At 43.5% G+C, this 144179-nt stretch overlaps 3 protein-coding genes across 4 annotated transcripts in view; 1 reads left to right on the forward strand and 2 right to left on the reverse strand.

The window, feature by feature from the left end:
• Positions 1–19616: 19616 nt before the first annotated feature.
• Positions 19617–20204, reverse strand: LOC138371580 (uncharacterized). The gene has a single exon (XM_069336465.1). It carries the CDS (start codon positions 20202–20204, stop codon positions 19617–19619), a length of 588 nt encoding a protein of 195 aa, XP_069192566.1.
• A 28047-nt stretch (positions 20205–48251) lies between these two features.
• Positions 48252–111122, forward strand: LOC123756085 (uncharacterized). Of its 2 annotated transcripts, none has more exons than XM_045739069.2 (4): positions 48252–48339; positions 57063–57387; positions 102283–102489; positions 110205–111122. In XM_045739069.2, exons 2-4 carry the CDS (start codon positions 57121–57123, stop codon positions 110457–110459), a joined length of 729 nt encoding a protein of 242 aa, XP_045595025.1. In that variant the 5' UTR covers positions 48252–48339; positions 57063–57120; the 3' UTR covers positions 110460–111122. The 2 variants fall into 2 exon arrangements, with proteins under 2 accessions (XP_045595025.1, XP_069192635.1); XM_069336534.1 differs by lacking the exon at positions 48252–48339 and adding an exon at positions 48345–48468.
• Positions 111123–127911: 16789 nt separating this feature from the next.
• LOC123756086 (uncharacterized) overlaps positions 127912–144179 on the reverse strand; it is a 41666-nt gene continuing 25398 nt past the window's right edge. The window contains exon 6 of the mRNA XM_045739072.2: positions 127912–128299. Coding sequence (XP_045595028.1) covers positions 128195–128299 — 105 coding nt within the window. The 3' untranslated portion in view covers positions 127912–128194. The remainder of the gene's footprint in view (positions 128300–144179) is intronic.

Below are 144179 nucleotides of genomic sequence, written 5' to 3' on the forward strand. Positions count from 1 at the left end.
GTTATGGATCTCTTGAAGCTCCTCCGCTTCTGGACAGGAACCGAGGACGCAGCAAGCATTTCCCCTCTGGATCGCCACACTGAGACGCTGAAATAAAAAACTGGAAGCCCTTGGGTCTCTGGTGACGTCAATGAGCTTGGACCCCAATTCCTTGAGAAATCCCAAGGCACTCTTGCCCCAGGGGCCATGCGTCTCAGACGCTATGGGAACAAAGAGGTATTGACCTTCCAGTCGCCTGTACTTGAGTGATTTTGCTGTTTCCCTGTGGTTGGCCGCCCCACCTGCTTGATCAGCTCCGAAGTGTACATAGGTGTCAGCCAGGGTGGATACACATGTGTAGTCCCACACCAACTGTCTACCCTCCTTCCATGAGTATATGGTGATGCCATCAGGGCGAAGTGCTGGGAAATCCGGGTTTTGGACCCCTAGGATGCGAGGTTCTCTCTCCGCTGGGCACCCAGCTGAGACGAGGCTTCTCTTGATGATGTCATTGACCTCGTTGTGTCTTGCATGCCAGCCCTTTGTGCTTCCGCAATGCAACCCATGCAGTCCGTATTGGTCTGCTTCCACCCTGTTGCAAATACACTTGTATTCAGTGTGAATTGGGGCACCAAGGCGGAGGGCCACTGCTACACGAAGGGATTCTGGATCTAGGCGCGTGCCCATTGCAGACATGGGTACTGCCAGGAGGAAGTCTCCTGCATGGGGGGCAAGCACTGCTCTGAGGCGGGCTTTCTCCTTGTCTGATGTTGCGACGCTTAGCATGGCATCAGCTACTTTTTCCACTAGAGGGTGGTCCCAGCCGGACTGTTTGTGTTGTTTTGTTGGCTCTATAATGGTTGCTGTAACAGTCGTGATCTATCTTATCCGCTCTCGACTATTTATCCGTGTGTGTGTGTGTGTGTGTGTGTGTGTGTCTCATATAATATATATATATATATATATATATATATATATATATATATATATATATATATATATATATATATATATATATATATATATATATTATATGAGACACACACACACACACACACGGATAAATAGTCGAGAGCGGATAAGATAGATCACGACTGTTGATAGTAGGTGACTTCAACTTGAAATCCATAGACTGGGAAGCATATGAAGCTAAAACAGAAGATTTTTGGACCTGTAAATTTGTAGACCTCATCCTGGAAACATTCTTGTATCAACATGTTAAACAAGCTACGAGGATGAGGGAAGGGGACGTTCCCTGCATGCTAGATTTGATATTTACCAGGAAGGAGGAAGAGATATTTGACATTCAGTACCTTCCTCCCTTGGGTAAAAGTGACCATGTCTTTTTGGGAATAAAGTATGCAATGCGTTATAAGCTGGAAGAAAATAAGGAGGTTGAAGCAGTTGAAAAACCAGATTTCAGGAGAGGACATTATGGTGACCTTAGAAATTTTTTTTAGTGAGTATAATTGGACAGACTTGATGCTAGGCAAGGAAGTGAATGAGATGTATGTCAAGTTTTGTGAAATATATGATAAAGGCACAAAAAAATTTATACCAAAACAGAGATGCAGAACTAGGAAACAGGATTGGTTCAATAGAAATTGCGAGAGGGCTAGAGACCAAAAAGAGACAAAAATGGAATCAATACAGGAAGAGGCCGAACCCCCAAACATGCCAGCGATACAAAGATGCGAGAAACAACTACACGGCAGTGAGGAGAGAGGCAGAAAGAAATTTTGAAAAAGGGATTGCAGACAAATGTAAAACAGAACCAGGTCTATTCTATAAATTCATAAACAACAAATTGCAGGTAAAGGATAATATTCAGAGGTTGAAAATGGGAAATAGATTCACGGAAGATGAAAAGGAAATGTGTGAAACACTGAACGAAAAGTTCCAAAGTGTGTTTGTACAAAATGAAATCTTTAGGGAACCAGATACAATAAGAATTCCAGAGAACAACATAGAGCACATAGAGGTGTCTAGAGACGAAGTGGAAAAAATGCTCAAGGAGCTCGGTAAGAACAAAGCAGCTGGCCCAGATGGCGTTTCACCATGGGTTCTGAGAGAATGTGCATCTGAGCTCAGCATTCCACTTCACCTGATCTTTCAGGCATCCCTGTGTACTGGAATCGTAGCAGACGTGTGGAAACAGGCTAACATAGTTCCAATCTACAAAAGTGGCAGCAGGGAAGACCCCCCTCAATTATAGACCTGTATCATTGATAAGTGTAATAGTGAAAGTATTGGAAAAACTAATCAAAACTAAATGGGTAGAACACCTAGAGAGAAATGATATAATATCAGACAGACAGTATGGTTTTCGATCTGGAAGATCCTGTGTATCGAATTTACTCAGTTTCTATGATCGAGCCACAGAGATATTACAGGAAAGAGATGGTTGGGTTGACTGCATCTATCTGGACCTAAAAAAGGCTTTCGACAGAGTTCCACATAAGAGGTTGTTCTGGAAACTGGAAAATATTGGAGGGGTGACAGGTAAGCTTCTATCATGGATGAAAAATTTTCTGACTGATAGAAAAATGAGGGCAGTAATCAGAGGCAATGTATCGGAATGGAGAAATGTCACAAGTGGAGTACCACAGGGTTTAGTTCTTGCACCAGTGATGTTTATTGTCTACATAAATGATCTACCAGTTGGTATACAGAATTATATGAACATGTTTGCTGATGATGCTAAGATAATAGGAAGGATAAGAAATTTAGATGATTGTCATGCCCTTCAAGAAGACCTGGACAAAATAAGTAGATGGAGCACCACTTGGCAAATGGAATTTAATGTTAATAAATGTCATGTTATGGAATGTGGAATAGGAGAACATAGACCCCACACAACCTATATATTATGTGAGAAATCTTTAAAGAATTCTGATAAAGAAAGATCTAGAGGTGGTTCTAGATAGAAAACTATCACCTGAGGACCACATAAAGAATATTGTGCAAGGAGCCTATGCTATGCTTTCTAACTTCAGAATTGCATTTAAATACATGGATGGCGATATACTAAAGAAATTGTTCATGACTTTTGTTAGGCCAAAGCTAGAATATGCAGCTGTTGTGTGGTGCCCATATCTTAAGAAGCACATCAACAAACTGGAAAAGGTGCAAAGACATGCTACTAAGTGGCTCCCAGAACTGAAGGGTAAGAGCTACGAGGAGAGGTTAGAAGCATTAAATATGCCAAAACTAGAAGACAGAAGAAAAAGAGGTGATATGATCACTACATACAAAATAGTAACAGGAATTGATAAAATCGACAGGGAAGATTTCCTGAGACCTGGCACTTCAAGAACAAGAGGTCATAGATTTAAACTAGCTAAACACAGATGCCGAAGAAATATAAGAAAATTCACCTTCGCAAATAGAGTGGTAGACGGTTGGAACAAGTTAAGTGAGAAGGTGGTGGAGGCCAAGACCGTCAGTAGTTTCAAAGCGTTATATGACAAAGAGTGCTGGGAAGACGGGACACCACGAGCGTAGCTCTCATTCTGTAACTACACTTAGGTAATTACACACACACACACACACACACACACACACACACACACACACACACACACACACACACACACACACACACACACACACACACACACACACACACACTCACTCACACACTCACACACTCACACACTCACACACTCACACACTCACACACTCACACACACACACTCACATACTCACACTCTCTCTCTCTCTCTCTCTCTCTCTCTCTCTCTCTCTCTCTCTCTCTCTCTCTCTCTCTCTCTCTCTCTCTCTCTCTCTCTCTCTCTCTCTCCTCGCTCCCTTTCTTTTTATTCTCCTTTTAGGTACATTTTTGAACACGTTCAGTGATGACTTTTTTCAAATTTTCCCATGATGCTTCCATGGGACACCTATTAGCTCCCTCCAAGAGGTTTTTCCAATTACTTTCTTCTTTGATAATCACTGTGAGGGTAATCTTGAAAAGCATCATCTTGGACCTGCACTTGAGTTTCTATAATTGTATTCCATCTTGGAACATTTTGAGCCTTTTGAAAAGCAGTGAGTTTTTGCCCTACCTAAATTTAATTGATCATGCCCCTCTTGGTAATGTTAGCACAGGATCTACAATGATATTTCCTCAAGTGACCTCTAACACATTGTGTAAGAGAGAGGTCGTGTACCAGGTCAAGAAATTTTTATCTTTCTGCTTATGTTAGATTACTCAGTCTATTGTTTCGTGGTTGAAGTCCCTCATTATGAGGTTTGGGTTTCTGATGCAGTACATCATGCAGATGTGCAACTTCCTCTGCTGTTGCTGTGTCAGCCCTATAGCATATTCCATTGTCAGTTAGCTACCATTCTGAGCTAACATGATGTACTATACACATACTGAGGATCCATTGGTGTTCAATTCCTCATTGTTGGTTGCATTCACGTCCTCTCTCTACATGCAGCATTTCACCACTTCTTCTTCTGTCGTTTCTGAATGGTTGATGGTATCCAGGACGATGAAATTCCACTTCAATTATGCCCTATCTTCCTCGTGTTTCACACATGAAACAGCATCCGAATAAATTCTAACAAGCCAAAAGGTGTTGTAATTGCAGTTTTGGGGATGTCCATTGGTTCCACCAGGATTTGGCAAAATGCTTACACCAAATCTATTTTTGAGAATGTTGTTGCACCATACAGTTTGTTAGAAAAATCCTGAATATGTGGGCTTGGGTAACAGTCTGGCAGTACTTATTCAGGGCTCTTTAGTCCTTACCTGCAATGATTTAGTCCCAAACCTGCAATGATAATAGCAGTAATCTTCGTTGGAGTTGGGCATAAAGGACAAGCTATGGGACCTGTTAGAGGTTCTGAATAGCACGGAGGTATTGGTTGTTCATTTGTGTTGAGTGGTTAGGGACAGGGATGTTACCCGACCAGAGTTGTCTAACGCACCATGGATTTGGATTGCTATTCTCGCCAAGAACTCTGGTGTCACGTTGTCGCTCTGGGCAAGGAGGAGCATGCGACAGTGTGAGCAAAAGTGTCTTAAAAAACAACCCAGGGTAGGTAATTTTCAGGTGCTCCACTTGCCGTCCATAGCATGAACTGCATTTTCTGGAGCAACTGGGATGGTGTCCGATCTCCGAGGCTGCAAAATCTGTTGTTGATGAGGAGCAAATCACACTCCCAGTTTCAACATACCTTACCTGCAGCAAATCCAGGTGCGGTTGGCAGTGTCATGACCACAGCTCGTACCTCTTGAAGGATGTCAGGAGGTGTTTAAACTAGTCCGAACGTTGTACCAACGTCGTAATTTCGGTGTGTGTTTGGCGGGATAATGCCGCCAAGGTGTACTCGCCTGGTTGAGCTTTGGCTCCTTGGTCCCACCTCTCGACTGTCAATCAACTGGTGCACAGATTCCTGAGTCTATTGGGATATATCATACCTACATTTGAAATTGCGTATGAAGTCTGCTTTTCTGACCAGGGGGAGAAAGATACTGGCAGTATGGGGCGTTAAAGTTTATTGTAGATTAAATTCTGCAGAATATGTAAATATATAAAGTTCAAATATAAAATAAGTAATTATATAAAGTTTATATTAAACACGGTTTATATTATAGACTTATAACAAAGTTGATATTATATTAAACTTAATATTGAACATGTAAATATATAAAGTTTCAAATATAAATTAAGTAAATATATAACGTTTATATTAAAATATATAAAGTAAATATATAAAGTAAATATATAAAGTAAATATATAAAGTAAGAATTAACAGTAACAATTCCAAGTCCGAGGACTAGATTTAACTTAAAAGGTACACCCGTAGTAAGTATGAGACCTTAGCCTATAGTGACATGGAAACTAATTCTGCAGAAACCTAAAGGTTAACTGGTACTAGAATTAAGGCCGAGTGCAAATGTGTAGTAATTATATAACACTAGGATATAACAGGCAGGACACAAAGAATAACTAATAAGTGAGAGACCACATAACACGTAATGTACCCGGCCAAGAGGCCGTAAAAGACCTAATGGATAAGGAGAAGGGGGTGTGACTACAAGTAGGGCTTACTAGCACCTAGACTGGGCAAAGTATTAGCTGCGGACAGCGGGACACTTGGGGACCGGCGCTGCACCCCCCTTCCCACATGCAGTGGGGAGACAATCGGGACAACTGTGCAAAGCATGACGGGGGTACAAAAGCAGCCGCTTGCAAAGGGGGGGAGGGTGGGGTTTTGCGAGGGCAGCGGCGAGGGCAGGCGGAGTGAGGCAGAGCCCCGATGATTGATTGATGAAGATTAAGCCACCCAAAAGGTGGCACGGGCATGAATAGCCCGTAAGTGGTGGCCCTTTTAAGCCATTACCAGTATCAAGAGCTGATACTGGAGATCTGTGGAGGTGCGAATGCACCCTGCATGACTGGAGATGTCTCCCTTGTGAATGTGTTAAGATGAAGATGAAGCCACCCAAAAGGTGGCACGGGCATAAATAGCCCGTAAGTGGTGGCCATTTTAAGCCATTACCAGTATCAGGAGCTGATACTGGAGATCTGTGGAGGTGCGAATGCACCCTGCATGACGGTCTCCCTTGTGAATGTGTTAAGATGAAGATGAAGCCACCCAAAAGGTGGCACAGGCATGAATAGCTCGTAAGTGGTGGCCCTTTTGAGCCATCACCAGTATCAATAGATGATACTGGAGATCTGTGGAGGTGCGACTGCACCCTGCGTGACGGGAGATGTCTCCCGGACCAAATGGTGACCAGATGGTGTCCGAATGCCGGCAGAGCCCCATTGTGCGCCCGTATTTATACGGCCCCAAACTGCCCGCGCAACGCCGCGGGACGCGCTGCGCAATTGTTTCTTTCTCCCCCGCCAGAAACATCCCCGCTTGCGAAGCAGTGACCATTTCCACATCATTGCCTAATGCATTCCATTTGTTAACTACCCTGACACTGAAAAAGTTCTCTGATGTCTGTAGTTTATTTAGGTACTCATTTAGGTTTCCACCTGTGGCCCCTTCTTCATGTTCCATCCATGCTAAGTAGCTTGTCTTTAAATTAAATTGCCATCCACACTTCCCTGGAAATAAATATTCCCTTCACCTGGACTGTGGGTTTCGAACAGTGGACCCATACTGAAATGAGGTGGTAGAGGTACTGGGATTAAAAATAGAGAAAATAAACTTAGTGATTATTCTTATATAGAAACCGCCAGATGCAATGGCCGAGGAATTTACAGAACAGATAAACAAAATAGAAAATAGCCTTGATAATTTGGAGAACCTGATATTATCTTCCTAGGTGAATTCAACTTGCCTAGTCTCAGATGGAGAATAGCAAACAATAATATTATACCAGGTATTCTATCGGGATCTAACCAACCACAGATTAGAGAACTACTTAAGATTCTGTGACAAATTTTCACTTGACCAGCAGATATCGGAGCCAACTAGAAATGAAAATATTCTAGATCTGGTCTTTAGGAACAATGAAGACATTATCAGAGACATTACGATATCAGATACCACATGCTCAGATCACAAGCTCATTGAAGTGCAAACGACCACCAATACTCAGAATAGACCTAAAACGTTGATGAAGCGAGAGCGGTTATTCAGTGAATTGAATTTTAATAATAAAAGGATAGACTGGGAGAAAATAAATAGGGAACTTACAAACATTCCATGGGAAACTGTTTTAAGTAATACAAGTCATAAGAAGAACATAAGAACATAAGAACAAAGGTAACTGCAGAAGGCCTATTGGCCCATACGAGGCAGCTCCTATTCTATAACCACCCAATCCCACTCATATACTTGTCCAACCCGTGCTTGAAACAATCGAGGGACCCCACCTCCACAATGTTACGCGGCAATTGGTTCCACAAATCAACAACCCTGTTACTGAACCAGTATTTACCCAAGTCTTTCCTAAATCTAAACTTATCCAATTTATATCCATTGTTTCGTGTTCTGTCCTGTGTTGATACTTTTAATACCCTATTAATATCCCCCCGGTTATGTCCATTCATCCACTTGTAAACCTCTATCATGTCACCCCTAACTCTTCGCCTTTCCAGTGAATGCAACTTAAGCTTTGTTAATCTTTCTTCATATGAAAGATTTCTAATTTGGGGAATTAACTTAGTCATCCTACGCTGGACACGTTCAAGTGAATTTATATCCATTCTATAATATGGCGACCAAAACTGAACTGCATAATCTAAATGGGGCCTAACTAGAGCAAGATATAGCTTGAGAACCACACCAGGTGTCTTGTTACTAACGCTGCGATTAATAAATCCAAGTGTCCGATTTGCCTTATTACGAACATTTATGCATTGATATGCATAAATGCATTGATATGCATTGAAGTCCAACAGAAGGAGTAGAAAAACTTGACTTTGGAAGCGTATCAAGTCTGTCTGAAACATGTTCCTTTGAGGAAAGCCAGAAAAAAATCTAACATAGAAAGAGAACGCAGATGACACTATAAAAGAAGGAAAAAATAACGGAAATGCTTATGCAGACCCGAATTTCCCGTCAAGGAATAATTTAAATAGGGAGATTGAAGAAATCGAGCGGAAATTGAAACACTCGTATCAAACTGAAGAAAGGCAGAAGAGCAATTCAGGAAATAAAGAAAAATCCAAAATACTTCCTCAGATATGCAAAATCAAAAGCAAAAACCACAGCCAGTATTGGACCTATTTGTACAAGTGAAGGTTCATACACGGAGGATGACAGAAATTAATAAAATACTAAAAAAGCAGTATGAGGACATGTTTAGCACTCCAATAAACAACATGAAAGTGGAAGAGCCAGACAATTTCTTTATGCGGGATATCCAAACCCCTGTAAATATAACTGATTTCAACACAAGCGTACTAGACTTTGAAAGTGAAATTGGGGTTGGGGGTTCCGCGCCGCTGGCCCTCGCGGGATTGGGGGTACTCCGCCGGAACCCCCAAAGTGATAAATTAAGCCTGCAGATAGCTAACAAAAATTACCATGAAATGTAATTAGTGTAAATTCAAATAATGCAACTTTCCAATTGCTAACTATAGATGTAACTATTAATTGTAATTGATTTAATACTTTATCATTATAATGATTATTCAATATAATTATTCTTTAATACTTTATTGTTATGTATTACAGTCACTAATTATTTATCATTCACCCTAATTAGCTATTTGATTCATTAAAATTATTGCTTATCATACTATTTATTATTATTATATTATTTATTATTATATAATAATAATAATTTATTATTTATTAATTTATTATTATTAATTTATTATTTACTACTAGCAGTTTCCGGCCACACGTTGCTGTGGCTCAGCAACGTGTGTGCATTGCTGAGCCACAGCAACCTTCCCTGTCCCCCAGTCCTCCCCACCATTCCCCCATTACCCGTCTCCTCGGCCTCCCCACCATTCCCTACTCCACCATCCCCTCGTCCTCCCCACCATTCCATCTTCCTTCCCACCATGCCCCACTCTCTTGTCCCTTTGTCCTTCCCACCATTCTCCATTCCCCCATCCCCTCGTCCCCACCATCCCAAACTCCCTCGTCCCCTCATCCTTCCCCACCATTACCTCCTCCCTTGTCCCCTCGTCCTCTCCGCCATCTCTCACTTCCGACCCCTCGTCATCGCCACCGTTCCCCACTCCCTCGTCCAATGTCTTCCCAAATGGTCTGAAGTTCCCATCAGAAAATTGGGAACTTCAAGTGATCTGATGTTCCCATCATTGAAATATAAGAAAAACAGTTAAAAAAATGAAATGAAAATATTAAAAAATAAAAAAATAAACTATACTCACAAAATGAATGGTATCGTAAACAACACAGCTCAATTCCAACGGAATTCATACAAAATAATTAAATCAAAATGAAAATAAATAAAAAAATGAAAATTAAATTTATCAATGCAATCAGAAAAATTGAAATGGAATTGTATCATATTTAGTATAGCATGTGTGTTGCTCTTACATGTCCGAAACGCTTTGCGTAATAGTGGCTTTAGGCATTGTATGTACTAGCTCTATCTATAAAGCCAACAAACTTTGTAAAATCTCTTTATGTATGTACCTTACCTAAATAAAATTATTATTATTATTATGTAACAGATGGTGTTTTTTTAAAGAAAAGCATAGTTTTACCTGTCACAGGTGTGGCATCTATACTTATACTTACAAAATGGTAAACAACACAGCTAAATTCCATCACAATGTCAAACAAAAAAATTCAGTGAAAAATAAAATAAATCGAAATCTATGAAAATAAAATTTATCAATGCAATCAGAAACATTGAAATGGAATTCGTGACATATTTAGTATTGTGTGCATTTTGCCATTATGATGGCAGATGGCAGATGGCTTTGAAAAACAGATGGCACTGTTTTTCAAAGTCTCATGTTTTTACCTGTCACAGGGGTGGCATCTATATACTGTAGTAGGTATATAAAAAGACGCGCCTATTCAAATACAACGTTGTGTCAAAATTTCAAAGCAATCGGTGAAGAACTTTCGGAGATTGCAGTGTGTGTTGCTTACGTCCAACAGATGGTGCTCTTTTTCAAAAAAATAAATGTTTTTTCCTGTCACAGGTGAGGCATGTATATAGTAGTATATTTATATAAAATGATGCGCCTATTCTAATGCAACGTTGTGTCAAATTTCAAAGCAATCGGTAAAGAGGTGTGTAACGTGTCAAAATTTCAAAGCAATCGGTGAAGAACTTTAGGAGCATAGCGGTTATGCACAAACGAACATTTCTATTTTTATTTATATAGATTATAAAATAAACAAGTCCCCACTCTGAGTGCGTTTTCTTCCAACCGCAGAAAATTGAAGACATGTCCATACACTCGGCCCCGGGTCCAGATTCATGGAATTCAATATATACAATACAATACAATACAATACAATTTTATTTAGGTAAGGTACATACATACAATAAATTTTTACAAGGATTGGTTGACTTATAGGTAGAGCTAGTACATACAATGCCTAAAGCCACTATTACGCAAAGCGTTTCGGGCATGATAAACTTAAATGACAAACTTAATACTAATTGAGCATAATGAGTGAAATGAAAACAAAGATGAAAAAGCAGCACAAATACAATTATGTCGACAAACAGCGCTCTTTAAAGAAAAACAGACATTGGTTGACAATAGAAGGGTAAGGTAGGTTACAGGGAATTTATTAGGTATAGCTTCGTTTTTAACTTAAACTGGTTGAGAGAGGTACAGTCTTTAACATGGTTGGGAAGGTCATTCCACATTCTGGGCCCCTTGATTTGTAGAGCATTTCTAGTTTGATTAAGTCGTACTCTAGGAATATCAAAACTGTATTTATTTCTGGTGTGGTGCTCATGGATTCTGTTACAACCTTCTATGAAGCTTTTGAGATCAGGATTGGCATTATAGTTTAGCGTTTTATATATGTATAATACACATGAGAGAATGTGCAGTGACTTAATGTCTAACATATTCAGAGATTTGAGTAGGGGTACCGAGTGATGTCTGGGGCCAGAATTGGATATTGTCCTAATAGCAGCTTTGTGTTGAGTAATTAGAGGACGTAAGTGATTTTGGGTAGTAGAGCCCCAAGCACAAATACCATAGATGAGATATGGATAGATACCTGCCCGAAACGCTGCGCGTGCTAGTGGCTTTACAAGACTGTAATTACCATATTTGTATCCTCACATTCCTTATGTACATTCTTGTATATGCATAAATAAATAAATAAATAAATAAATAAATAAATAAATAAATAAATAAATAAATAAATAAATAAGGGAGTAATAGAGAGTCACCAGGGCAGGGCGTGGTACATAATATCTGATCTTAGAAAGAATGCCAACAGTTTTTGAAACTTATTTTGATATATTTAGAATGTGTCCCTGGAAATTCAGCTTGTGGTCAATGAGAATGCCATGGAATTTGCCATCTAATTTGTTACAAATTTGGGTATTGATAAAGGTATATATATATATATATATAGGTATTGGTATATATAAAGAAATGCAAAGTGTCGGTAGCACAGTCACTCAGTATAGTGTGGAGGAAGAGCTTGGACACGGGAGAGATACCAGATGCGCTGAAAGCAGCAGACATAGCCCCTCTACACAAGGGAGGTAGCAATGCATTGGCAAAGAATTATAGACCAGTTGCACTAACGTCGCACATAATAAAAGTATTTGAGAGAGTGATTAGGAGTCAGGGGCCAGATTCACGAAAGCACTTACGCAAGCACTTACGAACGTGTACATCTTTCCTCAATGTTTGACGGCTGTGGTTACATTTATTAAACAGTTTACAATCATGAAAACTTGCCAATCAACTGTTGTTATTGTTACAAACAGCCTCCTGGTACTTCGGAGCTCATTACCTGTTTAATAATTGTAAACAAAGCCGCCAAAGATTGAGAAAAGATGTGCAGGTTCGTAAGTGCTTGCGTAAGTGCTTTCGTGAATCTGGCCCCAGGTCACCAATTTTTTGGAGACCAATGACCTTCACAACCCAGGCCAACATGGATTTCGAGCGGGAAGATTGTGGCTCTCACAGCTGGTAGGGGCCTGGTAGCCTGGTGGATAACGCGCAGGACTCGTAATTCTGTGGCGCAGGTTCGATTCCCGCACCAGGCAGAAACAAATGGGCAAAGTTTCTTTCACCCTGAATGCCCCTGTTACCTAGCAGTAAATAGGTACCTGGGAGTTAGTCAGCTGTCACGGGCTGCTTCCTGGGGTGTGTGTGTGGTGTGAAAAAAAAGTAGTTAGTAAAACAGTTGATTGACAGTTGAGAGGCGGGCCAAAAGAGCAAAGCTCAACCCCCGCAAAGACAACTAGGTGAATACAGCTACTTGATCACTACGACAAAGTCACTGAGGCATTAGAAGAAAAACAGAATGCTGATGTGATATACACGGACTTCGCAAAGGCTTGCGATAAATGTGGCCATGGCGTGATAGCACATAAAATGAAGTCAATAGGAATGACAGATAAAGTAGGACGCTGGATACTCAGTTTTCTGTCAAACAGGACTCAAGTAACAGTCAACCATATGAAATCTAGTCCAAGCGCAGTTAAAAGCTCTGTACCTCAGGGTACAGTCCTTGCACCGCTGCTTTTCCTATATCTCATATCAGATATAGACAAAAATACAAGTCACAGTTTCGTATCATCCTTTGCAGATGACACAAAAATCAGCATGAAAATTACCTCGGCTGAAGACATTGAAAAACTTCAAGCTGATATTAATAAAGTTTTCGACTGGGCATCAGGAAATAACATGATGTTTAACAGTGATAAATTCCAGGTACTCGGGTACGGCAAAAATGAGGACCTTAAACATAATACAGTGTACAAAACACAATCAAATCTGCCCATAGAAGGAAAACAGCATGTCAAGGATTTGGGAATAATGATGTCTGACGACCTAACGTTTAGGGAGCATAACCAAGCAAACATTGCGTCAGCCAGAAAAATGATCGGATGGATTACGAGATCTTTCAAATCCAGGGATCCCATCACAATGGTTGTACTCTTCAAGTCACTTTAATGATCTAAATTGCAGATATTTTGCAGCACATGATGTAAACAATGTATTAACTCATAGTCACAATATCTCTGTAATCAATTTGAACGTTAGATCCCTAGGCAAACACTTCGATGATGTTAGTGCCTTGATTGAAGCTATTGACAACAATTTCTCTTTTATTATACTTACTGAAACATGGTTGAAAGATGATACTACTCAACTCTTTAACATGCCTAACTACTCAGCAATCCACAACTGTCGTCAACTTCAGAGAGGTGGTGGCACTGCTCTTTACTACCACCAAGAACTAACATGCTTAAAAGAAATTAGAACTAGAGACTGCTATGCGGAGTATATCTTCGCCAGCTTCAGAGTCAAGGGTGCCGAGTCTATCCTGTCTGTGGGTGCAGTTTATAGAATTCCTAACACTGATGTGTCCGAATTCAACTCAAACCTTAGAAATCTAATACTTGATAACAGACTGAACAAAAACCACCTAATTATCGCAGGGGACTTTAATATTGACCTCTGTGAGCCAGAACACCCTACTGCTGTTAGCTTCCTCAACTGTATGAATTCCTGCTTCCTCATACCCTTAATCACTAGACCAACTAGAATCACTGATAGCACTGCCACGACTCTAGATCACATCTGGACAAATATAACCTCTCCGCTTACTTCAGGTATAATCACCGATAGCACTACAGACCATTACCCCACATTTCTCTTAAGTAACATTAGCAAACCACCTCTTGAGTCAAGAGAGATACGTTTTAGACTACACAATGAAACTGCTATAGACAATTTTATAACTGCTACTGATAATGTCAACTGGGAGTCCGAGTTAGGTAACATAGAGGACATCAACCTAGCAGTTCAATCTTTTCTTCAAAAAACTCTTAGCCTTTATAATACCCACTGTCCTATGCTTACAAAACAAGTCACAACCAAAAGGCTTAACAATCCCTGGCTTACAAAGGGAATACTTAAATCTATTAATAAAAAACATGACCTTGAGAAAAAGTATAGGTTAGGGATTGTCTCCAAAGAATTCTCAAAGAATTACTCATTATTGCTATCTAAGATAATTAGACGAGCCAAAACTAAATACTACGAAGATAAATTTACCCAAATAAAGAGCAACATTAAACAAACATGGAGAACAATTTCACAAATATTGGGATCAAAGAAGTCTTTAAATAACAAACCGACTCTCCTGTCTAATAACGATGGTCAGCTTTCAGCCTCTGATTCTGCTATTGAGTTCAATAGGTTCTTCTCTTCCATTGGTTCATCCCTTGCTAATGATATTCCATCTTCCAGTACTGACATTAAGGACTATCTTACAGGGAACTATCCCCAGTCTCTGTACCTAAAGCCTATTAATTCCATTGACGTCAATGAGATAATCCTTTCCCTTAAAACCAAGTCTGGTGCCCTTGAGGAGATACCAACTTTAATCTACAAAAAAGCCTCCAGATCTTTAGCCCCTGCTATTGCTTTGCTCTTCAACAAGTCACTTGAACTCCAAACCTTTCCAGATATTCTAAAAAAAGCGAGAGTAACGCCTGTCCACAAATGTGGTGATCTCACAGATGTTAACAACGACAGACCTATATCAATCCTACCAAACTTGTCAAAAAATTTTGAAAAACTAATCTATAAGCAGCTTTACTCATATCTAGCCAAACTCAATATACTTAGCCCTTGCCAATATGGCTTCAGGCCCAAAAAAAGCACTAACGATGCACTTATTAGTATGCTTAACTCGATTCATTCAGCTCTTGATAAAAATGAGTTCCCTGTTGGGTTATTTGTGGACCTGCGTAAAGCTTTCGATACTGTCAACCACCAAAACCTTCTTCTTAAATTACATCATTATGGTGTCAGAGGACACTCCCTACAATACCTCAAATCCTACCTTACTGACAGGCTCCAATGTGTTTCTGTGAATAATTCAATTTCTCCCACCCTACCCATCAACATTGGTGTTCCCCAGGGCAGCATACTTGGCCCTCTCCTCTTTCTCATCTACATTAATGACCTTCCAAATGCCTCCCAACACCTCAAACCAATCCTATTTGCTGACGACACAACCTTCATTTACTCCAGTCCTGATCCCCTTGCTCTAAATGCCACAGTAAATACTGAGCTAAATAAAGTCCATCTGTGGCTAACTGCCAACAAACTCACCCTTAACATTGACAAAACTTTCTATATTCTGTTTGGCAATAAATCCTCTAATCAAATAAATCTCAAAATAAACAATACCCAAATTTGTAACAAATTAGATGGCAAATTCCTTGGCATTCTCATTGACCACAAGCTGAATTTCCAGGGACACATTCAAAACATATCAAAAAAAGTTTCAAAAACTGTGGGCATTCTTTCTAAGATCAGATATTATGTACCACGCCCTGCCCTGGTGACTCTCTATTACTCCCTTATCTATCCATATCTCAACTATGGTATTTGTGCTTGGGGCTCTACTACCCAAAATCACTTACGTCCTCTAATTACTCAACACAAAGCTGCTATTAGGACAATATCCAATTCTGGCCCCAGACATCACTCGGTACCCCTACTCAAATCCCTGAATATGTTAGACATTAAGTCATACATGACGTATTGATGATAGAGGATAGTCAGGAAAATGAACTTTCTAGTAGTGTTAGCGTTCAACCTTCTGTAGTGACAAATGTTGAAACAAAGGTTAAAGTAAAACGGTATAGAGAAATAAGAAAGAAATTAGATATGAAAAAGATCACCTTTGATGCTAGTAGCTGTTGTGCAAATGAGGAGAAAGCAGAAATGTTACAGTGTTGGGAGAGTCTGTCTGAGAAAATCTCGTATCTCATGGAATGTGACAGACAGGGCAAAGGTAGTTTTATTAAATCATGGATGAAAGTAGAGTGAGAATATTATCTTGGAGCGTTAATGGGTTAAAATCTAGTGCGGTGGATGTACACTATTATACTCTTAGATAGTACTATATTAACCTGATATGTTACATGGGATTCTTGTATTTGTACTCACTGAATTTGTGCGCCCCTTGAGGGACTTGAAGTATGGGAAGGGGTAGAAATAGCCTAAGCTAATCTTTGAGTTTTTTTTTTTTTTTTTTTTTTTTTTTTTTTTTTTTTTTTTTTTAACTTGTCTCAATAAACCTACTTGAACTTGGAAGACCATTATGTATTAAAGTGTCAAATTATGGATAACCATAGAAATAAGGAAATAAGTAGTGTACCACTTCAAATTGTTTGGATGTGTGATAATGATATGATAGACAGAATACTTAGGAACTACAAGAATTTTGCCCCAATGATTGTAACACTTACTATATTAATATGCAATGTTAAATGTTGTATTGTGATTTGTGTATCTGTACTCACTGAATTTGTGCGCCCCTTGAGGGACTTGAAGTAGAGGGGGGTAGAAATAGCCTAAGCTACTCTATCCCTTTGAGATGTATTTTTTTTTTGTCTCAATAAACATACTTGAACTTGAACTTAAGTCACTGCACATTCTCTCATGTGTACTATACATATACAAAACGCTAAATTGTAATGCCAATCCTGATCTCAAAAGCTTCATAGAAGGTTGTAACAGAACCCATGAGCACCACACCAGAAATAAATACAGTTTTGATATTCCTAGAGTACGACTTAATCAAACCAGAAATGCTCTACAAATCAAGGGGCCCAGAATGTGGAATGACCTTCCCAACCATGTTAAAGACAGTACCTCTCTCAACCAGTTTAAGTTAAAAACGAAGCTATACCTAATAAATTCCCTGTTACCTACCTTACCTCTCTATTGTCAACCCATGTATGTTTTTTGTTTTTTTTTTGTTTTTCAAATCAACGCTGTTTTAATGTAATTTTCTGTAATAATTTGTAATTGTATTTGTGCTGTTTTTTCAACAATGTTCCCCCCTCTTTTACCTCTATTTTTATTTGTACTCAACGCATTTTTTTCTTTTTACCCATTAGTTTTAAGCTTTAGTCAGTAGTGTTTTTTCCTGCCCGAAACGCTTTGCGTAATAGTGGCTTTAGGCATTGTATGTACTAGCTTTTATCTATAAAGCCAACAAACTTTGTAAAATCTCTTTATGTATGTACCTTTGCCTAAATAAAAATTATTATTATTATTATTATTACTTGTGTTGTCTCGTCTTGAGTACTACTCAGTACTCACTTCCCCCTTCAGAGCAGGAGAGATTGGAATACAGAGAACATATACGACACGCATAGATGCGATAAAGCACCTAAATTATTGAGATCGTCTTAAAGCCCTCCAAATGTACTCACTAGGAAGAAGACAAGAGAGATATCAAATAACAGTCTCCGTGGTGCAGTGGTAAGACACTCGCCTGGCGTTCCGCGAGCGCTGTCATGGGTTCGTATCCTGGCCGGGGAGGATTTACTGGGCGCAATTCCTTAACTGTAACCTCTGTTTAACGCAACAGTAAAATGTGTACTTGGATGAAAAAACGATTCTTCGCGGCAGGGGATCGTATTCCAGGGACCTGCCCGAAACGCTACGCGTACTAGTGGTTGTACAAGAATGTAACAACTCTTGTATATATCTCAAAAAAAAAATATATACACGTGGAAGATACTGGAGGGCCAAGTACCAAATCTACACAATAAAATAACAATGTACTGGAGTGAACGATATGAAAGAAAATGCAGAATAGAACCAGTGAAAAGCAAGGGTGCCATAGGCACAATCAGAGAACACTGTATAAACATCAGAGGTCCACGGTTGTTCAACACCCTCCCAGCGAGCATAAGAAATATTACAGGAACAACTGTGGACATCTTCAAGAGGACACTAGATTGTTTCCTCCAAGGAGTGCCGGACCAATCGGGCTGTGGTGGGTATGCGGACCGCTCCAAGCAACAGCCTAGTGGACCAAACTCTCACAAGTCAAGCCTGGTCTCGGGCCGGGTTTGGGGAGTAAAAGAACTCCCAAAACCCCATCAACCATTCTTTCTAAGATCAGATATTACGTACCCCGCCCTGCCCTGGTGACGCTCTATTACTCTCTCATCTATCCATATCTCAACTATGGTATTTGTGCTTGGGGTTCTACTACCCGGTCACAGCCGAGCAAACAGCACGCTGGACTTATGATCCTGTGGTCCTGGGTTCGATCCCAGGGGCCGGCGAGAAACAATGGGCAGAGTTTCTTTCACCCTGTGCCCCTGTTGCCTAGCAGTAAAATAGGTACCTGGGTGTTAGTCAGCTGTCACGGGCTGCTTCCTGGGGGTGGAGGCCTGGTCGAGGACCGGGCCGCGGGGACACTAGAAAGCCCCGAAATCATCTCAAGATAACCCAAAATCATTTACGTCCTCTAATTACCCAACACAAAGCTGCTATTAGAACAATATCTAACTCTGGCCCCAGACAGCATTCGGTACACTTACTCAAATCTCTGAATATGTTAGATATTAAGTAACTGCACATCCTCTCTTGTGTACTCTATATATTTATAGCTCTGAATTGTAATGTCAATCCTGACCTTCAACGCTTCATAGAAGGTTGTAACAGAACTCGTGGGCACCACACCAGAAACAAATACCTATTTGATATTCCAAGAGTACGACTTAATCAAACTAGGAATGCTCTACAAATCAAGGGACCCAGAATGTGGAATGACCTTCCCAATTATGTCAAAGATTGTACCTCAACCAGTTTAAGATGAAAACTAAGTGGTAGTAGTAGGCATCCTTCAGTCTCGGGAGACTATGGAGTTGCGCCCTGGTTGTCAATCCTGGTGCAGCGTCTGGTGTGACTTATGAGGCCAATCCAAGAGTGGCAGTCCGTCCCACACTGAGCACAAACTAAGTCCGAATGTGGTCTGTCTTCCTGGCTATCGGCTTTCCTTCTCTGTCTCTTTGCCTCCGATTTCTTGGCAAGTGACTCCTCGAACTTGGAGAGACCTTTTTAAACAGACTGCCCCCAGGCTGAACGGTCTGCGGCCAGTGTTTCCCACATAGCAAGATTGACGTCCATGATTTTCAGGTCCCTCTTGCATACGTCTTTGTACTGTAGCTGGGGCTTGCCTGTTGGATGCTTTCCCTGCATCAGCTCTCCATACAGGAGATCCTTGGGGATCCTGCCGTTGGCCATTCGCACAACGTTCCCGAGCCAGAAACATTCGTCTCTGTTTCAGCATTGTGTACATTGTGCATTGTGTACATTGTGCTGGTGATTCTTGCTCTCCTCAGGACGTTATTGTTTTTCACCTTGTCTTGCCAGGTGATGTCCAAGATGTGTCGAAGGCAGCGCATGTGGTAGGCATTCAGCTGTCTTTCCTGACGGGCGCGGAGTGTCCAAGACTCACTGCCATAAAAGAGAGTGCTCAGGACACACGCTCTGTAAACCTGAATCTTTGTATACTCAGTCAGTCTGTTGTTGGCCCACACTCTCTTTGTCAGTCTGGACATGGTAGTAGATGCCTTACCGATGCGTTTGTTTAGCTCTGTATCAAGAGAGAGGGAGTCAGAGATTGTGGAGCATGTCCTGTGGTACACGAAGTCGTGAATGACTTCCAGTTTGGAACCGGAGATGCCGATGTCAGGTGGGGAGTCCACTCCTTGTCCCATGACTTGTGTTTTCTTCAGGCTGATGGTGAGTCCGAAGCCCTGACAGACCTCGCTGAAGCGGGTCATGAGCCGTTGGAGGTCTTCGGCTGAGTGGGCAGTGACTGCTGCGTCGTCGGCAAAAAGGAAGTCGCGCAGACACCTCAGCCGAACCTTCATCTTGGCTCTCAGCCTGGCGAGGTTAAAGAGCTTTCCATCCAACCTGGTCTGGAGGTAAATGCCTTCCGTGGCAGATCCGAAGGCGTGCTGCAGCATAACTGCGAAGAAAATCCCGAATAGGGTTGGAGCCAGTATGCAACCCTGCTTTACTCCACTTCGGATGTCAAAGGCGTCTGATGTTAGGCCATCAAAGAACATGGTGCCCTTCATGTTCTCATGGAAAGATCTGATGATGCTGAGGAGCCTGGGTGGGGACAGGACCTTGGGGAGGATCTTGAACAGGCCATCCCTGCTGTCAAGGTCGAAGGGCTTCGTCAGATTTATGAAGGCTACAAAGAGTGGCTGCTTCTGTTCCCTGCATTTCCCTCCTGGTCTGAGGGAAAAGACCATGTCGATGGTGGACCTGTTAGCTCTGAATCCGCATTGTGATTCTGGATAGACTCTCTCAGCAAGTACTTGGAGCCTCTTAATGTGACTTGAGCAAACAGCTTTCCGATAATACTGAGGAGGGAGACTCCACGGTAATTGTTGCAGTCGCCCCTGTCACCTTTATTCTTATACAGCGTGACGATGTTGGCATCCCTCATGTCCTGTGGCACTTCTCCTTCTTCCCAGCAGAGGCAGAGAATTTCATGCAGCTCCATGAGCAGGTTACCTCTGCAGCACTTTAAGGTCTCAGCAGGAATGCCGTCTTTGCAATGAGCTTTGCCAGAAGCAAGGGAGTCTAGGGCCTCGCTGAGTTCCTCGAGGGTCGGTTCGCTATCGAGCTCCATTAACACAGGCAGGCACTCAATGGCGCTCAGGGCGTCTTCGGTGACCACATTGTCCCCGACGTATAGCTCAGAGTAGTGTTCGACCCAGCGCTTCAGCTGCAGTGTCTGGTCCTGAATCACCTCGCCAGTGGCAGATTTCAGAGGAGCGGTCTTCCTCTGGATTGGGCCGAGGGCCTGCTTGATGCCGTCATACATTCCCTCTTACATTGCCTGTATCCGCTGCAGTCTGTATCTGGGAGCAGAGCTGGAGCCAATAGTTGTTGGCACATCGCCTGGCGCTCTGCTGCTCTTTGCAGCGGACGGCCCGAAGGATCTGTAAGTTGCACTGACTTGGGCAGGCTCTGTAGGCTGCCAAGGCGTTTCTCTTCTCTTCGATGACAAGTGTCATCTCTTCCGAGTGAGCCTCGAACCAGTCTGCCGACCTGCTGGTCTTCTTGCCATAGGTGGAAATGGCAGCGTTGAACACAGCGTCTCTGAAGTGCTCCCATCTTTTACAAGCAGTGACCCCGGCTGGGCCAGGGAGAGCTTCCTCAAGCACACGTGCATAATCTTCCACCTTGTCCTGGTTGCGGGTCTTGGTGGTGTCGATGCGAGGTCTGCCCGCCTTTTTCGAGTGATGAATCTTCTTTGGTTGCATCTTGACCCTGCTACATACCAGGGAGTGGTCGGTGTCACAGACAGCACTCTGGTAGCTACGCGTAATCTTGACGCTGGGTAGACCTGGCACGCCTGGTAAAAATCAGGTCAAGCTGGTGCCAGTGCTTGGATCTGGGGTGTCTCCAAGATACTTGGTGTTGAGGCTTTGTGCTGAAGAACGTGTTGGTGACACAGAGACCATGAAGGCAGCAGAGTTCTAGCAGACGCTGCCTGTTCTCATTCATCCTCCCTATGCCGAATTGACCCAGACAAGTGGGCCAAATGTTGTGATCGGCACCCACTCTGGCGTTAAAGTCGCCGAGGATAAACAGTGGCTCCTTTACAGGGATTCTCGCTATGACTCTGTTGAGGTCATCGTAGAATTTTTCCTTTGCCTCTGCTGGAGAAGTCAGGGTTGGTGCATATGCACTAATTACATTGACTAGTTCTGTTTGGGAGTGCAGTTGCAGGGACAGAATTCGTTCGGTTTCCCCCATCGGATGGCATAATGTGTCCCAACAGTGCATTCCTGACGGCAAATCCCACACCATGTTATCTGGTCTCATCAGGTGGTTTTCCTTGCCAGAAGAAAGAGAAGGTCCTCTCTCTCACAGATCCTGATCCTGGGAGCCTGGTCTCTTGGAGAGCAACAATATCCATCTGCAGTTTGCTCAGCTCCCTATCGATGATTGCTGTTTTTCGGGTGTCATTGATTTCTTGCTGGTCGTCAGAGAAACCTGGTGTCAGTGTTCTGACGTTCCATGTGCCCAGCTTTAGGGCAGTTGATATTTTCTTTTTAGGTTTGGTATTGCTTGGTGCAAAGTTGTAGGGCCGCTTGTCGGTTTTCACCCTAAACCCCACGCACCCAGTGAGGTTAACGGACCATGGCGAGGCAACACCTTATTGGCTGGGGTTTGCCCAGCTTGAAGCGGGCGGTAGCTGCCCAGGGGGGCGTGGTGACCCCTCCTATTGTCGGAAGCAACCCCTGGCGTCACACTCTTCGCCAATCGAGCAGAAGACTTTAAACCGGTAGACTGCCGCTTCCCGTGTTGGTTCGACGTTGTGAGGCAAAGCTGGAGTGTCCTCTCCAGGGCGCAAAGCCTGGGTAGGTAGATATGGAGGAGAAGCTGTTACCCATGCAGCAGGTCCCCCCCTCTTCACGTTGATGAAATTATCCAATGGAAAGGCAAATGCCAATACGCATGGTTCCAGCACCGTCGCAGGAGCTGCCAGAACGAGGTTGAAGTCAACAACGAACTGCCTTAGGGGCTCCAACTCCGGATTTTTCCTCGAAGGTGACTCCTGAAGCCTTTCCCAAAAAAGTGGTATGGCCGCAATTAAGGCAGCAGAGGTTTAAAATCAGGGTTTTCCTTCCCCTAGATGGGCTGCCTTCCCAGGCTATCGAGTCACATCTACCCAGAGCAGCTGGTTTTAAGGTGCCAGAGGCACGCCCTCGCCCCTTCTGTCGGTAAAAGCAGTTCCGCCGGACTTCAAGACTAAGCCACCCGTGCAGGCCAGGAGTTGGATTTGGTTGTCAGAGGCTATTTGAGACGCATTCCATATAGGAGCATTTTATAGGTCATGGGAGCTCGTCCCCCATTACCACCCCCTGGCTATGACAACCCCTTGGAATCAAGGGTTCGAAGGTTCATAGAACCCTTGGTATTATTGAAAACTAAGTACTACCTAATTAACTCCATGTAACCTACCTTACTTCTCAATATAAAAATAATAAACAATATACAAATCAGTAGTAAAGTTGATGGTAAATTCCTTGGTGTTCTCATCGATGACAAGCTGAATTTCCAAGGACACATTCTAAATATAGCAAAAAAAGTTTCTAAAACTGTTGGCATTCTTTCTAAGATCAGATATTATGTACCCCGCCCTGCCCTGGTGACGCTCTATTACTCTCTCATCTATCCTTATCTCAACTATGGCATTTGTGCTTGGGGTTCTACTACTAAGCAAAATCATTTACGTCCTCTAATTACTCAACATTACTCAACTTGAACGTTAGATCCCTAGGTAAACACTTCGATGATGTTAGTGCCTTGATTGAAACTATTGAAACAAATTCTCTTTTATTATACCTACTGAAACGTGGTTGAAAGAGGATACTACTCAACTCTTTAACATGCCTAACTACTCGGCAATTCACAACTGTCGTCAAATGCAGAGAGGTGATGGTACTGCTCTTTACTACCACCAAGAACTAACATGCTTAAAAATAATTAGAACTAGAGACTGCTGTGGGGAGTATATCTTCGCCAGTTTCAGAGTCAAGGGTGCCGAGTCTGTCCTGTCTGTGGGTGCAGTCTATAGAATTCCTAACACTGATGTGTCTGAATTCAATTCAAACCTTAGAAATCTAATACTAGAAAACAGACTGAACAAGAACCATCTAATTATCGCAGGGGACTTTAATATTGACCTCTGCGAGCCTGAACACCCTACTGCTGTTAGCTTCCTCAACTGTATGAATTCCTGCTTCCTCATACCCTTAATCACTAGACCAACTAGAATCACTGATAGTACTGCTACGACTCTAGATCACATCTGGACCAACATAACCTCTCCGCTTACTTCAGGTATAATCACCGATAGCACTACAGACCATTACCCCACATTTCTCATAACTAACATTATCAAACCACCTCTTGAGTCAAGGGAGTTAAGCTTAAGGCTGCACAATGAAACTGCTATAAACAATTTTATAACTGCTGCTGATAATGTCAACTGGGAGTCCGAGTTAGGTAACATAGGGGACATCAACCTAGCAGTGCAATCTTTTCTACAAACAACTCTTAGCCTTTATAACACCCACTGTCCTATGCTTACAAAACAAGTCACAAACAAAAGGCTTAAAAATCCTTGGCTTACAAAGGGAATATTTAAATCCATTAACAAAAAACACGACCTTGAGAAGAAGTATAGGCTAGGAACAGTCTCCAAAGAATTCTCAAAGAATTACTCGTTATTGCTATCTAAAATAATTAGACGAGCCAAAACTAATTACTATGAAGATAAATTTACCCAAATAAAGAACAACATTAAAAAAAACTTGAAACACGTTTTCACAAATATTGGGATCAAAGAAGATTTTAAATAACAAACCAACACTCCTGTCTAATAACGATGGTCAGCTTTCAGCCTCTGATTCTGCTATTGAGTTCAATAGGTTCTTCTCTTCCATTGGGTCATCCCTTGCAAATGATATTCCATCTTCCAGTACTGATGTTAAGGACTATCTTACAGGTAACTATCCACAATCTCTGTACCTAAAGCCTACTAATTCCACTGATGTCAATGAGATAATCCTTTCCCTTAAAACCAAGTCTAGTGCCCTCGAGGAGATACCAACTTTAATTTACAAAAAAGCCTCCAGATCTTTAGCCCCTGCTATTGCATTGCTCTTCAACAAGTCACTTGAACTCCAAACCTTTCCAGAAATTCTAAAAAAGCAAGAGTAACCCCTGTCCACAAATGTGGTGATCACACAGATGTTAACAACTGCACACCTATATCAATCCTGCCTAACTTGTCAAAAATATTCGAAAAACTAATCTACAAGCAGCTTTACTCTTTTCTAGCCAAACACAATATACTTAGCTCTTGTCAATATGGCTTCAGACCCAAAAAAGCACTAACGATGCACTTATTAGTATGATTAACTTGATTCACGCAGCTCTTGATAAAAATGAGTTTCCTGTTGGGTTATTTGTGGACCTGCGTAAGGCTTTTGACACTGTCAACCACCAAAACCTTCTTCTTAAATGACATCATTATGGAGTCAGAGGACACTCCCTGCAATACCTCAAATCTTATCTTACTGACAGGCTCCAGTATGTTTCTGTGAATAATACAATTTCTCCCACCCTACCCATCAACACTGGTGTTCCTCAGGGCAGCATACTTGGCCCTCTCCTCTTTCTCATCTACATTAATGACCTTCCAAATGCCTCCCAACACCTCAAACCAATTATATTTGCTGACGACACAACCTTCATTTACTCCAGTCCTGATCCCCTTGCTCTAAATGCCTCAGTAAATACTGAGCTAGAGAAAGTCCATCTTTGGCTAACTGCCAACAAACTCACCCTTAACATTGACAAAACGTTTTATATTCTGTTTGGCAATGAATCCTCTAATCAAATAAATCTCAAAATAAACAATACCCAAATTTGTAACAAATTAGATGGCAAATTCCTTGGCGTTCTCATCGACCACAAGCTGATTTTCCAGGGACACATTCTAAATATATCAAAAAAAGTTTCAAAAACTGTTGGCATTCTTTCTAAGATCAGATATTATGTACCCCGCCCTGCCCTGGTGACTCTCTATTACTCCCTCATCTATCCATATCTCAACTATGGTATTTGTGCTTGGGGTTCTACTACCCAAAATCATTTACGTCCTCTAATTACTCAACACAAAGCTGCTATTAGGACAATATCCAACTCTAGCCCCAGACATCACTCGGTACCCCTACTCAAATCTCTGAATATGTTAGATATTAAGTCATTGCACAATCTCTCATGTGTATTATACATATATAAAACGCTGAACTGTAATGCCAATCCTGACCTCAAAAGATTCATTGAAGGTTGTAACAGATCCCATGAGCACCACACCAGAAATAAATACAGTTTTGATATTCCTAGAGTACGATTTAATCAAACTAGAAATGCTCTTCAAATCAAGGGACCCAGAATGTGGAATGATCTTCCCAATCATGTTAAAGACTGTACCTCTCTCAACCAGTTTAAGATAAAAACGAAGCACTACCTAATAAATTCCCTGTAACCTACCTTACATTGTCACTATTACTATTGTCAACCCATGTATGTATTTTTTTTTTCAAAACAACGCTGTTTGAATGTAATTTTCTGTAATAATTTGTAATTGTATTTGTGCTGCTTTTTCAGCCATGTTCCCCCCTCTTTTACCTCTATTTTTATTTGTTCTCAACACATTTTATTCTTTTTACTCATTAGTATTAAGCTTTAGTCATTAATGTTTTTCCTGCCCGAAACGCTTTGCGTAATAGTGGCTTTAGGCATTGTATGTACTAGCTCTATCTATTAATCCAACAAACTTTGTAAAATCTCTTTATGTATGTACCTTACCTAAATAAACATTTATTTATTATTTATTTATAACACAAAGCTGCTATTAGGACAATATCTAACTCTGGCCCCAGACAGCATTCGGTACCCTTACTCAAATCTCTGAATATTTTAGATATTAAGTCACTGCACATCCTCTCTTGTGTACTCTATATATTTAAACTCTGAATTGTAATGTCAATCCTGACCTTCAACGCTTCATAGAAGGTTGTAACAGATCCCATGAGCACCACACCAGAAACAAATACCTATTCCAAGAGTACGACTTAGTCAAACTAGAAATGCTTTACAAATCAAGGGACCCAGAATGTGGAATGACCTTCCCAATTATGTTAAAGACTGTACCTCTCCCAACCAGTTTAAGATAAAAACTAAGTACTACCTAATTAACTCCCTGTAACCTACCTTACCCCTAAATGTCAACCCATGTCTACGATTTTAAACAATGCTGTTTGTTGGCCAAATTGTATTTTTGCTTTTTTTTCTGCAATGTTTCCCCCCTTTTTTCATTTTTGTCTGATTTTTCTCAACACAATTTATACTTTAATCTAAGTTAGTATTAAGTTTTAGTCTTAGTGTTTTTCCTGCCCGAAACGCTTTGCGTAATAGTGGCTTTAGGCATTGTATGTACTAGCTCTATCTATAAATCCATCAACTTTTGTATCTCACCTTGTATGTATGTACCTTACCTGAATAAATATTTGTACTTGTATTTGTATTTTGTTTGTTGAACGTTAGATCCCTAGGTAAACACTTCGATGATGTTAGTGCCTTGATTGAAACTATTGACAACAAATTCTCTTTTATTATACTTACTGAAACGTGGTTGAAAGAGGATACTACTCAACTCTTTAACATGCCTAACTACTCAGTAATTCACAACTGTCGTCAAATTCAGAGAGTTTTTTTTATTTTTTTATTTTTACATGCAAATATGCAAGTATAAGGCAATAAATACAATAAAAAGAACAGAATAAACAAAATAAGCAAAACAAAAAACCACCGGCCAGAAGGACCGACAGCACAGTACAAAAACAGCAAACATCAACAGAACACAAGAGAAAATAGTGTAAATAGGCTAGCAATACATAAAACACAATAACACATAAAACAAAACAAACAAACAAACATCATAACACACAGGGGAAAGCATAAGGAGAACAAATAACAAAAAAAACATAAAAATACAAAATTATAAAATCATAAAATATACAAGCCAAAAAACAAAAACATAAGCCATACATGGCACAATAGCAACACAAACAATAAACAATAACATGCACATCTAACCACTTGCAGTGCAAGAAATAAAAGGAGAGGCACAAGCACAGAACACACTAGGGCAAACATCAGAGCCAGAGGGGCACATATTACATAATCAAAGGAACAGAGAAGCAGTAAATGGTATAGCTACACACAAAGTTTGTTAAAACATGTAAGGAACACAATAAACAGGGACATTGAGAAAGCTAAAAATAACACCGGCCTGAAGGGCGCACAAGAAATAAAACGCATAGCAGAACATACCACAGGTCCCATGCATACACTAGACACACAGCAATCACACAAACTACTCAGATTGCTCATACTTCTCCGGCCACTCCGCCGCCGGGAAACGAATACAATACGCCTCCCAAAGCAACATGATGTTGTCCGGAACAGGGTGAGCATGGGCCGTACGAGGATCAGGCATCAAGTCCGGCACACCCACAACAAAACACCGAGCCTGCGGAACCCAGACGGTCGAGGGGCACCACGGAACAGGCTGCACGCGGTCAACAAAGTAAAACGACAAATGGTTATTCTTCCTATCATACGCTACGCCGGAGGCCAAGACGATCAGTAGGGGCTTTCCCCCACGGGGCCGGGCAATGGGCAGTGCACTCGCAGCCTCCTTGGCAGTTCCACAGGGCTCCGCGGCAACCACCGGACGTGTCACCTGCAGGGGTTCCCCACGCCGAACATCCTTCCTCAGCAACAACACAAGGTCGCGGCCCGCACCAGCACCCTCACCACCTACGTCTGTAGGAGCAACCACCCCCCCACTGCGGAGAACCTTCTGCAGAAGAAAGAACATGAGGTGAATCATATGCACAATCGTCGTCATCAGCAGGCACATGGACGTCAGCAACCACCATCGACTTGGATCCGGGTGCTTCGCGATCTACCACATCATTGCCTGAAGACCCACCGGCGTCGAAATCCCCCACATCAGCCCAAGCAGTAGAAGATCGCAGGGACCGTTTGGGCTCTGGCCGCACATCCTCAGAGCCAGAGGCAGACGCAGAACCACGGGCTTCACAAGCCGTGCGAACCGATGCTCGTCGCATGACGGCAGCAGCCTCAACCGCAGGGGGAACCGGGCCGCACACAACAGGACGCTCTGCAGCCCCCCCCCAGCACTCAGCTCAGCCGAACCACCCGGCGAAGGCGCAGGGCCAGATGCAGCAGCAGGAGACGAGGAAGACGAAGACGTCGACGACACGCAGAGACCATCTGGAAGACCCCCGGGAGCAGCTGTGACAGCGACAGGGGCAGGAAGATCAGCCGACGGCACCGGAACACCCGGAGGAGGAGCCGCACCATCAGGAGGACTGCTGGGCGACGCAGGGGGAGCCGCAGCAGCCAACGGGACGTCAACATCCTCGCTCATGGAATCCACCCCAACAGGGAGCGGCGGGAAATCATCTTCCTGGAACAGGTTCACAGGAGCGACAGCAGCCTCCGAGCACCCGGCAGCCTGATGCCCCAACAGGCCACACCGAAAGCAGGTACGGGGTTGCCGGGCATAGTAAACCCGGACGTAGTACCCCAGAAGCCGGACCGAAGAAGGGATGTCAGACCTCAGGCACATCCCAAGGGTACGAATGTTCGCCTGCATACCCTTATACCTCCCTGAGGATAGCGTGTGCACCCGCACACTGATGACTGCTCCAAACTGCTGGAAGTAAACGCCGGAGTAGTTCGGGAAACTCCAAGGGCGCCCCGTGCACACTCACGTAGGTCAGGGCACCACTACGGTCTGAAACAGTCACAGAGCCGGCACCATCCGGCAGCGACAAGGAACGCCCCTCGTAACGGCGGAGGAAAGCACGATACACCTCCTCCCCCGCCAACTTGATAATAACCCGGTGAGCAGTTACCAGCTCAACTCCGTAGACGTCGTCGACCGGGACACGGAGCATGTCACACATGACAAGCTCAACTAAAGGATAGCCAACATGGCCCGTAAACTCCAGTCCCACGGACTTTACTCTCAACACAGGAGGGAGAGGGACCCCCATCGCAAGCGTGCGACGTCACCACCAGCCAAGCAGCAACTGCCAAATTCAGAGAGGTGGTGGTACTGCTCTTTACTACCACCAAGAACTAACATGCTTAAAAGTAATTAGAACTAGAGATTGAAGTGGGGAGTATATCTTCGCCAGTTTCAGAGTCAAGGGTGCCGAGTCTGTCCTGTCTGTGGGTGCAGTCTATAGAATTCCTAACACTGATGTGTCCGAATTCAACTCAAACCTTAGAAATCTAATACTAGATAACAGACTGAACAAAAACCATCTAATTATCGCAGGGGACTTTAATATTGACCTCTGCGAGCCTGAACACCCTACTGCTGTTAGCTTCCTCAACTGTATGAATTCCTGCTTCCTCATACCCTTAATCACTAGACCTACTAGAATCACTGATAGTGCTGCCACGACTCTAGGTCACATCTGGACCAACATAACCTCTCCGCTTACTTCAGGTATAATCACCGATAGCACTACAGACCATTACCATCACATTTTTCTTAACTAACATTAACAAACCACCTCTAGAGTCAAGGGAGTTAAGCTTTAGGCTGCACAATGAAACTGCTATAGACAATTTTATAACTGCTGCTGATAATGTCAACTGGGAGTCCGAGTTAGGTAACATAGGGGACATCAACCTAGCGGTGCAATCTTTTCTTCCAAAAAACTCTCAGCCTTTATAACACCCACTGTCCTATGCTTACAAAACAAGTCACAACCAAAAGGCTTAACAATCCTTGACTTACAAAGGGAATACTTAAATCCATTAATAAAAAACATGACCTTGAGAAGAAGTATAGGTTAGGAACCGTCTCCAAAGAATTTTCAAAGAATTACTCGTTATTGTTATCTAAAATAATTAGACGAGCCAAAACTAAATACTACGAAGATAAATTTACCCAAATAAAGAGCAACATTAAAAAACTTGGAGCACAATTTCACAAATATTGGGATCAAAGAAGATTTTAAATAACAAACCACTACTCCTGTCCAATAACGATGGTCAGCTTTCAACCTCTGATTCTGCTATTGAGTTCAATAAGTTCTTCTCTTCCATTGGGTCATCCCTTGCAAATGATATTCCATTTTCCAGTACTGATGTTCAGGACTATCTTACAGGTAACTATCCACAGTCTCTGTACCTAAAGCCTACTAATTCCACTGACGTCAATGATATAATCCTTTCCCTTAAAACCAAGTCTAGTGCCCTTGAGGAGATACCAACTTTAATTTACAAAAAAGCCTCCAGATCTTTAGCCCCTGCTATTGCATTGCTCTTCAACAAGTCACTTGAACTCCAAACCTTTCCAGATATTCTAAAAAAAAGCGAGAGTAACCTCTGTCCACAAATGTGGTGATCCCACAGATGTTAACAACTACAGACCTATATCTTTCCTGCCTAACTTGACAAAAATATTTGAAAAACTAAATTTACCCAAATTAAATCCATTAATAAAAAACATGACCTTGAGAAGAAGTATAGGTTAGGAACCGTCTCCAAAGAATTTTCAAAGAATTACTCGTTATTGTTATCTAAAATAATTAGACGAGCCAAAACCCCTACAAGCAGCTTTACTCTTATCTAGCCAAACATAATATACTTAGCTCTTGTCAATATGGCTTCAGACCCAAAAAAAGCACTAACGATGCACTTATTAGTATGATTAACTTGATTCATGCAGCTCTTGATAAAAATGAGTTCCTGTTGGGTTATTTATTTAATTATTTATTTATTTATTTATTTATATTCAAGAAGGTACATTGGGTTTGTGAGAATACATAGCATAGTACAGTATTTACACTCTTGTAAAGCCACTAGTACGCGCAGCGTTTCGGGCAGGTCCTTAATCTAACAGATAATTTTAAGTAGGTAAATTCTATCAAAATTAATAAAATGATAACAAATACATTGCAAGAAAAAAAATGAGATGAGAGAGATTAGTAAGTATATTAAAGCACAATGGTATATTAAAGCTCTGACTGATTACATTGACAGCTTGATTGGCAATTTAAACAAGATTAATAGACACCATACAGCAGATTGACAGCACATATAAGAAGACAGCAATGATCCCAATGATAAAGATGTTCAGATTGGGTACATAAAGATTGGGAGATTGGGTAGCAATAGATACAGTGCAGTTTTAAAGCAAAAGGTAAAAAACTATGAAGATGAAATTAGGTACTTTTTAGTATTGTTTTTGAATGATGCAAAAGTTGGACAGCTTTTCAATTCAATAGGGAGTGAGTTCCATAGACTGGGTCCCTTTAGTTGCATAGAGTGTTTACACAAATTAAGTTTGACTCTGGGGATATCAAAGAGATATTTATTTCTGGTGTGGTGATAATGGGTCCTATTACATCTGTCCAGGGAGAGTTTCAGAGCAGGATTTGCATTTAAGAACAGGGTTTTGTAAATGTAGTTGACACAAGAGAATTTGTGGAGTGAGATTATGTTTAGCATGTTTAGGGAGTTAAACAAGGGGGCTGAGTGTTGTCTGAAAGCAGAATTTGTTATTATTCTGATAGCATATTTTTGCTGGGTAATGACTTGAGGTGGTTTGCAGTGGTTGAACCCCATGCACAGATACCATAATTAAGATAGGGATAGATTAGTGCATAATATAGAGAGATGAGAGCAGAGTTAGGTACATAATATCTGATTTTGGAGAGTATACCAACTGTTTTAGAGACTTTCTTAGTTATGTGTTGTATGTGGGTACTGAAGTTGAGTCTTTTGTCTAGGAATAGGCCATTATTGGTGGACCTGCGTAAGGCTTTTGACACTGTCAACCACCAAAACCTTCTTCTTAAATTACATCATTAAGGAGTCAGAGGACACTCCCTGCAATACCTCAAATCTTACCTTACTGACAGGCTCCAGTATGTTTCTGTGAATAATTCCATTTCTCTCACCCTACCCATCAACATTGGTGTTCCTCAGGGCAGCATACTTGGCCCTTTCCTCTTTCTCATCTACATTAATGACCTTCCAAATGCCTCCCAACACCTCAAACCAATTCTATTTGCTGACGACACAATCTTCATTTACTCCAGTCCTGACCCCCTTGCTCTAAATGCCACAGTAAATACTGAGCTAAATAAAGTCCATCTTTGGCTAACTGCCAACAAACTCACCCTTAACATTGACAAAACTTTCTATATTCTGTTTGGCAATAAATCCTCTAATCAAATAAATCTCAAAATAAACAATACCCAAATTTGTAACAAATTAGATGGCAAATTCCTTGGCGTTCTCATTGACCACAAGCTGAATTTCCAAGGACACATTCTAAATATATCTAAAAAAATTCAAAAACTGTTGGCATTCTTTCTAAGATCAGATATTATGTACCCCGCCCTGCCCTGGTGACTCTCTATTACTCCCTCAATCTATCCATATCTCAACTATGGTATTTGTGCTTGGGGTTCTACTACCCAAAATCATTTACGTCCTCTAATTACTCAACACAAAGCTGCTATTAGGACAATATCCAACTCTGGCCCCAGACATCACTCGCTACCCCTACTCAAATCTCTGAATATGTTAGATATTAAGTAACTGCACATTCTCTCATTTGTATTATACATATATAAAACGCTGAACTGTAATGCCAATCCTGACCTCAAAAGCTTCATTGAAGGTTGTAACAGAACCCATAAGCACCACACCAGAAATAAATAGAGTTTTGATATTCCAAGAGTACGACTTAATCAAACTAGAAATGCTCTACAAATCAAGGGACCCAGAATGTGGAATGACCTTCCCAATCATGTTAAAGACTGTACCTCTCTCAACCAGTTTAAGATAAAAACGAAGCACTACCTAATAAATTCCCTGTAACCTACCTTACCCCCCTATTGTCAACCCATGTCTGTTTTTTTTAAACAACGCTGCTTGTCGACCTAATTGTATTTGTGCTGCTTTTTCAGCCATGTTCCCCCCTTTCTTATTTTTATTTGTTCTCAACACATCTTATACTTTCTACTCAATTAGTAGTGAAAGAAAGCTTGGAGGGCTAGAAAAATTGCAGAACGAAGCTTTGAGGATAATCCTTGGGTACCCTCGTACCACAAAGATACTTAATATGAGAAAGGAACTTAATATTCTGAGCGTTGTTGATCGTGTTGTTGAAATTAGCTGTCAAATTGGTATAAAAATGCTTAGGCTAACTCATCCTAATCCTTGCACAGAAGTTTTTTTTTAGTTTAGTTCATTTATTATGCACCCCATACCCATCTTGTGGGCGGTAGTGGAAAGGGTTACAGAGGCACATAATGGGCTCAGGGACTGAACCCCACAATTCATTTAGCTAAGCAAGTTACAATCTTGATGAGCTAGTTACAAAATTCAAAGCCCTCCAGAATTTCTTTATTGAAGATCAGCATTGTTCCAAATGGATAACAAAAACTGGAACTCAACTCAGAATGTATCAGGTTCATGATTTGTACCAAGAGAAACAACAACGGCACTTTCCTGCACCGTGGGAGGTTACACCCTTTCCAGTTTTAATCCTTCCCTTTCCACCCAAGAAGCAAATTAGAGATCAGCCCAAGCTTCGTCTTGAGGCAAAGCTCAACGCCTTAAGCCATATTGATGCTCTGTCCACAGAGCATTCTCTCTCTCAAATCATATACACTGATGGTTCCCTACACCGCACCACGGGTGCAGCTGGAAGTGCAGTTGTTCTGACAATGGGCGATGGCTTGTACTTTGAGTGGGGAGTCCGTATAAATAACTGGGCCTCTACCCCTCAGACTGAACTATTTGCCTTGCTCCTTGCACTGAAATGTGTACAAGACTCCAAACTTTATACAATAATTGTAAGTGACTCCTTATCATCCTTAAATGCTCTCAACTCTTTAAGACATAACTGTAACATGCTCGTGTCCGAAGCTAGACACAAATACAACAAAATTATTAAGGATGGCAACAGAGTCCATTTCATGTGGTCTCCATTTCATGTTGGCCACCGAATGCATGATAGAGCTGATAAGTTAGCCAAAGAATTTGCCTTTAAAGGAGCCGTTGAGTGTAACCTTGGATTGTCAATGAGCAATCTGAGAGCAGCAGTACACCGAGAACTTCAACAAGATCTTGTAGATCTTGCAAAAAAAGCACTAACGATGCACTTATTAGTATGATTAACTTGATTCACGCAGCTCTTGATACAAAGGAGTTCCCTGTTTGGTTATTTGTGGACCTGCGTAAGGCTTTTGACACTGTCAACCACCAAAACCTTCTTATAAAATAAATAAATAAAATAAAATAAAATAAAATGTATATTTAGGTAAGTTACATACATACAATAAATTTTTACAAAGATTGGTTGACTTATAGGTAGAGCTAGTACATACAATGCCTAAAGCCACTATTACGCGTTTCGGGCATGATAAACTTAAATGACAAGCTTTATACTAATTGAGCATAATGAGTAGAATGAAAACAAGAAATGAAAACATAGATGAAAAAGCAGCACAAATACAATTAAGTCGACAAACAGCGCTCATTAAAGAAAAACAGACATTGGTTGACAATGGAAGGGTAAGGTAGGTTACAGGGAATTTATTAGGTATAGCTTCGTTTTTAACTTAAACTGGTTGAGAGAGGTGCAGTCTTTAACATGGTTGGGAAGGTCATTCCACATTCTGGGCCCCTTGATTTGTAGAGCATTTCTAGTTTGATTAAGTCGTACTCTAGGAATATCAAAACTGTATTTATTTCTGGTGTGGTGCTCATGGATTCTGTTACAACCTTCTATGAAGCTTTTGAGATCAGGATTGGCATTATAGTTTAGCGTTTTATATATGTATAATACACATGAGAGAATGTGCAGTGACTTAATGTCTAACATATTCAGAGATTTGAGTAGGGGTACCGAGTGATGTCTGGGGCCAGAGTTGGATATTGTCCTAATAGCAGCTTTGTGTTGAGTAATTAGAGGACGTAAGTGATTTTGGGTAGTAGAGCCCCAAGCACAAATACCATAGTTGAGATATGGATAGATAAGGGAGTAATAGAGAGTCACCAGGGCAGGGCGTGGTACATAATATCTGATCTTAGAAAGAATGCCCACAGTTTTTGAAACTTTTTTTGATATATTTAGAATGTGTCCCTGGAAATTCAGTTTGTGGTCAATGAGAATGCCAAGGAATTTGCCATCTAATTTGTTACAAATTTGGGTATTGTTTATTTTGAGATTTATTTGACTAGAGGATTTATTGCCAAACAGAATATAGAAAGTTTTGTCAATGTTAAGGGTGAGTTTGTTGGCAGTTAGCCAAAGATGGACTTTATTTAGCTCAGTATTTACTGTGGCATTTAGAGCAAGGGGGTCAGGACTAGAGTAAATGAAGGTTGTGTCGTCAGCAAATAGAATTGGTTTGAGGTGTTGGGAGGCATTTGGAAGGTCATTAATGTAGATGAGAAAGAGGAGAGGGCCAAGTATGCTGCCCTGAGGCAGCATGTTGATGGGTAGGGTGGGAGAAATTGTATTATTCACAGAAACATATTGGAGCCTGTCAGTAAGGTAGGATTTGAGGTATTGTAGGGAGTGTCCTCTGACTCCATAATGATGTAATTTAAGAAGAAGGTTTTGGTGGTTGACAGTATCAAATGCTTTACGCAGGTCCACAAATAACCCAACAGGGAACTCCTTTTTATCAAGAGCTGTATGAATCGAGTTAAGCATACTAATAAGTGCATCGTTAGTGCTTTTTTTTGGGTCTGAAGCCATATTGGCAAGGGCTAAGTATATTGAGTTTGGCTAGATATGAGTAAAGCTGCTTATAGATTAGTTTTTCAAAAATTTTTGACAAGTTTGGCAGGATTGATATAGGTCTGTCGTTGTTAACATCTGTGAGATCACCACATTTGTGGACAGGCGTTACTCTCGCTTTTTTTAGAATATCTGGAAAGGTTTGGAGTTCAAGTGACTTGTTGAAGAGCAAAGCAATAGCAGGGGCTAAAGTTCTGGAGGCTTTTTTGTAAATTAAAGTTGGTATCTCCTCAAGGGCACCAGACTTGGTTTTAAGGGAAAGGATTATCTCATTGACGTCAGTGGAGTTAATAGGCTTTAGGTACAGAGACTGTGGATAGTTACCTGTAAGATAGTCCTTAATGTCAGTACTGGAAGATGGAATATCATTAGCAAGGGATGAACCAATGGAAGAGAAGAACCTATTGAATTCTTCAATATTAATTATTACTAATTACTAATTACTATTATTATTACTAATATTAATTCTTCTTAAATTACATCATTATGGAGTCAGAGGACACGCCCTGCAATACCTCAAATCTTATCTTACTGACAGGCTCCAGTATGTTTCTGTGAATAATACAATTTCTCCCACCCTACCCATCAACATTGGTGTTCCTCAGGGAAGCATACTTGGCCCTCTCCTCTTTCTCATCTACATTAATGACCTTCCAAATGCCTCCCAACACCTCAAACCAATTCTATTTGCTGACGACACAACCTTCATTTACTCCAGTCCTGACCCCCTTGCTCTAAATGCCACAGTAAATACTGAGCTAGAGAAAGTTTATCTTTGGCTAACTGCCAACAAACTCACCCTTAACATTGACAAAATGTTTTATATTCTGTTTGGCAAAAAATCCTCTAATCAAATAAATCTCAAAATAAACAATACCTAAATTTGTAACAAATTAGATGGCAAATTCCTTGGCGTTCACATCGACCACAAGCTGAATTTCCAGGGACACATTCTAAATATATCAAAAAAAGTTTCAAAAACTGTTGGCATTCTTTCTAAGATCAGATATTATGTACCCCGCCCTGCCCTGGTGACTCTCTATTACTCCCTCGTCTATCCATATCTCAACTATGGTATTTGTGCTTGGGGTTCTACTACCCAAAATCATTTACGTCCTCTAATTACTCAACACAAAGCTGCTATTAGGACAATATCCAACTCTAGCCCCAGACATCACTCGGTACCCCTACTCAAATCTCTGAATATGTTAGATATTAAGTCATTGCACATTCTCTCAGGTGTATTATACATATATAAAACGCTGAACTGTAATGCCAATCCTGACCTCAAAAGATTCATTGAAGGTTGTAACAGAACCCATGAGCACCACACCAGAAATAAATACAGTTTTGATATTCCTAGAGTACGACTTAATCAAACTAGAAATGCTCTTCAAATCAAGGGGCCCAGAATGTGGAATGATCTTCCCCACCATGTTAGAGACAGTACTTCTCTCAACCAGTTTAAGATAAAAACGAAGCACTACCTAATAAATTCCCTGTAACCTACCTTACATTGTCACTATTACTATTGTCAACCCATGTATCTTTTTTTTTGTTTTGTTTTTTCAAAACAACGCTGTTTGAATGTAATTTTCTGTAATAATTTGTAATTGTATTTGTGCTGCTTTTTCAGCCATGTTCCCCCTCTTTTACCTCTATTTTTATTTGTTCTCAACACATTTTATTCTTTTTACCCATTAGTATTAAGCTTTAGTCATTAATGTTTTTCCTGCCCGAAACGCTTTGCGTAATAGTGGCTCTAGGCATTGTATGTACTAGCTCTATCTATTAATCCAACAAACTTTGTAAAATCTCTTTATGTATGTACCTTACCTAAATAAACATTTATTTATTTATTTATTTATTTATTTATATCTGAGGCAAAGTGAAATTGACACCAGTAATTCCATCTATCATCATACTATCATGCAAGAGGAGCCACACATCTATGGATCATCCAATAAAATCAGCAGACTTCTAGATCTGACTACTGCTCGGCTTAGACTCGGTTACAAGTATCTCTGGGAATTCTCATTATCTGCCGATGTAGACCTGACCAAATGTAAACTGTGTCAACAAAATTATTCGCACACCTTCCGTCACTATGTGATGGAGTGCGAAAAGATACGTGAATTTAGAGACAATTCTATAACCAATGTTCCAGCGATGTGTAAATATTTTATTCAAAGTGATCTGCTACCAGAAATTTTAGCCAAATATCCCCAGTTTGCTAACTGTAGGTAGTAACTAAGTGATTGTAACCTATCCACCGCTGCCCACTGGATGGGGGGCGGTGTGCAGGACAAACATATCAATTGTGACACTAGCTCTCCACATATGTCAGTTGCTTAATTTAGAACCTGTACTTGAGGTCGATCTGGAACCCATTGTTGATGTGACGACTTATATTGAATTTTGTAACTAGTTCATCAAGATTGTAACTTGCTTAGCTAAATGAATTGTGGGGTTCAGTCCCTGAGCCCATTATGTGCCTCTGTAACCCTTTCCACAACCGCCCACAAGATGGGTATGGGGTGCATAACAAATGAACTAAAGTAACTAACTACTCAATTAGTATTAAGCTTTAGTCATTAATGTTTTTCATGCCCGAAACGCTTTGCGTAATAGTGGCTTTAGGCATTGTATGTACTAGCTCTATCTATAAATCGATCAATCTTTGTAAAATCTCTTGTATGTATGTACCTTACCTAAATAAACATTTATTTATTTTATTTATTTATTTAATTATCGCAGGGGACTTTAATATTGACCTCTGCGAGCCTGAACACCCTACTGCTGCCAGCTTCCTCAACTGTATGAATTCATGCTTCCTCATACCCTTAATCACTAGACCTACTAGAATCACTGATAGTCTGATAGTACTGCCACGACTCTAGATCACATTTGGACCAACATAACCTCTCCGCTTACTACTCGTATAATCATCGATAGCACTACAGCCCATTACCCCACATTTCTCCTAACCAACATTAACAAACCACCTCCAGAGACAAGGAAGTTAAGCTTTAGGCTGCACAATGAAACTGCTATAGACAATTTTATAGCTGCTGCTGCTAATATCAACTGGGAGTCCGAGTTAGGTAACATAGGGGACATCAACCTAGCAGTGTAATCTTTTCTTCATAAAACTCTCAGCCTTTATAACACCCACTGTCCTATGCTAACGAAACAAGTCACAACTAAAAGGCTAAACAATCCTTGGCTTACAAAGGGAATACTTAAATCCATTAATAAAAAACATGACCTTGAGAAGAAGTATAGGTTAGGAACCGTCTCCAAAGAATTTTCAAAGAATTACTCGTTATTGCTATATAAAATAATTAGACGAGCCAAAACTAAATACTACGAAGATAAATTTACCCAAATAAAGGGCAACATTAAAAAAACATGGAGCACAATTTCACAAATATTGGGATCAAAGAAGATTTTAAATAACAAACCACTACTCCTGTCCAATAACGATGGTCAGCTTTCAGCCTCTGATACTGCTATTGAGTTCAATAGGTTCTTCTCTTCCATTGGGTCATCCTTTGCAAATGATATTCCATCTTCCAGTACTGATGTTCAGGACTATCTTACAGGTAACTATTCACAGTCTCTGTACCTAACGCCTGCTAATTCCACTGATGTTAATGAGATAATCCTTTCCCTTAAAACCAAGTCTAGTGCCCTTGAGGAGATACCAACTTTAATTTACAAAAAAAAAACTCCAGATCTTTAGCCCCTGCTATTGCATTGCTCTTCAACAAGTCACTTGAACTCCAAACCTTTCCAGATATTCTAAAAAAGCGAGAGTAACCCCTGTCTAGAAATGTGGTGATCTCACAGATGTTACCAACTACAGACCTATATCAATCCTGCCTAACTTGTCAAAAATATTTGAAAAACTAATCTACAAGCATCTTTACTAGCCAAGCACCTTATCTAGCCAAACACAATACACTTAGCTCTTGTCAATATGGCTTCAGACCCAAAAAAAGCACTAACGATGCACTTATTAGTATGATTAACTTGATTCATGCAGCTCTTAATAAAAATGAGTTCCCTGTTGGGTTATTTGTGGACCTACGTAAGGCTTTTGACACTGTCAACCACCAAAAACACTCTATGCAAATAAAGGGACCCAGTTTATGGAACTCACTCCCTACTGAATTGAAAAGCTGTCCAACTTTTACATCATTCAAAATCAATACTAAAAAGTACCTAATTTCATCTTCATAGTTTTTCACTTTTTGCCTTAAAATTGCACTGTATCAATTGCTACCCAATCTCCCAACCTTTATGTTCCCAATTTGTACATCTTTACCATTGTGATCATTGCTGTTTTCTTATATGTGCTGCCAATCTGTTGTATGGTGTTTATAAATCTTGTTTATCTGTATCTTTTGCTACCCAGTCTCCCAATCTTTATGTACCCAATCTGAACATCTTTACCATTGTGATCATTGCTGTCTTATATGTGCTGTCAATCTGCTGTATGTTGTCTATTAACCTTGTTTAAATTACTAATCAAGCTGTCAATGTAATCAATCAGAGCTTTAATATAACAATATGCTTTAATATACCTACTTATCTCTCTCATCTCATTTTTCTCTTCTAATGTATCTTTATCATTTATCAATTCTGATTGAAATTACCTACTTAAAATTATCTGCTAGATTAAGGACCTGCCCGAAACGCTGTGCGTACTAGTGGCTTTGCAAGAATGTATATACTGTACTATCCAATGTATTCTCACAAACCCAATGTACCTTCTTGTATATATATAAATAAATAAACCTTCTTCTTAAATTACATCATTATGGAGTCAGAGGTCACTCCCTGCAATACCTCAAATCTTACCTTACTGACAGGCTCCAGTATGTTTCTGTGAATAATTCCATTTCTCCCACCCTACCCATCAACAATGGTGTTCCTCAGGCAGCATACTTGGCCCTCTCCTCTTTCTCATCTACATTAATAACCTTCCAAATGCCTCCCTACACCTTAAACCAATTCTATTTGCTGACGACACAACCTTCATTTACTCCAGTCCTGACCCCTGTGCTCTAAATGTCACAGTGAATACTGAGCTAAATAAAGTCCATCTTTGGCTAACCGCGAACAAACTCACCCTTAACATTGACAAAACTTTCTATATTCTGTTTGGCAATAAATCCTCTAATCAAATAAATCTCAGGATAAACAATACCCATATTTGTAACAAAATAGATGGCAAATTCCTTGGCGTTCTCATTGACCACAAGCTGAATTTCCAGGGGACACATTCTAAATATATCTAAAAAAAGTTTCAAAAACTGTTGGCATTCTTTCTAAGATCCGATATTATATACCTCGCCCTGCCCTGGTGATGCTCTATTACTGCATCATCTATCCATATCTCAACTATGGTATTTGTGCCTGGGGTTCTACTACCCAAAATCATTTACGTCCTCTAATTACTCAACACAAAGCTGCTATTAGGACAATATCCAACTCTGGTCCCAGACATCACTCGCTACCCCTACTCAAATCTCTGAATATGTTAGATATTAAGTAACTGCACATTCTCTCATGTGTATTATACATATATAAAACGCTGAACTGTAATGCCAATCCTGACCTCAAAAGCTTCATAGAAGGTTGTAGCAGAACCCATGAGCACCACACCAGAAATAAATACAGTTTTGATATTCCTAGAGTACGACTTAATCAAACTAGAAATGCTCTACAAATCAAGGGACCCAGAATGTGGAATGACCTTCCCAACCATGTTAAAGACTGTACGTCTCTCAACCAGTTCAAGATAAAAACGAAGCACTACCTAATAAATTCCCTGTAACCTACCTTACCCCTCTATTGTCAACCAATGTCTTTTTTTTTTTTTATTTTTTTTTAATGGCGCTGTTTGTCGACAGAATTGTATTTGTGCTGCTTTTTCAGCCATGTTCCCCCCTTTTTTATCTCTTTTTTTATCTCTTTTAACTGCTGTTAGCTTCCTCAACTGTATGAATTCCTGCTTCCTCATACCCTTAATCACTAGACCTACTAGAATCACTGATAGCACTGCCACGACGCTCGATCACATCTGGACAAACATAACCTCTCCGCTTACTTCAGGTATAATCACTGATAGCACTACAGATCATTACCCCACATTTCTCTTAACTAACATTAGCAAACCACCTCTTGAGTCAAGAGTGATACGTTTTAGACTACACAATGAAACTGCTATAGACAATTTTATAACTGCTGCTGATAATGTCAACTGGGAGTCCGAGTTAGGTAACATAGTGGACATCAACCTAGCAGTGCAATCTTTTCTTCAAAAAACTCTTAGCCTTTATAATACCCACTGTCCTATGCTTACAAAACAAGTCACAACCAAAAGGCTTAACAATCCCTGGCTTACAAAGGGAATACTTAAATCTATTAATAAAAAACATGACCTTGAGAAGAAGTATAGGTTAGGAATTGTCTCCAAAGAATTCTCAAAGAATTACTCATTATTGCTGTCTAAGATAATTAGACGAGCCAAAACTAAATACTACGAAGATAAATTTACCCAAATAAAGAGCAACATTAAACAAACTTGGAGAACAATTTCTCAAATATTGGGATCAAAGAAGTCTTTAAATAACAAACCGACTCTCCTGTCTAATAACGATGGTCAGCTTTCAGCCTCTGATTCTGCTATTGAGTTCAATAGGTTCTTCTCTTCCATTGGTTCATCCCTTGCAAATGATATTCCATCTTCCAGTACAGACATTAATGACTATCTTTCAGGTAACTATCCACAGTCTCTGTACCTAAAGCCTATTAATTCCACTGACGTCAATGAGATAATCCTTTCCCTTAAAACCAAGTCTGGTGCCCTTGAGGAGATACCAACTTTAATTTACACAAAAGCCTCCAGATCTTTAGCCCCTGCTATTGCTTTGCTCTTCAACAAGTCACTTGAACTCCAAACCTTCCCAGATATTCTAAAAAAAAAGCGAGAGTAACGCCTGTCCACAAATGTGGTAATCTCACAGATGTTAACAACTACAGACCTATATCTATCCTGCCTAACTTGTCAAAAATTTTTGAAAAACTAATCTATAAGCAGCTTTACTCATATCTAGCCAAACTCAATATACTTAGCCCTTGCCAATATGGCTTCAGACCCAAAAAAAGCACTAACGATGCACTTATTAGTATGCTTAACTCGATTCATACAGCTCTTGATAAAAATGAGTTCCCTGTTGCGTTGTTTGTGGACCTGCGTAAAGCTTTTGACACTGTCAACCACCAAAACCTTCTTCTTAAATTACATCATTATGGAGTCAGAGGACACTCCCTACAATACCTCAAATCCTACCTTACTGACAGGCTCCAATATGTTTCTGTGAATAATACAATTTCTCCCACCCTACCCATCAACATTGGTGTTCCCCAGGGCAGCATACTTGGCCCTCTCCTCTTTCTCATCTACATTAATGACCTTCCATATGCCTCCCAACACCTCAAACCAATTCTATTTGCTGACGACACAACCTTCATTTACTCCAGTCCTGATCCCCTTGCTCTAAATGCCACAGTAAATACTGAGCTAAATAAAGTCCATCTGTGGCTAACTGCCAACAAATTCACCCTTAACATTGACAAAACCTTCTATATTCTGTTTGGCAATAAATCCTCTAATCAAATAAATCTCAAAATAAACAATACCCAAATTTGTAACAAATTAGATGGCAAATTCCTTGGCATTCTCATTGACCACAAGCTTAATTTCCAGGGACACATTCTAAACATATCAAAAAAAGTTTCAAAAACTGTGGGCATTCTTTCTAAGATCAGATATTATGTACCCCGCCCTGCCCTGGTGACTCTCTATTACTCCCTTATCTATCCATATCTCAACTATGGTATTTGTGCTTGGGGCTCTACTACCCAAAATCACTTACGTCCTCTAATTACTCAACACAAAGCTGCTATTAGGACAATATCCAATTCTGGCCCCAGACATCACTCGGTACCCCTACTTAAATCTCTGAATATGTTAGACATTAAGTCACTGCACATTCTCTCATGTGTATTATACATATATAAAACGCTAAACTATAATGCCAATCCTGATCTCAAAAGCTTCATAGAAGGTTGTATCAGAACCCATGAGCATCACACCAGAAATAAATACAGTTTTGATATTCCTAGAGTACGACTTAATCAAACTAGAAATGCTCTACAAATCAAGGGGGACAGAATGTGGAATGACCTTCCCAACCATGTTAAAGACTGTACCTCTCTCAACCAGTTTAAGTTAAAAGCGAAGCTATACCTAATAAATTCCCTGTAACCTACCTTACAGATTCAGAGATTCAGATTCAGATGTTTATTCAGGTAAGGTATATACATACAAGTGATGTTACATTAATGGATTGATATATAGATAGAGCTAGTACATACAATGCCTAAAGCCACTATTACGCAATGCGTTTCGGGCAAGAAAAAACATTAATATCTAGAACTTAATACTAATTGAGCATAAAGAATAAAAGATGTTGAGAACAAATACAAATAAAGATAAAAAAAAGGGGGAACATGACTGAAAAAGCAGCACAAATACAATAGGTTGACAAACAGTGTTGATTAAAAAAAAGAAAAAAAAAAAAGAAAATAACAGACATGGGTTGACAATAGAGGAGTGAGGTAGATTACAGGGAATTTATTAGGTAGTGTTTAGTTTTTATCTTAAACTGGTTGAGAGAGGTACAGTCTTTAACATGGTTGGGAAGGTCATTCCACATTCTGGGCCCCTTGATTTGCAGAGCATTTCTAGTTTGATTAAGACGTACTCTAGGAATATCAAAACTGTATTTATTTCTGGTGTGGTGCTCATGGGTTCTGTTACAACCTTCTATGAAGCTTTTACCCTTCTATTGTCAACCAATGTCTGTTTTTTTCTTTAAAGAGCGCTGTTTGTCGACATAATTGTATTTGTGCTGCTTTTTCATCTATGTTTTCATTCTACTCATTATGCTCAATTAGTATTAAGCTTGTCATTTAAGTTTATCATGCCCGAAACGCTTTGCGTAATAGTGGCTTTAGGCATTGTATGTACTAGCTCTACCTATAAGTCAAACAATCCTTGTAAATATTTATTGTATGTATGTACCTTACCTAAATAAAATTGTATTGTATTGTATTTGTTCTCAACTCATTTTATTCTTTATGCTCAATTAGTATTAAGCTTTAGTCATTGTATGTACTAGCCCTATCTATAAATCCATCACTCTTTGTAAAATCTCTTGTATGTATGTACCTTACCTAAATAAACATTTGATTTGATTTGAATTATTCACATAAATATACTGGAGCCTGTCAGTAAGGTAAGACTTAAGGTATTGCAGGGAGTGACCTCTGACTCCATAATGATGTAATTTAAGAAGAAGGTTTTGGTGGTTGACAGTGTCAAAAGCCTTACGCAGGTCCACAAATAACCCAACAGGGAACTCATTTTTATCAAGAGCTGCATGTATCAAGTTAATCATACTAATAAGTGCATCGTTAGTGCTTTTTTGGGGTCTGAAGCCATATTGACAAGAGCTAAGTATATTGACTAAGTATATATTTGGCTAGATAAGAGTAAAGCTGCTTTTAGATTAGTTTCTCAAATATTTTTGACAAGTTTGGCAGAATTGATATTAGTCTGAAGTTGTGAGATCACCACATTTGTGGACAGGGGTTACTCTCGCTTTTTTTTTTTTAGAATATCTGAGAAGGTTTAGAGTTCAAGTGACTTGTTGAAGAGCAATGCAATGACAGGAGCTAAAGATCCGGAGTTTTTTTTGTAAATTAAAGTTAGTATCTCCTCAAGGGCACTAGACTTGGTTTTATGGGAAAGAGTTATCTCAGTAAGTAAGTAACTCAGTAACTAAGCACTACCTAATTAACTCCCTGTAACCTATCTTACCCCTAAATGTTAAACAACCTATGTCTGCTATTTTAAACAATGCTGTTTGTCGACCAAATTGTATATTTGCTATTTTTCTGGCATGTTCCCCCTTTTTTATTTTTATATTTTCTCAACACAATTTATACTTTAATCTCAATTAGTATTAAGTTTTAGTCATTTGTGTTTTTCCTGCCCGAAACGCTTTGCGTAATAGTGGCTTTAGGCATTGTATGTACTAGCTCTATCTATAAATCCATCAATGTTTGTCTCACACCTTGTATGTATATGTACTTTACCTGAATAAACATTTGAATTTGAGTAACATCAGTGGAATTAGCAGGCGTTAGGTACAGAGACTGTGGATAGACACCTGTAAGATAGTCCTGAACATTAGTACTGGAAGAAGGAACTTCATTTGCAAGGGATGACCCAATGTAGAGAAGAACCTATTGAACTCAATAGCAGTATCAGAGGCTGAAAGCAGACCATCGATATTGGACAGGAGTATTGGTTTGTTATTTATAATCTTCTTTGATCCCAATATTTGTGAAATTGTGCTCCATGTTTTCTTAATGTTGCCCTTTGTGTGGGTAAATTTATCTTCGTAGTATTTAATTTTGATTCTTCTAATTATTTTAGATAGCAATGATGAGTAATTCTTTGAAAATTCTTTGGAGACGATTCCTAACCTATACTTCTTCTCAAGGTCATGTTTTTTATTAATGGATTTAAGTATTCCCTTTGTAAGCCAAGGATTGTTTAGCCTTTTAGTTGTGACTTGTTTCGTTAGCATAGGACAGTGGGTGTTATAAAGGCTGAGAGTTTTATGAAGAAAAGATTACACTGCTAGGTTGATGTCCCCTATGTTACCTAATTCGGCTTCCCAGTTGATATTAGCAGCAGCAGCTATAAATTGTCTATAGCAGTTTCATTGTGCAGCCTAAAGCTTATCTCCTTTGTCTCTAGAGGTGGTTTGTTAATGTTAGTTAGGAGAAATGTGGGGTAATGGTCTGTAGTGCTATCGATGATTATCCCTGAAGTAAGCGGAGAGGTTATGTTGGTCCAGATGTGATCAAGAGCCGTGGCAGTACTATCAGTGATTCTAGTAGGTCTAGTGATTGGGCAAAGTTTCTTTCGCCCTGATACTCCTGTTCACCTGGCAGTAACTAGGTACCTGGGAGTTAGACAACTGTTACAGGATGCTTCCTGGGTGTGTGTGTGTGTAAAAAATTCCGTTGATTGACAGTTGAGAGGCGGGCCGAAAGAGCTAGAGCTCAACCCCCGCAAGCACAACTAGGTGAATACATACATACATATACATTGCACCCTGTTATTATAGAGCTAAGTACAACCGAGAGTTGTAGTAATTAGTGGCGGGAAGATATATAGCCGATGGCAGTATATGTGGCCACGTGAAGGCCGCCATTGTCATCACAAGTCAATGTTTTGATGTGAGGTGATCAGCTGTTGGTGTGTTGTTGGTCGCAAGCGGAAGGTGAGGGGGAAGTGTTGGTGTTTGTGGCTGTGTGTGTTCTCTTGGCTCCTCGCACGCCTTCTCACCACCCTTATATACGACCTGTTGACCACCTGATGTATGTGAAGGTGTGGTGTTGGGTGGAGTGAGGTGAGTGTGAGGCCAACACCAGCCACGGGGAGGCTCCCGGAGGCCACACTCACACTCACGCCACAGGGAGGCTCTTGGAGGCCCCACACTCACGACACAGGGAGGCTCCCGGAGGCCACACTCACACTCACGCCACAGGGAGGCTCTTGGAGGCCCCACACTCACGCCACAGGGAGGCTCCCGGAGGGCCCACTCTCATGCCACAGGGAGGCTCCTGGAGGCCCCACACTCACACGCCACAGGGAGGCTCCCGGAGGGCCCACTCACGCCACAGGGAGGCTCCTAGAGGCCCCACACTCACACGCCACAGGGAAGCTCCTGGAGGCCCCACACTCACACGCCACAGGGAGGCTCCTGGAGGCCCCACACTCACACGCCACAGGGAGGCTCTTGGAGGCCCCACACTCACACGCCACAGGGAGGCTCTTGGAGGCCCCACACTCACACGCCACAGGGAGGCTCCTGGAGGCCCCACACTCACACGCCACAGGGAGGCTCCTGGAGGCCCCACACTCACACGCCACAGGGAGGCTCCTGGAGGCCCCACACTCACACGCCACAGGGAGGCTCTTGGAGGCCCCACACTCACACGCCACAGGGAGGCTCCTGGAGGCCCCACACTCACACGCCACAGGGAGGCTCCTGGAGGCCCCACACTCACACGCCACAGGGAGGCTCCTGGAGGCCCCACACTCACACGCCACAGGGAGGCTCTTGGAGGCCCCACACTCACACGCCACAGGGAGGCTCCTGGAGGCCCCACACTCACACGCCACAGGGAGGCTCCTGGAGGCCCCACACTCACACGCCACAGGGAGGCTCCTGGAGGCCCCACACTCACACGCCACAGGGAGGCTCTTGGAGGCCCCACACTCACACGCCACAGGGAGGCTCCTGGAGGCCCCACACTCACACGCCACAGGGAGGCTCTTGGAGGCCCCACACTCACACGCCACAGGGAGGCTCTTGGAGGCCCCACACTCACACGCCACAGGGAGGCTCTTGGAGGCCCCACACTCACACGCCACAGGGAGGCTCCTGGAGGCCCCACACTCACGCCACAGGGAGGCTCTTGGAGGCCCCACACTCACACGCCACAGGGAAGCTCTTGGAGGCCCCACACTCACACGCCACAGGGAGGCTCTTGGAGGCCCCACACTCACGCCACAGGGAAGCTCCCGGAGGCCCCACACTCACACGCCACAAGGAGGCTCCCGGAGGCCCCACACTCACGCCACAGGGAGGCTCCTGGAGGCCCCACACACACACGCCACAGGGAGGCTCCCGGAGGCCCCACACTCACACGCCACAAGGAGGCTCCCGGAGGCCCCACACTCACGCCACAGGGAGGCTCCTGGAGGCCCCACACACACACGCCACAAGGAGGCTCCCGGAGGCCCCACACTCACGCGCCACAGGGAGGCTCTTGGAGGCCCTACACTCACGCCACAGGGAAGCTCTTGGAGGCCCCGCACTCACACGCCACAGGGAGGCTCCCGGAGGCCCCACACTCATGCCACAGGGAGGCTCCCAGAGGCCCCACACTCACACACACGCCACAGGGAGGCTCCCGGAGGCCCCACACTCACACACACGCCACAGGGAGGCTCCCGGAGGCCCCACACTCGGTTGATTGGTTGATTATTTATGTCAGAAGAAAAGACATAAATATAATCTGCATGTAGAACCTCTACCAGAAAAATATTTTAAGCCAAACTGAAGATATGTAATTTTATAAAAGTTGCTCTTCTGAGGGGGGTGGGGGTAGCTGCTTGAGGCTACTGTACTGATATAGTGCCAAACTATTAGGTGCCATTTGTTCCTTCTTTACTTTTAGGCTTACCGGTAACCATGAGCCAGGTTGGGAGGTGTAAAGAGCAGTGGCCACCACCAAGGAAGACACCCAGAAACTCAATGAAACCAAACAGACCATTTTTGCTTATAAGAGAGACCATAATCTCAAAATTCACGAAACTAGTGCATGCTCATTTGGCCTACCTTTTTCCTCATTCATTGAGAGGCGGGAGGCAGCCTAGTTCAGCCAGGTGCTCCACCCTCAGTTCTTTGCAGTGCAGTGATTGAAGCAGCGCCTGGTTGCCCTTTCTGTTGCTCTGGCTTCAGAGTGCAGTGATTGAAGCAGTGCCTGGTTGCCCTTTCTGTTGCTCTGGCTTCAGTCTCTTGTGTTTTGGTTTTATGGTGTTTTGCCTTTGTGGGCTGATCCTGTACACATTGGTGCAGCTGAGCCAGGAAGTGTAGTGCACTTGGAGCTGCATGTGCTCACAGCTCTCATCCTTGTGTGATCCTTAGTGCTGCCCTTGCACTCCCGGGGTTGCCTTCCCTTGGAGTGTTCAGGGATCGCTCCCTTAGAAGACCTACTTGCCTGTTGTACTCTTCACCCAAGGTAAGTCGGTTGTCTTTGACCTTGTCTTCCCATGGGTCAAGAGCAATTTTTATCTGGTGGGACGCACTGTGGTTCATGCAACCTCGCCGGCACCATGTGCTTGGCCTTCACAGCGTTATGATTGTGCTGTGTAGGCATACAATTCTCTACTCTATATTCTTGTACAGTATTCGTCCTTGTGTACTGTCTTCCAGTAGAATTTATGTTTAAGGGAAGCATAGCATTCCCATTGCCTGGTCTTACCTGCAAAGCCATTCCCTGTAGACCCCTGGAAAGCCCATGTCTGTTTGGTTATCCTATTGATATTCCCCCCCCCCCCCCTCCCCCGAACCTCCTTTTGCCTCGTGTAAATCTGAGGGGTTGTGCATCCGTGCCACATGGCGACGCTCACACTCATTTCTTCTGCCTCTGTCATGCTGCTTGCTTAGTCGGCGACACCCTCAGCCTTGAGTCGTGTGGGACATATTCTCCACGTGTTACTCTTCATACGAACCATTCTAATGAAGATCATTGTGTCCCAGCAGCGACCAGTTTGCATTTGAAATTTTCTGTGTTGCAGCAGTTTAGGTTGTGTGACGAGGTGGATGCCCCTGAGCTGCCCTGGTTGGTGTTTAGGGACCCCGGTTTGGAGGTGTTGGTTAATTCAACTGTGGTTCTGTTCACACTTCTCTTCCTTCTTCGTAAAAACATAAGAATTGAGGAAATTGCAGAAGGCCTTTTGACTCATATGAGGTAGCTCCTAATTATATCCACCCAAACAAATTCATATACAGTATATGTCTAACTTACACTTGAAAAGATCATGGGATAGGTGTATTACTTCTTCTGTATTATGTTATGTGGTAATTGGTTCCAGAAATCAACAACCCTGTTACCGAACCAGTATTTACCCAGATCTTTCCCAAATCTAAACTTATCCAATTTATACCCATTGTTTCATGTTCTATTGTGTGTTGATACTTTTAATACCCTATTAATATCCCATTTGTTATGCCCATTTGTCCACATGTACACCTCTATCATGTCACCCATAATTCTTCACTTTTCTAGAGAATACAAATTAAGCTTTGTCAATCTCTCTATATGAAAGGTTTCTAATTTGCGGGATTAACTTTATCATCCTACGCTGGATGCATTCTAGCAAATTTATATCCATTCTATAGTAAAGCGACCAAAAGTAAACTGCATAATCTAAATGGGGCCTAACATGAGCAAGATATACCCGAAGCATAACATAAGAGCATAAGAATGAAGGTAACTGCAGAGGGTAAAACCCAGTATCCTATTTCCCTTATTACGAACATTTAAGCATTGATTTTTTTGGTTTTAAATTCTTACTGATTACAACTCTCAGATCCCGTTCGCAATTCGACCGTAATATCAACACCAGCTAGGTCGTATCTTGTAACTCTTTCTCATCATCATTACCTAGCCTCAAAACCTTACATTTGTTAGCATTAAACTGCATCTGCTAATATTTGGACCATTTCAAAACCCTATTTAGATTGTCCTGAAGTGGTAGCGAGTCTTTTTCTGTGTTTATTTCCCTCCTGATTTTTGTATCATCGGCAAAATTGCAAATATTGCTGCTCAAACCTGAATCTAAATCATTTATATATATTATGAATAACAGAGGTCCCAGGATAGAGCCTTGAGGCACTCCACTTACAACATTTTCCCAGTCTGACTTAACCCCCATTTATATTAACTTTGTTTCCTTTGGTATAGCCATGCCCTAATCCAACTTTAAATAGCACCCCCAATACCATGAGGCTTTAACTTTTAATCAATCATTTAATTGTATTCTTTAACTTTTAATTAATGTGGCACTGTATCAAAAGCTTTGCTAAAGTCAAGGTACACAACATCACAAACCTTATCACTATCAACTGCCTCAACTATGTTGGAATAAAATGATAGCAAATTTGTTAAACATAAATGGCCATTTGTAAAACCATGTTGGGAATCATTTATTAATTTATGTTTTGCAAGATTAAGACGAATGGTATTTGCAATTATCGATTCGAGTAACTTTTCCACAATGGACGTTAACCCTTAAACTGCATGAAACGTCATATGATGTGTGACATTGAGCTCAGTTTTTAAACTTTTCTGAAACTCTTTCAAATGTTTTGTGCATAATCTACTAGGCAAATGCTCCAACTTTGTCTAAATGATACCCGTGTAACTTGAAAAACAAGAAAATAAAAAATAATTATAAAATCAGTCTTTCATGTGCATCATGAGTCTTCAGTCTGAGTCTTCAGTTCAGACTCAGGCACATTTCATGTGTCTGAGTTTTTCATGTGCACAAAAATATATAATTCAGCAAAAAAAAAAAAAAAATCAAAAGGAAGGGGGTGGTAGGAGAAAAGCACACACAAACTGTATTGGAGGGGACCTAAACATTCCCTCTAATGCGTTGTGTGTGGTTTCCTCCAAGGCTAAGGGTCCCTTCTTCCAGCCAGAGGTGATACTTCCTTCCCTAAAGAAAAAAAAATTATAACATTGAATATTGAAAACTCTAGATCTTGAAATCAGCTGCAAATTATAAAATACCACAAACTGTTCATTTGGTGTTATTATGCTCTCAGAATAGCATATGATCTTCATTTTCATATATTTAGAATATAGGTTTTCAGTATAGTTTACTGTAAAAAAAATTGTCAATGTGGAATTTGAAATATGCACAAATTTAGGCAACAAAAATTTATAACTCCAAACGTTGATTGATTATTTGAAGAAGATTGATGAAGATTAAGCCACCCAAAAGGTGGCACGGGCATGAATAGCCCGTAAGTGGTGGCCCTTTTGAGCTATTACCATTATCAAGAGATGATACTGGAGATCTGTGGAGGTGCAACTGCACCCTGCATGATGGGAGATGTCTCCCGTGTCCAAACGTTTAGAGTTTATGAAAAATCAATGCTATAGGGATTGTAGAACAGACAGCTGTGCACACAAAATGTAAAAATGATGAGAATCAGTCAGAAACTAGATTTTTGGATACTGAACTAAGTTGGAATTCAAATTATAGATATAATTGAAGTTATCGACAATGAATAAGGCAGTTCTAATTCATGAATTTACTTGTATGTTGTAATAAGCATTCATACTCAAATACAGTATGTGAAAGTTGTAGGTCACTAGGTGTTGAAATGAAGTCAAGAAAAAATAACCCCCCAAAAACAAAATATAGGGATAATTATAATAATTATAATGATTTAGGGGATATATTTAGGGTATACTTCATATAAGTAAAAAAAAAAACCCTAATCTGGTCCCTAATCATCAAAACAACCTAAAGAAACGAGGTTTCTTTTAAAGGTTGGGTTTAAACCTTTAAACTTCTTTTAAACCCAACCAACTTCTTTTAAACTTTAGGTATAACCATTAAAACAAGTTTTTTAATAGAGTTTGAAATCTGTGAAAAAATCAGCCAAAAATAATTAAAAGTCCCAAATTCTGAGAGTTGTGACCGTTTTATTTGTTGACAAATTTAATTCTGGCTTCACATAGTTAGGAAGGCGCATACATTCTCCAGGATGTATACGTTACAACAAATTCAAATAATAAACAAAGGAGGAAAAAACTTAAAACCTAAAAAAAAAAAAAAAAAAAAATCCATTTAAAAAATATTTTTTGGACATTGTTGAAAGTAACTGATCATTACATTGGGTAATGTATTTATATGAGTTATAACAAAATAGTGCATAATAACATACTTATTCATTATTATTTGTGTTGTTATGTGTTACTCAGCAATGCTATAAAGGCACCAGCTGGATATTCACTTTGTGGACACTTCTTTCTACTATTCTTCTTCTTCGTTGTGCATTGGACAGGTGTTTGCATATCTTTATTATTATATTATCCATCAGTTCCAATTAATAGCTGTTCTCCTTATCAACAATTTTTTTTTTTTTTTAAATATTCGTCTAAAATCAATTTCTGAAAATATTTTGATGAAAGTTTCATGAAGCTGAAGCCAATAAGTCGGAGATTTGTTTAACATTTTTAAGTAATTTTGACATAATTCGAATATTTTTTTAATTATACCCCACATATGCTGAGCAGTTTAAGGGTTAAGCTAATAGCACCAGGTGTTTTATTACTTACACCTCGAGAAATAAATCCCAGTGTCCTATTTGCCTTATTTCAAACATTTATGTATTGATTTTTTTGGGTTTAAATTCTTGCTACTTATGACTTGGATCCGTTTTGCAATCCGACTTCACCATCTCAACACCATCTAGCTCATATCTTGTAACTGTCAGCATTACTTATCTTCAAAACCTTACATATGTGAACATTTGGGCATAGTTTTCCCTTCCTCTGATCCTCCCTCCCTGCTTCCAGTCTTGAAGTGTCTGAGGGTTTCAGGGTCGGGGTACGGTTTAGCTAGCGATGTGACTTGGTTCCATCTGATTAGGGCGCAGACCAATTGGGTCTACTGGTCCTGCTGTGTCTATTGGGTTTTCCTTTCAGGCAGCCCCATCCCTTGATGGTTTTCCTTTGGACTCTGCTTCTCTATCCTGGGTGGTGGACATGAATGATGGCTCTGCCCCGGGGCCCCCTGCAGAGGGCAATGGGCAATGGGGGAGTCGGAGATGGGTCACATTTGACGCTTCATGGGGGTCTTGTGCCTTCCATAGAGGGTTTTATGTTGCAGGGAAGGGGTTTTCGTATCGTTCTCATTATAAGTTTAATTTGAGTGCAGCTCTTCCCCAGGGTTTATTTCCAGGTGCCTTTGGGTTCTTCAGATTTGTCCTGGAGGTTTCCTAACTCGAATTTCCTGTGCATGGCTTGGGGAGGTCCTTTGTGTGTACCTCTTGCATGACTTGGATTACCCCTTATTGATGGACCTGGCCTCTTTTGAGTTCAGGTCTTCTCCTTATTGGATACATTACAAGATTCGGGAGTCATCCTGGCTAGTAGATAATCCTCTGTTCTTGCGTGTGGCTTGGCATAGTTTCTGTCAGTCCTGCTTGCTTGAGTGGCATGAGGTGTCTGCCATGTTAAAGGTGTTTTGGAGAGGGGTGTCTTTTGAACATCTCAACAACTGCCTATTTGCTCTGCTCTCCCAGGGGATGCTCCATGATCGGGTTCCAAAGTTGTTGGCTATGCTGGTTGCAGATGACCATCATGCTCGTTTGTACCTGGCTCCGTCATGTGTATCCCAAGCCTTCTGAAGCTCTGTTTGGCTTGGCTCACAGAGGACGTTAGAGTGCTTAGCAGTGTTCCTCTTGCTGGGGTTGCCTATTGCTACAGCTGCATCAGCTCCTCAAGCTGTATGCCCCTATTCTTTAGGAGGCAGTGGCCATGTTTTTTACCTCCCGACATGCATATCGACAGTGTGTTTTTCCAATCTTTGGATTTGGCATAAGCCCTATCTCTCTTCTCTGCCTCTGCCTTTTCTCTGCTCTTGTTTCTGGAGGATGTCGGGGTGCAGTTTCTGTCCTCTGTGGTGATGGCATATTGGCAGGTTTCAAACTTTTTGTGTTCTTGGGGGGAGTTCCTTTGGCAGTTATCAAAGCTGCGTTCTCTATTGACGCCAGTAGAGCGTTTTGCTCGCTGACTTTCTGGGTGCTTTCCCTGTGATGGCATAAGTAAATAAATAAATAAACTGATAAATGCCACTGATCCCTGTGCCTCTGTGAGGGGTGCCAGGTTCTGTTGCTGGTCCCCAGTTTAGCCCATTAGAACTCTGCAGCTGATGTGACCTAGTAGATGGTACATTATCAGTAATATTTAGTTGCGGAGCTTCTCGGGTTCATCCAGAAATTGGCGTTTCATTACATTCAGCACTGGGCTTTCCATTCTTTATCCTCTTCTTGGCTTGATATTGAGCCCCTTAGTGTTATTTCTGATTTGAGGTAACCATTAATCTCTGGGACACCCATATCTTTCCATAAGTTATACAGATACAGTATATTTATTTTGGGAGTCCCTAACATGATCATTCCACCCAGGCCTTCCGCTTTGTCCATTTGTGAATATATAATACAATACAATAAAATATTGGAATACGGTACTGTTTGAAAATTTTATAATTACTGTATTATTTATTGTAAATCCCATAGTATGCATAGTATTTCAAGGCACAGTACAGTATTGTCAGTCAGTGAGTGCTTAACCTTAATTCATTAATTGTAGAAGTAATGAACAAATGTAGATACGTTTTGTCTTACAGAGGTGATAACAAGAATGTAGGTGTGGTTGGTGTGATAGTAGCTGGACTCAACACTATAATGCTTCCAGCTTCTGATATGCTTCCCCTGCAAGATGAAGCTGTCACTATAGAACCGCAGTATGATGGTGTCATCATGCTGAGTCCTGAGGCTGTGCTGTTTAGTGATGCTAAGCCCCGTCCTGATGGTAGCAAAGTTTACCATGTTTTTGAACGGACTCTTGGGGAACCAGCACGAGATGAGGCAACTCATAGTGAAGACTTTCAATCTCGACGAGAGCAGCTTTTCTCACAGGCACATGAAAACACACTTCATGATATACAACAGGTGATTTATAGTCAGTGTAAATGTAATTACGAATAACTTGCTAATTGATATGTTAAATTTTTTTTAATGTGAATAGAGGGTTTTTAACTACCGCTCCGCGCACCTGGTTTCGGCAAAAACTTCATAGTGCAATTGTCAAGGACATATTTTTGTTGTTTTTATAAATGTTCAGGTAAAGTTAATGTCAAAATGTTTCCAAACTCAACCATATTCATTTAAAAAACTAAGAGTGATGAAAACATTAAAAAACATTAAAATATAACCTAATTTAAAAAAAAAGCACAACTCTTAGAGAGCCTTAGGGCACTCTGCGCAGTACAGTGGTTAAATATGTATTTGTTTTTATGATTCTCGTCTGTTAATAAAAAAAAAATAAAAAACTTTGAAAACTAGTGTTAGCTCATTTGCCACCTCCCCCACCTGCTCATTTGGGGGGAGGTAGCTCGTAGTCAGTCTATGTAGTCGTCTATGACAACAGTTCTATGGCACAAATGTTATACAGTTCTATGGTAGATGTGGGACCGACCCGATTACCAGGAGGGAGGTTGTCAGGGAGCCACCAGGACTCGCCCAGACATTGCATTTCATTACATTCAATGCTGCTTTTCTGGGAGGAACCCCTTGTAGTTCCCTGAAGCTATCTATCTACACATGGTAAAGGAAACACAGGATACTTACTAGGGAGGAGAAAGCACAGCAGGATCAAGTTGAAGAAGAGACACTAGGCCATAAGACACGACCCAAAGTCACGCAAGAGCACCAGGGCCTGGACACATTCACAAGATACCAGGCTGTCTGATCCTGGTCAGAGTCCTACAAGACCCCAGTACCTGAATATTGGCCCACAACATGTTGGTGAATGCAGTCGAGAGAGCGGCATATTTTTGAATGTCATGGGCACAAGGGTAGACTGCAGGCTGGCTGGATTTAATAATACTGTGGACTACCTGAGAAATATTAGTTTTGGAACAGGGGACCAAGGTGACCGGATTGACTTGCAAAGCATTCATCGAGACTTCGGAAGCATGATGGTGGTAGTGGAGAAGGTGTCACCGACTCAATAGCCAGTATGGTGGAGGCAGAGGGATTGAATGTTGCCACATGGCACAGATGATATACATCCCTCAAACTTACACGGAGCAAGAGCAAGGTTCATGGAGAATATCCACAGGGATCATCGAACTTGCAGGGGACTACCAGGGCCAGAAAGAATTGACCAAGCAGGACACCCAGGCATTGGGACACTTCACTGGACCTAAAAGAATACACCACCGAATCTATGCCAACAGAATCAAAGTAAAAGGATGGTGTCTGTGTTTTGTAATGCATGAGTGAACTAAAAGATAGAAATAACATAGTAGGCCAACATAACCTGGCTCTGAAGGCTGAACTCGGCAAGATAATGTGTGGCACACAAAAACAGTGCACCTCAAGCCAGCACACTCAGCATCCTACCTGAGTAAGGACAGGAAACCCAAGGAACCTAACTCACCCAAGACAAGGACCACCACAAGTGAGGAGGACCTTCTATGGAGTGACCAACCTAACACCCCATGGAAGAGAACCCTAAAGTGCAAGGGCAGTAGTAGGAAGCACACTGGAAAGAAACCCTGTGCACATGCAGCTCCAACTGCACTAAATCCAAGCTCACATTACACTGAACAGTGTAAAGAAAAGCCAACATAAGGCCATAAGCAAAATAAAGAGGAATCCAAAATACCTTTTCTACTATGCAAAATCTAGAACAAAAAATACATCTTGAATTGGGCCCTTGTGCAAAAGTGATGGCACCTTCACAGATGACAGCAAAGAAATGAGGTTATAATAAAATTTTATTTTCAGTAAACCCGAACACATTGCAAATCAATGATCCAAATAAATTCTTTATGAATGTAACGCCTCCATCGAGCCATATCAGATGTTACCCTAACACAACTCAACTTTGAAGAAGTCATAGACAGCATGTCCATCCACGCGGCACCAGGCTGAGACTCCTAGAATTCTATATTCATCAAGAATTGAAAATAAACAGCACCAGCATTGAATGTAATGAAACTCCATTTTCTGGATGAGTTCCATCAGTTCCCTGAAGCTATCAAACTGACCATATTAGTTTGGTGTCATCAGTCCTTGGAGTTTGAGTGCCTACAAGGGGCCACGAGCCAGAACATGAACATGGTGACCCCCCCCCCCCCCTCAGAAAGGCGCAGAGAGCAATGGCCATATGTGCTCTCTACATTTAGAGTTTGTCATGTCTGCCATCAACCGGGAAGGAACCCAGAAAGGTAGGTGAATCATTACAAATCTATAACTGATTAAGGGGGCGTAATTTTCAAATATGCCAAAAATCTGCAATAAATGAAAACTAGTTCGATTTCAATAAAACTTTTTTGACTAGTTGTACATGAAATGGGCTTCATATGGTCCAAGTCTCAGCATCGTAGCATAAATCGGAAGGGAGAAAAAATTATTTAATTATGTGTCAACAATTTTCCAAAATGTTCAAAAATTAACATCAAATACAAGTGCCAACTGAAATCATGTCTATGACTCAGCTATCACAATAGCAGATAATAGAAAAATTTAATAATTAGTTTTATCTCTCAAAAATTTAGTTAAAAAAATACATTTTTTTTCTAATTTTTCTTCTTATTTGTTTATCGGGCAATTAGCATGAAACTTATACACCTGACTGTACGTAAGCCTATCTGTAAGAGTGCCAATTTTGGAGGAAATTGGTTGATGTCAACCTCTGCCACAGATGACAGCACCTTAGACTTCATTTTTTAATTATTTCTTTTCAAGTAACATAAACGTAACTTCTCTTTCATTTTTTATTCAATTTACATGAAACTTACACCTTATATGTAGAGTTTGTCTCTACATATGGTAAGAAGTACTTTTTCCTAAGTTCATTTATTGATTTTATAAATACAGTGGTACCTCAGATTATGAGAGTTCTTGGTTAAGAGTTTTTCGGGATACGAGCGTTTCCTTGGGATACGAGGGTGTTGAGGTGTTGATACGCATACGGGCCGACCTAGTGTGTGGTGGCACGGCGAGCGCCCCTCAGTTTACCAGTGCCTCGCGCCCAGTGACTATCCCGCCTGAATTCTTCACCAGGATTTACAGTGTTTTGTTAAATATTTGGCCATTTGAATATAAAAGTTGTTATTATATATCTCGCAATGGGTCCCAAGAAAGCCAGTGGTAAGGTTCAACCTAAGAAAATAGTTGTGAGTAGAGGCAGTAAAGGATGTCCCTTCCTCATTAAGAAAATGTGTGAAGTATGGGAAGAACTGCAAAGTTTTGTTGAAAAAACTCGCCCCGATAAAGTTGTAGAAGGCCGTTGCATTGACCTTTTAAATGACACTGTGATGTCTTACTATAGACAAGTGTTGCAAAGAAGAGAAAAAAATCTTCAGTGGATCGTTTCATTGTGAGAAATTCAAGCAGTTAGCCACAACCAGGATCTAGTGGTATGCAGGCAAAACGTGTCAGAGAGTGCACTCCAGAAAAATCTTTACTGCCTGATGTTATAATGGAAGGGGACTCCCCTTCCAAACAGTAATATCTTTCCTCCTCCCCCCTCCTCACCATCTTCCATACGCCAACAGCAGTCATCAGCAAGGGTAAGTAATAACTTGAACATACTTTTGTAGTGTAGATTTCGATGAATTAGGTATAAAATTTAGTTTGAAGTGAGGTTTTTGGGTAGTCAGGAACGGATTAATTCATTTCCCATTATTTCTTATGGGGAAATTAGCTTCGGTTTACGAGTTTTCGGGTTACGAGCCGTCTCTAGGAATGGATTAAACTCTTAAACCGAGGTACCCCTGTTATCTTGAGGTTATCTTGAGATGATTTCGGGGCTTTTTTAGTGTCCCCGCGGCCCGGTCCTCGACCAGGCCTCCACCCCCAGGAAGCAGCCTGTGACAGCTGACTAACACCCAGGTACCTATTTTACTGCTAGGTAACAGGGGCATAGGGTGAAAGAAACTCTGCCCATTGTTTCTCGCCGGCGCCTGGGATCGAACTCAGGACCACAGGATCACAAGTCCCGCGTGCTGTCCGCTCGGCCGACCGGCTCCCAGTAGTAGTAATAAACTGTAGTAATAAACGTGATATATTTGCATAATTTTTGAGGGAACTTTGACTATTTGTATTGGTAAAATTAAACATACTAGTATTTCGGTAAATCCAGGATTTCGGGAACTTCTAATGTGATAGAAGAGTGTCATAGAAATGATTTAATATGAAATGTGTGGTTGTAGAAATGTTTTGAAAATGTGTAAAATTCGTTAAAAAAAAAACTTGCTTTCTATTTAGGCTGCGATACTGAAACTTGAAACAGTTGCAGCCCTTTTCATATAGAACTAGTAAAAAAAGTTTGATTGCAATTGAACGACTTTTAATATCCTAGTTGTATGCCCCCTTAAAATTGCAATCTACATCCAAACAGAAGCCCAGAACTCCCCCCAATAGAAAACAATGAAACAAGCAACACGTCATCCAACTAGCGCATCCAACACTAGCGCTTAGCTGGTGACTGAGCTGACAGAACACAGGATGCGTGATCCTGTGGTCCTGGGTTCGATCCCGGGCGCCGGCGAGAAACAATTGGCAGAGTTTCTTTCACCCTGATGCTCCTGTAACCTAGCAGTTAATAGGTACCTGTTAGTCAGCTGTCAAGGGCTGCTTCTTGGGGGTCGAGGACCGGGCTGCGGGAACACTAAGCCCCAAAATCATCTCGAGATAACCCGCTTGTTAGCGTTCCACCCTCCCCTGACTGGGGGGGGGGGACCCCGCTCAGTTGAGCAGGCCGCACCACCCTCAGTTCGGAGAATGATGCAAACCGCCGACCGGAGGGAGGGAAGGTGTCGGGGAGCCTCACGGGCTCGCCCAGAAAGTGACATTTCATTACATTCAACGATGGTTTTCTGAGGGGCATTGAACATGCACAAGACATTTGTCGACAGAATCCCAAATGCAGAAGGGAGAGCAGCATACTCCCGCACAGCAGTGGCACGAGGGAAGACCACAGGCTGGTCAGAATAACCCTGCGGACAACCTTAGAGACATGAGTCCTGGAACAGTGAACCAGGTCAACCCAGAGTGCGGCCACTGTCGCTGAACCAGTAGCATGCCGCAACCGAACCCAAAACAAGATGCACCCCTGGCCGAACCAACCAAGCAACAACCACCCATGAACACCTCTGGATCCAGCCGTCTCATTCTTTGCCAAAAGGAGGAGGCAGCATATGAACGAAATGACCCCCAGGACCAAAAGAGAAAAAACAAAGTCTATCGAACCATGCCTGGACTGAAAGGGCCAAAACAAACCGAGGAGAAGAGACAAATAAGAGCACCCAGTCCAAAAACCAAGAAGGCGTAGGTGACACATGAGCTGGCCGGAGGTAAAAATTGCATGAGAGAGCGTGCCGAATAGAGGAGAAGGACATCCACCCCGAACTCAAATGGGAGCAGCTCTGCCAGCACCACACGATTAAAAGTGACAGCATTTGGTAGAACACACCAGTTCAGAAAGAGCCAATAAAAAAAGGACAAAACAACTGGAACAGACACCTTCAATAACCTACAAAGGGAAAGGAAAGGCGGAAAGACAATATGTCAGGACTACGCCAGGACTGCATATTGTCGCCAAGAGGAAGACCGCAGGTGGGACACCATCTAAGAAGCCAACTGATCACCATACAATTGGCAATACACCCAGTCAGAAAACCAGACGTAAACAGCAGAAGCAAACTGAACCAGCGAGGTACCTCACAGGCTCTGACATGTTGAAAGAGGCAGAGCCGCGAAAAACACCCGGGTTCGGACACCGTGCAAGCAGCGACTGAAACCAAGGCTGGGCTGGCCACCTTGGGGCCAGGAGAACCAATCTTCCCCTAAAGGATTCAAGCCATGCCTGAACCCGAAGCAACAGCTGGACCGGGAAATGAAGGTATAGGAACCCCCATCTCGACCAGTCCTGCCAGAAAAATGTCCACCAGGAATATCTCGCAGTCGACGAACTGCACCACATATAAGGGAAGGTGCCAGGACCAAGCCAATGCGAAAAGCCACCTCCAGGCGCTCGAATGTCTGGCCACTCAAGCAACAGCCTGGTGGACCAAGCCCTCACAAGTTGAGCCTGGCTTCGGGCCAGGCTTGGGGAGTAGAAGGACTCTCTGAACCCCATCAAGCAGGTATCAAGAAGGTCCTGAAACGGAACCAGAAACAATTGGGAAACCCACTTGAGGGATGAAGCCGTTGCGACCACGCCCAAGTGAACCCAATTCAAGATGACCTGACAGAGAGATGGGGAAGAAGCCTGCCCCGTCAGCCCCGAATGCCCGACAGGAGGAGGAGCCGCTTAACGACATCAAAAGCTGAACGAGACGACGCAAAAAGCCCACGAATTGTAGGACCAAGCATGGGTAAACTGAGCCAGCCTTCACCCAATGCCCATTGCCCTGTCAATTGGGAACCCTGCGAAAGGGCTGACATGACCCCCGAGATCCATGCAGAGCGACCACCGTGCTAACCAGACGAAGAAGGCCCCAGAGGATGCACCAGCTCCGAGACTAGCACCACAGGCCCACAAAAACTGAGTAACACAGCCCCCTGGAAATAACAGGGGACAGAATGGAGACAAAAACTGTTAAGCCAGGGCCCAAGCAGAATTGAAAGAGAGAGTGAAGATGGCCTGCCGACATGCAAAACGAGAGGCAAAAAACAAAGAATCCACTACCTGGAGGATCGGCTCAAACAGCTTCAACAAGGCAGCAGAAGCATCGGCAGGCAAAACCAGAACTCCAGATGAAGGGCCCCCCTCAATGCCTCCACATCCTTCAAAAGTCAATCCAAGGACAGCTCGAGAAGACCAAAGAAGCGCAAGACTGAAGTCAAAGGACCCAGAGTTCAATGGTCGTCCAGCACAAAGGTTGTCGAAAGAGTGGGGAATTGAGCATGCAACTGCTCCAGACCCACATCACAGGAAAGTGCAGGGGCGAAGAGTCATGCATTGAGGAACTCCAAAGAACCCCCGAAGAACACTTGCAACACCGAGGAAACCTCTCGCCACTCAAGTGTGCGAATCTGGCAAAACCCATGCCAAGCTCCCAAGGAAAAGAAAGGGCAGTCTGCCAGCCAGGAAGACTCCGAAACCTCATAACGCATCCAATATGGGGGAAGAACCGAACTCAAAAGAAGCCGGATCCATTAAGGAAGCATAAACTGGGTCTTGCAGGACGCACCAAGGGCCTCCCGAACCTCTGCAGAAGAAATCAGAGAGGTTGGAAACCTCTGGAAGGACATATCCGAGGAACCCAAAGGCACCCGGAAACAAACCCTGGGGGGAGCTGCACCCAAGTCAAAATTATACAGAGATATACAGAGATGGAGGATACGAAAATCTCCAGCAACAACAAATCCCACAGAAGGCACAAAAGCCCAGGCAGGCTCAAAAGAAGTCCAATCACTCCAAGCGGACTTCCCCCGAACCCCTGGAACCCCCAACACACGCCTTGAGGCAAAGCCCACATCCAAGCCCACTACCCTTGAAGAAAAGGCAGAGTTCAAGGGAAAAGTCTCAAAGAGAGGAGTCTGCTGGCCCCATTCTGAAGCTTCAGCTAGGATATTGGGCTCAACCTCCATCCTGGAGTCAGAAGGGGTAAGACCCGAAGCCACCCGGGCTTCATTACCAGCTAAACCCCCCTCCCTGGTCCAGAAACCAACAGACATTTAGTAGCGGGGTTGGGTCTTGCTTTCTTCCCAGGTGGAAGGAAGCAAGGGCACGGACAGAACAAAGTTGAAGTAACCAACGCCTCTAAATCCTGGTCCCTAAAATCTAAACAGGGCAGCTCCAGAGCTTCCAATCAAGCAACCAACCTGGCCCATTGCAACATAGAATACCTAGCATGCAACCATGCTGCCGCCTGACCCCCCCTTAACATCCTCATATGAGGAATGAGTAAATTGAATAACAAGTGAGGAACGTGTCCTGCAAGACTCAGGGTCGTAGGTGTCTCCGACCCAACAGGCAGCATGACGGAGGCAAGATGGATGATCGTCACACAAGGCAATGGCAACGAACACCCCTTGGCATCACACAAGGCGAGACAGAGCTCTGAAGACACATCCATGGTACCCCTAAGCCCACCGGGATTTCCAAGGCCCATAGGGTACGCAAGCCTTATTGGAAGCCCAGGATTTGGGCCAGCTAAGCTGGTAAGCCCTGTCTGCTGCAGGCAAACTGGCAACCGGCGTTGCCATGAAACCTTGGGGTAACAGAGGAGGACTACAGAACACAGTCTATGCTAACCTAATGAGAAGCTAGGCAGACCACCTCCGCCAAGGAAGTGAGAATGCGCTAAAAACAAATAAACAAAAAGAACCCCCCAAAGCAACACACACACACACAGACTAATCGGTCCCCAGAGAGAAACCTCTGTCACCACTGAATGCAAGCTGTGCTGGCTACAGTGTGTCTCACCCAGTACAAACCCACTCCCTACCCAGGTCAAAATGGGACGCCCAAGACCCCCTGCCAACCCCAAGGGCAAGAACATCATCAAGCAAGGAAGGCCTCAAATGGGAGTGAGACCTGAACGACCCAGGGGAAGATAACCCTGAATTGCAAGGGAAGTACTTACCGGGCACCTAGGGAAGGGAGCCCTAGGTGCATGCAGCCCAGTAGACCTATAGGAACACCTGCTGGCAAAGCTGGCAGAACACAGAGCTGGCAAAGCCAGACAAAAAATTTGAGGCCAGAGAGGACTTTCAAAACCTTGCACATCAATCGACGAACTGAGGGTGCCTTCTCAGGCCTTCTTGCCTGAGCAGGGTCAACCCCCCCCTCCCCACTGTTGGGGGAAGGGTGAGGTGCTAACAAGTAGGTGTGCTAATTGGGTGATGTGTTGCTTGTCTCATTGTTTTCTATTGTGAGGGGGAGTTTTGGGCCTCTGTCCAGATGTAGGTTGCAATTTTAATCAGAGGTTTATGATGGTTCACCTACCTTTCTGGGTGCCTTTGCTGGTCAGTGATATGGAAGAAAATGCAGAATAGAACCAGTGAAGAGCAGGGGTGCCATAGGCACAATCAGAGAATACTGTATAAACATCAGAGGTCCGCGGTTGTTCAACGCCCTCCCAGCGAGCATAAGAAATATTGCCGGAACAACCGTGGACATCTTCAAGAGGAAACTAGATTGTTTCCTCCAAGGAGTGCCAGACCAACCGGGCTGTGGTGGATATGTGGGCCTGCGAGCCGCTCCAAGCAACAGCCTAGTGGACCAAACTCTCACAAGTCAAGCCTGGCCTCGGGCCGGGCTTGGGGAGTAGAACTCCCAGAACCCCATCAACCAGGTATTAACCAGGTATCATAATGGCAGACATGACAAACTCTAAATGTAGAGTGCTCATATGGCCATTGCTCCCTGCGCCTCTCTGAGGGGGTTCTCTCTCTCTCTCTATCTCTGAGTTCTAGCTCGTGGCCCCCCAGTAAGCACTCGAACTCCAAGAACTGAGGGTACCAAACTAATATGGCACAAGTCAGTTTAATAGCTTCAGGGAGCTGACAAGGCTCCCCTCAGAAAACCACTGTCACAGACCTTGAACATCTTTTGGAAATGGAGCCTAGATGCTAGTGATATCCCTGACATACTTAAAACAGCAGAGACTGTGCCACTTCACAAAGGGAGGTATTACAGCTGACGCAAAAAATTATAGACCAATAGCTCTAACGTCGCACGTAATAAAAAAAATCTTTGAAAGAGTGCCAAGAAGTAAGATGACAAAACACATGGAATCATAGTGTGTGTATAACTCTGGACAACATGGGTTCAGAACAGTGTGCTCCTGTCTTTCACAATTACTAGACCACTGTGACATGGCCTCAGATGCCTTGGAAGACAAAATATACACTATATAATATTCACAGATTTCACATAAGTCTTTGACAAATGTGTTATTGCACACAAAATGTGCACAAAAGGAATTACTGGCAAAGTAGGGAAATGAATCTTTAAATTCCTAACAAGCAGGACCCAAATTGTGATGGTCAACAAAGTTAAAACCGATTCATCCACTATTAAAAGCACGGTTCCCCAAGGTAATGTCCTTGCTCCAGTACTTTTCCTCATCTTCATGTCAGATACAGACAAGGATACAAACTATAGTATTGTATCATCCTTTGTAGATGACACTAGAATATTCATGAAAGTAGACAATACAGATGACACAGCAAACCTCCAATCTGATGTTAATCAAGTCTTTCAATGGGCCACTGAAAATACCATAATGTTTAATGAGGATACATTTTTAATTACTGCACAATGGAAAAAAATTAAGACATCAAAGCAGTAACCACATATAAAACAATCAAACCACACTATTGAAAGAGAGAGCAATTTAGAAGATTTAGGAATAATCATGTCGGAAGATCATACTTTTAAAGAACACAGCAAAGTTGCGGTCATAAATGCAAGAAAAAGGACAGATTGGATAACAAGAACCTTTCACACAAAAGATGCCACACCAATGATACTTTTTAAGACAATAGTGCTCTTTAGAGTGGAGTATTGTGGCACACTAACAACCCCCCATTCAAAGCTGGAGAAATTGCTTTGAATGCAGGCAGGAGAGATACATAATAATTTACACTTGGAAAATATTAGAAGGACTGGTTCCAAACCTTCACACAGAAATAACACCACTTTGCTCTCATCCTGTAACTACACTTAGGTAATTACATGAGACCAGAAGGCATTGTAGGATGTACAAAATAGTCCCACTGAAGAGCAGAGGTACAATAGGCATGCTAAGAGAGAACTCGAACATCAAAGTCCCAAGACTTTTCAACACTCTTCTCCTACACATATGGGGCATAACTGGCCGACCTCTTGCATTGTTCAAAAGAGAACTCAGCAAGCACCTTCCATTGATACTTGATCAACAAGGCTGCGACTCACATCAGGCTGCAGCAAATAGCTGCATCAAACAGCCTGGTGGATCAGACCAGCAACCACATGGCCATCCCTGGTCAGAGACCGGGCCATGGGGGCATTGATCCCTGGAACCTTTAATGGGTAGTTAACAGGTAACTAAGACTAAAGAAGTGCAATGTTGAAGCCAAAGGACCCCGAGTTCGATGGTCATCCAACACCAAGGCAGTCGAAAGAGAGGGGAAACCACCCCTCTCTGCTTGGGCTTAGTCCAAGCAGAGAGGGGCAACCCAATGCACGACACACACCAACACAGAACTGGGTGCGATGTCACTGGCTGACTGTGAGCTACCTCCTACCTCCCCCCAAACAAATGGGGAAAGTGGGGCAAACGAGCTGGTGTTAGTTTTTTAATTTTTTTTTCACTTGTTTACATTTATTGGGAGCTCTTTACGCCGTTCATAAGGCTACAATCTCGACTGTAACCAGCTGTGGTTTTTGTTGTGCTGACTTTCTGGGTGCCTTTCCCGGTGGTGGCCTAAATAAATAAATGTAAATTCCGCTGTCGCCTGCTCCTCTGTGAGGGGGCCAAGTTCTGGCTCTTTGTCCATGGTAGGTCAAATAGAACTCCTCAGCTGATGTGACCCAGTAGATGGTACAGTCATAGTGACTTCAGGGAGCTACAAGGGGCTTCCATAGACAATAAAGAGTGAATGGAATTAGTTTGGTGGAAACTTGTGGTGGATGATCTGTCCATGCACAGCAGACCAGTTCAACATAACAGATAGGTTTTCAGATTATTCCAGATTCACTACTTACAGGACCATCATTTGTCTCATCACGGCACAACGTGGGTTACACACAGAAATCACAATAACGTGATATATCAAATATATCATGTCATGGTACAGTTGACTAAGGTGCATCTGGGAGCATCCCGTGCATGGGTTCGAACCCTCATCACAGCTCTTGTGAATGTGGGGTTACTGTACTTTTGAAAAACAAAAAAATACTCAGCTAGTTAGGTCTCAGAAATACTTTTACAATGTCACAATATTTACAATGCCCATCTTCCTGTTTAGATAGCACTTACAGTAACGATGTAGACCTTTGTACATATGATGATGTAATGGACAATTAGAAAGTAGAATTTAGTACTATTGAATTTAGATAAACCAGGATAGATATTTATTTATGTTGCTAATAAAACGTAACCTAACCATCCTAGGCCTAATACTTGCTATCTGAGGCCTAAGATTAGTATATATATGTGCTATAGTAGGCCTAAGAATTAAGTTTGGTGTTTAGCTTTATTTTTACGGACTATAAAATTAATAGTACGAAATTCTACTAATTGTCCGTTACGTCAGTATATGTATGATGGTCCACTTCGTTACAAAAAGTGCTATCTAAATAGGAGAATGGGTTGCAATTACACAACATTCGTTTTGCCTTTGTTAACATTTATAAATAAACTTGGTTTGCATATTTATTTATTGTACAGTATAATGATTACTCGAGAGTAGCTGGACTTATTTGCTGGTAAATGTGTTAGACTGAAGACAGCTTTACTAATTAAAAGTGTACAAGAATTGAGTTGCTGTAGCTTTTAATCAGAAGTACAATATTGTCATAGATTACTGGTGACAAAAATACTGATTTTTCTTATTTTGTATTTTTTCATTAGGTAACTTTGTTGGCCTTGAGTATACAGTATGTTATATTTCAGATCCTTTTCTGGGAGGGCTCCTATGATGGCTCCTTGTTGCATGCTACTGTACCTGGCAAATCTCCACCCAGTTTAGTCCACACCAAGCCCTTGTGAATCATATAAACCTACCTGGGACCAGAGGCCAAAACTTGGCTCCCTCGAAAGATGCACAAGGAGCAAGGGATCGTATATCGCACTTACCAAGAAAATGTCACCAGAAAGGTGGGCAAACCAAAACATACAAATGGCAAGGTTTAAAAAAATCATTGAAAACAGGACAATGTAACCCCAAGACTCACAGACCACCTTGTTGTGAAGCAGTTCCACCTGCACCTGCATTAGTTCCACCTGCACACCACAAGGGGACTGTGCACCTTTCTCCTTGATCCACCGACCTTAATCCTCGGTCATATTGCCTGGTGCTTTTGTCTATAAAAATTGGGTGTTATGCTGCTCCTCCTCCAGTGCCCTTTGGGCCTCAGTTTTTCAGTTAAATGCTGACTATCCTGGACTTTGTTTTTTTGTTCAGGGGGGCCATATGCTTGTGTATTTGTTCTGTGGGGGCCATAATGCTTGTGTATTTCTGTGGGGGGGGGGCACTTGCTTGTGTATCTGTTCTGTCGGGGCTATATGCTTGTGTATTTGTTACGTGGGTGCCATATGCTTGTGTATTTGTTCTGTATTTTAGTGCTGGTTTCATGATGCATATACAGTATATGCCTCACTTCTTGTGTGGACTCTGATTAACTGTTTGTCTTGAATGATACATTCCTAGAGCTCTCAAGTGTTCACTGGTCACAGTTACTTTCTTCAAGGGGCTTAAGTGGCTGGCTTCCTGTTGGAAGGTTTCACTCTTAGCATTGCACAGGTTTTTGACTCCTCTGTGAGGCTTTGGGGAGGTGAGGCAGTGTCATTTTCATTTGAGGATTGTGCATTTTGTTAACATGCTTGCTATAATGTGCATTGCCCATAGCCTGTGCTCTTAAAATGATGTCGCTTTTCACTGGTATGGGCGCTATGGCTAAAAAGGGACGTAATTTGAATTGAAATCGGCTCACGAAAGTGATGTACTGTCCCGTTTTCTGTTTTGAGTCCTCTGGCTTATTCAGTTAGGTTAGGAGAGGAAACTTTCAATTAATGGTTTTCATAACATTTTGAAACCTCAGGAGAACTTCCTGCCCTCCTAACCTACCAGAGAACCCTTAACTTGTTGTTTTTGGGAAAAAAAAATCCAAAATTTATTTTCAATTGTTTTCAAATTACATCCATTTTCAGCCATACGGGCAAACGGCCTAATTCAGACATAATTTGTAAGAAGACAGGTTGCTGCCCCCCCCCCCCCTCCCCCCTTACAACCTCATTTGCCCTATACTGTTTTCAGTACAGTATTTTAATATTCGGCAAGAGGCACTTGTGCCTTGTGCTTCTGCTTTGTCGATGCTTTGGGACCTGACAAGCACTTTGCAGTTTTCCAAGGTTTTATTATGGATCAGTCCTCTTGATTCTGCCTTCACTGGGCATCAGTTAATAGGATGTGCCTCTGTTTTGATGCATTCTGATGGCCATTCATACTGCTTCTGTCATGCTGCCTGTTGTGTGAGGAAACTTTTGCCACCCTGAGACCTGCAATGTTTGTGGTTGTTGGGTCTCTGTTTTAGCCATGCCTCATTCTCAGGACTCGACTTATCAGGTGCCTGCTGCTTTATGGGCTAAGTTTGTTCGTACATGTAGGTTGTGGCTTGACATTTACGTGATTACCCCAGAATCTTTTTATGGCCCAATCTTGGAGAGTTGATATTTTCTACTTGCATCAAGTTTGCTCCTTCATCTCCTTCATGTTTGGATGTATTGTTCAGCATGACTTGGGGGGCCTTTCTCTTTGCTCCCAATTCCGAAACATTTTCGGATTTCAAAGTCTATATATGATACTTTTGGTGTGTTTGGGCCTTATCTAGGGACCACCTATTCCACTTCAGTAGCAGAGGTCATTGAACCACTGCTTCCAATTGATGAGCTCCTGCCATCTGTTTCTCTGGGCTTTTTATGGTTGTACTCAACTAGTTGTACTCACCTAGTTGTGCTTGCGGGGGTTGAGCTTTGGCTCTTTGGTCCTGCCTCTCATCTGTCAATCAACTGATGTACTGAGCCTATTGGGGCTCTATCATATATACACTTGAAACGGTGTATGGAGTCAGCCTCCACCACATCACTTCCTAATGCATTCCGTTTGTCAACCACTCTGACACTAAAAAAGTTCTTTCTAATATCTCTGTGGCTCATTTGGGCACTCAATTTCCACCTATGTCCCCTAGTGCATGTCCCCCTTGTGTTAAATAGCCTGTCTTTATCTACTCTATCAATTCCTTTGAGAATCTTGTATGTGATGATCGTGTCCCCCCCTAACTCTTCTGTCTTCCAGCGACGTGAGGTTTAATTCCCGTAGTTTCTCCTTGTAGCTCATACCCCTCAGTTCGGGTACTAGTCTAGTGGCAAACCTATGAACCTTTTCCAGTTTAGTCTTATGCTTGACTAGATATGAACTTCATGCTGGAGCTGCATACTTCAGGATTGGTCTGACATATGTGGTATACAAAGTTCTGAATGATTCCTTACACAAGTTTCTAAAGGATGTTCTTATGTTGGCCAACCTGGCATATTCCGCTGATGTTATCCTCTTGATATGAGCTTCAAGGGACAGGTCGGGCATAATATCAACCCCCAAGTCTTTCTCTCCCTCTGATTCTTGAAAGAATTTCATCTCCCAAATGATACCTTGTATCTGGCCTCTTGCACCCTACACTTATCTTCATTACATTACATTTGCTTGAGTTAAACTCTAACAACCATTTGTTTAACCATTCCTTCAGTTTATCCAGGTCTTCTTGAAGCCTCAAGCAGTCCTCTTGTCTTAATCCTTCTCATAATTTTGGAATCGTCAGCAAACATTGAGAGGAATGAGTCTGTACCCTCTGGGATCATTTACATATATCAGAAACAGGATAGGTTCGAGTATGGAGCTCTGTGGGACACCACTGGTGACTTCACGCCAATCTGAAGTCTCACCGCTCACTGTAACTCTCTGCTTCCTATTGCTTAGGTACTCTCTTATCCACTGGAGCACCTTACCAGTTACTTCAGGTTATGTACTAGCCTCTTATGGGGTACTATGTCAAAGGCTTTCTGACAGTCCAAGAAAATGTAATCCGCCCATCCTTCTCTTTCTTGCTTAATCTTTGTCACCTGATCGTAGAATTCTATTAAGCCAATGAGGCAAGATTTACCCTCCCCTGAACCCATGTTGGTGGTTTGTCACAAAGTCCCTTCTCTCCAGATGTGTTACTAGGTTTTTTCTCACAATCTTCTCCATCACCTTGCATAATATACAAGTTAAGGACACTGGCCTGTAGTTTAGTATCTCTTGCCTATCATCCTTTTTGTATAGGGACTACATTAGCCGTCTTCCATATTTCTGGTAGGTCTCCCGTCTCCAGTGACCTACTATACACTATGGAGAGTGGCAAGCAATGTGCTTCTGCACACTTTCAGTACCCATGGTGAGATTCAGTCTGGACCAACAGCCTTACTCACTTCCAGATCAAACAGGTGTCTTTTGACCTCATCTCTTGTAATTTCGAACCCTTCCAAGGCCGCCCTGGTTTATTGCCACCTCTCCTAGCGCAGTGACCTCCTCGTTCTTTTGTGAAGACCTCCTGGAACCTCTTGTTGAGTTCTTTACACACACCTGTCATTCTCTGTATACCAGTCCTCACCCATTCTAAGTTTCATCACCAGTTCTTTCACTTTTGTTTTCCTCCTGATGTGATTATGAAGTAGCTTTGGTTCGGTCTTGGTTTTATTTGCTATATCATTTTCATACATTTCCTCTGCCTTTCTTCTCACACTAACATACTTATTCCTGGTTCTTTGGTATCTCTCTCTGCTTTCTGGTGTTCTGTTATTTCAGAAGTTCCTCCACACCCTTTTGTTCAGCTCCTTTGCTTTCATACATGCTCTATTAAACCATACATACATGCTGTGGATCCTTCCTTGTGAGATGTTTTCTGTGGAGAGCCCTGTCGTCTCCTTGTAGCTATCAGACTGGTATTAGCTATATTAGTCTGAGGCTTCAGTCATAGGGAGTTCTTATGCCTACCGGGAACAACGAGCCAGAACCTGGTTTCCTCAGAGAGGTGAAGGGAGCAATATCCTATGAAAACTCCACTCTTTAAGAGTACAGTATATTCATGTCTGCCATCGACTGGGGTTAGGTATCCAGAAAGGTAGGTGCCCCAAAACAGACCCCAAGTGGAAGAAAATTGCAACCCAAGACTGAACAGAGTCCAAGAACTTTCCCCCCCCCTCCCCCCTCCCCCCCTCCCCCCTCCCCCCCTCCCCCTCCCCCCCTCCCCCCCCCCAGAAAAATATGGTAACAAGCAAACCGACGCGCCGCTCCTTTACCCCCCCCCCGCCCATCCGGGCTGGCTGCCTGCTCACCAGTTCGTCGACTGAAGCCGGCTGGGGCTGATGTCTACCATGGCCATGATTTCCTGGGGATTTTACCCCAGGATTTCCAGCAGGATTTTACCCTGCTGGTTGTACCTGCTGTATGTTGGGACATTGGCCAGGAGTAACCTCTACTTTGGGCTGCATGAGCTTAGGGTTATCTTCCCTAGGCGCCCTGTAAGTACATCCCTTGGGGCTCAGGGTTATCTTCCCTGGGGCTTTCGGGTTCTCACTCTCAGAGGAGTTGCTGTCTCTTGGCATCGGCCTTGCCTTTGGGGTCAGCGGTGGTCTTGGTGCTTTCGTTTGGCCCTTGGTAGGGAGTGTTTGTTGCTGGTTAGGATGTACGGTGCTGCACAGCTAGCATACTAGTAGCGGCTATGTCTCTCTCTGGCCTCCGGTTGTTGTGGTGCACTTTTGGGGTTTCTTTTCATTCTTTTAATATTTTTCTACCTGGATTCCCATTAGGTACACCTAGGTTCTGTTGGTAGTCCTCCACTCGACCTCCGAGGCTTCTCCCTTTACAGGGGTCAGTTTGCCTTGTTAATAGAAGGGGTTCAACCGGCTTTGCAGCACCAGTGCCTGGGCTTCCCATAGGGACACCTTCCCCTGCAGGCCGTGTAAACCCCCGTCGGGGCTCGGGTGACCATGGATATGTCTTCCGAGTCCCATCTCTCTTTGTGCAAGTTTGAGGGTTGTTCGTTGCCCTTGTCTCAGTGTGACAGTCATCTGTTATGCCTCTGTCATGCTGCTTGTTGGGTCGACAACACCTTGAACCCGGAATCGTGCGAGACTTTTTCCCTGCTCGTTATCCAATTTACCTATCCTTCTCCGTGAGATATTAGGGGTCAAGTGGCTGTTGCGTTGTATGCTGGGTTTTGATTGTTGCAACTTGTTAGGTTGGTTGTTGCAACTCGCTGGGTTGGTTGCCCGCTTGAATCCCCTGGGGCTGCTCCGTTTTGGTTTTAGGGACTGGGACTTGGGGGCGTTGGTTGCTTTGACCTTGGTTCTGTCCATACCCCCGAGTTCCTCAGTTGGATTGGTTTGCCCTGCTCCTCTTTTTCCCTGCTGACAGCTCACAAACGTCTTAGGGTTTTGGAGTGTGGGCGGGATTTAGTTGGGGATAAGACATGGGCGGCTCCAGGGGCTGCCCCATTCGATGCAAGGCTGGAGGCCTTTGAGCCTGATCCTCCCCCCAAGGCTTCTGGGTCTAACCAGCAGGCCCCCTTCTTTGATGCCTTTTCCTTTTCTTCAAGGGTGGAGGGCATGGAGGATGGCTCTGCCCTGTAGCCTGGATCTGAGGCTTCTAGGGCTGGGGGGGGGAGTCGGCCTGGGATGCTTGGGCCCCGTTCGATCCTGCCTAAGTTTCGGTGCCCTCAGGGTGGGGTTTTGCTGTTGCAGGGTTTGGGATTTTCGTATCCCCCTTCCCTGTACGAGTTTGATATGGGTTTGACTTCCTCCCCAAGGTTCATTTTTGGGTTCCTGTGTTCTGTGGCTTCGCCTTACCAGAGGTTTTCCACCTCTCAGATTTCCGCTGCAAAGGTTCCGGAGGCCGTGGGTACATACCTGTGAGACCCAGACTTTGCCTCTCTCTTTTGAGTTCGGTTCCTTTTTCCTGTATTGGGTGCATTATGAGGTTCTGGCATCTTCCTGGCTTGCAGACTGCCCTTTCTTTTTGCTTGGGACGTAGCACAGGCTCTGTCGTACCCGCACGCTGGATTAGCGGGAACTTACTACGGTATTTCAGGTTTATCTGGGGGGCACTTTTGAGCACCTCAATGCGTGCCTTTACACCCCTGTGCTTCCTCGTGAGGTTGGTTTGCTCCAGTTGCGCACCCTGGTCCCTTCCCTTTCAGCTGCCTTGGTTGCAGAGGATCTTCGTGCTTGCGGACATCTGGCCATGGTCCTGCTTTTCTTTTCCCTTCTTGAGCTGTCCTCAGACTGGCTTGTTGAAGATGTGGAGGCGCTTAGGGCTGGGGCGTCATCTGGGGACATTGGGCTCGGCTGCTAGGGCGTCGGCGGCACTGCTGAAACTGTATGCTCCTATCCTCCGGGAGGCAGTGTGTCTGCGTCGTGTGTCCGCAGGCCGTCCGTGCTCTCTATTGATTCAGCTTGGGCCCTGGCTTTTAAGTTTTTGTCTCCTTTCTGTCCGTTATTGTTCTCGGATTTGGTTGTTTCTCAGTTTTTGCAGGCAGCTTCTGCTAGTTGCCGTCCTCTTTCCTATTTGTTGGTGATCTGGGGTGGGCTTTCTCGCGCTTCCCAGAAAGGTCGTGCCAGGTGTTACGGCCAGCTTGAGCCAGTAACCGGGTTCTTTCTGTTAATGTGTCCTTTAACCTCTTCTGTGATCCTACCCCAAGTCAATGGTAAGGTCTCAAGAACTGGCAGTGGCAAGAACTAGTGCAAAGAATAAGGGGGAGGGGATAAACAATACGCAAGTACACCATCACCAATATATTATTACCTTCAATTACACCTTCACCAATATATATACTGTATTATATATCCAAGTATAACTACACATATTTTCACTGTGTCGCTTCACTCAAAACACTTAATAGATCTGCAGTGTTCATCAAGTCCCAGCGAGTCCACTATCTTCACATATACGTCGTCCACTCTCAATGGCAATCACCGGCGAGTTCACCTGCAATATGGGCCAGTCCACACATCGTATCGTCATGATGTCCCAATACCCCCATACCTGCTCTCCAGAAACACACTGGCAGAGGGCTTCAGCAACAAGCTGACAGGGGTCACAAATAATCACGTACAAGGCTAGCTAACACTCTGGCAGAAGTCTCTAGCAACCAACTAGCAGCACTTCTCATCAAACGAACACTACTGTCGTCTCGTAACTCCTCTTGACCCAATCCTAGGTATGTCGGTCCATACAACACTACATAAGTCCAGCAGCTAACACACTGCGTCTACCAATGGCGGCCACTTTGTCCTCTCACAGGGCCAAGTCAGGGGTTCGGGGGGCCAGATTCACGAAGCAGTTATGCAAGTATAGTACTTACGAACTTGTACATCTTTTCTCAATTTTTGGTGGCTTTGTTTACAATTACTAAACAGTTAATGAGCTCCATAGCACCAGGAGGCTGTTTCTAACAATAACAACAGTTGATTAGAAAATTTTCATGCGTGTAAACTGTTTAATAAATGTAGCCAAAGCCGTCAAAGATTGAGGAAAGATATACACGTTCGTAAGTACTTGCGTAACTGCTTTGTGAATCTGGCCCCTGGACTGCCCAAGGTGAACTGCCCTCCTCAGCACGATTGCCTTCTTATGTCACTTCTGTGAACACAAATGTCATTAGCTAGACAGACAATATACTGGGTGACCTTAGAATAACACTCTTCACAGGGGAACTGAAATTGTAATTGAATTCACAACCTAGATGGTGTTGATATCATTATGCCACCCACCAGAGGTCATCATCATCGACCTCATCTCCTAACTGAGGTATGAAACAGGAGCCTTTCACCGATGCCACATCACCGCCAACAGATAGTGTTGCCTGTTAGGCGTCTGCATCTCGCCTAATACCTGGGAGTTGGAGAGAAGGTCCATAGATGGCGCTGAAATTGCCACTCCCCCACTCCGGCAATGGTGTTGATACTTTAACACCAAGGTTCAGGTCTCTGCAGGTCGAGGTGGGCCCTTGGTACCAGCTTCTGTGCTGGTGCCTCCACTGGAGCCATGTTCGTCTGGTTGGTGGGGTGGTCGCTCTACACGTAAGTCAGCGTGGTCAAAACCACAACATCCCTCGGGTGGGTTTCCCGCCTGTTTCCAGTACTGAAACGGGACTGCGCGGACCACCGGTTCATTCTGGACTTGTCCCGTCTGAACCCGTGGGTTTTGTGCCCCTCCTTCCAGATGACGACTTTGTCCCAGGTCTGTCTTCTCTTGGAGGGGGGGGCCACTTGGATAGTGTCCCTGGACCTCAAGGATGCTTATTGGCACGTCCCGGTTCATCCAGGGTTCTGGGACTGGCTCGGTTTTGTCGTGGGGCATCATGGTTACCTCTTTCGTTGTCTTCCCTTCAGGTTGAATCTGGCACCTCGTGTTTTCACACACCTTACTCGGGTCGCTGTGACCCGCCTGCATCTGCTAGGTGTTCGGGTGCTGGCCTACCTCGACGACTGGCTGGTTTGGGCTCCCAGCCAGTCCGCGTGTCTGCTCGCCAGGGATTTGGTTCTTTCCCAGCTCGCCGAGTTCAGGTTCTTGATGAACTGGAGGAAGTCCCATCTGGTTCCCTCTCAGGTTCGGTCTTGGCTGGGTCTGGTTTAGGACGCTCGCACTGCTTCCTTGTCTTTACCTCCGGCGGCTCTGTTGCGAGTGTGGTCCCGCCTTTGCCTGTTTTTGAGGGGTTCCTGGGTCACGAGGCGGTTGCTTGAGAATTTGTGTGGGAGCCTGAACTTTGCCATGATGGTCTACCCGCTGGGTCGGGTGTGGCTTCGTTGGCTGTTCTGGTTACTTTGGGGACGGCCCTTCCTCCTCTCTCGCAATCATTGAGTTCGGCCTCTGGGGGCTTTGTGTCGGTTATTGCATCGCCGGCTTCCTCTTCGTTTTTTGGGGGGTTCGGTGCCTTGGCACCTTCCCAAGCCCTCACTCGATGTGTACACGGACGCGTCGTCTCTTGGCTGGGGTTTTTGTGACCAGTGCTCACCAGGCCGACCAGGAGCGGTGGGATCCGTCCTTCCGTTGGGATCACAGCACGGTCCGGGAGTTTGCGGCGGTGGGGATGTCGCTCCGGAGGGTTCGAGTCGCTCGCGGATCGACGATCTGGCTCCATTTAGACAGCTCCCTGGTGGTTCATTGCCTGAACCGCGGGGGTTTGATGCAGTCCTTGACTCTTTGGGCTGGTCGCTTCGGGTGACTCATCTGCTGAGTTCTTGGAGTTTGGTTCTCCTGGCGGTTCACGTCCGGGGGTGTCCAACGTCCTGGCGGACGGCCTGTCCTGGTTCTTTCCCCTTTCCACAGAATAGATGGTCGACGCCGACTCCTTCAGTTGGCTGTGCCGACGCAACCCGTTCTCGCAAATTTAATAAGTCAATATTGACTTATTAAATATGTGCATAGGTGACATACTTAACATAATAGATACCCTTAAAAAGATTCATAGAAAACACCGACCTTACCTAACCTTGTTAGTATCTTAAGATAAGCATCTTATTGCTTCGTAATTACAATTATTACCTAACCTATAATAGGTATAGGTTAAGTAATAATTGTAATTACGAAGCAATAAGATGCTTATCTTAAGATACTAACAAGGTTAGGTAAGGTCTGTGTTTTCTATGAATCTTTTTAAGGGTATCTATTATGTTTAGTATATCACCTATGCACGTGGTTAATAAGTCAATATTGACTTTACGAATTTGCGAGAACGGGTTGGCCGACGTTCGGGACTCCGGACATGGATCTCTTCGTGTCAGCGTGGTTGAGGCGTCTCCTGGTATTCTTGGCGCCCTTCCCCGACGGCGAGGCCGTCATCAACCGCCACAGCTAATATTGGTCATCACAGAGTGGTTAGATGCTCGAATTGTCAAGCTAACCCCACTCTTCTGTGGGTGACCCGGTGGTTCCCACTCCCCAAGTGGAACTTGCTAGGTCTTTGGTACATTCTCAACCTTTCATGTTTGACTTGCTTCATTCCTTGTTCAACTTTCCTCATGACCACAATAGCTCAAATCCACCTGGTGGTGTAGGCAAATTTCTGGATGGTGTCCCTAAATTTACAGGATGTCATTGGCATGTTCTTGTTCATTCCCAGTTCAATTTGATAAGATTTTGTGGTTGGGCATCAAGTTTACTGCTTTTGGGTTCTGTGATTTGCCTTGGCACTGGCTCCCTGGATGTTCACCAGGTTAGTGTATGCAGTGGTTTGTCACCTTCAGATCTTATGGATTCAAGTCTTAGCCTTTATCGATGGCTAGCTAGTTTGGGCTTTTAACTCCCCAGGTTTGCAATTCTGGTGAATTGGCAAAAGTCCCATTTGGTTCACTCGCAGGTTCAGACCTGGTCTGGGATTCTCGATTGGCATCCCTCTCCTTTCTGCCTGCATTCCTGCTATGGTTGGACGTGCATCTCTGGCTGGTGGTGTAGAGTCTCCAGGTCACTCGTCATTGGTTTGAGTGGCTTTGCATCTAACTCATTGCTAGTTCCTTCCTTCGTGGGAGGGGGGGGGGGTTTACTCTTCTGGCTCACCTCTGCCCCTTGTGAGTATAGCTTTTTAACTCATAATTTATAATTCATTGTGTCGGGGGGCACGCAGTCAGTCAATATACCTGTTACTTATATCTATTTCCCCCCCCCCCCATCCCCCGATAGGTCAAATTACAATACTGATGCCCCCGCAAGATGCAACCCCATAACAAACTGACTAACTCCTGAGTACTTACTTACTGCTAAGTGAACAGGGCCATTAGGTGATAGAAAATATATCCTGCCATTTCCGTCATGCCTGAGATTCTAACCCGGATTCTCGATTGCGAGTCGAGAATGAGCTCAACTGTACTACTGTATTGTTTTCCACATTGACAAAACAACAAGGAGCCACCAGAGCAGCCTGCTTAGAAATTGAGCAAGGAATGCGATGAAAGGGCTCTCCAGTATGTCCTTGGTGGCTCAGATTCTCACCTTCCTCTACAGGGACTTCGGTTATCAATCTTCTTTGCTAAGTAACTGACATGTGAAGAGGTAGGGGGTCGAGGATAAAGATATGCAGACCCCTCCCTACTGGAACTAATGATGTGAACTGCTTCATGACCTGGTGGTTTGTTCGTTTCATGGGTTCATTGTCTCGTTTTCTATGCTTTCTTTACCTTGCCGATTATATATTTTGGCTCACCACCCTTTCTTGTGGGCTTTTCTTGATTATAGTGATCTAGTATAACCTGCTCTTTGCACCTCTGTAGAAGGGAAGGGCTAGTTTTATGTCTCTGGTTCCTGGTAGTCTTACAATGACTTGCAAGGCATGGCATGTATTGAATTAGCTCTAGCTATCTAGGTAGCTAACAAGAAGCCACCAAGAACCCACCAGAAATAGGTATTTCATTACATTGCTGTTTTTTCCTGGAGAAAACTGGCTCCCTGAAGCTATCTTGCTGGGATGGCTCCCATCTAGTAGGTCACATTAGCCTTGGAGTTTTGTTTTGCCTACTGGGAACCAGAGCAGACCTACTCTCTGGCCCCTTCACAGAGGTGCAGAGAGCAGGTGATACTTCTCCACCCTCAGGGAAAGCATCCAGAAAGTCGTTGAACCAATACAGATCACTGCTGGGGTTCAAAGGGACTTAAGCCTCAAAAACTGCCAAGCAAACTCCCCCAACTATGTAAACAAATTATCCAATCTCTCAAAACAAATCAAAATGAGCTCTTTAACACTTCCCAACTCTCCATTCCCTTTGGTCTTCCACACCAGTTCTGTCACTGTTGTGGGTATGTGGGAACATCTGCTGTAGGCGGATTATCTAAGTACCTGTATAATTACCCAAGTGTAGTTACAGGATGAGAGCTTTGCTTGAGGTGTCCCGTTTTCCCGGCACTCTGTCATATAATGCTTTGAAACTATATACTGACGGTTGTGGCCTCCACCATCTGTCTAATTATCTAATTTGTGTGTGTGTGTGTGTGTTTGGGTTTTGCTATTTGCAGAAAACGGTAATAAAACTAAGTGCCATTATAATAATGTTGAAGGATTCTTGTAATATTCACTCATTTGGGTTTGCTGGAAGCAGTAGATTAAATATTTGTGATATGTTTCCAAATATTTTCTTAAAATATATAATAAATAGCTTTAACTCTTAAATTGCTCAGCATAAGGGGCAGGGAAGCAAAAATATTTGAATTATGTAAAATTACTTAAAAATGTTCAACAAATCTCCAACTTATTGCCTTCAGCATCATGAAACTTTCATCAAAATATTTTCAGAAGTTGATTTTAGACTAATTTGTTAAAAAGAAAATATTTTGTTGATAAAGAGAACAATTTCTATTAGCTTGAACTGAATGATAATGCAGTAATAAAGAGATGCAAGCACCTGTCTGATGCACAAAGAAGAATAGAACTAAGAAGTGTCCACAAAGTTAAATTTTGTTAAATACTGTATCATATAAATACATTTCCCAATGTTAATATCTGTTACTTTCATCAATATCCCACCAATTTTTTCTGGGGGGGAGCCCCTTCGACTCCCTGGAGCTTACTAGGCTGATATGCTAATGCCAGACTTTGGCATCAGTCATGTGTATGGAGTTTTGTGAGCCTACCGGGGACCGTGAGCCAGAAGCTGGCCCCCTCAGAGAGGCATGGGTGGGGGGGGGGGCAATGGCCTATAGAAACCCCCGTGTGATTGGAAGCATTCTATGTCTGCCATCGACCGGGCCAGGCACCCATAAAGGTAAGCATCCCAAAACAAACCCCTATTCTGATGAAAATTTTGCTACCAAAAGCCAAACAAGTGGATAGAACTCCCCTAAAAGAAACGAGCAAACAAGCATGACGTCACTCGTCGCCGCGCCGCTGTCTGCGCAGCTCCCCTCTTCCAGGTAGAGGGAAGGGGGAGCCCCAGACCCCCACGCTGGGTATCCACCCTTCAGTTCTAAGGCTGATGCTAGAGGTGGAGGTGCTTGGCTCCAGAGTTTCCAGCACTGTGCTTTGAGTGTGGTGGTTATCTTTCAGGGGTGCGTGAGTCAGGAGTTATTCTTCAGTACTCTGGCTGCATGCACCTACGGTTATCGTCCTTAGGTGCCCTGTAAGTACTGCCCTTGGAGCTTGGGGCCACCTTCCACAAGTTCCTCGGGGCCTGCCTCTGCTGGGCTGTATTACTGCTCGGTTTTTCGGCCTCCCTTTGGGTGCTTGGGGGTTTTGTCTTCCTTGTTTATCTTAGGGTAAGAGGTAGTTTGCAATGATGCGGGGCACAGGGTTTGGAGCAGCTTGTTTTCACCATTGACAGCGGCCGGCTCTGTTCCTTGGGGTGCATTGTCCTCTTGCGGGGTTTTGTTCTTCTTTATGTTTTTGCCTTGTGGGGGGTCTGCCTTGTATGCCCCTTTGTGCCTGACCTGTGCACGGTTCTTTTCTGGTGGTGCCCCCTGCTAGGTCCCCGTGAGTGTACACGTCCCTGAGGTTCAGCTTTTAGAAAGTTGCTTGGTATTTGTGGGCGCCAGTTAGCAGTACCCTGCCTGTGATTACCTGGGCGTGAGTCCTTAAACGCTCAGGACCCTGGAAAACCCTTAGGGGGCACGTGGGTCTGATGGATGTCCCCGGAGTCCCCTTCTCGCTTTGTGCGAGTTCGAGGGTTGCTCGGTCCCCTTGACTCTGGGTGACCCCTCACGGTTTTTACCTCATCACACTGCCTGTTGGGTCGGTGACACTTTTGACCCGGAGTCCGGCGAGTTCTGTTGCTTGCTGGTGACTCAGTTTACCAAATCTCATGATGACGATCTACGTGTTCAGGCAACACAGGCGTTGCATGTGCACTTTAGGTTGTTGCAACACGCCAGGTTGGTTGCTCACCCGGATGCCCCGAGGCTGCCCCGTTTTGCCTATAATGACTCGGACTTGGGGGTGGGGGCGCTTCGACCTTGGTTCAGTCCGCGTCCCCTCTTTCTTCCTCTGTTGTGGTTTGTTCTGTTCCCCCCCCCCCCCTCCTGTTTCCGATTCAGAAGCATCTAAGAGTTTTGGAGTCGGGGCAGGGTTTAGGTGGTCTTGGGTCTCAGGTGGTCTCGGGGGATGCCCCTTCTGGTGTGGCGACAGAGGCATTTGACTCCTATCTCCCTGCCAAAGCCTCTGGGTCTGACCAGTGGGCCCCCCCTTCTGTTCAGCTTACTCGGCTGTGCCGGTCTTTTCTTTACGGGCCAGTGCTCTGGAGGATGACTCAGCCCTGGGTCCCGAGGAGGGGAATCCTGGAGCTGGGGAGGGGCTGACTTGGGGCCGTTGGGACCCGCTGGACCCCGCCGGGGTTTTTTCTACCCTCGGAGCGGGGCTTATTTTTACAAGGAATGGGGTTCTCTTTTTACCCCTCTGTGTATGAGTTGGATTTGGTGTCTGCCCCTCTCTGGGTTCGGTTTCGTGTTCGCACAGGTGTGTCAGTTCCGTTTTTCCAGAGGTTTTCGGCTAACCGCATCCAACCGTCTGCAGTGCGGGCGGCCCTGGCGGCTTACTTCCTGCGTGACCCGGATTATGCCTCGGTGATGGATCCGTCGTTTTTTAGCTTTGGGACTTCGTTATCTTTCTGGGTCCGTTGTGAGGTTCCGGAGTCGTCCTGGCGGACTGTCCTGTATTCACTGTGGAGGCTGGGCATTCTTTCTGTCGTTCCCGCATGCTTGAGTGGCGTGAGGTTTTGACGGTGGTTCAGGTTTTCCTGAACCACCGTCGTGGTTCTCATTCCTGAACCTTGAGCAGGAATGGAATGAGGGTTCTCATTCCATTCCATCAGGTGCTCATTCCTGAACCTTGAGCACCTCAGTGAGTGTTTGTTTGCTCCTGCCCTTTCCCGGGATGTTGGCGTTCTGCAGCTCTAGTTACAGGTTCCCTCCCTTTCGGCTGTGCAAGTGGCTTAGGATTTGCGCGCCCGGGGCCTCCTGGCTTTGGCGTTGCATTCTTTTCCCTCCTGGAGCTGTCTTCGGACTGACTTGGGGAGGATGTGGGGGCACTCGGGGCCGTTCCGGGAGTCCAGTGGCTTGGGCACGGTGGCTCGCGCTTCGGCTGCCTTGTTGAAGCTGTTTGCGCCGGTCTTGCAGGATGTGGTTTCCCTGTTTTGCGCTTCCCAGCTCGCATGTTGGCAGGCGGTGCTTGCCTCCTCTCTGGAATCAGCCTTTGCCCTGGCTCTTCGGTGGTCTTCGCCTTTTTTGTCCTCTGCTTTTTGCGCCTTTGGCCGTGGCGCGCAGTATATTCAGGCTGCTTCAGCCAGTTGCCGTCCCATTTCTGACCTGTTGATTCTCCGGGGGTCCGGGGGGGGGGGCCTTCCCTGAGGGTTTGGGGCAGGGCTCGGGGTTCCACAGGTGCCAGTTTCGGGTTCGGTTCCACTTTCGGACCTGCCTTCGTCTGGTCAGTGCGGTGTTCGCTCTGTGCGAGGTTTTGGGTCTCGTAAGGGCACTGGCCCGTTCGTGGTTCGCCTCATTGACGAGGTGATGGGGGGAGGCTTGTGCTGTTCGCTCACGCCTGGTCCTATGATTTGTGAGCGTTCGAGTCGTTTCCTTCGGTCTGCAGGGGCATTGGGCGGCCCCTTTCCCTTCGGGGGGTTCAGGGCTGGCTGGGCAGACCTCTTCTCCTGCTCTCCGTTGAGTTGTCTTGGAGTGGGTTTGCTTGGGCATCGTCGAAACGTCGTCGTCCCTCAGGTGGGTTCCCATCTGTTACCAGTCCCGAAACGGGACTGTGTGGACCTGCAGTTCATTCTGGACTTATCACGTCTGAACTCCTGGGTTTATTGCCCCTCCTTTAGGTTGACTACGCTGTCCCAGGTTGGTGTCCTTGGACCTCCGGGATGCTTATTGGCACGTCCGATTCATCCGGAGTTCAAGGACTGGCTCTGTTTTGTTGTGAGGCATCAGGGTTACCGCTCTCATTGTCTCCCGTTCGGGTTGAATCTGGCACCTCGCGTGTTCACACGCCTTACACAGGTCGTCGTGGCCCGTCTGCGTCTTTTCGATGTTCGGGTGTTGGCCTACCTCGACGACTGGCTGGTCTCAGCTCCCAGTCAGTTTTCTTGTCTGTTAGCCAGGGATTTGATTCTTTTTCTTTCCCAGCTCGCCGGGTTCGGGTTCTTGGTGATCTGGAGGAAGTCCCATCTAGTTTCCCCCCCCCCCCCTCAGGTTTGGACATGGCTGGGTCTTGTGTGGGATTCTCGGATCGCTTTCTTGTTTTCAGGCACTGCTTGCTCTGTGTCCGAACCCGGAGGTTTTCCGTGGCTCCGCCTGTTTCTGCAGATCAGACTGATGTGTCACGTGGCTGGTTCAATCTTCTCGAGTCTTCGCGTATGGTTTTTTTACTCGGGTTTATCATCATCTCTATGGATGATCAGGTGGCTTCCTTGTTAGTGTCCCACCTGCGGACTTCTTCTTGTCGGCAGCATGAAGTTTCCTGTCGGTCCTTTCGTTTCTTTTTGCGTCTTCATCGTTCTGCTTTGCTGTCTGTTAGGGGTGTGTTGTCCTTTCTCTTTGGTTGTTCCAGGACCGTCATCTTATGCCTAACACTGTCGCCTCGTATTGTGTGGCGCTGGCAGAGCCGCTTCTGCTTGCTTTCGGTATTGATGTTACGTCTGCGCCGTTTCGCAAGCTGTCTCATGCATTGTTTCACCTCCGGCCTGCTCATGCGCCGGTTGAGCCGTCCTGATCTTTGGGACAGAGTGCTCTCTTTTCTTTCTTCTCAGTTTGTTGTGGCCCCTTCGGTTCAGGAATTGTTTTTCGAAGGCTCTATTTCCTTTTGGCATTAGCCTCTGGGGGTTGGAACAGTGAGCTTCATACTCTCCTCCGGCGCAAGGGTTTCTGCTCCTTCAGTCGTGGCAATAGGTTTGTTCGTTTGCAGCCAACTCCTTCTTTTCTGGCAAGGAATGAGACTGCTGCTTTCCAGAGGGGTCCTTGGGTTGTTGATGCTTAGTTGATTAGGCCGGGGGTGCATCATATTTTGTGTCCGGTTGCGGCCCTCCGCCGTTATTTGCGCGCTATGGCTTCTGTGTTCGGGGACGCACTTTGGGTTGATCCGGTTTCCCTTCTTCCCTGTTCGCGGGTGCGGGTCTCCCAGGTCGTCCGCATTAAGGCTAACTAGCCTGCAGTCTATCCCTGTGCCCATGACGTTCGCAAGTTCGCTGCTCTTGCCGTCGTCTTTGGCAACATGTCCTGGGCTGACATTCGGGCGCGGGGATCCCCATTTCACCTTCTGGGGAGGGGGAAGCTGCGTAGACAGCGGCGCAGCGTGTGATGTCATGCTCAATTGCTTGTTTCTTTTAGGGGAGTTCTATCCACTTGTTCGGCTTTTGGTAGCAAAATTTACTCCAAAATAGGGGGTTTGTTTTGGGATGCTTACCTTTCTGGGTGCCTGACTCGGTCGATGGCAAACATAGAATGCTTCCAACTACACGGGGGTTTCTATAGGCCATTGCTCCCCATGCCTCTCCGAGGGGGCTAGGTTCTGGCTCGTGGTCCCTGGTAGGCCCACAGAACTCCATACACATGACTGATGCCAAAGTGTGACATTAGCATATCAGCCTAGTAAGCTGGGAGCCTCTGGGTCTCACCCAGAAAATGGCATTTCATTACATTCAACACTGGTATTTTTTCTGAGAAATAGTTTTTCCTGGGGGAAACCCGTCAGCTCCCCGGAGCTATCCAGGCTGAATGGATATGTGTAACATTCTGGCATCACTCAATATACTTGGAGTTCTTGCTTACTGGAAACCACGAGCCAAAACTTGGACCCCCCATCAAGAGGGGTACAAGGAGCAATAGCCTGTAGAAACCCCTGAGTGAATGGGAGCACTCTATGTCTGCCATCGACAGGATCTGGCACCCAGAAAGGTAGGCACCCCAAAACAAACCACCTATTATGGTGAAACTATTGGTACTGAAAGCTGAACGAGTGGACTGAAGTCTCCAAGCAAAAATTAGCAAATGAGCATGACGTCATCTTGTAGCTGCGCTGCTGTCTGCGCAACCCCCCCTCTCCCTGGGAGGGGGAACGGGGAGCCTCAGACCCCCACACTGACAATTCACCCTTCGATTCTCAGGCTGATGTTCTACCGACGTGGTCTTGTGCCTCTGGCTCCAGTGATTTGTCTCAGGATTCTGTGCCTTGTGGCGTGGACTGTCTCTACTGATGGTGTGCAAGCCAGGAGTAATATTCTTCGGTACTCAGGCTGCATGTGTCTAGGGCCACCTTCCGTGGGTGCCCTGTAAGTACTACCCTTGGGGCTTGGGGCCACCTTCCACAAGTCATCTCGAGATCTAACTCCCGCTGTGTCTTTTACTACTCGGTACTTAGCCATCCTTGAGTCAACTGAGGTCTTTGTTGCCTGTGTTTGCCTCTGAGTAGGGGGAAGCTTTCATCACTGGTAGGGGTACGGGGTACTGCACAGCTAGTTTTCATCTCTTACAGTGGCCGGCTCTGTTCCACCTAGATATGTTGACCTCTTGCGGGGTTTTGCTCGTTTTTGTTTTTCTGCCTAGTGAGGGAGGTCTGCCTTGATGGTTGCCCCTTTTGTGTTGGGGTGTATATATCTATCATTATATCTATAATCAATTTTTGTGTGGTTGGTAGTACAGTGGTACCTCGGAATGCGAGTGTCCCTGTATGCGAGTTTTTCGGAAGACGAGTGTCCCTGTATGCGAGTTTTTCGGAAGACGAGCAGGATTTCCTCGGAAAATATGTCTCGGAAGGCGAGGGTAACCTCGGGACGCGAGTTTGTTGATACGTGTACAGGCCGACTGGCTCGTGGTGGCATGGCGATCGCGCCTCAGTTTACCAGTGTCTCGTGTCCAGTGACTATCCCACCCGAATTCTTCACAAGGATTTACAGTTTTTTATCGGGTTTTTGGCCATTTGAGCATAAAAGTTGTCATTATATATCTTGCCATGGGTCTCAAGAAAGCCATTGGTAAGGTTCAACCTAAGAAAATAGCTGTGAGTAGAGGCAGTAGAGGATGTCCCTTCTTGATTAAGAAAATGTGTGAAGTATGGGAAGAACTGCAAAGTTTTGTTGAAAAAACTCACCCAGATAAAGCTGTAGCAGGCCGTTGCATTGACCTTTTAAATGATAATGTGATGTCTTACTACAGACAAGTGTAAAAATGTAGGAAAAAACAAGTGTCATTAGACAAATTCTTAGTAAAACAAGCAAGTCCTAGTGGTATGCAGGCAAAATGTGCCAGAGTGTGCATACCAGTGAAGTCCTCACTGCCTGATGTGAGAATGGAAGGGGACTTCCCTTCCAAACAGTAACTCCTCTCTTCCTCCCACCTCCTCACCATCTTCCATACGCCTACAGCATTCAACAGCAAGGTAAGTAATAACTTGAACATAGTTTTGTAGGTTTATTTCGATGAATTAGGTATAAAAATTTAGTTTGATGTGGGGTTTTTGGGGTAGTCAGGAACGGATTAATTCATTTCCCTTTATTTCTTATGGGGAAATTAGCTTCGGAATGCGAGTTTTCGGAATACGAGGCGTCTCCAGGAACCAATTAAACTCTTAAACTGAGGTATGCCTGTACTCCTTGCTAGGCCCCCGTGAGTGGACACATCCCAGGGATTTAGCTATTAGCAGATTGTTTGGTGGTCTTGGGCACCGGTTCGCAGTACCCTACCTGGGCTTCCCTTAGCATGTTAATTAACACTTTCGCCTGGGCATGACGCAGCATTGCGTCATCCGTTTACTGTCGGTAATGCCGGGGATGACGCAGCATTGCGTTATCCACTTTAAATAAGCCCCAAAAATCAGGTTTTTATCCGATTTTTTGGGGACTGGTTTTAAAATGCGCGCCGATGTCTTCCCATTTTCTTTGTTGCTCCTCGTGGCCCGCAGGCGGCTCGGCACATGCCGTGGGCCCATTGTTTTCGCTCCACTGTTGTGACCAATGTCGCCTCCCCTCGCATCTCAAACGTGTGAACATTTCGGCTTTTTTCCGTGGCTATACTTCTTACTGCGGCTTTAGAAACTATCTACACTTACTCCACGATGGATAGTGATCATGAACAAGGCTCTTCCAGGAAGAAAATTGCGAAAGAAAGGCTTGAAAAGGGCGGGAATTGGGAGTGTAGCTGGAAGGCGTCTGAGCGCTCACTCGCGGCTAACGCATGGCCCGGCTTCAACTCGGCGGTTGGAGCGTGACCAGGTTTTTTATTTTATATGCTAATGTTCCTCTAGAGAATTCTATTGCGAACCCATTGAGACCAAAATGAAAGACCTAGGACGAAAATTGGGGTGACCAGAGTGAAAATAGTGAAAACATTTTATCGCGTGTGCTCGCTCCTGGGTAACTCGTTCGCACTTTCTCTGTTTGCTGCGGGTAATTAGCCGGGCTTTTGGAGTTTATATGCATTTAGTGCTGTAGAGAATTCTATTGCGAACACAATGATACCAAATTTAATCTCTTAGGACGAGAATTAAGGTGACAAAGTTGAAGAGAGTATACACTTTTCAGAATTTACGCGCGCTCCCGTGACACCCTGGACTCAAATCGCACAGTTGAGGGGTGGCGCGCGGGGTACGCCAAAGTATTAATAAGGCTAAGGACCCTGGGGAAACCCCGCGGGAGCTTCGTGGTCTTATGGATGTGACCCTTAAGTTCCCTCTCACTTCGTGCAAGTCGGAAGGTTGCTCTGTTCCCCTTGTCTCTGGGGGGACAATCGCCGGTTATGCCTGCACCATGCTGCCTGTTGAGTCGGTGATTCTATTGACCTGGGGTCATGCGACATTGTTTCCTGTACGTGCTCCAGTTCACCCAAGCTACTGATCATGATATGAGTGTGCAGGCAGCAGCTGCGTTTCATGCTAGGTTTAGGTTGCTGCAATGCAGTAGGTTAGTTGCTTCCCCTGGATGCCCCGAGACTGCCCAGTTTTTGTTTTAGGGACCCAGACTTGGGGGTGGGAGTCACTTCGACTCTGGTTCCGTCCTCCCTCCCTTGTCCTTTCCCTTCTGTTGTCCATCCGGTTCCTCAGCCCTTGCTTCTGGCTTAAAAGCATCTGTATGTTTTGGAGTCAGGGGCAGGATTTAGTTGGTGTTAAGACTCGGGCAGTCTTGGATGAGTCTCCTTCCGGGGTGGCGACGGAGGCATTCGAGCCTAGTCCTCCTGCCGGAGCTTCTGTGTCTGACCAGTGGGCCCCTTTCTTTCCTTCTTTTTCGGCTGTACCTGCCTTTTCTTTAGAGGTGGGGCGTGTGGAGGATGGCTCGGCTCCGGATCCTCGGGGTGAGTTTCCTGGGGTGGGAAAGGGGTTGACTTGGGGGCCTTGAGGCCCTGTTGGACCCTGCTTGGGTTTTTGTACCTTCGGAGTGGGGCTTGGTGTTACAAGCTTGGTACTTGCGGCTTGGTGTTATGTGTGGGGTTCTCTTTTGCTCCCTCCTTGTACGGGTTGGATTTGGCGTTTACCCCTCCCCGGGGTTCGGTTCCGTAACCATGACAGTTCTTCAGTTCCATCTTTCCAAAGGTTTCCAGCTTCCCGATTTCAGTTACAGTGGGTGCGGGAAGCCCTTGCAGCTTACGTCCTGCGCAACACGAATTTTGCTTTCGTGATGGATCTGTGTTCCTTCGTGTATGAACCCAAGTGTCCTTACTGGGTTCATTACGAATTTCCGGAGTCGTCCTGGTTAGCAGACTGCTCTTTGTTTTCTTTGGCGGCGTGGCATACGTTCTATCAGTCCCGCACGCTTGAGTGGCGGGAGGCTCAGACGGCATTGCAGGATTTCCCGGGGGGCGCATTTGAGCAGCTCAGTGCGTGCTTGTTCGCCCCTGCCCTTCCGCGAGATGTTGGTGTGATGCAGCGTAATGTGCAGGTTCCTTTGTTTTTCGGTTGCATTGGTCGCAGAGGATTTGCGTACGCAGGGCCTGCTGTTCTTCTCTGTCCTTGAGCTGTCTTCGGATTGGCTAGCAGTGGATGTGGAGGAGCTTGGGGTTGCCTCTGGTTCTAGTGCGTTGTCTTCAGCGGCGCATGCGTCGTCTGCACCTGTTGAAGCTGTTTGCATTTTTTGCTTCTCGGCTTTGCGTGTCATCCGGGGATGCTCACTTCTTCCTTGGAATCCACTTGGGCCCTGCCTCTTAGATTGTCTTCGCCCTTTTATCCATTGCTGTTAGCAGAGTCTGCGGTGATGTACTATCTGCAGGCGGCTTCGGCTAGATTCCGTCCTATGTTGGAATTGTTGGTCATTCGGGGGGGGGGGAGGGGTTCGTGGGAAGGCCGTCCCGGCGGGGTCGTGCCAGGGCATGGGGTTCTTTCTCTCGTGGTAGGCCAGTGGTGTCAGGTTCGGTCCTGGTGCAGCTTTCGGTGCCATCTGTTTCTGTTCGGTGTGGGGATCGCCTTTTGCCTGTTTGGGTGCTCATAAGGTGTGTTGGCTCTTTCACGGTTCGTCCCATTGATGGGGAGGCTCACTTTGTTTGCTCGAGCCTGGTCCCACAATTCGTGGGCCTCTTGGGTCATTTCTTGCGGCCTATGGTGGCGTTGGGTGGCTCCTCCTCCTTCGGGGGGTTCGGGGATGACGGGGCAGGCTTCTCCTGTGCTCTGTCAAGATGTCTCAGAGTGTAATTACCTAAGTGTAGTTACAGGATGAGAGGTACGCTCGTGGTGTCACGTCTTCCCAGCACTCTTTGTCATATAACGCTTTGAAAGTACTGACGGTCTTGGCCTCCACCACCTTCTCACCTAGAAATTGAAGGGACGACGACGTTTCGGTCCGTCCTGGACCATTCTCAAGTCGATTGTGATCGACTTGAGAATGGTCCAGGACGGACCGAAACGTCGTCGTCCCTTCAATTTCTAGTGTGTGGTCTGGTCAACATACTTCAGCCACGTTATTGTGACTCATCGCCTGCATGTGAGTTTTCTTATATTTCTTCGGCATCTGTGTTTAGCTTGTTTAAATCTATAGCCTCTTGTTCTTGAAGTTCCAGGTCTCAGGAAATCTTCCCTGTTGATTTTATCAATTCCTGTTACTATTTTGTACATAGTGATCATATCACCTCCTTTTCTTCTGTCTTCTAGTTTTGGCCATTTTATTGCCTCTAACCTCTCCTCGTAGCTCTTGCCCTTCAGTTCTGGGAGCCACTTAGTAGCATGTCTTTGCACCTTTTCCAGTTTGTTGATGTGCTTCTTCAGATATGGGCAGCTACCTACCTACCTTGAGGTGCTTCCGGGGCTTAGTGTCCCCGCGGCCCGGTCGTTGACCAGGCCTCCTGGTTGCTGGACTGATCAACCAGGCTGTTAGACGCGGCTGCTCGCAGCCTGACGTATGAGTCACAGCCTGGTTGATCAGGTATCCTTTGGAGGTGCTTATCCAGTTCTCTCTTGAACACTGTGAGGGGTTTGCCAGTTATGCCCCTTATGTGTAGTGGAAGCGTGTTGAACAGTCTCGGGCCTCTGATGTTGATAGAGTTCTCTCTCAGAGTACCTGTTGCACCTCTGCTTTTCAACGGGGGTATTCTGCACATCCTGCCATGTCTTCTGGACTCATGTGGTGTTATTTCTGTGTGCAGGTTTGGGACCAGCCCCTCAATTATTTTCCATGTGTAAATTATTATGTATCTCTCGCCTGCGCTCAAGGGAGTCCAGATTTAGGCTCTTTAGTCGGTCCCAGTAATTTAGATGTTTTACTGAGTGGATTCTAGCAGTAAAGGATCTCTGCACACTCTCTAGGTCAGCAATTTCTCCAACTTTGAAAGGGGCTGTCATTGTGCAGCAGTACTCCACTCTAGAGAGCACAAGCGTTTTGAAAAGTATCATCATCGGTATAGCATCTCTAGTGTGAAAAGTTCTTGTTATCCAACCTGTCATTTTTCTTGCAGTTGTGACGGCTACTTTATTGTGTTCTTTAAAGGTAAGGTCTTCCGACATGAGTACACCCAGATCCTTTACATTGCCTTTTCGTTCTATGTTATGATTTGCCTGAGTTTTGTACGTGGTTTCTGTTTTTATATTTTCAATTTTTCCGTAGCGCATGAGCTGGAACTTATCCTCGTTAAACACCATATTATTTTCTGTAGCCCATAGAAAGACCTAATCTACATCTGACTGGAGGTTTGCCGTGTCCTCTATGTTGCCAACTCTCATGAAAATCCTAGTGTCATCTGCAAAGGATGATACAGTGCTATAGGTTGTGTTCTGGTCTATGTCCGATATGAGGATGAGAAAAAGTACTGGAGCAAGCACAGTACCCTGGGGGACTGAGCTCTTCACGGTTGATGGGCTGGATTTTATTTTGTTGACTATTACACATTGGGTTCTGTTAGTCAGGAAATTGTAGATCCATCTGCCTATTTTCCCGGTAATTCCTTTTGAACACATTTTATGTGCAATAACACCATGGTCACATTTATCAAAAGCTTTTGTGAAATCTGTGTAAATTACATCAGCGTTTTGTTTGTACGTTTTTTGTTTGGCACCACACAATCGCTGCATATTCTAGCTTTGGCCTAACAAAAGTCGTGAACAATTTCTTTAGTACATGTATATCACCATCCATGTATTTAAAAGCAATTCTGAAGTTAGAAAGCGTGGCATAGGCTCCTCGCACAATGTTCTTTATGTGGTCCTCAGGTGATAGTTTTCTATCTAGAACCACCCCTAGATCTCTTTCTTTATCAGAATTCTTTAAAGTTTTCTCACATAATATATAGGTTGTGTGGGGTCTACGTCTCCTATTCCACATTCCATAACATGGCATTTATTAACATTATATTCTATTTGCCAAGTGGTGCTCCGTATCCTTATTTTGTCTAGGTCATCTTGAAGGGCATGCCAATCATCTAAGTTTCTTATCCTTCCTATTATCTTAGCATCATCAGCAAACATGTTCATATAATTCTGTATACCAACTGGTAGATCATTTATGTAGACAATAAACATCACTGAAGAACTGAACCCTGTGGTATTCCACTTGTGACATTTCTCCAGTGTACATTGCCTACATTGCCTCTGATTACTGCCCTCATTTTTCTATCAGTCAGAAAATTTTTCATCCATGTTAGAAGCTTACCTGTCACCCCTCCAATATTTTCTAGTTTCCAGAACAACCTCTTATGTGGAACTCTGTTGAAAGCCTTTTTTAGGTCCAGATAGATGCAGTCAACCCAAACATCTCTTTCCTGTAAAATCTCTGTGGCTCAATCATAGAAACTGAGTAAATTCGATACACAGGATCTTCCAGATGGAAAACCATACTGTCTGTCTGATATTATATCATTTCTCTCTAGGTGTTCTACCCATTTAGTTTTGATTAGTTTTTCCAATACTTTCACTATTACACTTGTCAATGATACAGGTCTATAATTGTGGGGGTCTTCCCTGCTGCCACTTTTGTAGATTGGAACTATGTTAGCCTGTTTCCACACGTCTGCTACGATTCCTGTACACAGGGATGCCTGAAAGATCAGGTGAAGTGGAATGCTGAGCTCAGATGCACATTCTCTCAGAACCCATGGTGAAACGCCATCTGGACCAACTGCTTTGTTCTTACTTAGCTCCATTAGCATATTTTCCACTTCATCTCTAGACACCTCTATACGCTTTATGTTGTTCTCTGAAATTCTTATTGTGTCTGGTTCTCTGTAAATCTCATTTTGTACAAACTCACTTTGGAACTTTTCGTTTAATGTTTTACACATTTCCTTTTCATTTTCCGTGTATCTGTCCCCCATTTTCAGCCTCTGAATATTATCCTTTACCTGCAGCTTGCTTTTAATGAATTTATAGAAAAGGCCTGGGTCCGATTTACATTTGTGTGCTATACCGTTCTCAAAGTTCCTCTCTGCCGCTCGCCTTATTGACGTGTAGTTGTTTCTTGCCTCTTTGTATCGCTGGTATGTTTGGGGGTTTGGCCTCTTTCTATAATGATTCCATGCTTGTGTCTTTTGATCTCTGGCCCTCTTGCAATTTCTGTTGAACCAACCCTTTTTCCTAGGTCTGCATGTCTGTTTTGGTATGAATGTTTGTGTGCCTTCATCATATATTGTGCAAAATTTTGCATACATCTCATTTACTTCCGTGCCTAGCAACAAGTCTGTCCAATTAGTATACCCAAGAAAAAAATTTCTACGTTCCCCATAGCGTCCTCTCTTGAAATCGAGTTTAACAACTGTTTCACTGTCCCCATTCTCTATTAGATTATATCGCATAGCATATTTAATGTCCAAGAGGACATGATCACTCTTTCCCAAGGGAGGAAGGTACTGGATGTCAAATACCTCTTCTTCTTTCCTGGTGAATACTAGATCCAGTACTGATGAAACATCCCCTTCCCTCATTCTTGTGGCCTGCTTGACGTGTTGATACATGAATGTCTCCAAGATGAGGTTTACAAATCTGCCTGTCCAAATGTTCTCTGTTCTTGCCTCGTAGGCCTCCCAGTCTATTGCCTTAAAGTTGAAGTCCCACAGTACCAACAATCGGGATTTATCTTTGTCAGCTCTTACCATAATCTCTTTCATGACCATTATGAGGTCCTCTCGTTTGTCATCCAGTTCTTCCTTTGTCCATGTGTTGCTTGCTGGTGGGCTGTAGGCATTTAATATAATCAGCTTATCATCTTGATTCCAGAGCTGCAATGCCATTATGTCAATATCTCGAGGGTTTTCAAACATTAATTCTCTTACCTTTAGGTGTTCTTTCACCAACACAGCCACTTCTTCCCCCTTCCTAGTTTTCCTGTCACGTCTCCAAACTGAGTAGCCCCTTGGGAATACGACCTCATTTAAAATATTTTCTTCAAGTTTCGTCTCTGTTAATGCGACAATATCTGGGACTTTGAGCTGAATTATATCCTTCAACTCCAACATTTTCGATCTCACTCCATCTATGTTGGTATATACTATTTTCAGGAATATGTTCCCATTTCCTTTGTTCTTTACACCCACTTCATTTAATGATTTTGTTGCTTTGTCTTCATGTACCATTTCACAAGCTTTCCAGGTAGAAAAAAGAATTCCTTTCATCTTCATTTCTATCCCCATTCAGACGTTTTGCTTCAATGAGGTTCACTTTCAGCTTTTCTCTGTCCTTTTTTGAGAGGTCTTGTCTTATTGACCAAAGTTTGCCATCCTTATCACATTGCAATTTTCTGGTACTGTATTGCGAAGCATTTCTGTCATATACTGTACTTCATTCCATTAAACGTCACCCTTAAGGGGCGGTTCTTGTCTTTCTCATATTTACCTATCCTTCTAAAATCACTGACATGCTCCTTTGAATTTTGGCCTTCTCCTAATCCTACTATTTTTTCTATGATTTTCATCTCTTCTGCTGCTCGATCCACCCTAGATGGAATTTCCTCCTCTAAACATCCAAAAATTATTATGGACTTACTTCTATCTACAGTGCTTTGTGCCAGTTTACCATTGGTTACCAGTTCTTTCCTAATTGCTTGCCCAAGATCCGCTTTTTGTTTATCATTTCTGGTTTTGACTTCCAAACACACTTCCTTGATTGTCTCTTTCTCTTTTACAACTTGGGCATATGTCTCTCTTATTTCTTCTTTATACTTTTCTAGTTCTTTATTAACCTCCTCTTTGTGAGTTGTCAGTGAAGTTTCCAGTTGGAGGTCCTTGCCTAACTCTTATGTTAGCTCTCAGGCTCCCTTGGAGTTGTTCACCAAATGAGTCTATTTTCTTGTTTATTTCTTCAAAGTCATCACACTTCACTTTCCCACACCTCATTCTCTTTCACTAGTTCCTTGATTTGTTCCTCCTGATTTGTTACCTTGTCCATTAATGCAGTAATAATCTTACCTTGCTTGAGAATACTTCCTTTTAGAGTGCAAAGCTCACTCCTAAGAGCTCCATTGTCCTCTTCCAATTTAAGCACTTTTTCTTCATACTTCTTTTGCATATCCTCAATTATCTCTAACCTGCCAAGAACACCTCCTGTTCTTATATCTTGTGGTGAGAATCCTTTGAAACAATCATCTGTTGGTGTGTCTACATTCCCAGTGGTGGTGGCAGCAGCCATCTTTGTTTATTTTATTTGCTATTACACTTCCCTGAACCTTTATGTAACCTGGGACACCACGGTAGCCCTCAACCTGCTGCCAATACTTAGGTAATTTGATGTTAAAAGGAGCTTGCTGCAGTGTGACTCCCTGCCTCCTCCAGCAGGGTATATGTGGATATAGATTTCCAGTCAACCACTCCTGCCCCCTACAGTTAATTTTCGTTGGGACGGGAGGAGCTGAGAGCTCTGGCCTCTGGCCCTGAGCTGGCCCTGGCTACGAACTTTTAATTGTTCCTTTTCCATATGGACTTTTTCATTTAGGACAGTACGCGTCCTAAGTAGTTCTCCTCATGCATTACTCGGCTGCGCTTGTGTCATTCTGTCCTGCTGGAGCTGGTTACCCCCGATCCTGCGGGATGCGGTGTCCCTGTTTTCACTTCACATCTCACGTGTTGGCTGGTGGTGTTTGCTTTCTTGTTGGACGCCGCCTGGGCTCTGGCTTTTAGGTTTTCGTTGACATTTTGTTCTTATTTTTGTGCGGAGTCTGTGGTTGGGCAGTTTCTGCAAGCAGCTTCTTCTCATTGTCGTCCGTTTTCGAACTTGTTGGTTCTTTGGGGATCTGGGGAGGGTTCCTTCCGAACGGGGCTTCTCGCCTGAGTTGGTTATTTCCCGGCTCATCGGGTTCGGGTTCCTGGTGCCTTGGTGGACGTTGCATCTGATTCCTCGACAGCCTTGGTTTCCGGCGCTGCCTGCTCGGTGTCCGCACCCAGGGGTTTCCCCACGGTTCCGCCTCTTTCAGATGCTCGGTCCGGTCCATTACGGGGCTCGTTCGGTCTTCTCCTCGAGCCTTAGCGTCTGGTCATTTTGACTCGAGTCGATCACAATGTTTGGCGATCAGGTGGCTTCGTTGATGGTGTCCCCACTTAAGTGCTTCGTCTCGGCGATGGTATGGGGTTTCCTGGCAGTCCTTCCTTTTCTTTTTGTCTCTTTGTGGGTATATTGCACTTTTTGTTTCAATGGTCTTGTCCTTCTCTCGTGGTGGTTCAGGACCGTCATCTTGCCGCATACTGTCCCCTTGTCTTGTGCGGTACTGCGGAGCCTCTCCGAACTGCTTTCGGTTTTGATGTGCCTTCTGCACCATTTTGCATTTTTCTCTCTTCCCCTTGGTTTGTTGTGGTCCCTTCGGTTCAGGTTTGTTTCTTGGTTTTTGCTCCTTTGGGTTCTGGTGATTGGTTTGTTTGTTTGTGGCCGTCTCTTTTTTTTTTCTGGCGAGGTTGGAACGGCTGTTTTTCGGAGAGATCCCTGGGGTTGTTGATGCTTGTTTGGTTGGCTGGGGCTGCATCTTCTTGTGTCTGGGTGTGGCTCTCAGCTGTTGCCTGTGTAATTACCTAAGTGTCGCAGCCTCTGTGGTCCTGGAAGTGCATTGGGTTGACCCGAGTTCCCTTCGTCCCTGTTCTAGGGTTCAGGTCTCCCAGGTCGTTCAAGGGGTTATTTGGTGTTGCCAATTTTCTTGCTTTTGGGTTCGGGCGTGTGGTTTCCTCCTCTTGGGGCTGTCCCTCTTTGACAGAGGGACAAAGGTCCCTCTTTGGTACATGTGACGTCTTGCTCGTTTTCAATTGGGAAGTTCTGTCTTATCGTTAATCTATTTTCGTCATTTTAACCAGACTAGGGGTTTGTTTTGAGGCACTTACCTTTCTGGGTGCCTGGCTTGGTCGCTGGCAGACATAGGTCCAGGTCCTATCACGTTGGTTGTACTCTTCAAGTCACTGGTGTTGTCCTATCTCGAGTACTGCTCAGTACTGTACTCACTTTCCCCTTCAGAGCAGGAGAGATTGCTGAAACTGAGGGAATACAGAGAACATATACGGCACGCATAGACGCGATAAAGCACCTAAATTATTGGGATCGTCTCAAAGCTTTCCAAATGTACTCACTAGAAAGGAGACGAGAGAAATACCAAATAATATACACATGGAAAATATTGGAAGGCCAGGTCCCTAATCTATACAGTAAAATAACAACATACTGGAGTGAACGATATGGAAGAAAATGCAGAATAGAACCAGTGAAGAGCAGAGGTGCCATAGGCACAATCAGAGAACACTGTATAAACATCAGAGGTCCGCTGTTGTTCAACGTCTTCCCAGCGACCATCAGAAGTATTGTCGGAACAACCATGGACATCTTCAAGAGAAAACTAGACTGTTTTTTAAAAAACGTTCCGGACCAACCGGGCTGTGGTGGGTATGTGGGCCTGCGGGCCGCTCCAAGCAACAGCCTGGTGGACCAAACTCTCACAAGTCAAGCCTGGCCTCGGGCTGGACTTGGGGAGTAGAAGAACTCTCAAAACCCATCAACCAGGTATTAACCAGATCCCATGTGCGTTTCTATAGACCATTGCTCCTCTTGCCTCTCTGAATGTGCCAGGTTCTGGCTTGGTGTCCCCGGTAGGCCTAGAACTCCATTCACACTGATGCCAAAGTCTATTGATAGTATGCTGTACATATCTGCCTAGATAGCTCCGGGGAGCCTCCGGGTCTCACCCAGAAAATGGTGTTTCATTACATTCAACGCTGGGTTTTTTCTAAATTTTCCACATATTTCAAATGCCATATTGACTTTTTTTTTTTTTTTTACAGTAAACTGTACTGAAAACCTGTATTCTAATTTTGATGAAAATGAAGATCATATGATATTCTGAGAGCATAATAAAACTAAATGAACAATTGGTGATTGTTATGGCCACTATGAGTCTCAACCGGCTTCTTTGATGGTAAAACCAAACTTATAGTATCCGACCCCAAGTCGGTAGTACGCTTTCAAGAAAGTGGCTGTGTAGTGCATAAAAAAGAGGAGGGGATGAACAAAACACTGTTCCTTTCGTCAATGTATTTAATATCTTTCCACCACCGTTAAATATATATATGTACACCGTCACCATAAATATATAAAGAAACGATAGGCTATTACTACACCTATGTACAATCCTTTCGCTCTGGATATCAAACGTGTTCACATGCAGAGTTCATCAATCCCCAGTATTTCTTTACTGCCCAGTAGCGTATCTAACCTTACTGGGAAGAACACCGGCGAGTTCACCTATACGTGGGCCAGCCCACTGACAGTGTCATGAGGTGCCTGTACCCTAACGACCGCTCTCCAGCTACTTGCTGGCAGAGTACCTCAGCCACACACTGAGCGGGGTCACAAACCAATATAGGGGCGATCCCCTGGCAGGAGTCTCTAACGACCAGCTAGCAGCACTACTCAACAGGCACCTCCCTGTCGTCAGTCTCTCCCCTGAGCCGGTCCCAAAGGTACGCTGATCCTTTTCAACACTTAAGCACTTGCATCTACCACACTGCTTCATCGGCGGTGGCTTATTTGGTCGTTTCCATGACCCTGTAGGGAGACTGGACTGCCTAAGATGAACTGCCGTCTCCAGTACCGCTGCCCCCAGATGTCACCTCTGTGGACACAAAACGTCATCAATGACCTAGCCGGTACTGGCGAAACTAGGAAATACCACTAACCCACTAGGGAGTTGACATTGTGCTCTGTACGTCTTGATACGTCACCTCGCCAGAGGTCACTCACAACGACCCCTCTGGCTGACCAAGGCAGGAATCTTTAACCATTTGCAAGTTTTAGATAGCCACCACCAGATGGCAGTGTCCATATTACGTACGATTCCCGGGGAGTTCGGGTGCGGACTTGTAGATGGCGCCGGAACTGCCACTCTACCCCCTGACAAGGGTGACGAGTCCTTAACAGTGATATTTTATAATTTTTAATCTGATTTGAAAATCTGAAGTTTCAATTTTTAATTTTAAAATTATTTTTGATTTTCTTGTTTTCAAGTTACATTGGTGATCATTTAGACAAAGTTGGAGTATTTGCTAGTAGATTATGTACAAAAACTTTGAAAGCATATGGGAAAGTTTGAGAAACCTAACTCTTAGGCCATACATGTATGATTTGTGCCCTTTAAGGGTTAAATAAGAGTTTCATAAAGATAACTTGAATTGGTAATATGTTATCATAAATAATATATTTAATGTGATACTTTTTTTTGCTTAGCCAGTGAAACCGCCATGTTGTAATAGGTTCTTGCAGAAAGTGGTTTGGTGAATCAAGAATGGTGCGAAGGCAGTGGTGTTAATCAAGCTGTTGATACAACTACTCTCCCAAATGCCAATGCTGCCACTGGCTACCAGACCGAGGATCAAGGCTTCCTTATCTCGGCAGGTCAAACTTTCGCACATAATCACCGGTCATGTTTAACAAGACAACAACGGTTAGCACCCTGTAGGGTAGGTACCAGCCATTTGTACTTATTTTGTATTTTTATTACTATGCAGAAGAATATATTTTTCTGGGAGGACCCCTCAATGGCTCTCAGAGCTTAATTCTGGCAGCACCAAGCGTTAGCCCAACACACCAGGCCTCTGAGACTTATGTAACCGACTATGAGCCAGGATCAGAATCTGGGTCTAGGAAAGCAGGGAACCAGAAATGAACCACAAAACAGGTGAAACCTTTCAGAAACCATAGGCACAGCAAAACTGGGTGAAACCCTTCAGAAACCATAGGCACAGCAAAACTGCGTGAAACCCTTCAGAAACCATAGGCACAGCAAAACTGGGTGAAACCCTTCAGAAACCATAGACACAGCAAAACTGGGCAGAACCCTTCAGAAACCATAGGCACAGCAAAACTGGGTGAAACCCTTCAGAAACCATAGGCACAGCAAAACTGGGTGAAACCCTTCAGAAACCATAGGCACAGCAAAACTGGGTGAAACCCTTCAGAAACCATAGGCACAGCAAAACTGGGTGAAACCCATCAGAAACCATAGGCACAGCAAAAAAACCATAGGCACAGCAAAACTGGGTGAAACCCATCAGAAACCATAGGCACAGCAAAACTGGGTGAAACCCTTCAGAAACCATAGGCACAGCAAAACTGTGTGAAACCCTTCAGAAACCATAGGCACAGCAAAACTGGGTGAAACCCTTCAGAAACCATAGCCACAGCAAAACAAGCAATTACTTGACATAAATAATTAGTTGAATCATTGTTGCCACAGGATAAATACCGTGACGATGATGTGCTTGATTGCCAGATGGCAGCCCAAGTTACCTAAGGTCTCAGCTGGCCTGTCCCTCACTCTTCTGCCTGATGTAGACATCTAAAATCTGTAGTTTCTGCTGATTCCTCAGCATCTGGATTTCAGCTAAGTGTTGTTTGCTTTCCCTGGAACACTGTAATAATATATTCCACTGGGGACCAATGATTTATGTCTTTGTATATGCTTTATGGTTGTGTTTATTCTGCCCACATTGTGTGTGCTGTGGCATTCCACTTTGCTTCAACGGTGACCCTGAGGGTTAAGGGCTTTCTGCTCCATAAGTTGACTTCTTTTGAGTCACCTTGCTTTTGAGCAGTGCATGAGATTTATTTTCCCCTACAGGGTCTTAATAGGAAGTAAAACATATCCATAACTTAGGGGAAAACAATAGCTTTAAGATAAGTAGAGAATATCCTATTCTATCCACAAAATAGAGAATATCCTTGATAATTTAGCAAACCCAGTACTAGATATGATCTTCCTTGGAGACTTCAATCTACCCAGTTTAAAATGGAGAATAGTAAACAATAATATTATAGCAGGAAATCAACCTGGAAATAACCAACCACAGGTCAGAGAACTACTTAAATTCTGTGACAAATTCTTGCTCAGTCAGCAGATTACAGAACCAACTAGGAACAAAAACACGCTGGACCTGAAAGTCACGAACAGTGATGAGCTAATCAGACACATTACGGTCTCAGACACTACATACTCGGACCACAAGCTCATTGAAGTGCAAACTAACATTAATACCGATAGTAGGCCCAAGAGAAACAACATGTGAGAAGGGTTATTCAATAAATTCAATTTTAATAGTAAAAGAATACACTGGGAGAAAATAAACAGGGAACTTACAAACATTCAATGAGAAAATGTTCTAAGAAATAAAAATCCTACACAAAGGAATAGAAAAACTGACTTCTGAAGCATATGAAGTCTTTCTGAAACATGTTCCTTTTAGGAAAGCTAGAAAGAGGTCCAATGTAGAAAGAGAACGCAGACGACACTACAAAAGAAGGAAGAAATTAATGGAAATGCTTAAGCAGACACGACTTTCCATACAAAGAAGGAATAATTTAAACAGGGAGATCGAAGAAATCGAACAGAGACTGAAGCATTCATATCAGACTGAAGAAAGGCAACTGGAACAGAAAGCAATTCAAGAAATAAAGAAAAACCCAAAATATTTTCACATGTGCTAAATCAAAAGCAAAAACCACTGCCAGTATTGGACCTATTCGTATTAGTGAAGGTTCATACACTGAGGATGACAAAGAAATTAGTAAAATCCTGAAAAAGCAATATGAGGACAAGTTTAGCACTCCGATACTCAGCATGAAAGCAGAAGATCCGGACAACTTCTTAATGCGTGATATCCAAATGCCTGTAAATATAGCTGATATCAACACGAGCATAACAGATTTTGAAAGAGAAATTGATAATATGCCCATGCACTCAGCCCCAGGTCCAGACTCAAGGAATTCAATATTCATAAAGAAATGCAAAGTGCCAGTAGCACAGGCACTCAGTATAGTGTGGAGGAAGAGCTTGGACACAGGAGATACCAGATGCACTGAAAGCAGCAGACATAGCCCCTCTACACAAGGGAGGGAACAAAGCATTGGCAAGGAATTATAGACCAGTTGCACTAACGTCCCACATAATAAAAGTATTTGAGAGTGTAATTGCCTAAGTGTAGTTACAGGATGAGAGCTACGCTCGTGGTGTCCCGTCTTCCCAGCACTCTGTCATATAACGCTTTGAAACTACTGACGGTCTTGGCCTCCACCACCTTCTCTGAGGTCGTGTGCTCTGGCTCCGTTGGTTGTTTCAGCACTGTACCTAGTGTGTGGTGACTGTATTCTAGGTGGTGCGTGAGCCGGGAGTAATTCTCCAGTACTCGGGTTGCATGCACCTAGGGTTTCCTTCCCTAGGTGCCCTGTAAGTAAGTAAGGTGCCCTTGGGGCTCGGGGCCACCTTCCACAAGTTCCTTGGGTTCTGCCTCTGCTAGGCTGTTTACTGCTTGGTTTTCGGCTGCCCTTTGTGTGCTAGGGTGTTCTGTCTCCCTTGTTCACTTTAGGGTAGGGAGCAGTTTGCACTGGTAGGGGCGCAGGGTACTGCGCAGCTTGTTTTCACCAATCATAGCGGCCGGCTCTGTTCCGCCTGGGTACGTTGTCCTCTTGCGGGGTTTTCTTTTTCTTTTTGTTTGTCTGCCTGGTGGGGGGGTTCTGCCTTGGTTCTGGCCCCCCTGTGTACTGAGTATTCTTCCTTCTTCCAGTGGTTACCCTTGCTAGGTCCCTGTGAGTGTACACGTCCCAGGGGTTCAGTTCTTAGAAAGTTGTTTGGTAGACTTGGGCACCGGTTAGCAGTACCCTGCCTGGGGTTCCCTGAGTGTGAGTTTTGTCTCAGGACCCTGGGAATCCCCACGGGGACATGTGGGTCCGATGGATGTAACCCCGGAGTCCCCCTTCGCTTTGTGCAAGTTCTAGGTTTGCTCTGTCCCCTTGTCTCAGGGTGACTCTCACTGTTTTTGCCTCCGTCTGCTGCCTGTGGGGTCGGTGGCACCTTTGACCCGGAGTCCTGCGAGTTTTGTTGCTTGTCTGTGGCTCGTTTACTTAGTCTTCTGCTGACTATGCGGGTGCAGGCATGCATTGCATGTTGAGTTCCGGTGGTGGCAATACGCTAGGTTGTTTGCTTCCCGGAAGCCCCGAGGCTGCCCCATTTTTTATTGGTGTGACAGGGCTTGGGGGTGTCGGTCGCTTTGGTTTTGTTTCCTCCCACGCCCCCCTTGTCTTTCCCTTGTTGTGGTCTAGTCTGGTGCTCCCATTCCTCCCTACATCTGGATCCTTACCGTTTGTGGGTTCGGGGTCGGGGCAGGGTTTCGATTGGCTTGAGACTCGGGCGGTCTCGGGGATTTCCCCTTCCAAGGTAGTGACAGAGGCATTCAAGCCTGTTCCTCCAGCTGTGTTGTATGAGTCTGCCAGTGGGCTCCCTGCCTTAGTACTTTTTCGACTGCCCCGGCTTTTTCGTGTGAAGTTGGGGATTTGGGGGGACGGCTCGGCCCCGGGGGCCTGCTGTGTGCATTCCGGGACTGGTGAGAAGCGGACTTGGGGGGCCTCGGGCCCCGTTGGACCCCGCCGGGGTTTTTCTACCCTCTGGGCAGGGCTTGCAGTTATGAGGAGTGGGGTTTTTTCTTCCCCCCTCTCCATATGAGATATTGGGCATCTGCCCCTCCTCAGGTTGTTACCCACTGTCCTGTCGGTGTGTATTTTTCTCCGTTTCTCTGCCCTTCTCGGGATGGACCTTAGCCGTCTTGTTCCCCTCTTCTCGGGGTTCTGCATGACTTTTGGTCTCGGGTGCGTCTGTGCCTTTCTGTGCCTTCGTTCTTTACGCTTGCTTCTAGTGTGTCTTGAAGGTTCGGGAAGGTTTTTGCTTTTTCCCATATTATTGGAACGTCTGTCGTCTTCCAGTGTGGCTTCCCTCCAGTCCTTTCAAGGGCTTGTTGGTCCTCCTTTGTGCTTCTTCTCGGGTTTCGGTCCTGTTTTGTTCTTTCGTGATTGTATCTTCTCTCCGTGGTCTGTCTCAGCACTGCTGAAACAGTTTCTTTCCACATTCCTTGTTGGCGCCTTCCCGCTGAGCAGGTTGGGCAGTTCGGACCTCCTGTCCTGCACTGCAGGGTTGCCAGATTGGGCTCCCTGTAGCCTGATTGGGCTACTTGTAGCCTGATTGGGCTACTTGTAGCCTGATTGGGCTACTTGTAGCCCGCATGAAGAGCTATGCTATGTATGTTTTGCTACTACTACTCTTTTTGCCTGCTGTTCACAGGTGACCTGTATATTCTGCAAAGGGAATTAATCGTTACCAACAGTATTTTGTCTGGTTTTATGGTCACATTCGTGATTTTTGTTTCTTCAGCTCGCGACTTCTAGCAAACTAAATCTGGCATCCCTTTGGCTGCGCATGGGCCGTGATAGTTTGTTTTGATATGGGCAGTGTGCTGGTGTTCTGCGTCCTTCTCTCTCGGGTGCTTCGCCTCTCACTCCTCTCACTTCTCCAGTCCGTGCCTGATAGCTATTGGGGGTGTTTTGGATTGCTGCTATGGGGAGAACGCAGGGTTTTCCCCGCGTATGGGTGTGGGGCACCTCCTTCGCCTCTCCTCTACTTTTCTGCATGTGTGGCTTTGCCGTCTTCCACTGGCTTCTGTGTCCGGGGACGCGCTTTGGGTTGGTCTGGTTTTTCTTCTTCCCTGTTTGCCGGACCAGGTCTCTCTGGTCATCCGCGGGGTTATTTACCCTCTCGGGTAAGTCCCTTTTTTCATTTTTCTTTAGCTAGGTACCTCTGGGAAGCCGTAGGGGCTTCGCACAGAAAACCAGTGTTAATTGTAATTAAATGCCATTTTCTGGGCGAGTTCTGGGGGCTCCATGGCACCCTCTCTCCCTCTGGTCGGTGTTTTTTTTCGCATGGTTTTTATGCTCAGCCTCTGAACTGAATGGTGGAGCAGCCGGTACAGGAGTTCTAGATCTCCCATTCCCTCTCCTGGGGAGAGGGTGGAAGCGCAGATGAGTGACGTGACAGCAGGGTGTGACGTTTGCTTGTTTTAGAATTGGGCAGTTCTTTTCTCTGTTCAGTCTTAGGGTAGCAATAATAATTATTTTTATCATGTGGGGTTTGTTTTGTGATGCCTACCTTTCTGGGTGCCAGCCCCGGTCGAAGGCAGATATGGAATGCTTCCAAATAAATGGGGGTTTCCATAGGCCACTGCTTCCCTAGCCTCTCTGAGGGGGGCCAGGTTCTGGCTCGTGGCCCCCAGTAGGCAAAAGAACTCCTATCGACTGATGCCACAGTTTAATGCATACATATCAGCCCAGTAAGCTCGGGGAGCCTCTGGGGCTCACGCAGAAAATGGGGTTTCATTACATTTAACTGCTCACAGAATACTTGTCATATTTGATAGGGGTGCAGTAAGAGTGCTTAACACTGTTGAGACCAACTCTGGGAAATCCAGATGAACAAGCCAGTGGTAAGGTTCAAGGCAAGAAATTGCATGTGAGGATGACAACAGGAAAAACAAGAGATCATTCGGAAGCATGAAAATGATACTCGTGTTGTTGAACTAGCTAGGCAGTACAGGGTACTGCAAACACCTTACCCGAGCAAGCTCAGCTCGCAAAGTGGCGGCTGCCAGAAAAGCTTCCTAACTTAAAGCTGAACCAGTAAGGTAAGACACCCAATGAGAACATATGTCATAGAACTCTGGGTTGTAGGTGTCACCGACTCAGCAGTCAGCATGTCTGAGGCAGAAAGAATGATCGTTGTCAAGTAGCAAAGACAGTGAACTCCCTTCAAGCTTGCACTTGGTGAGGGTGGGCTTGATGGGCCGATCCATAATGAACCATGCCATAGGCATGCAAGGGGATTACCAGGTGTTTCAAGAAGGTAGCTAAAGGTAGAACCAAGCAGAAACCCCAGGATGAACAGTCACCAAATGCAGCCAAAGCAACCAGGGTATGAAAGGCAACCATGGTGTACCATATAAACTAGCATGCAAACTCAGTACCCCCAGCACAACGAAAATAACATCCTAAGGCAAAAGCCCAAACAGTGGAGTCACAGACTTGTAGTTAGCCCATGGCGAGGCTCTCCATCCTGGTTTCTCGAGGGGGCAAACTCCTAAACACACCAATAAAGATAACTCTGACTGTGCAAGGGTAGCACTAGCGAACATCCAGGGAAAAAGCCCTGAATGGATGTAGCTTGAAGCACAATCCGAGCTAAACCCACACGTGATGCCAGAAGCAAAACATGCATGTGAAGCTAACACTAAGATAAAGGGTGTCTAACACAGGGAAATGGCCTCTTGCAGAAGAAACAAAGATGGCCAACACATAGCTTGATGGTGAGGGGCTTGCCCACAACTGGCAGACCAGAGCACTACAGGTAGAAATGTCCACCATAACATCAGCAACAGAACCAACTAATCAAGGGAGCCAGCTGCAAGCTAGGGACAGGCTGCCTGGTGGTGATCAGTACTAATGTGTTTTGAGATAGTTTGAGTAACTCCCATGTTTTATGCAAATCATTTACATTGGTGGTTTCAAGGCGTTGTTTTCTGTGAGCCCTGCAGTTGTCTAAAACTTTGCTGACTTTCTGGCTAGGTGTTCAGTTAAGGTGGGAATTTGTCACTTGCTCCCTGCACCTATGTTTGGGGCCCAGGTTCTGGCTCTGGTCCCTAATAGGCCTAACAATTTTTTTTTGCAACTGTTGTGACTTCTAGTATGGAATAATCTCACCAAGATAGCTTCAGGGAGCCATAGGGGCAGCTTCCCCAGAAATTGGTTTATTTTCTTGGCTGGCCCCTTGGTACCTTTCTGTGGCTTTAACTCTATAATAATACTCTGGGGTATTTATACACCCCAAACAAACCATTCACCAAGCATATGAAATGTTATTCTCTTCAGCAACAAGCATCACCATGAAACATTAATGCAGAGAATCACAAGATAGTGTAATATTAGTATAAATCAATGATCTCCATTGACTTCTTAACACCACAATTTGCTGAAATATATGTATTTTAGCAGCTTATATGTATTTGTAATGACCCTTCAGGGACATTTTGATAAGTTGCATGTGGTAATGGTGCCACTATATTGCCCTGCCTGACTACATGGCCCAGTTCTATGGGCATATCCAGGTATTATCTTGAGAAGCAGTTGAATGGGGTGTTCAGAAAAGTGCTTTTCATATAACATAACGTCCGAGTTTTTCATACAGATCACCAAGGGAATTCTTGAAAATTAAGTCGCTACTTTAATTCCAAAGATAAATAATTCTAAAGCATACATTTATTTTTCTGGAAGAACCTTGTTTCTGTACCTGTATTACTTTTTTCAGCTCCATCAGTTTGAAATGGTTTTTCCAATGGAGCAGAAACGTCGCCTTCTCAAACGTTTAAGACGCAAGGGAATGGGCTATGTAGAATTTGAGCCTGAAAACCACCGTATCAACATCAAAACTCGAAAATCTGTAAATACAATTTTATCAGTTCTTCGTGGAGTGGATCCCAATGCTCGACATTTGGGAACATATCGTGAAACTTTAGTAGAAGAAACTGTAGGAGACCCCAATGAGATTATGGATGATTTATAGGATTAGGAAAGGTGCTAGTGTGCTAGATTGATGTTGGCAGGTTGCACGATTGTCATTGCTATTTTATTTACAAGAAATCCAGTACATTTCTCATGTTTTGTCCAATTTCAAGACAGTTGTTCTCATGATGCTTAGACTGACTACAGCATTAACTTGTGTTGAAGGATAGCACCTTGCTCCCATTCTGTACAGGCAGCATGCTGAGACATATTGTGCATGTCTCCTCTATCATGCTCTGTCTTATAATTGATACTAAAGAAATTTGTTTTTATTCTAAAATACATGTAATATTTAAATACGTTTTGGATAAAATTTTAAAATCAGAATAGTTTTGCGAAGAGCATTTGGAATGGAATTGGTAACTAAGATCTTGGAAATTATGGACAGCGTGATAGATATTTAGTGTAATGTCTCAATGCATGAGTTGGAGATGTTGTGTTTTAGGTCTACTGCTGAATGGAGAATAACTTAACTTATATACAGGTCATGATGTTAATGTTATGAATGAACATTGTTGTCATTTCCATTCAATACAGTATGCTAATGTATTAATACTAACCCTAAAGGCCAGTGTTGAAAGTTGATTCTCAAAAGTGATTTACAGTATAGTCCTTGTAAAAGCACAATTGTTAACTTTTACTAATAATTTATAATTAATATATATATACTGTATATATATATATATATATATATATATATATATATATGTATATATACATATATATAATATATATATATATATATATATATATATATATATATATATATATATATATATATAATATATATATAATATATATAATATATATATATATATATATATATATATATATATATATATATATATATATATATATATATATATATATATATATATATGTATATATATAATTTATATATATATATATATATATATATATATATGTATATATATATATATATATATATATATATATATATATATATATATATGTATGTATATATATATATATATATATATATATATATATATATATATATATATATATATATATATATATATATATATATGTATATATATATATATATATATGTATATATAAAACATTATTTCTGTTATTACATATATACAAGTTTACACAATTTAGTTTAAGGCATTACATGTATGAGGTTAGAATATTTTTTATTTATTTTTTTTCCACCACATAAAATGCTAGAACTATTTTGTTATATGTTTTGAACACTTAGTAAAATAGGTTTCATTGAGGAAGTATCTACGATATTTACAAAACCCTTAATAAAAAGAAATCTGAATAATCATCTTATTTGAAATGTTTTGTTTTCTGGGTATTGCCAGAGCTACAGGGTACCTAAACATCTCATGTTGTAGTGATCTCTAGTCATGTCACTTTACTAATAAGTATTCACTGAGCATTGTTGAGAGCACACAAGTCTTCATTGCAGGCATATTGTTTATTTTTCAGAGGCTGCCAGGAGAACTGGGCTTTTTGATCTTCCTTATTTCTTTACTTTTTTGCTTTAGGCAATTTTTCTGGGAGATGATCAGTAGCTTTTGGAAGCTAAACACTGGTATTGGCATGTCTTGGAAATTACACAAGCCTGTGATTTATCCTGGTTTACTTAGGGCCAGGACTAGAAAATGGATCTTTCTGTGATGCGACGGCTATTGGGAATTAATAATGAACCCATAAATGAGGAAACCCTACTAGAAAGAATAGGGGCCCTGAAAACAAGCAAATTTTTTTTTTAAATAAGCGACCCTGAAATTCACAGGTCATTGTACCTGGATGGGGTTCTGGGAGTTGTTCAACTCCCCAAGCCCAGTCCGGCCCGGGGCCAGGCTCGACGTGTGAGAGCTTGGTCCAAAAGACTGTTGCTTGGAACAGCTTGCAGGTCCATATATGATTATCATTGCCTTACTATAATGCACATGATTGCCACCAGATTATGGCCCAGGCTGCCTGCCTCCTCGCCTGGTCACTGTACAGAAAGTATGTTTTTGACAGTGGCCCATGCTCTGCTTTACTGTACACTTTTAAGCTAATTGATGTTGGTTAACCCTGGAACAGTGGTTTTGTTAGAGGCTATTGATTTCTTATTGTTTCCTTTCTCCTTCATGTTTTATGCTACTGTACCAACATTGTGTATGTCCTTCCTAGCTTTGTATTTCATTCAGACTGTGGCCAGGGTTATCTTCCTTTGTAATCAGCTTGCATTTTCCTTGCCCCCACAAGAGATACCAGCTCTGATGGGTTTGGGTTCCTTCTCTTCTAGTTAACTCACCTTGAATCGCCTCACTCCAGGTGAGGTGACTCACCTGGAGTGACTTGCTATCCACTGCAAGGATTGTTGATAAGATGTCTAGTAGTAAGCTATTTATATTTGCATTGCAATTATACTGGGATATCCTCCTTGTGCCTGTTGGATTTTTACACTTGTCAAGGGTGCACTTAGGTCACATAAGTGATTGTTCATATCATTGGCTGCGTATGTCTTCCCTAGTTTAGTGTTCATGGTTGGGGGTCAGTCTTTGCTTAGTTGAGGCACTTCCTTTGTGTCTGGCAGGCCTGCCTGTTTATGTTGTGGTCTGAGTGACTGGTTTTCCTCTTCCTTGTGTGTTTGTCTCCTTTATGTTCTCAGTCGGGTTTTCACATCCCCATTAATTTTTATTTTCTGCCATCTTTCTTTCCATTGATGCAAGGTTTCTGTCTTTCCACTTATTGATGCAGGGCCACTTTCTTTCCACCATGGTGGCTGCTGCTATCCTCTTCTCTTGCAGATGCTGCAGTGATCCTATTTCTTGAGGAACCAGTTGTTGTCCTCTGCATTTGTGGCATCGGCTTTCTGTTTCACTTTTCTCTTGGTGTCCCCAGTACTTTTCAGATTCCAGGTGGCCCAGTGGGCTGTGCTTCCGGGTATGTCCTTACCTTACTTTCTAGGTGTTATTGTTCCATTTGTCAAAGGGGTCCCTGTTCTTGCTCTTCGGTGATCTGCTCAGGCTGGGACAAAGCATTCTCCTCCAGCTTCACATATTTCCTCCAGCCTAATGGGGCTTCAGCTAGTGCATCTCTGGGTTTCAGCAATGGGTGTGCTGGTGGTGGCAGCAGCAGGGGCTGTTACCTTTGGGAAGTTGGTAGTGGCCTTTGAGCTTACCTCGTCTTTGGTGAAGGTGAAGTTCAGGGATTCTTTGTATGTTCATTTGAGGAGGTCCGTCTTTGTAGCCTTAGTTTGTGTTAGCCAGAGGGTTATTTCTCCTGGGAGGTTTGCTTTGTTTTGTTTGTCTCTACATTCTGGTGCTGCCTCCTCATCTGTCCTTAGGTATGGAAGTTTTTAGACTGCATACCCAATAGTTACTGAGCTGCGAGTCTGGGGGTTCCCTGGGTGCAAGTTTGGGAATTTCCCAGCTGCAGATCCTGGGGTTACTGGGCAGCAGGGCTATGGGTTTTCTGGGTGATATTTTCATCTTTTACTGGCTGGTTGCCTAGTGAGATGATTTTTGCCCTGGCATCAGTCACTTTACTCTGACCCCTTGGCTTTCCCTGCTCAGTGCCTTCATAGTTTACTTACGTGGGTGTGGTGGAAACATTTCTTGTGGGTTGTGAACTTGATGTTACACTATCCTGTGTGTCTTGTCCCTGAGCTTTTTGTGGTATTTCAGGAGGCTTGCTCTTGTTTTCAGGGTTTTCTGCCCTTGGGCCTTCAGGCTTTATGTTTTGTGGGTTACATGCCCTAGGTCAGTTTGATTGCATACCGTTTACTTGGCAGCCTTAATTGTCAGAACAGTTTTCCATTTTTTCATTTTTATTTTGTGGCTCGTTGGTTCTCTGCTTCTGGGTCTCAATTCTGTGTGGTCATTTCAGTCATTTGTGATCCTCAGGTCTGGTAGCCAGTTCCTCGGGCTATGGGCCCTGTATTTCAAGTACACACTCGTGGATCTTTCATCAAGTAGGTATTTGGCATCATTTTTGGGATTCTGGTCACTCCTTTTTACCTGGTTTTGTCATTAAGGAGTTTGGTATCTCTGCCTTCTATGTTGAGGTTCTGTCCCTTTGGGAAAATGCCTTTCTTTTCCGAGCCACTTTTTACACTAGGATTGGGGATGGCAGCTTGGCTCTAGTTTTGGGTGATTTGTTTTCATCCTGTTTAAGGTTTGGTTTTGCCAATTGACAGTCTGTCCTTGCTTCCTTGCTGTGTATCTCTACTTCATTGATAGCTTTCTTTTGCATTTTTGTCTACATCTTGGGCTTGAGGCCTTTAGGTGGTCCACCAGGATGTTGACCTTTCACTCTGCCTTTGGTGTCCAGCAGCCTTGCTACACTAGTGTTGTACTTCAGTATTTTGTGTACTGGTAATGCCCCTCTATGTGCCCTTGTCTTCTGCTGTCTTTTCCCCACAGGTCAGCTTTGTCCACCTTTTCTGCTCGATATATTCAACTTCCTCTGTTGAAGTGCTGTTGTATGTTCAGGAGTTATTGAGGGGCTCCTTCCAGAAATCGGGTGTTAAGCGACCCGGGTTCCTGTATGGTGGGATGTGCATCACACTAAGGGTATTTACTCCAAATCAATGATCATTTACCTTGTTTACCTCAGCTACTTATTTTGTTGTGTCTGTCCTTTCTAATGGGTTTTCCCTAGGGTTTGGGTTGATCTGTGATTGCCAAGCTCCAATTGCGTTGTAGAGTGTGTCAGTCTGGTTCTCTCTGTCTGTCTGTCTATCTCTATCTCAGTTGGTCTATCTCTTGGGAGGCAAGAGTAGGTCTCAAAAGCCTGGTGCAGTTTCTAAGGCTTGGCAGTACCAGCACTTAAGCTTGGGGAGATACTGAGGTCCTACCAGAAAATAGCATTTCGGTAAATTGCGCACTTGATTCTTTTCTTCACAAGGTAAGAACCTAGTGACACTACAGTCAGTAGACTGTTTTTACCTTCCACACATTCAGTTTACATATATTAGATATTACAAACAAAGCAACTCTCTAGTGGAATACTTAATACTCTTTACCGCAGCACTTGATAATGTCAATTGAATGAAGTTTTATACTACTCTCCTTTTTGCTCAAGAGGAAATTTTATATTAAAAATGATTCAATTTGGCAAACTCATATAAAGCTTCTGCTCTGAATAAACTAGTCTGTGTGAGTGACAGCAGAAAGTCCTTTTATAAAGTAATTTCTTAATAGTTCAGTTATTTGTATGATAAATATTTTATTTTTGTGATGGTTTATCATAAATTTAAGAAAGTATTGAAGATTCAGGGATATGCATCTAGCTTACTTAAGTATCTTCCTTCTGTACATATGTGCTACTGTAGCCATCAAGGGACACAAGCAGAATTTTTGTTATATTCTTGATGTGTATTCTTTGTGTTAAGTCATGTAAATATAAGTAGTGTTGTCAGATGTTAACTAGTCCACTTTTTGTTTCCGTGAGATACTTTGTTAATACAGTTGTATCACTGTAGCATCAAAGACACTTGTATCATTTACATTTGTCGTTAGTGCAAGAGCATGGTCTCAATATAAATTATTTTGTTTTGTTTATATTTAAAGGTTATTTATATGAGCAAATCTCCCATTTTTGGGAGGATGTTTATCCTTATCACTCTCTACATCCTTAACATTTCCCATTTCTTTGCTTATTTGTTTCATCCTAACTTGTAATGTAGTTTGGAATTCTTTTATGAACGTCTCTTCGTAGGAAATGCTGAGCTTTTTAGTTGAGTATATTTGTAGACATAGTGTGATGCTTTGCCTGTAAGCACTTTGCCAAATCAATAAAAGATACACAGAGCTAGAGGTTATAAAGGGCAGAGTGGGATGAAATTAAGATGAATGTGTAGTGGAGGAAGTGAGGGATGGGTGGGATTAAAACACAATTTAAATTTTGTAATTATTAATTTAGCAAATGGGGCAGCCAAACCAAATTTTCAGTTATTCATTTCGGTTGTGGTGTAGTGTTTATGGCTGCAGATTCTATTAACTCTTCTGCTGTTCCTTCTTTGATGATGAGTTTAGCATTCCCAAAGTTCATGATGTGTTGCTCCAGGTCCCAGTATGTGACAAGCATTGCTGCTGTTATCTGCAGGGAAGGTATACATGGGGGTCATAAGCTGTCATATCCTGTATTTCACATACTGGTAATTATAATTTGTTACAGCTACTGTATGGTATAATATAAACACCCATTTTGAGCTCTGCTTCTGATGAGGGTGTTGAGTGAAGTGGGAGGGGGGGGGGGGGGTTTGTACACTACTCCTACACAGTACAGTATTGGCTTTATTACAGGTGTTATTGATGTTTGGGGTCTGTTCCCTTGGGAAAATAATCTGTGATTCTGGTTCTGTTTTGTTGGCATTACTGTTAATTATTAGTGTTTGTTTTCTATACTGTATAATGAAATACAGTGAATCTCTATTTTAATGGACCAATTTCTGCTAGACCCCATCTTCTGCAATGAAAGCACCATTGACAATATCATTGGTCTTTTATTTATCTGGAAATAATAAAAGTATTTGCTACTTTAAAGTATTGTATTCCACAAGTAATATGTATTGATTAGTTTAAATAATACTTTTTTTTTAGTATATTTTGATAGCAAAATCACAAGGAAACATTACATTTGTCAATATTTTGTGTGTTGTAGAAAGTTGCTTAACGAGATACAACTCGACTCGGCCAGAATTTGATTTTTTATGCTACTGTATCAGAGTTCCCAGTTGAAACAAATTTATTCTGGCCCCCTGTAAATCTGTAAAATTGGAGCCTGTTTAAACAGGGTCCCTAAGTATATAGGGTTAAATTTAGGAAAGAAATGGCTGGCTAAAAATCCTAAATACCCCCGAGAAAGAATCCAATCTGTGCACCAGGTTTTTTGCTACTATCATATAGAGAATAGAGGCGGATAAAGTCATTACTGCAGGCAGGTTTCCTGCTGATTTTGAACTTCACAGTGTCACCATATTTAAATACTGTACTATTATTTTTAGGAAAGGTCGTCATTGTTTCTATCGCTCAAGTAATCTGTATAGTGGGTTCTAATTTATTGTTTGTTTCCCAAAATATCCACTATTCGCAGATGATGAGTCACAATACCGTGGCTGAAGATATGATGACCAAACAACACATCAGAAGATGAAGAAACGATGACGTTTTGGTCTGTCCTGGACCATTATCAAGTTGTGCTCGCACAGGACTTGATAATGGTCCAGGACGGACCGACCGAAACATCGTTGTTTCTTTATCTTGTGTGGGGTTTGGTCATCATATCCACTATTCAGTTTATTTTACAAATAATGTAATAATAATTGAGGCTTACTCCTTTTTCTAGACACTAATAATGAAAGATGGTGCTGCACTTAGGCTTCTTGAAGACTGAACCTACCTACAAAAACAACCTTTATTCACTTCTTACAATAATAAGAGGACTAAATGAGGCAATATTATTGGATTCTTTCTTAGTGAATTCAGGTCAATGTGTAACTGATTCCTTTCTAAAGCTTAAATGATCCATACACATTTCATTAGGAAATAGATAATGCAAATACAGTAATAACGATGATTAAGAATAACGCCAACAAAACAACCAGGAGAGCATCATTTTCCCAAGAGAGAAATGACAAATATAACCCATATATTAAATGAACCAGGTCACCAGGATGGGTTCCCACTATATCAGAGAGCAGCCGTGACAAATTAGAATCTACATAAATTAAACATCCATGATTGTATATTATAAGTTTGCCAGCTTTATGAATGACAGGATCCAGAGATCCACACCTTATGAACTTTAGGGACAGTAACTCTTATCATCAAAGAAGGAGAAAACATTAAAAGACTCTGTACATAATCTGAGCCATCATACTGTACAACACTATCCAACAGAAGAAAGTAAATTTTAGTTTTGTCACATTAATACTTTAAAACTATAAATCGTAACTCAATCCCTCATATTTGTCTTACTTCACTCTCACCTCCCACCTTACTTTTTACCTTTATTACTAGCTCTATATCTGTGTTAAATTGAATGTATGCCTCCTACAGGTAAAGCGTTATCTACATTGTTGTTAACTCTGTGCGCTCTCCAGTCATAAACATCTCTTTTTACCAACTCTTACATATTTCACATCTTCCTTATTTCTCAACACTATTTTAATAAATGAAGAATATTTTTGTTTTGCAATATTTGGATTTTCACTGTTATTTGTTACATGTATACTTATAACTTTGTCATTTATGTATTTGCTGTTACACTTTACTGGAATATTTGTCCAGTTCCTTTTAAGGACAATAATGGAGAAGCACAAACTGTTTCTTTTTTGATGGGTTTGCAGGGAAGTGATGTGTTAGTTCACTAAAACAATCAGATCATGTCTGTCAGTGAAAAATAAGGTACTATATATATAAAGAGTATGTAAATCTTTTTTAAAGTAGATTATATATTAAAATGATTTAAGTATATTTGTTGCAAGTGAGTTTGAAAAGCTTTGGTATTAATATTGACTTGAAGGTTTCTTAATTTTCACTGACATAAGCATATGAAGTAGCATTTTTTACATTTTATATACTGTCCTATGATCTCATACACATGATGACCCATACCTTTATTTTGCATTCAAGTTGAAGGCACATTACAAGTGCCTGCTCTTCATTGTCATAAAGTCTGCCCTTCCATGTTATCATAAAAATGCTCAAACTTGTTATCTGTACTTATTAATCTACCTAATCATTATATTTATAGCATAATTTCAATATCATCTGTTGAATAAATTTGTTCAGCCACCCGTAGGAAAAAGTACACGTTGGATATTCATGTCATGGTTCGGCGTATTATAGAATCAGACATCATGTTCCTAATAATTGTCTAATAGTTTACCTAAATTTTAATTTAAATATTTAGAGCTTAATGTTCTAAATAGATCATGAGCATAAAAATAAAGAAAATCAATTGTGTGTTTACATATTGATGTGCGATGAGACTAAGACATTTATCCAGCCATTAGTAACTTGCGTCAAATATGTCAGCTTGTCTGGCTAACTGCATTACAATTTGCATTTGATAGTGCCAGAGTTGTAAAATGTATGTGCATGACCAAAAGTAAATTTTATGTTTACTTGTGTGCATAGGTAAAGGATGTGGTATATAATGTGTGCATTGTGAAAGTGGTGATGTCGTGAGTGAGCATTCTGAAGGTAACAGTAGCAGTGTGGTGACGGTAATGGTATAGTCACAGTAACTGTGTGGTGAGTGTAAGGGTGTGGTGGTGACAGAAAATGGTATAATGAGAGTAACGGTGTGGTGACAGTAAGGGTGGGGTGAGTGTAAGGGTGTGGTGAGTATAAGGGTGAGGTGACTGTAAGGGTGTGGTGAGTGAGCATTTCGTAGTGTGGAGACTTACTAACTTATGTTAAGTTATTTACTGGCAACTAGCAAACTTGTGTTGAAAATAAAGCTTGTGGCAGCAAGTATTTTGTAGTACTGTAAGAGTTAACATTCCCAATACCACTGAAGACCTATTCAGGAGCAATTTGAGTTTTGAAGATGGACTTTTATGGTATTGTTGAGATTTTGCTCATTAAAGTCACACTGTTCAGCAGGAAAATAGCTTGAGAATTTAGAGTTGGTCTTGAGATTAAAACACGAGAGTGAACAATTTGCTATTGCGAGCAGTTTAACAACTAGTCTTTGGTGTTTCTCACTTGAAATGCATCAGTGTTAGAAAGGGCAGTTTTGATTAGTTTTTTATGGTTTGGTAAAGATATTATATCATCTGTGCCTAGTAACAAATCAAACCTTCATCTAGAATAGGTTTGGTTATGCCTAGTTGTGTCATCTGCCTCGGCTCTTTCATATCATTTATGAATCTCGTGTATTATTAAACATGATGGGAGCCCCAATGTGGAAAGGTTTGGAGATACTACTATTCCCCGCAATGATGCTAAAAACCATGTATTTGTGGGAGCTTGTTTTATAGTAGTTAAAAAGATAGAAAATTATTGTGTTTAATTTCCATTCCTAGGCTTATGGAGGTTAGATTATTGAATTCCAATAGTTGAAAGTGTGTTGGGGGGGGGGGTGAACAGCCTCTTCTGATACATGATATTTATCCCTCAGACCTAAATGAACCTAAATTCCAACCAGTAAGAAATTTAGCAAAATACAGTATATTGTGTATCATAATACTAATTAATGGTGTCAGGGATCAGCTTTTATGACCAGAGAATTACCATTAGGTAAGCCTTCAGAATATACAGTAGTCCAATATTAATTGATGTAAGGAGAGTGCCCGAGTGGCTTTTAACGAGGATATGATATTGGGAGTAAACTGTACGTCACATACTAGTTGTGATGTAAATGTGACTGAATAATTTTTTAATAGAAACAAAATCCCCATAGGAGCAATTTCTATGAATAATACAAAATTATAATAAATTATTTAAATTGTATTAATGTTTTATTTTTGTTAGGGGTAACTTTTATTAAAATAATGTGGCCTAAGTCACTTGGCAGTAATTTAAGAGGATTACTCTTATTTAAGATGTGCTATTTCGCATGAAATGATTTCTAATTAGTGACAAGTTGGTAGATTAGCTATTTAACCCTTGCACTGCTCACCTATTTTCGGTAAAAACGTCTTGGTGCAATTGTCAAGGACATATTTTTGTTATTTTTACAAATGCTCAGGTAAATTTAATGTCAAAATGTTTGCAAAGTCAACTATTTCCATTTCAAAACACAAATAGTAATGAAAACATTAAAAAACATTAAAATATAGTCAAATTAAAAAACAAAAAGCACAACTCTCTGAGCGCCTAAAGGCGCTTTGCGCAGTGCAGTGGTTAATATGCAACATTACACAAAAGGTCTCCAAAGCCTGTGAAGTATACACCTGCAAAATATAATACAAGTAATAATACAATTTTAAACATAAATTATTAGACTGTATGAAGATTATCTTGAGGTTTAGAACATTATTTAGGATTGTAGTGTGGCAAATTGTGCTAATATATGTAGTTGATGAACATCTTGAGAAGGGCCGTCTCTGTTGGTAATAAGGAAGCTTATGTTTTATGAAAATGTAAAGTAGTGTTTGTATATACTGGAAGTCATTATAGTATTTATCTTAATGAATTCAAAGATGAAGCTATAGAAATTTCTGAGCATGGTTACGAATTACAAATTGCCACTCTTGCCTTGCTTGTTTAGTCATGGTGTCTTTTTCAAGGTCAAGGAAAAGTTTAACCTCATTTTTATAATAGTCCAAGTACTGGTTAGCAGCATATAACTGTTCTGAAATTGTAGTTAATAATGAAAATCCTTATTTAAGTTTTTATAAACCAAATTTCCCTTCAGCACTAGCAGGAGGAACTATGTCTTAAGAAATCAATGTAATTGAAGTGCTACAACGGCAATATTATGAGTGTAGCGAGTCTCGAATGGTTGTTTAGCAGAACAGATGTTTGGTCGTGTCGCTGAATGGATGAACTTTTCACAAAATTCAAACTGTGTTCGTGTATTTAAGATAAAGCACATTGCAACTTGACTTGGGATTCTTTGCTTCCCTCTTGTTGAATGCCATGTCAGGGTGTTTGTTCCATTTGTAATTTTTGTATTTATGCATTTATGAAGAACATGTCAGAGTGGGAGTTCATTCTGGAACTAAAACAGAAGAACTCATCCTTTTGAAGTGGAGTGTTAATCCATGCATTTTTTTTTAATTTCTAATATACTGTAATAATATTGTTTAGGATTTTGTAATTATCATCAGCTGTTTGTTATCAAGACAATTATTCTGGGACATATTCCAGGAATTTCATGTGAATTATAGATCACACAAAATAATGAGTAATTATTGTTTCATAAGAAATGTAAAAAAAAAAAGGTCATTGTATACCATGAAGTTTAAGTTAATCCATTTGTCATTTAATTTTAAAATTTGTAGTAATACAGTAGTTGGAATTGTATGTATTTTCTTTTCAATCTATCTTCATAATTTTAGTCTTTGATGATGGCATCTTGCAAAAGTTTGGTCATACAGTATTCATAAAGCTCAAGTTAAAAGGTGCCATAGTGGCAGCCCGCAGGGAAGAACGAGTAACTTAATTGATTGTTTGAAGCAGACACAACATAAATAACTCGTAACTCTCCCTCACTGTAGATCCAAATGTCCTGACCAATGCTCTCGAGTTCAGAGCATTATAACATTGATTAGTCATCACCTTTTTCTCTACTTTTTTAGTTTCAATATTAAGATACACATTATTTAGTTTCATTCACAATTTGCTTTGTTGTACATTGTACAAACCATAAAGGGTATTAAGAATGGTCATAATACAATGGCTGTAATCACAAACCATGAAGGGTACCACAAACCATAAAGGTTATTAACAATGGTCATAATACAATGGTTGTAACCAAAAGTTCAGCTTGTACCTCAGAAGCATGAAGGGAACATTCTGGTCCACTCGTTCCATTATAACACCAATTGAGTTCAGGATTGACTAAAAGTGGAAAGTTTTACGGCTGTAGTTTGTAGGGTTTTCTTCAAACTAAATACATCATTATCCAGTGGTGGCAGAGAAACATGCTTCTCCCTCCCCCCCTCCCCATCCTTTATAAAATGTTTCAAATTTGCACAAAGTTTGATATATACAATAATAGCACAAAAGTTAATACTGAACTACAGTAATATTCATGTGTAAGCATGTGGCAAGTAGAGCATGCGGGATAATAATGGTAGAGGTGCCATCTGTCCATGTTTTGTCAAGGTCTTAGTGTGTGTACTGCTGCTACTAATTAATAAAGCAACCACATCCTAAGAGTACAAAAGTTGCATATTTATTGCTTAATTTTACATGGCTTGCTATTTTGTCATGAATTATGAATGAATCATTCATTATGATCAAACTTTTGGAGATGATCCAGGTTGAAAAGGGTATCCTACATTAACTAACATACAGTGTTTATATGTTTAAGATAGTATATATTTTATATTACTATCCAGTTTTGTGAAATTGTTTACAGGTCTCCAGTAATGTCTCATGTTGTGAATTTTCATTAATTGGCATTAAATGTCACAAGAAATTAGTTTTAATTCAATCATTTCATTTTTCCCATTGTATTTTTGGTTCCAGAGAAGAAATCTCTCCACTCTCTTTAAAGGGTTGTCTATGTATAACGTTTATCAAGTAAGTAATCATCAAAAGAAGGCACAAATCTGGGGAGGCAATGGGTGAGGACAGGTACACAGAGAATGACAGAGGTGTATGAAGAACTGAACAAGAGGTTCCAGGAGCTCTATACAATAGAACAAGAGCGTACTAGTGGCTTTACAAGATTGTAAATACTATGCTATGTATTCTCACAAACCCAATGTACCTTCTTGTATATAAATAAATAAACAAGGAGGTCACGGCCCTAGGAGAGGTGGCAGCAAACCAGGCGACCTTGGAAGGGTTCAAAATTACAAGAGATGAGGTCAAGAGGCACCTATTGGAGCTGCACGTGAGAAAGGCTGTTTCCAGAACACACAGCATTGCTCCTGTGACAGGTAAGTTACAGGCTCACCATAGCCTGTGCTACTTGGAACTTGTTCCGAGTAGCTGAATCTATAACAACAACAACAAAGGCTGTTGGGCTGGACGGAATCTCACCATGGGTATTGAGAGTGTAGGAGCACTTTGTTTGCCACTTTCCATAGTGTATAGTAGGTCACTGGAAACGAGAGACCTACCAGAAATATGGAAGACGGCTAATGTAGTCCCAATATACAAAAAGGGTGACAGACAAGAGGCACTGAACTACAGGCCAGTGTCCTTAACTTGTATACCATGCAAGGTGATGGAGAAGATTGTGAGAAAACCCTAGTAACACATCTGGAGAGAAGGGACTTCGTGACAACCCATCAACATGGGTTCAGGGAGGGTAAATCTTGCCTTACAGGCTTAATAGAATTCTACGATCAGGTGACAAAGATTAAGCAAGAAAGAGAAGGATGGGCGGACTGCATTTTTTTGGACTGTCGGAAAGCCTTTTGACACATTAGCCCATAAAAGGCTAATGCATAAGCTGGAGAAACAGGCAGGAGTAACTGGTAGGGCGCTCCAGTGGATAAGGGAGTACCTAAGCAATAGGAAGCAGAGAGTTACAGTGAGGGGTGAGACCTCAGATTGGCATGAAGTTACCAGTGAAGTCCCACAGGGCTCTGTACTCGGACCTATCCTGTTTCTGATATACGTAAATGATCTCCTGGAGGGTATAGACTCATTTCTCTCAATGTTTGCTGACGACGCCAAGATTATGAGAAGGATTAAGACAGAGGAGGACAGCTTGAGGTTTCAAGAAGACCTGGATAAGCTGCAGGAATGGCTAAACAAATGGTTGTTAGAGTTTAACCCAAGCAAATGTAATGTAATGAAGATAGGTGTAGGGAGCAGGAGACCAGATACAAGGTATCATTTGGGAGATGAAATACTTCAGGAGTCGGAGAGACAGACCTGGGGGTTGATATCACGCCAGACCTATCCCCCTGAAGCTTATATCAAGAGGATAACATCAGCGGCATATATCAGGTTGGCTAACATAAGAACGGCCTTTAGAAACTTGTGTAAGGAATCTTTCAGAACATTATATACCACATATGTCAGACCAATCCTGGAGTATGCGGCCCCAGCATGGAGTCCATATCTAGTCAAGCATAAGACTAAACTGGAAAAGGTTCAAAAGTTTGCCACCAGACTAGTACCCGAACTGAGGGGTATGAGCTACGAGGTGAGACTACGGGAATTAAACCTCACGTCACTGGGAGACAGAAGAGTTAGAGGGGACATGATCACCACATACAAGATTCTCAGAGGAATTGATAGGGTAGATAAAGACAAGACTTTTTAACACAAGGGGCACACGCACTAGGGAACACAGGTGGAAATTGAGTGCCCAAATGAGCCATAGAGACGTTAGAAAGAATTTTTTCAGTGTCAGAGTAGTAGACAAATGGAATGCATTAGGAAGGGATGTGATGGAGGCTGACTCCATACACAGCTTTAAGTGTAGATATGATAGACCCCAGTAGGCTCAGGAACCTGTACATTAGTTGATTGACTGTTGAGAGGCGGGACCAAAGAGCCAGAGCTCAACCCCCAGCAAGCACAATTAGGTGAGTACACTCATTTAAGGAAACGCCAATATGGCTGAACCCAACAAAACTTGACTGTTTAAAATCTGCTGGAGATAAGAAACAGCCAATGTTCAATTTCGATAAATATGAGAAAAATATTATATATATTCAGTGTACAGATAATATTTTGCACAAAACATGCAGGTTACCTTGTGGTGATTCCAGGAATCAAGGTCCTCGTGGCTGGGTCTCTGACCAGATCTCCTGGATGATGGTCTGGTCAACCAGGCTGTTGGATACGGCTGCTTGCAACCTGATGTATGAATCACAGCCTGGTTGATCAGGTATCCTTTGAAGGTATCTTCTGGTCAGCCAGTTGTGCCCCTTTTATGTTTAGTGGAAACAATCCTGGGCCTCTGATGTTGATTGGTCTCTCTCTCTCAAAGTATCTATTGCACCTCCGCTTTTTAACGGGTGTATACTGCACATCCTGCCATGCCTTGTGGTCTCATGATGTTATTTCTGTGTGCAGATTTGGAACCAGCCCCTCTATTATTTTCCAGATAAATTATTATGCATATACTGTCTGCGCTAAAAAAAAAAAAAAAAAAAACATTTAGGCTTTTGAGTCGGTCCCAGTGATTTAAAAGGTTCATTGAGTGGATTCTAGCAGTAAAGGATCTAAGCACACTCCCCAGGTTAGTAATTTCTCCAGCTTTGAAATGGGCTGTTATTGTGCAATTGTATTCATCTCCAAGACAGAACTAGAGTGAGGCTGAACTCTGATAACATGACAAGAGATTACCACTCGCCAAATGGCTTAGTAGTTCATGACTGGGCATGAAAATGTATGTAGTCAAATATAAAGTGTGTATGTAGTTTAATAACAGCAAAAATAGAATGTTTTATTGTTCTAAGCAATTAAGTGCATATTTTAGAGATGTGAATATACTTGAGCATTCTGATGTGCCACTCTACAAAATTTCTCAAGACACTAACATTACTGGAGAGAGAAAAAAAGATTGAATATAAGTACTGTATGTGCAAATATCTTTGCTGCAACTCCCGCCTGGCTCAGGGTGACCTCCCCCCACCTTTCCCGGAAGATTGCTTGATGAATACATATGAATCGTGATGCCATTGTGAGACTTCCAGGCTTCATCATGGCCAACAGTCAGTCACTCACAATATATATATATATTTTTGTGATAAGGTAATGCATTCAACATATTACAAAAAAAAAAAAAAATCTTGTCGTACTGGGGGTAGGAGGGGAGGGGGGGGAACCCTCATCACCCTCATGTCAGTTATAATAAGGGTGCAGTCCAAGGGTTTACAGTGATAAATTACAGATACTGTACTTAGATATGGTAAACATTAAGAGCTTGGATTCTAAAATGTAGCTACTGTATCATGAACGGTGTTACTTTACCTGCAAATATGAACAAAAATTGAAAAAATTATACTTTTGTAAAAAAAAAAAGTTAAAAAAATTATGGGGGTCTTGGGCATGTTGAGAGAAAGCCAAGTGAGGAAGTCATTAGATCCATGGAGTAATAACGATGTAATCTTACCGACTGGTAAAGTATTGTATGGTAGAGGTCCGAGATGTTCAAGTTAATGGTTATATGTTCACCTGTTTCACTTCAGATTACAAAATGTGTGGAATAAATAGATCTTTTAATCACTGTTTTTGTCAATTATGTGTTAGGTATTGTATACAGGCCCACAATGCAGTAGTACACCTATAACGCACATAAGACAGTTCCTGGCACAGCTGAAAGGAAGTCTTGCAACTCGGCTCCTTTGCTGCCAGTACCAGTAATGTTGTCTAGAAACAGAGATAGAAAGAGAGATTCAAACATCAGTGGGAATTGCCACACTGTGATTTGAAGATAACCGCAAAGCCATAATACTCAATATTTAATTTAATTGCACCAATGCAATGGTGCCATAGGCACAATCAGAGAACACTGTATAAACATCAGAGGTCTGCAGGTTGTTCAACATCCTCCCAGCGAGCATAAAAAATAGGAAACTAGATAGTTTTTTCCAAGGAGTGCCGGACCAGCCGGGCTGTCGTGGGTATATGGGCCTGCGGGCCGCTCCAAGCAACAGCCTGATGGACCAAACTCTCACAAGTCAAGCCTGGCCTCGGGACCGGGCTCAGGGAGTAGAACAACTCCCAGAACCCCATCAACCATGTATAATGATCTCATCGTTTAGTAAACAATTAAAAAATAGAGCAGAATTTATTTCCATGGGTCTAGATTATTTATTACCCTGGGGATTAATGTATGGCAATAACCGTACTTAAAGTGTTAACTGAAATATAGAATGAGAATCAGATTGACATAATATTTATTTAAACAATAGAATATACAATTGAAATGTAAGAGAAAAAATTATATAACCCTGCACAAATTTTGTTTTACAGTATTTACTTAAAATAAATGGTAAATACTAGTGATATTTAGTCACCTCATCATACTATTTGCACCATTGTAACTACTGCAATAACCACCATGTCATCTCCCATTTCCAGTCCTTTTTTTTTCCCTTAATTTGCTTGATAATATTTCTTCCTTAAGTTGCTTGATAATAGGTTGAGGTAGCCACTTGCCCTGTTACAACTTTGGGGAAGGATTCTGCTTAGTTTTTTGTAGTATATCTGCCACAAAATTGGCAGCATCAAAGGCTTCAAACTCACGAACTAATGACATTTGTGTGGCCTGTAAAGAAAAATTTGAGTTAAAATTATTTGATATCTTTTTAGATATCAGGGTCTTAATATAATGGCAACCTTAACAAATGTTTAAGAAAAGGCTATTAGACCATATTTACACAACCTGGAACAGGAAACAATAACTTGAGACTGATTTTATGTCCAAATACTAAGCCATATTTCTAAGGGGAAGGGGAGCCCCTTATAGTGCTCTAAAGCTACTGTCACTGATAGTGTACCATCTACTACTAGGTCGCATCAGCCATGGAATTCTATAGGCCTACCGAGTACCAATGCCAGAGCCTCCCCTCCCCACCCACATAGAGGTACAGGGAGCAGTGACATTTATTTAATTATTTATTTATGCCACTACCAGGAAGGCACCCAGAAAGTCAGCAAGACAAAAGAAACCACAGCTGGCTTCAAACAAGACTACAGCCTTGAGAACAGCTGAAAGAACTAGCACACGCTCATTTGTCCCACCTTCCCAACTCAAATGAGGAAAATGTGAGAAGGCTTATGAGTGTTCTTGTCAACCTGCTTATAACTGGAGCCATGTATGAGAGCTCATTTGACAGGCATTGACATCACATCACTGCTTGTATGCGAGGTTGGAATTTTCCAGGTCAAAATGAATGGCAACGAAGAAGGCCTTTGCAGCAAAGACAGTTTGAATGTAAGCCTCTAAGTCCACTAAAACATCAGTGGTGCTACGACACTTGCGAAAGCCAAATTGAGGAAGAAAAAGTGGCGAGTGTGTCTTAAGAACCACATCAGATGTACATTGACATCCCCATTCAAATTGACAACCATTGACAACCCATTGACAACCCCATTCAAAAAGTTTGCAAATGAAACTCGTCAGGGCAATGGGGCAAAAAATCCAAAGGGGGAATTCCCTTCAGTACCAGGTTTCAGAATAGGAACACCAATGCCTTAAGCCAGTCCTTGGGGACTGAAAACTCCTCCAAAATGCGATTATAAACATTCAGCAAATACAGAAAAATGCACTGCGGGAGATGACGAAACATCTCATAATGAGTGCTGCCCGAGCCTGCTGTTGTAGAATTGCAGAGGGTCAGGGCAGACTGCAGTTCCAATAGAAAGAAAAGATTGTTATACGGAAGCTGTAGGTGGGTGCTAAAGTCTTAGGAAGGAAATTCAAGAAGGGGCTTGAGAGTAAGGAAAGTAAGAGGAAAATGGGTACAGGAGCTAGCTGTTGAAATGTGTGAACCCAGTTCGTTTGTGACCAACACTGGATCCTTACCTTGAGGCTACCTTGAGGTACTTCCGGGGCTCAGTGTCCCCGCGGCCCGGTCGTCGACCAGGCCTCCTGGTTGCTGGACTTATCAACCAGGCTGTTAGACGCGGCTGCTCGCAGCCTGACGTATGAGTCACAGCCTGGTTGATCAGGTATCCTTTGGAGGTGCTTATCCAGATCTCTCTTGAACACTGTGAGGGGTTTGCCAGTTATGCCCCTTATGTGTAGTGGAAGCGTGTTGAACAGTCTCGGGCCTCTGATGTTGATAGAGTTCTCTCTCAGAGTACTTGTGGATCTGCCACAACAGAACCATGGAGGTGAGGGACAGGCAAGGTGCCTGGAACAAATTTGCTTGCAATCTTATGAATTTTCTTTCAGATCTAAGGGACAGGGTTGTCAACAGTAATAGTGGAGACAAGATTTCCAACTCTCATGCTTAACTGTATGAGTAGCCCCAAGGGTCTACCTTGTGTAACTTCCGGGGGATCAATTGCCTCATAGCCCGGTCTCTGACCAGGCCAAGCGCAAGACAACATTTAAAAAGGTGTCATGAAAAAGGAGGAGGGCTCAAGGGAGAGGCATATCAAACAAGTTAGAAAAAGTAACAGAGTGAATAGATTCCAGTCTGCCTTCTCAAACTACCACCAAGGGGAAGAGAGAGAGAAGGGTGAAAGAACGACGATTACATGGGTGGGGAAATGGTTACTGTTGTGGAGGTCATCAAGAACCTTCTTTATCAGGTCTATATAAATAGAAGACCAGAGATAAAGGCTGCAAGTACCCGAGTCAGCATGAGTCGGCTCTCCAGAAATCAGGAAAGACAATAAAGAGAGGACAAAAGGTTCTAGAAAGCAGCCTTGGGTATTTGTGGTAGGTAGGCATAACAAAACAAACGCCACTTGGTAATAAAACTGAAACTGAACAGGGTAGACAGAACTCAACAAACTCTCAAAGAAACAAGCAAACCGTGCTGGTTGCTCCAACCCCCAGTTGGGAGACTGAGCATCAAAAGCAAAACAAAACCTCTGACCAGAGGGAACGTGCCTGGGAGCCTTGGGGGCTCACCCAGAAAATGGCATTTCATTACATTTAACGCTGGTTTTCTGTGGGAAGCCCCTTTGGCTCCCTGGAGCTACATAACCCAAGATAAGGAGAAGAGAGACTTACCCGGGAGGCACCCGCCATGCGCTCTTCAACTCAAAGTCGAAACAACTGGCTGCAACCTGCGACCCATAGCCACACACGAACGCCTAAGACCAGGAATGTTTACCAAATAACTGGGAGCCAGGACCCTGCTCGACCTCCCAAATCCCCGCGCCCGAATGTCAGCACAAGACATGTTCCTGAAGACGGGCAGCCAAAGCAGAAAACTTACCAACAGTTGTGGGCACTGTGGATAGACCACAGGCTGTCTAGACCTGAATAACCCTGTGGACGACGTGGGAATGGGACAAATAGAATAGAATAGAGGAATAGAAACCCTTCTGCCAGGAAGAGAGCATGAAGCTCGCCAACCTGGCCCCCAGAGGCCAATGCCCCCCAAAAAAGCGCATTAGAAAAACAAATCTTGAACCGAAGAAGCCACCACAAACAGAGGAGAAAAGAGAGCACCCGGTCCAAGGACCAGGACAGCTTAGGTGGCGCATGAGTAGGCCAGAGGTGAGACAAAGCATGAGAAAGCTTACAGAATGGGGCAGAAGTGATATCCACCCCGAATGCAAGCTACAGCGGCTCCACCAGTGCCGCACAATACAAGGCGACAGTATTTGGCATTAAATGACGGTCCTAAAAGCCAAGAAGAAAGGACAGGACAACCTGATCAGAAATAGAAGACAACCTACGAAGAGAACAGAAAATGGCAAAAAGAACTGCCAGGAAAGTTCATACTGTCAATGAAAAGAAGCTCACAGGTAGGATATCACCAACAAAGTCAACTTATCATCATACAAAAGCATAATAAATCCACGTCAAAAAGACCAGATGCGAAGAACGTAGTATTAGACGGAACCAGCTGTATACCAGACCAGTCCAATCTGTTGAAAGAAGCGAAGCCGCGGAAAATGCCCCAGATATCAACACCAAGCAAGCAGTGCCTAAAACCAAGGCTGGGCCAGCTACCAAGGAGCCACTAGGACATCTCTCGCAGTAGAACTCCAACTGAGCCAGAAGAACCCAAGCAACAGCTGGACCACAGGAAAGAGGTACAGTAGAACCTCGGGTTACGAGCGTCCCTATTTAGGAGTTTTTCAGGTTATGAGCCCGATTTGTTTTGAAAATTTGCATCAGGATACGAGCATGGCATTGGGTTACGAGTTTGTTGATATGCGTACGGGGCCAACCTAGCGCGTGGTGGCACGGCGATTGCGCCTCAGTTTACCAGTGCCTCGCACCCAGTGACTATCCCGCCTGAATTCTTCACAAGGATTTACAGTTTTTTGTCGGATTTTTGGCCATTTGAGCATAAAAGTTATTATAAATCTCGCCATAGGTCTCAAGAAAGCCAGTGGTAAGGTTCAAGACAAGAAATCACATGTGAGGATGACAATAGAGGAAAAACAAGAGATCATTTGGAAGCATGAAAATAGTACTCAGTGTTGTTGAACTAGCTAGACAGTACAACAAATCTTCAGGGGAGGAAGAGGAGGCAGTAGAGAACGTCCCTTCCTCATTAATTAGGAAAATGTGTGCAAAACTTTGCAGGACTGCAAAGTTTTACTGAAAAGAATCACCCAGATAAAGCTGTAGTAGGCCGTTGCATTGATCTTTTTAATGATAATGTGATGCCTCACTACAGACAAGTGTTGCAAAGAAGGGAAAAATAATCTTCAATGGAATGCTTCCTTGTGAGAAAAGTGAAAAAATCAAGCAGTGAGAGCACATCCAGGATCCTAGTGGTATGCAGGCAAAAGGTGCCAGAGTGTGCACTCCAGAGAAATCTTCACTGCCTGATGTAATAATGGAAGGGGACTCCCCTTCCAAACAGTAACACCTCTCCTCCTCCCCCCTTCCTCACCATCTTCTAGTACGCCAACAGGAGTCATCAGCAATGGTGAGTAATAACTTGAACATACTTTTGTAGTGTAGATTTGGATGAATTAGGTATAAAATTTGGACAATGGACAAAAGGATGAGGAAAACCTAAGAGCTAGGGGCCAAACTGGATTCCAAAGAGAGAGTGAGCCTAGCTTGCCGGCACATGAGGTGAGAAGCAAAGAACAGAGACATCCCTTCCCTTAGAATCGGCGCAAACAGCTTCAAGATTGCAGCCGATGCCCGAGCCGCCGAGGGCAGCACATCAGACGATGGCCCGGCATTCAACACCTCCACATCCTCCCCAAGCCAGTCCGAGGACAGCTCGAGAAGGAAAAAAGTGCAAGACCTGAAGCTAAATGCCCACGGGCGCGTGAATCCTCAGCTATCAAAGAATGTTGAAAGGGTGGGAACCTGCACATGCAGCTACACAAGGCCAACATCCAGAGGAAGCACAGGTGAACAAGCACACATTAAGGCACTCAAACTCGCCCCCCCTAGGTAAACCTGCAGAACGGTAGGAAGCCTCCCGACATTCGAGCGTGCTAGGTCAGACAAAACTCATGCCATGCCCCCAACAAAAAGAATGGGCAGTCTGTCAGCCAGGAAGACTCCAGAACCTCATAACGCACCTTTTTTTTGGGGGGGAAGGGGGGGGGAGTAAAGAGGAAGGAGAGGCATAGGTGAAGGGAAGTATAGAAGTGGGAAATACAGTGAGAGGTATGAAAGCAGGCGGGCTGTCCGCCTTGCATAACGCACCCAATACGGGGAAGAAGAACCAAACTCAAATGAGGACGGATCCATCACAGGGGCAGAATCCTGGTCTCACAGGAGGTAGAGCCTCCCGAACCTCCTTAGGGGAGATGCGAGAGGCAGAAAACCTCCGGAATGAAGGAGCTGAGGAACCCAAGGGAACCCGGAACTGAACCTGGGGAGGAAGCCAACCCCAAATCATATTGATACAGGGAAAGGGAGGGGGGGGGTTAAGAAAACTCTTCCCCTTGCAACAACAAACCCCGCAAAGAGGTCACTAAAACCCAAGCGGGATCAAAGGGAGCCCCAAGCCCCCCAGGTCAACTCTTGTCCCACCCTGGGATCCTCCAAACTAGGACTCAGGGCAGAGCCGTCCTCCACACCCTCTACCCCTGAAGAAAAGGCAGATTCCAGGGAAAAGGCAGAAAAGAAGGGGGTCTGCTGGTGGGACCCAGAGGCCTCAGCAAGTGGAGAAGTCTCGAATGCCTTCGTCCCCAACCCGAACGGGGCAGCCACTGAAGCCGCCCAAGTCTCATCAACTAAACCCCTGCCCTGACCCCGAAACCCTCAGACATTTGGGAGCCAGGAGTAGAGCGAACAACCCCAACTGGGAAAGGACTGGGGAGTGCGGACTAAACCCCTAAGTCCAGGACCCTATAACCAAAACGGGGCAGCTTGGGGCATTTGGGTGGGCAACCAACCTAGCACGTTGCAGCAACCAAAACCGAGCATGCAACACGGATGCCGCCTGTACCTGAACCTCAATGTCTACAAAATGGGTAAATTGGAGCACGAGCAGAGAATACGTCTTGCAAGACTTCAGGTCAAAGGTGTAGTTGACCCAATAGGCAGCATGACGGAGGCAAAACTGGTGACTGTCATCCTGAGACAAGGGCACACAGCAACCTTCAAACTCGCACAGGGCGAGTTGGAACACAGTTGACGTATCCATCGGTCCACCGAGCCTGATAGGGTTTTCCAGCACCTGTAGGCCGACTGCTATGGGAAGCTCAGGCAAGATGTTGTAAAACCAGTTAAACCCAAGAGCAAGGGGGAGATGAGCTACAACACTGAAACCCAAGACGTGTACAATCATAGGGGCCTAGCAGAGGGCCACCAAAATATCACAAGTGGACCAATAGCCAAACAAGGCAGACCCCAACCAGGCAAAGAAAACAAAAATAAAAGAAAACCCCCACAAAAGTACAATGTCCCCAGAGGAAACAGGAACATAGCCGCTGAGCAGCACCTTGCGCCCCCCAACCAGCAACACCACCACTTCCTACCCAAGACCAAACAAAGGCCACGAAACCCCAGCTGGCCCCCATGGGCAGGGTAAATACCGAGCAGCAAGAACCCCTACAGAAGTGGAGTCCTGACGGTACTATGGAAGAGAACCCTAGCACCCATGGGTAGTACTTACAAAGCTCTTAGGGATGATAACCCTAAGCCCATGCAGCCCCAGTACACTGATGTTACACCTGGCCACCGCCACCACCAGCAGCAGATACACCACCAAGGCAAAACACTGCCAAGAAATCGAGGTCATAGTTGACGACTGCCCCAGATCGCATCAGCCAACGAACTGGGGGTTGGAGCAGCAACTGGGTCCAGTACAGGAGAAGGCACCAGAGAGGGGCAGTTGGGGGAATTGGGGTGAGGGGAAGACAGAAACAGCAGAAAGTTCTGGGTCAGAAACAGCATGAGAGGGAGAATCAAGGAACACAGGAATTTATGCAGAAAATTCTCTGTGCATTAGTGGTTTTAGGCACAATACTTGTCTTACCCTACAGGAACCCTACACTGTACTTATGTCCTGTGTATGAATGAACGTACTTTTGTCTAAATAAATTATTATTTATTATAATGTATATAGCAAATTCCACCACTGAGATCAGAGATGTAGAGAAAAAAAAAAACAGCGTTGAATGTAATGAAACGCCATTTTCTGGCCGAGACCCGGAGGCTCCCCGGAGCTATCCAGGCTGATATGCTAATGTCAGACTTTAGCATCAGTCATGTGTATGGAGTTCTTAGGCCTACCGAGGACCACAAGCCAGAACCTGGCCCCACTTAGAAGAGGCATGAAGAGCAATGACCTATAGAAACCCTCCGTGTGGTTGGAAGCATTCTATGTCTACCATCGACCGGAACAGACACCCAGAAAGGTAAGAATCCTAATACAAATCCCTATTCTGGTGAAAATTGAGACGAAAAGCCGAACAAGTGGATAGAACTCCCCAAACAGAAACAGGCAAACGAATATAATGTCACACGTCGCTGCGCTGCTCCCCCATCCCCAGTACAGGAAAGGGGGAACCCCCAGACTAGCATGGCGGCAATCCACCAGCTCAGTTCAAAGGCTGGACATCAAAACACGCTAAAACCGCCGACCAAGGTGGAGGGAGGGTTGCCTGGGAGCCTCCGAGTCTCACCCAGAAAATAGCGTTTCATTACATTCAACGCTGGTTTTCTGGGGGGAGCCCCATTGGCTCTCTGGAGCTACTGTACCTACCCAAAGACGAAAACAAGAGGGACCTAACCCGGGAGGCAGAAGACGCACATCTCCAACGCGAAGCAGAGACAAAAACTGCAACTGCCAACCCAAGGCCACACAGGCCCGACAAGGCCCAGGAACATCGACGAAGGAACGCAGAGAAGGAACGTTGGTTCACAACCAACGAACGACGTGCGCACAGGGACAGACAGCAGGCTGGCAGGACCGAACCCCCCTGCGAACGACCAGAGAGAACCACACCCTGGAACAGGGAAGAGGGGAACTCGGAACAACCCAAAGCGTGACCCTGGTCACGGCAGCTGTGGCACGCCAAGCACACGCAGAGCAGCAACCGAACACAACACACGATGCACCCCAGGCAGACCAACCATTCGTCAAACAACCCAAGGACCTCTCCAGAAAGCAGCCGTGCCTAGTCTTCGCCAGAAAAGGAGGAGACGGCCGCAAGCGAACAAATCTATCAAGAGAACCAAAAGAGCCAAAACCCAGGCGCCAGAGGTGGGCATGAAGCACTCCAACCCGACCCCTAGAGGTCAACGCCAACAAGAAAAGAGCCTCGTAAAACAAATCGGATCCGAAGGGGCCACCACAAACCGAGGAGAAGAGAAAAGAGCACACAATTCAAGAACCAGGACGGCTCAAGTGGCGCAAGAGCAGGCCGTAGGTGAACCACCCCAGAGATGGCTCGCGAAGAGGTGCTGAGACAACTTCCAAAACCGAAGCAGCCTGGAGCGGCTCCGCCAGTGCCGCACGAGACAAGTCGACAGTATGTGGCAAGATGAAGGCCCTAAACCTCCACAAGAGAAGGACCAGACGACGTCAAGAAAACATAGCAAACCGACGAAGGGACAGAAAGAAAATGGAAGGACCGCCAAAGAAAACCCCACACCGCCGCCAAGATGAAGCACGCAGGTGGGACACCATCAACGAAGCCACCTGACCACCAATAGATGGCGAGATACTCGAGGCAGAACCGAACCAGCCCCGCCATGGACCGATTGAGCATAGGAAGAGGCGGAGCCACGGGAAAACCTCGGGTGCGACCACTGAGCAAGCAGAGCCAGAACCCAAGCCAGCAAGGAATGAGAAGGAACGTCTGCCGTACAGAAAACTTACTAATGCTAGCGAGCTCGCCAGGAAATCGGAGACACTGTGGTTCCAATGCGAAACTCGTGAGAAGTAACACTGCTAGATCTGGAAAATGCCAACTGGCAGGGTAAGCCAGGAAACCAGGAACCCAAATCCAGCAAGCCGGGAAAGAACCAAACATAGGGGCGGTGCAAAAGCAGGAAACTAAACATAGACAAAGTCCAACCTAGCCTCTCTGCTCAGAGAACCCCAGCAACATCAGAGGCCCGAGACTGTTCAACACATCTCCAGACACATAAGGGGCAAAACAGGCTAACCCCACATAGTGACCAAGAGAGAACTGGATCAGCACCTCCAAAAGATACCTGATCAACCAGGCTGTAAGTAATACGTCAGGCTGCACGCAGTCGCGTCAAACAGCCCGGGCGACCAGTCTAGCAACGAGGAGTGAATGCCCCACATACTAAACCACACAACAATGTGTAACGAGAGGGGCGAGGTAACACCAGAACTATTACATCTCTTGACACTTAGTTAGCAGAACACAAACCAAGTGTAAACTAACTTGTACAGAGCTTCTTGCAGATGTCAAGCCCTGACGAGTAACCGACACGCAAAACAATCCAACTACCCCTCACATATAACCCCGCAGGTCAATTGACCTGAAGTGGATACAGGAGAACAAGCCATACGGACTAGAAAAACAGTCACAGCACCAGCAGCGAGGGACACGAGCATAGAAAGAAGATGCTATGTCAGGCGATTGACAGCCGAGAAGCGGGACCAAAGAGCCAGAGCTCAACCTCCGAAAACACAGCTAGGTAAGGACAACTAGGAGAGCACAGAGAATCCAATGTATATGGAAGGGCTAAGCCAGACATTGCAAGATGGGCAAGGAATGAGTGACCCAGATAAGACCACGAAAAACGGGGCCGTGACTCACCGTGTAACAAACAACACAGACAAACAAGGCCCCAGGAAGAAGCACACAAGGGCCAAACAAAATGCCACAACCAAACCCCAACACGCATCCCCAGTATCAAAACTACAGCAAAATGTCACCTCATAACATCCTGACCCAGTGTAACATTTACCCCATAACATTTACCTTCCACCATTGTACCTCGTAACATGGCGAAGGTGGGGCCCCATGACTGACTCAAGCATGTGTTAGACATGTATGTGAGTGGGACCAGATGGGTATAAATAAGAACTGCCTTGTATGGGCCAATAGGCCCTCTGCAGTCACCTCTGTTCTTATGGTCCTATATTCGTATCCAAAAACCGTGAACTAGCGCCTGGCTGAGACGCCAGACCGCATAAACTCCCCTGCAGAACATAGGCACAAACGTATCACGACACAACGTAGCCGAGAAGATTCCGGGAGCACCGCCAGAGGAAGAAGGCCAGAGCCACATCTGCAGGAGAAAAGTAGGGTAGAGGCGAATGAGGCGCCCCACACCCATATGCAGGGAAACCTAGCATCCTCCCATAGCAACAATCTAGAACACCCCCAGCATCTACAGGGCATGGACTGGAGAGACAAGAGGAGCGAGAGAGGCGAAGCACCCGAAAGAAAAAGGACACAGAACACCAGCAATTGTGTACACCATACATAACAAAACAAATTCCCATGGCGCATGCGCAGGACACACGAGGCCCGAACTGCACAACCCCGCCCAGCGGGGAGGGCGTCAACATGGAGTATTGCAAAATTATTAGCAGTGCCTAGACAGAGCACGGAGTGGAAGATATACCTGTAATGACAAAAGAACGAGACAGTATCGAAAACCTCTCTTCTGAGGGGGCCAGGTTCTAGCTCGTGGTCCCCGGTAGGCCCACAGAACTCCTACACATGATTGATTCCAAAGTCTGACATTAGCATATCAGCCTGGATAGCTGATATGCTAATTGGCCCCTGACAGCTGAGTGGACAGCGCTTTGGATTCATAGTCCTGAGGTTCTGGATTCGATCCCCGGTGGAGGCGGAGACAAATGGGCAGTTTCTTTTACCCTGATGCCCCTGTTACCTAGCAGTAAATAGGTACCTTTGAGTTAAACAGGTGCTATGGGCTGCTTCCTGGGGGTGTGAAACAACAAAAAGGAGGCCTGGTTGAGGACCGGGCCACGAGGACGCTAAGCCCCGAAATCATCTCAAGATAACCTCAAGCTCTGGGGAGCTGACGGGGCTCCCCCCAGAAAAAAAATTGAAGGTGGAGAGAGTAGAGGATGGACTGAAGCTTTTTTACCAACTGAGGAGGAAGTAGAGGAACTAGGTTTACATTTTTGAATTAGACATTTGCATACCAGTAGCAATGTACTGTGTGACAGCTTCCACAGTCTCGGGCGGAGAGGGAGAACATCAGCCTCGATGGACATTTGTTGGAGAGGGCCAAAGGACAGAGGGGAGGATGGGGACGAAAGATGAAGGAGGTCACAGTGGATAGAGGATGGAGGAGGGGGAGAGGTGACACAAAGATAATGGGTAGAAGACTGGGAAGGGTGGAAATGCAGGTCAGTGGTTGAGGAGAAACACACTCGGCTGCAGAAGAGGAGCAGCTAGTGGAGGTATTGGGGTTTAAGGCATGGAAATGGTTGTGGATAGAGAGAGAAGAAGGGTAAGGAAGAAAAGTGCAATGCAACACATGAGCATAAGTCATGTCAGAGAAAGAGCTTAGACGGCGGACCTGGCGTCTTGCTCCGGGGAAAGATATACAACCATATTTTAAGTTAAGAAGGGTTTGTTTAAATTTACAGTGAATGCATGTGCAGAAGGCAGGGTGAGCCTCACCACAGTAGATGTAAATAGTTTGGAGAGTAGATCATATTGTCTTAGAATGACCAGGCTCTCCATACAAGGCACATCTCACTAGTGCACTTTGCAGGCCCATATCCATATTTCCAACACCTATTGAATAGGCATGGAGAGAGGATGTATTCTTGAACAAAGCATCTGGCACCAGCAAGAATTATGGAAGATGGAAGGGTCCTACCATCAAAAATGATCCTAACTACTCAAAAAGGGCTGATGGCCATCCCAACAAGAGGGGGGCTGGGTAAATGCATCAATCTGGATGATAGAATAACTCTGAACCTCGAGGATATATTTAACACTTTCTGCGGATCAGGACTCCTCCCGGCGTCCTGTTTCGCCTACCCGCTCCTGCATGGTGGACATAAATTTATGTCCTCTTTTAAAATATTTGTATAAAATTCAATTTTTATCCGATTTACTTTGGGTTTGTTTCAAACTGCGCGCCACGAGGCTCTCTTTCTCACCACTAGGCTGCATGGTACAATAAGTTCATGAAAGGTGTGGACCACTTCGATCAAATGGTATTATGTCCCAAACGGGTTGCAGGTGGGTGACTTTAGCCGTTTATACTGGTAATGCTTTCCCCATATCATGTATTATATGCATATGTCTGTTTAGGGAATTTTATTCCGATCCAAAAAATAACTGTGTGCAACAAGTATAAACTTGACAAACATAACAAAAGTAAAAACATTTCGTGTGTGTTTGACGCTCACTGATATGTTCCAGCGTTGTTTTATATTTGGCGCTATTCTATCTTACACTTTGTTGATCTTTTTTACCTACGGGCTCATAGAACATTCTATTGCGAACACATTGACACAAAAATGAATGACATACATAGAATAATAATGTCATGAGAGTGAAATAAGTATAAACTTTCAAAGCGCCGTGTGTCGTCCCGTCACCGATACCGGGTAACAATTTCACCACTTCCCACACTCTTGCGGGCGGGCCGCAATCATTATTCTATGCTTATATTCATATCACCGTGTTGGAAATTTCATTGCGAGTCCATTGATACCAAAATTAACGCTGTAGGACAAGTGTGGAGGTGATAACAATCCAAAGAGTAAAAACATTTTGTTGCTGTTGGGCGCTCACTGCGAGTCATCTTCGTAGTTATTTATTTGGTGCTGGTATCCCTATACGTTTCGTGACTTTTTTTACTGATGTTCTTCTAGACAATTTTATTGCGAACACGTTGGTACCAAAATGAAATACGTAGCTCGAGAACTAAGGTCAGGAGAGTAAAAAGAGTATACACATTTTTGTTTTTACGCTTACGCGGCAAAAACGCCGCGCGCACATACCGCTTTTTTTTTTACCATCGAAGGGGGCCGGAAAGTGTTAATATCCTCGTGGCAGTCTTTGAGGCCCTTATCTCCAACTGCAACATGGACCTGAAGAATGACTGTGCCAATGCTGGCATTTAACTGGGTGTTTTTGGAGACCTGAACCAGGGTCTAGAACCAGGAACAACATAGCTAGACAGGCAGCTGCTTATTCAGAAGGGGCTGCAACTATACATCCTGGTGGAGTTAAAAGGTATCTACAGACTCAACTAGGTGCTTACAGATGTGTAAATCATCAGGTTGCACATGTTTGTCATGACAAAGATCAAAATACTTATGCCACGAAGCAGGGCCAATTAAATCCTGGAACAAAGTAGTGTTGAAATGAATTATGCATGTACGAGTACAGGTATGGTACTGAGCTCCCCCACTGAGGATGGGGGTAAAAGGTAATGTTATCACCACGACAGATGAAGCCACTTCAGGTGCCAAGGTGGTCACAACTGGGGGCTTGGGGCTCAACCCTCCCATTTCCATGGGAGGAAAATGGAGAGGGTCACATGGTATAGTCAACGATGAAACCTGGTCTGGGCTCAATGTAGCCATCAACCGTGAAGAGCTCAGTCCCCCAGGGTACTGTGCTTGCTCCAGTACTTTTTCTCATCCTCATATCGGACATAGACAAGAACACAACCTATAGCACTGTATCATCCTTTGCAGATGACACTAAGATCTTCATGAGAGTAGGCAACATAGAGGACACGGCAAACCTCCAGTCAGATGTAGATCAGGTCTTTCTATGGGCTACAGAAAATAATATGGTGTTTAACGAAGATAAGTTCCAGCTCATGCGCTATGGAAAATGAAAGTATAAAAACGGAAACCATGTACAAAACTCAGGCAAATCATAACATAGAACAAAAAGGCAATATAAAAGATCCACCCATGTAGGAAGACCTTACCTTTAAAGAACACAATAAAGTAGCTGTCACAACTGCAAGAAAAATGACAGGTTAGATAACAAGAACTTTTCACACTAGAAATGCTGTACCGATGATGATACTTTTCAAAACGCTTGTGCTTTCTAGAGTGGAGTACTGCTGCACAATGACAGCACCTTTCAAAGCTGGAGAAATTGCTGACCTGGAGAGCGTGCAGAGATCCTTTACTGCTAGAATATACTCCGTAAAACATCTAAACTATTGGGACCGACTAAAGAGCCTAAATCTGTATTCCCTTGAGCGCAGGCGGGAGATATACATAATAATCTATACGTGGAAAATAATTGAGGGGGCTGGTCCTAAACCTGCACACAGAAATAACATCACATGAGACCAGAAGGCATGGCAGGATGTGCAGAATACCCCAGTTGAAAAGCAGAGGTGCAACAGGTACTCTGAGAGAGAACTCTATCAACATCAGAGGCCCGAGATTGTTCAACACTCTTCTACTACACATAAGGGCCATAACTGGCCGACCCCTCACAGTGTTCAAGAGAGAACTGGATAAGCACCTCCAAAGGATACCTGATCAACCAGGCTGTGACTCATACGTCAGGCTGCGAGCAGCCGCGTCCAACAGCCTGGTTGATCAGTCCAGCAGCCAGGAGGCCTGGTCGACGACCGGGCGGCGGGGACGCTAAGCCCCGGAAGCACCTCAAGGTAACCTCAAGGTAAGGTAGCCATGCCTATGGAGTCTGATCTTCCATCACTTTCCGACTCGGGGGGGCCTGGTCACTTAGGGAAGTCGGTTTCCATACTGACTTCCTTTTTCAAAAGGAAGTCAGTATGGAAAGCATACCGACTCAAAGTTTGGGTCCCAGAGCCAAGAGATATGACCTACCAGGGTAACAAGGGAAGCCGAGCACTGCCCAGTGCAGGAAGAGGTGCATCTCCCAAGCTGTGCCCCTATTAGGATGTGATTATCATCATCTGACAATCCCTAGGGTTATCTTCTTGAGGTTATCTCGAGATGATTTCGGGGCTTTTTAGTGTCCCCGCGGCCCGGTCCTCAACCAGGCCTCCACCCCCAGGAAGCAGCCCGTGACAGCTGACTAATACCCAGGTACCTATTTTACTGCTAGGTAACAGGGGCATAGGGTGAAAGAAACTCTGCCCAATGTTTCTCGCTGGCGCCTGGGATCGAACCCAGGACCACAGGATCACAAGTCCAGCGTGCTGTCCGCTCGGCCGACCGGCTCCCTAAGGTACCCTAGGGATTGTAAATCATATGATGGTTCAAAAATTATTGTCTGGGTTTCACATGCATGATGCAAGTATGGATGTAATAGCTCTCTGTAGATGTAAATAAAGAAAAACAAGTGATAAAACAATTAGTGAAACATTTGAAAATAAAACAGGAAGAATCAGCAAAAGTTGAGCACCAGGCATTAACAAGTGCCAGACGCAGCCTTGCAGAGCACCTCCACCCAGTGAAACTATAAATATTTACTTATTTTTGTTTTCTTACATTTTGCATACAAATTAATATTTCTATAATAGCTTTATTTTTTGTGCATAGGCAGTTATGATCGTTTCTACATAGCTGCTGTCCAAGGGTTAACAGGGTTAACAGGGGGAGGCAGGAGTCCTACTGCTCCATACATTCTCCCACACTGGTGTAAAGACCTCTTCCTCCCTCACTGCAGCCAGGACACCCAACCATCCTCCAAGGGCAATGGAGGTGACCCTCACAAGTGACCCTTCCAACAGGTGGCCCACTGACCTGAACAAGATCCCTATGTTAGCATACATTTGCCTGTTTGGCACCTGGAGAGGGAGCAGGGGCAAACCCCCGCTTACCCCAGGGAGTTGTATGCGAGGCCCCTTACCACAACAAGGCGACATTCTTGAGGGGGGACATCGTATACAAGATGATTCGCTAATGGATTTTAAAACCTACCAGACCTTAAGGTTATCTTGAGATTATTTTGGGGCTTAGCGTACCCGTGGCCCGGTCCTCGACCAGGCGTCCTTTTTGTTACACAACCCCAGGAAGCAGCCCATAGCAGCTGTCTAACTACCAAGTCCCTATTTACTGCTAGGTAACAGGGGCATCCGGGTGAAAGAAACTCTGCCCATTTGTTTCCGCCTCCACTGGGGATCGAACACGAAACCTCAGGACTAT

This window comes from Procambarus clarkii, chromosome 36 (genome assembly GCF_040958095.1).
Source record: "Procambarus clarkii isolate CNS0578487 chromosome 36, FALCON_Pclarkii_2.0, whole genome shotgun sequence".
Lineage (NCBI taxonomy): Eukaryota > Metazoa > Arthropoda > Malacostraca > Decapoda > Cambaridae > Procambarus > Procambarus clarkii.

Bases quoted from the DNA above. Each gene is read 5' to 3' on its own strand.
- LOC138371580 (XM_069336465.1), bottom strand. From the start codon at position 20,204: ATGACCCGCTTCAGCGAGGTCTGTCAGGGCTTCGGACTCACCATCAGC.
- LOC123756085 (XM_045739069.2), top strand. From the start codon at position 57,121: ATGCTTCCAGCTTCTGATATGCTTCCCCTGCAAGATGAAGCTGTCACT. The intron at 57,388-102,282 runs GTGATTTATAGT...ATGTTGTAATAG, and splicing joins CACTTCATGATATACAACAG to GTTCTTGCAGAAAGTGGTTT. The intron at 102,490-110,204 runs GTAGGTACCAGC...TACTTTTTTCAG, and splicing joins AACGGTTAGCACCCTGTAGG to CTCCATCAGTTTGAAATGGT.